The 142,685-nt window shown below is 50.6% G+C and overlaps 2 protein-coding genes across 2 annotated transcripts; one reads left to right on the top strand and one right to left on the bottom strand.

The window, feature by feature from the left end:
• Positions 1–81,475: 81,475 nt before the first annotated feature.
• On the bottom strand, positions 81,476–86,362 carry LOC119533241 (translation initiation factor IF-2-like). Its single transcript, XM_037835323.1, has one exon. The coding sequence runs from the start codon at positions 86,213–86,215 to the stop codon at positions 85,328–85,330; it is 888 nt and encodes a 295-aa protein (XP_037691251.1). The 5' UTR covers positions 86,216–86,362; the 3' UTR covers positions 81,476–85,327.
• Positions 86,363–86,493: 131 nt separating this feature from the next.
• KLF13 (Kruppel like factor 13) lies at positions 86,494–132,434 on the top strand. Its single transcript, XM_037832856.1, has 2 exons — positions 86,494–87,520; positions 126,596–132,434. Exons 1-2 carry the CDS (start codon positions 86,947–86,949, stop codon positions 126,883–126,885), a joined length of 864 nt encoding a protein of 287 aa, XP_037688784.1. The 5' UTR covers positions 86,494–86,946; the 3' UTR covers positions 126,886–132,434.
• Positions 132,435–142,685: the final 10,251 nt, after the last annotated feature.

Genomic DNA, 142,685 nt, shown 5'->3' with positions numbered 1-142,685 from the left:
TTCACTCTGTTTGAATGTTTATCCTAAGGGCGAAGTGTCTTTTCGGTTTTCAAAACGCACAAAAGTCAGGTCTTTGGAGAGGCTGTGACGGCTTGTTGCCCAGCCTCTGCCTGGGGCCGCGCCTGACGCCCTGGAAGGTGAGCCCGTTCCGCTGCCCGGACGCAGCCCACACCCAGCGGCCCTGGAGAGCCAGTGCCCGTCAGGGACAGCCAAGGCAGGGCCCGCCAGACCTGGAGACATTTTGGACAGTGACTTATTTTCTCATCCAGAGCACTTGCCTGGAGCATCCGTGGTAGGTGCACACAGTCCGATGGCCCTGCCGGCAGAGCTGGCCAGGTGGACTCTGTGCTCTGCACTGGAGGGTCCACTAGGAGCCTTCACGCCCGCGCGCAGTGGGGGCAGTGGGTTAGTGCTGTGGGGCGGGGCTAGTTTTGTGGGGGTGGGGCTAGTGGTGTGGGGGTGGGGTTAGTGATACAGGGCTGGATTGGTGCGGTGGGGGCGGGGTTAGTGAGGTGAGGGTGGGTTAGTGAGGTGGGGGTGGGTTAGTGATGTGGGGGTGAGTTAATGAAGTGGGAGTTTAGTGAGGTGAGGGGGGTTAGTGAGGTGGGGGTGGGTTAGTGAGGTGGGGGTTGGTTAATGAAGTGGGGGTTTAGTGAGGTGAGGGGGGTTAGTGAGGTGGGGGTGGGTTGTGAGGTGGGGGTGGGGTTAATAATGTGGGGGTAGGTTAGTGAGGGGGGTTAGTGATGTGGGGGTGGGTTAGTGAGGTGGGGGGGTTAGTGAGGTGGGGGGTTTGTGAGGTGAGGGTGGGGTTAGTGAGGTGGGGGTAGGTTAGTGATGTGGGGGTGGGTTAATGAAGTGGGGGTTTAGTGAGGTGAGAGGGTTAGTGAGGTGGGGGGTTAGTGAGGTGAAGGGAGTTAGTGAGGTGGGGGGTTAGTGAGGTGAAGGGAGTTAGTGAGGTGGGGGTGGGTTAATGAAGTGGGGGTTTAGTGAGATGAGGGGGGTTAATGAGGTGGGGGTGGGTTAGTGAAGTGGGGGTGGGTTAATGAAGTGGGGGTTTAGTGAGGTGAGGGGGGTTAGTGAGGTGGGGGTGGGTTAGTGAGGGGGGATTTAGTGAGGTGGGGGTGGGTTAGTGAGGTGGGGGTTTAGTGAGGTGGGGGGTTAGTGAGGTGAGGGTGGGTTAGTGAGGTGGGGGTGGGGTTAGTGAAGTGGGGGTGGGTTAGTGAAGTGGGGTGGGTTAGTGGTGTAAACGAGGTTAGCGATGCCCTCCTGCAACCCCAGCCACCCTCTTCCCAGATGGGTCACTACAGGGAAAATTCCAGCCACTGCCCTGCCAGGGTTCTCACCTGGGCCAACACTGCGCAGGATTGACCTTTCATCACTTCCTGCCCCTCCAGGAAATCGAAAGTTGCCCAGGATGCCTCTGCAGCCCCCTCCCCCAGGCAGGGTCTCCAGGGCCTCAGACCTCTGTCTCTTGGATTTCCACCCCCACCCACTTCCCCACCCTGCTCCTCCAACCCGTTTCCTTGACTAGGAAACTAAGCATCCTGCCCTTTCATGAGCTCTCCCCTTAGAAGAAGGGAACGGATTGCAACTAACAAATGATTTTCTTCTAACCCAAGTTGCACATTAAGTTTGTATTTTTCTAAATAAATCCCTGATTTTACCAGGATCATCAAATGAAATGTCCCGAAAACATCATGGCTTCCCTGGAATGCAGCTGAAACTTATACCCACTTCCACCGTGTAATTTAGGAAGCACACACCCATGTCGTGGCACTGGCCATGTTTCCCAGCAAGGACTGCATGGCCATTAGGGAAGTCTGCGTTTGGCCAGGTCTCCATGTGTCTGAGCTTTGGGCAAGGATCCTTGCACCCAGGGTCTGGGCAGGGCCAGGGGGTGGGAGGAGTGAGACTGCAGCAGCAGCCCTACCCCCTGGTCTTTTCACGCCAAGGGCATGTGTGCCCATGCTTTGCCTAGGCCCACTTCGGCATTCTCTAGGGTGGTAAGAGCTGCAGCTGGAGGGAGGGCTCTCTCTTTTCAAATCTGCAACAGCAGGGCCTGAGGACAGAGTGAGGGCTGCTCTGCATGACTCACCTTCCCTTGCTCCATGAACCTCTCTTTACCTTCTGGTAATTATTCCTCCCAAAGTCAAACATAATTTCAAAGCTAGGCAAAAGTAATTTGAAAAGTAAGTGGGCAGATGGCACAGAGCCTGTACATCCTTCTTTCAAACTGTCATTCATTGTAAAGGTCTTGTATTATTATTATTTTGCATTTGTGCACATTTCTTTTCGTGGGTATGGAGGGAGGGGGTTGAGAGCAGGAGACAGTGAAACAGGCCAGCCCATCTGTCACCAGGTGCCCTGCTTGGGCTGAGCTTGGGTGTGCAGGAGCTAAGAGCCCTATTCAGAGGCACAGATTTCCCTGGCTCTGCAGCTGCCAAGAAGTAATTGTGAGCCCATTTCATTCTTGCAGCAGCCCTGAGAGGTGGGAACTGCCACTCTCTCCATTTTACCCATGAGCAGATTGAGAGGTGGAAGGTGGTAGAACAGAGAGGAGGAGCTGAGCCCCCAGGGTCCTGAGGAGCGGGTGCTGCTGAGAACTGGGTTCTCTCACTCTGTAGGACCCAGAAGCCTTGGCAACTGGAAGCAGCTGGCTCTCTAGGTAGTGGGGTGACATAGTGGGAGGTGGAGGCAAACACAGAGGGTTGACCCAAACTCTATGAAGCCAATAGGACCCCACATTCCCTCCAGTGCAACACAGAGCCAATCCCCAGAAAATCCTGGAGATCTGTTCCTTGGAGAAATTGAAGAGGGGTCACTGACCCAAGGCCCCAGGAACCAGAGAGGGCACAGGTAGAGTTCTGGTCTGAAAAGGAGTTGGGGTATAGGAGGAAAGACCTCCCACTGAATGAAGACAGCCCCCCCATCCACCACCACCACCACCACCACCACCTAGTTGGCAGTGTGATTTACACGTCTCCAGCAGGGCATGTGTCCATAGAAGAGAGACCAAAAATGCTTACATATGCAAACTACCCTACAAAGAGAGAGGCTTCAGCCACCCAGCAACAAGTCTTCAAAGAACTTTTTAGTGCTTTGCTCTTGCATACCAACAGATTGCAAGGATCTGTGGAGTTGCCAATATGAAACAAAACAAATAAGCAGTAAAAAAGGCCCTCAGAAGAAGTGAAGAGAAAGGAGCAGAAGACAAACTGAAAATGAAGCTCCTATCATTAATATTCACAGGGAAATGAGAGATGAATTACATCCAAGAAGCAAGATTAGCAAGCTGTAAGAAAGGGATCATCAAATCACAAAAAATAGGAAATCTAATAGATGAGCTAGAAGGTAGACTCAAGGGAATCTCCAGAAAATGGAACAAAAAGACAAAGAAATTGGTGATAAAAGAGAAGACTATTAGAAAATCGATCCAGATTATCCAGTGTCCTACTAATTGGAATTACAGAAGAAGCAAACAGGGAAAACAAAGGAGAAGACATTTTGAAAGAAATAATACAAGAAAATTTCCCTCTGAAGGATGGGAGCCTCCAGATGGAATCAGCTTGTCAGGCACCAGGACAACATGTTTAAAAAATTCTACACCAAGATATGTCATCATGAAATCTGAAACCATCAGGGATAAAGAGAAAATCCTACAAGCTGAAAGTTGGGTGTGGGGCACAACACATACAAAGGTTTAAGGATGAGATTGACATTAGACTTCACAACAGCACCACTGGAAGATAGAAGACAATGGAATAATTGTTACAATTTTAATGGGAGACTATTTTCAACCTAAATTTCTATATCTAGCCAAATTATCATGCAAATTTGAAGTAGGATAAAGGTATTTCATGGCATGCAACATCTTTAAAATTTTAACTTCTGTGCATCCTTTCTCAAGAAGATACTGAAGGATGTATTCTACCAAAACAAGGAAGTAAACCAAGAAAGAAGACAACCTGGGTTGCAGGAAGCAGGAAACCAAGCCCAGTAGACAGGCCAAGAGAAGCCCCAAGGGAGCAGTTTTTTCTGTAGTCCCAGAGAGCAGCTGTTTGAATCTGAGGGGGAAGTCAGAGAGAGGCCTCCAGGGAAGGAGAAGGGCCAGATTATCTAATGTGTAAGAGCATTTGAAATGTTGTGTTTGGCAGGAATATGGAAGCACTTGGGAAAAAAGTTAGCCATCAGGACACTGAGAAGTAAGTGGACCATAAAAGGAGGCATTTGCTTCCCAGGGTGTGGGGGAAGGCATAGATTATGAGAAAGGAAACACGATCATAAAGCACTATTCGACTCTGCAGTGAACAATATTTCATATTCATAGTAATGAAAACACTGTTAATTTCACCCAAAATTATGATATTAAGATACATAAGGGCGATGAGTGATGGAGTAAAGTGGGAGTACAGTGGAACGCAAGTGTCAAATCCTCCACTTTTATAGAAAGTCAGCAAATAATGACAAAACATAATACATTTAAAATAGTCTTTTACTGACAAAGTCAAAAAGAAAGAAAATCCAAGTAAATAAAATCAGAAATGAGAGGGGGGTCATTACCACAGACCCTAAAGAAATAGAAAAGGCCATAAGAAGATACTATGAACAATTATACACCAACAAACTAGACAACTTAGATAAAATGGACAGTTTCTTAGAAATACACAAGCAACCTGTACTGACTCAAGAAGAAATAGAAGACTCAACAAACCAATCACAAGTAAAGAGATTCAGTCATCAAAAACGTCCCTACAGAGTGGTTGCTTAGTATGAGCAGAATGTTCAATTAGGATGAACTTAAATGTTTGGAAATGAACAGAGGTGTTGGTAGCAAGATGGGAGATTAACTAACAGCGCCGAATGGTGTGTGAATGAGGTGGAAAGGGGAAGCTCAGAGTCATATATGTCACCAGAAGGAAAGCTGGAGGTCAAAGATGGGAATGTATAAAACTGAATCCTATGGTGGGCAATGTCCATGATCAACTGTACAAATACTAGAAATCACTTCCGTGAACCAGAACAAATGTATGACAATACAATTAGAAGATAATAATAGAGGGGCACATAGGGAAGAACTATATACCTATTACAAACTATATACTACAGTTAGTAGTATTTCAACATTTTTTCATAAACAGTAACAAATGTACTATATCAATACTAGGAGTCAACAATTGAGGGGGGTTGGTTAGGGATAGGGGAGGATTAGAGTTTCCTTTCCTTTTTTTCTTTTTTCATCTTTCACTTTATTTCTTGTCTGGAGTAATGAAAAGTTTCTAAAAATTGAGCAAAAATTAAGTGTGATGGATGCACAGCTGTATGAGTGTACCCAGGGGCAAGTGATTGTACACTTTGGATCTTTGGATAATTGTATGGTATCTGAACAATCTCAATAAAAATGAAAAAAAAACAAAAAAAAAAACAAAAAAAAAAACCTCAATACAGAGAAAAGCCCAGAGTCATATGGCTTCACAGGAGAATTTTACCATTCTAAGAAGAATTAACAACATTCCTGCTCATACTCTTCCAAAAAATTGAAGAAAAGGGAACACTACCTAACTCATTCTATGAAGCTAACATCACCCTAATACCAAAACCTGATAAGGATACTACAAGAAAGGAAAACTACAGGCCAATCTCCCTCATGAATATAGATGCAAAAATTCTCAATACAGTACTTACAAATAGAATCCAATGGCACATTAAAAGAATAATACACTGCGACCAAGTGGGGTTTATTCCAGGCGTACAAGGGTGGTTCAACACAAGAAAATCAATTAATGTAATACACCACATCAATAAATGAAAGCAAAAGAACCACATGATCATCTCGATTGACGCTGAAAAGGCATTCGACAAAATTCAGCATCCTTGCTTGATAAAAACACTTCAAAAGGTAAGAATCAAAGTAAACTTCCTTAATATGATCAAAGGCGTATATGAAAAACCCATAGCCTACATCATACTCAATGGTGAGAGACTGAAAGACTTCCCTGAATGCGCCAAGGATGGCCACTGTCACCATGTTACTCAACATTGTGCTAGAAGTTCCAGCTAGAGTAATTAGACAAGATAAAGAAATAAAAGGCATACAAATTGGAAAGGAAGAAGTAAAACTCATTATTTGCAGATGACATGGTTCTGTATTTGTAAAATCCTGAGAAATCTATGATAAAGCTACTTGAGCAAATAAATTTAGCAAAATAGAGGGATATAGGATCAATGTACAAAAATCAGTAGTGTTTCTATACACTAGTTATGCATTAAATAAGGAGGCAATTAAGAAAAAAAATTCCACTACAAAGCACATGAAAAGATGTTCATCTTCATTAGTTATTAGGGATAAACCACATGAGATATAATTTCACACCTGTAAGAATGGCTGCTATTAAACAAGCAGGAAACTACAAGTGTTGGAGAGGATGTGGAAAAATAGGAATATTTATTCACTGCTAGTGGGAATGTGAAATAGTATAGTCACTATGGAAGGCAGTTTGACAATTTCTCAGAAAACTGAATATTGAGTTGCCTATGACCTGGAAATTCTGCTATTTGGTATATACCCAGAAGATCTGAAAGCAGGGACATGAACAGATAATTGCACACCAATGTTCACAGCAGAGTTATTCACAATTGCCAAAAGATGGAAACAGTCCAAGTGTCCATCAACCGATGAGTGGATAAACAAAGTGTGGCATATGCACACAATGGAATATTATGCAGCAGTAAGAAGGAATGAGGTCCTGAAGCATGAGGCAACATGGATGAACCTTGAGGATATAAGGGTGAGTGGGATAAGCCAGACACAAAAGGAAAAATATTGCATGATTTCACTAATGTGAATGAACTAGAATATGTAAACTCAGGGTCTTAAAACATAGAATATAGGGAGCCTAGATATAGACTGTAGCTAGAGAAGGGGGAGGCATTGCTTGATATGTACAGAGTTTTTAATAAGATTGAATCTAAGTGTTTGGAAATGGATGGAGGTGAGGGTAGCTCATTATTGGGGTTATGAGTAACATTGCTGTATAGTAGGTGAATTTGGTTGAAAGGGATTGTTTAGAGTCATGTATGTCACTGATTAACATTACAAACATAAATAAGTTCTTGCATGAACTAGTACAAATGTATGACACTTGTACAAAGAGTCAATAATAGAGTGGTTTATGGGGGAAAATTACCTGCAGCAGGCTACAGACTATGGTTAATATTAATACCTTAATGTTCTTTCATCAACAGTGGCAGGTATGCCATACAGAAGTTGAGGGTCAATAATAGGGGAGGGATAAGGGATATGGGGTGTTTGGGGTTTTCTTTTTTTATGTCTATCATATATTTTTCTTTTTGGAGCAATGAAAATGGTCTAAAATTGAGTGTGATGATGTTTGCACAATTAGATGATGACACTGTGAGACACTGATTGTATACTTTGGATGGAATATATGGTATGTGAATATATCTCAATAAAATTTACAGATTAAAAAATAGTCATATATCCTTACTGTTTCAGATGCAAATAAAAAATTGAAAGTGGTGGCTATAGGATGAGAAGAATGGGTGGAGAGTGGCTACATTTCACCATGAGTCTAAACTAATTTGGATTTTAAACTACATGCATGGATCACTTTTCCAAAAAATACATATGTAATTGGAAAAGGAGGCTCCTGCCACTTGTCCACTGAAGTAGCCAAGGTGTTGCAGAAGGGGATGTGGGCACAGTGAGGGGAGTGGTCAGCAGCAGGAAGGTCTAGGAGACTCTGGGGAATTGGAGTATTTAACAAATGCAAGTTTCAACCAGTTGGAAAGTTCTTGTCTGATGAGCATCCCAGAGGCAGAAATCCTGGACCAAAGAAGTCAGTGGAGCCCTTCTTTCTCCTGCAAGCACTCTTGTCAAATGACAACAGTTAGATCTGTTGGTGGAAAGTGACTTCCCAAAGAATGTCAGCTTCTAGTGTTGGTGATGGAAGGAAGAGGTCATGGATAGATTAAGAGAGTGATGTTCCTTGGACAGTTTGGAGAAATTCAATTGGGGTTTGTCTCCCTTGTAGTAGGGTTAGAGGATGGAAAGGAGAGGGGTTGGGGTGAGCCCCTCACTCAGGAAATGAGGCTGAGTCAATGTAAGGTCAAGTTTCTATCTCAGGTCAGCGGTCAGAACTGTGAGGTTCCACTGGTTTCTGTGGTTATCAGTCTTGCTCTTTTCTCTGTCTTTGTCTATGTTGGCCCCTGTTGGTGACCCTTGCTGGAGAGTGAGGACAAGAAGGGTGGAAAGAACAAAGAAGGGTAGACTGCAGGAAGCAGCTTTGAGAGAGGTTGAGCTCCTGGCCCTAACTTGGCAGGGCCAGGAGGCAAAGATGCAGATGTTGTGGTGTATTAGTCATCTGTTCCTGCCTAACAAGTTACCCCAAAACTTAATGGCTTCAAACAACAAACATGTATTACCTCACACAGTTTCTGAGGGCCCAAAATCTGAACGTGCCTTAGCAGGTTGTTCTGGCTCAAGGACTTGCATAAGATTACAGTCAAGCTTGGTGTCCAGCTTGAAGACTTGACTGGGGCTGGAGGATCTGCTTTCAAGCTCACTTACAGGGCTGTAGGCAGGAGGCTTCAGTTTTTCACCTCATAGGCATCACCAGCTTGCTCTTCATGAGGTGGCTTCCCCCAAGGCAAGAGATCCCATATTCTGAGAGAGAGAAAGAGATGAGAGCAACTAAGAAGGAAGTCACTGTGTCTTACAACCTCATCTCAGAAGTGACATTTAATTTCTGTGGTGTTCTATTGCTTCTGGTACAAAGGAGAAGGGACCTACACAAGACTGTGAGTTCCAGAAGGTGAGATTCTGGGAGGCCCTCTCAGAGTGACGGGAGGCTCATCTGATTTAGTGAGGCGTACTGAGCGCCAACTCTGTGGGAAACTCTGCTTAGGGCCATGGCTGGCTGGGAGGTCTGGAAGGAGACACCTGCTGTCAAGGAACTTGGGTTCTTGGTGGGATTCCTGCTCTCCTGTCTGTCCCCTCCTCCACCCTAATTTTAATAGTAAAATCATTGTCTCACCTCTGATTTTCAGTCTTCTTATCTCATTGACAGCTTCTTTATTAAAGTCTCATGATATGTCTTTGCTGCAAGCTGGGCATGTTTGATGAATTCTAATTGTCAGATGAGAAAACTGAAGTACACAGAAATAAGCCCAATATTGGCCAAGGCTTGACATGTGGGAACAAGGCCTGTGAGTGGGTGAACTGTGAGGAGAGAGGGGTTGCAGTTCCCCCAGACCTCTATGCCCCTCCAGCAGTGACTCCCATTCATTCTCACAGTTCACAGATGTCCCTTTAGGCACTGGGGACATGGCTGTAAGCAGAGCAACTCTAGTCCCTTCCCTAAAGAGCTTATGGTGCAGGGGAGGGCACCAACGTAAGTTCAAGAATTTCACAAATAAATACACAATAACTTGTGGATGATTGTAGCGTATGTGAATATATCTCAATAAAACTGTATTAAAAAATACATAAGAACAAATGAAAAAACCCTGCTATGAAAGAAAAGAACAGGGAGCAATGAGGGCTGATAACAGGGAGCCGGTCTTGGCTCGGGGCCCCAGAAGAACCTCTAAGGGGGCAGGAAGGTAGCAGACTGGAAGTGTCAGGAAGGATAATTTTGGCTTTTCGCTGGAATCAGGGTACAAAAGACGGCCCAAACCATTCATTTATGTTCAGGCTAATATCAGCTTGATATTATCTGATGTCAAACAAGTGAATAATTTACTTTCTCTCACAAATGTTGTTAGTACATAAAGGGCAAAGAGTAAAAGATTGAGCCCCAGGTTTAAAAATAGACATCCCTCAATGATAGATTTCTGCACAAGACAAGGTGTCTTCTTAGAGGAACAGCAGAATCACCCAGAAACAAGTGTCTAATTATAGTAGTGCCATCTGTGACACTAAAATAAGGATGATTGTCAACACTAGCTTTCAGGTTTTTCACTAAGTCAGAACAATTTGCTAAAAATAATCTGCACTGTATCTGCAACGCCCCCAAACAATGTGTTTTCCAGTCACCGCGGCCTGCCTGCTCCCCCGGGCTGGATGCCAAGGGGACTGCGTGAATCCCTGCTGGCAGCCTGATTCTTTCATTTGTTGCTTTTTACCCTAAGCTTTGTCACCAGAGCAGTGGAAGCTGGATGGAGGGAAAGCTGAGCCTGGGATTTCAGCCAGCTCCAGGCAGCCAACAGATTCGGCAGGAGGCCTTGGTTGAAAAAAGAAAGGTGCGTTTCTCCAGAACCCAGGAGTTTCAGAGCTGCTGGAGCCCCATGAGGCTGAGGAAGGCTGGCTTATACCCCAATACTCCAGGAGGGGCTAAGACATCTAAATCAGATACTACATGGGGAGGTTCCCTTCTAGGCCTAACACTCAGGTCCTCCATCCAGGGCACCCTTTGCAGTGAACTCTGCAGGGTCATGAAGAGAGTGTCATGACATTCATGACATTTCATCCCAGTCACAGGCCATTCTCAGCTTGTGTAGAACCTTTTGTGAATTAGACAAAAGTGTCTCCCTGGGGGGACCTAGCCCATCCCAAGAACCTGGTCAGAAGAGCAGGGTCTGCATTGGACATAACTTACTTGCCTCCTGAGCCAGGAGCCATCGACTAGTGCGCAACCTGTACTACTGTACACGGTGCCTGTGGTTGCCTTGAGCATGGGGATTCATTTACACTCCACAGCCCTGCCTCAGACTTGGAGTCTCCTTCCCCTGAACAAGGCAGGATGGACATAGCCATTGCTGCCTTTTGGATTTCCTTAGGGTCGGGTAGTAGTAAGTTTGTATTGATATGTATGCTTTTAGGTTAGTGCTTTCAAATTGTGGCCTAGGGTTTTCGGGAGTTTCTTAAGGCTGACTGGTGTGGGGGGAGGCTGAGCAAAGAAAGTTCCAAAGCTCCCATCCCTGCTTCAACCAAAAGAGGTCTTTTTTTTTTCTGCCTTACTTATTGGACTACCATGTCCAATAAAGTATTCCAAAGAAAATCTTCCCATAAATAGAAACATCCAAAACAGTCATCATGATAATGTCCTGAGAAAAACAATATGAAATACAAAATAATGTCATCTGGACTTCCGTCTGGTAATGGTGAGCTAGCTTATTTAGACCAGCCTTCCCACTGACAGCAGTGGAAATGTTGGGAAAATATTTAAAGTATTATCTTAAAAACACCACAGAGCTGATCATATAGTGGAGAACTGCTAGGCCAATTTCTGGGGAAATTGCTTACTAAGAGAGGTAAGCAGAATACCAGGGCATTGAAGCCTCTTTGGCTCAGGGGCTGCTCTGGGTTGGGAGTCACAGGACAGGCTTTCCCACACTGAGGCTGACACTTTGACTGAGGCTGAAGCAGAGGCAACCTGCCCTGCTCAGCACTGGCATGGTCGGGTGGCTGCCTTTAGCATCAGTCAGGGGTCAGCACCAGAGATTTCAACCAAACATGACTGAACACATGGAATTGGTTACCCAGGTGTTAGAGGGATGAAGGAGAACAGCCAGTGCAGAATTTTCTATCCAGGGGAAATCTCTCTCAAGAATGAGGGTAAAATAAAGGGCATTTTCAGACAAAGACTGAGAGAGTTCATTCATAGCTAACTCTTATTGAGGGGAGTTCTGAAAGTTATATTTCAGGGAGAAAGAAAGTGTTCGCAGGTGGAGGCCTGAGGGGGAGGAAGGAATGAAGAACAAAGAAAGTGCTTATAAGATGGAATAGAAACAACCACTGATTGTATAAAGTGGTATTAATGATGTCTAGTGGGGTTGAGAAAAACAAAATAGAATTACAGTACTAGACAAAACAAAAAACAAATATATATATCCAGTGCAAGTTAGATGGAGTTCGAGTACTCTAAGGTCCTTGTACTAAATGGATGGAAGGTAAATGTGTTGATTGAGTTCAGATTTTTAGACGATAAGAATGCATGGTATATTTTCTAGGGTAGCTGCTAAAAGATTAGAGTGAAGGTATGGAGAGGGGAAAAATAGCATTCTGAAAGACGGAAGAAAAGATGGGGCAACAAAGAAACAAATAATAGGTAGAACTAATAGCACAATTTAAGATGCTAGATTAAAACTCCAAATATATCAACAATTTATACATTAATATATGTTCCAGTTAAAAGACAAAGATTGTCAAACCAAATATAGAAAACACAGCTGTTTTTTATGAGAGATTCTAAAATACAAGGTTGCAGGATAGTTGCAAGTATAATGTTGGGAAAAAGATTTACAGAGTCAAAAAAAATAGGTGTTATCATATTACTATTAGACAAAAGACTATTTTGGCAAAAAGCACTATTAGAAGCAAAAAGCATCACTTAATAATGATTCCGTAAAACTTTAGGATCAGCTACATCTGGCCCAACTCCTATGATCATACATTGGTATGCTTGATGGTGTCCCACAGGTCCTTCAGGCTGTTTACTTTTCTTCATTTTTGTTTCTTTCTGCTCCTCAGAATAGATAATTTCAATTATTTTATCTTCAAATCTGCTGATCCTTTCTTCTGTCTGCTTACATCTGCTTTTATACCCCTCTATTGAATTTCTTCATTACAGTTATTGTACTTTTCAGCTCCAAAATTTGTTTGATTCCACTTTATAATTTATGTCTCTGTATTAAAATTCTCAGTTTGTTCACATATACTTTTCCTGATTTCCTTTAGTTCTTTGTCTATGTTTTCCTTTATCCCACTGATCTTTTTTAAGAGAGTCTATTGTCTTGGGTTAGTAATTCCAATGACTGGATTTCCTCAGGGATAGTTACTTGAATTCTTTTTTTTTTTTTTTTTTTCTCATGATTAGGCCATTCTTTCCTATCTCCTTGTATGTTTTGTAATTTTCTGTTGAGAAATAGACACTCTGAGTATTATAATATGGCAACTCTGGAAATTTGGTTCTCCCACTCCTCAGGGATTGATGTTTTTTTACTTGAGGACTGGAGCTGCCTACTTGTAACATTTCCTGACTATTTTTGCCGCATGTAAATTCCTCATTGTGTGTGCTCACTGAAATCTCTGTTCTATTATCTGTGCAGTCAGCCAGTGTGCTTAAATTTCACCAATTTTTAAAAAAAGGGTATAGTGTCCCTTTAAATCTAATAATAGCACTGGGGGAAGTTGTTGCAGCCTCAGAGGGCTTGAAACTGGGCAAGATTTAGGGATCCAACAGACCAATCTAGTCAAACATCTTCAACTTGTTGGAGAACAAGGTCTCCTCTTTCCACCATGCAACCAGTCATTCCCAAATTGCCACTATGGGGCTGAGTTGAGGGATGGTTACTGGATCACAAATACCCTCACTTACAAAAGTTCAGCAGTGTCTCCCTTCATCCAGTACTCCTGTGGTTGTTTTAACTGTCCAGTCAGGTTTCAGAGTTGCAAACTAATCAATGTCATTCACTTTTCCCAGTTCACTGATCATTTTGGTAGAAGGAGCTACCCATAGAACTTCCCACTCCACCATTTTACATGATGTCCATGAATCCATCCTTGACTCACTTGATTATGTATATCAAGCAGTACCCTCAATGGCTGCCCATCTATTTTTTCCCCTTGAACACCTATTTCTATTGAGCATCTTCATTCCATGTATCTCTGAAAATTAGAACATCCACCACCCCCGCATCCCCTCATTCAGACCTCATCACCCAGTGTGATAATCACTCTGACCTTGAAGAAGCAAGAAGCAAATCCTGCCACCTGCCCTTGCCGTTCCCAGATTCTGTCATCTCCACTGCTCCCAGCAGCCCGGCCTGTAGAGGACAGCCACTACTGAGTTTCCCAGTGATGCTAGCCTTCCCCTTACCAGCAAATTCCTTATCACTTTGGTAAGTGTCCTCCAGTTCACCCAAGGAAGAGTCAGATGGTGGATCTTCCAGCCCTTTGTAGTAGACTGATTCTTGTGGGGTGCTTCTCTGAACTCTTGACCCTTTCCTCTACGCCTGACCAGTACGGGTTCCAGAATCCAGCAGAGGCCAGCACTCTCTGCCCTGCTCGGGCCCCCACGGGAAGGTTCTGCTGGCCCTCCTTTGGATGCTACGCTCTCTCTGCCTCTGCTTCTCACTAACCCTGCACCTGCAGGAACTCTCGGGCCTGAAGTGTCAGACAGGCCTCCCTCTGTCTGGTGGACCACAATTTGATAAGTTTTCATCACCCCTGAGACAGGGTTTAGAGGACTTTGCTTTCCTGTTTTCCCAGTAACAACTGGCATGCAAGAGCCATCAGACACCTGCCATGCTCTTCTGCCTTCCATGTGAAGATGGAATCTTCTAGTCCACAGGGCCCTCCTGTACCCTGGACTGGGCTTGTTCACCCAGCCTGGGGACAAACGCCTACCTCTGCCTGCCCCTGGGACACGGAGAGGGATGTTCCTGATCTCTTAACGCTTCTCAGGGGCAGAGGTTGGCCCCATGGTGACACACAACCTCCACCCTGGGGCTTCTCTGGAGCTGAGATGCAGGTTTCTTGCCATTGTGTTTTAGAAACGGAAAAGGCAAAAAATCCCAGCTTCCAGGCAGAGAGGACCTCTCAGCTGTTCCGTGTTCTTCTCCCTCCTAACCTCCATGCAGCCCGATCTGGGAAGGGGCACACTGACCTCAGAGGACCTTGTTCAGTGCAACAGACAAAGCAGCCCTTCAATGCCATCTGCCCCCAGGAGAAGGCAAATTCAGGGCCTGGCTGGGGCAAAGAGGGCCTGGGCTGCCTGTCTACCTCCACATGGTAATTCCAAGAGGTGGGGAGTAGTGGAGAAGGGGTGCTCTTTGCTTCTGTCTGGGCTGGTGATTTTAATCCCAAGTGTGTAGCTGTGTTCCTCCTCAAGAGCCAAACTCTTAGCTCATGGCCCCTGATGGTAACCCACCTGGGGAAGGACAAACAGAGGGGGAGATCAGCTTCCCATGAGGTTATAAGAACATGCAGGGGACAGAGGGGGTGAGTCTTCCTCCAGTTTGCTCTTCAGTGGCTGGATTGTGCATGAACTGCCTCCTCCCCACCCCTTGGCTTCACAAGCAAATTGCCCCCATGAAGAGATGCTTCAGGATGGGCTCAGTCTAGGCTCAGCCAAGGCCTGCTTTAGGCATACATGCCTCAGTTAATTTTGCCACAACCCAGGGAAGTAAGTAATGATAGAGATGAAGAAACTGAGGCCTGAGAGATGAAGTGGTAGAACAGGGATTGATTCTAAAGTGTGCTCTTGATGCTAACACAACTGCCTCCCTGTTTGTCCATCAACTGGGCCTGTGACTGAATACATTATCATCATCTCCAAGTTGGATTTGAGTGGACAGAAGACTGGAAAGTAAGTGACCACTCAAGATCACAGGGCTTCTTAGTGAGGGATCAGAACCATCTCCTGAGCTATTACCTGGCCCCATACTGGCTGCTCCACCCTAACTGTGGTGGTTTTAAAATCTGTCCACAAATTTTTTGCTATTCCTCCCATCAAACTGTGGAGCTTAAATCCCCTTTCCCTTGAGTGTGGGTTGTACACAGGGACTCACTTCTGATGAATAGAATGTAGTAGAAGTAATCGTGTGCAACTTCAGAGACTAGAGCATTAAAGATGCTGTGGTTTCCTCCTTCCTGCTCTCTCTTGGGTCACTAACTCTGGGGAAAGCCAGTTGCCACATCCTGAAAACACTCAGACAACACTCTGGAGAGGTCCCTGTGGCAAGGAACTGAGGGCTTCAGCAAACAATCACATGAGTAAGTCTGAGAGCAGATCCTCCAGCCTCGGCCAAACCTTCAGATAATTGCAGCCCCAGTCAACATCTCCACTGCAACCTCAAGAGAGATGCTGAGTCAGCTAAGTCACTTCTAGATTCCTGGCCCTAAAAAATCTGTGTGAGATAATAAAGGTTTGTTGATTTAAGGTGCTAGGCTTGGGGATAATTTGTTACATGGCACTGGATAACTAATACAGTCCTTCCATCCCCCCTTCTTTATTGTCTTCTGTCATATCTTCTTGGTGTCCTTCCCATACCCCACTCTGGAGAAATCCTATTCCATTAAGAAGTGAGAAGTTTGTGAGAGCCTCTTCCACAGTAGCATGGCGCAACACCTCAAGCAGTACTTGGAGGAGTTACCTCCAGACTCACCTTCTTCCAAAGGACAAAGGAACCCCAAGGCTACTCAAGACTCCAGCCTAGAGCTGTTTCTGACATTTTTCAACCCAGAGGAAGGATGCTCTGAGTTTCTAAACTGGCACTGGTGAGAAGGAGATGAGGAGGGGACATTCCCAGGTGGGGGTGCTGCTGGTCTCTCTGAATTTCTGCCTGGGACCCAGAAGTTTGCTTCTGTAGGAGAGCACAGGGCAATACCTCCAGGTCCCAAAAGTGTGGGCAAAGAGGTGCAACCTGTGCCCCAGCAGGGACAGAGCCAGAGAGAGGCTGCCACACCAGCAGGCTTGTCACAAGTGATGAGGAGGGGGCATCAGGAGTGCCACACCCCTCCTGGAACCCTCCTCCTTTGGTGAGTAGCTGCATCTCATCTCCAGAAGGAAAGTCCTGAATCTGCTAGCAGTGGTTGCCTCTGGGATGGTGAGCAGATAGCAGGCTGTAGACAAAGACATCTATTTTCCTGTGACTCTGTGTGCTATTAGATTTTGCACCATGTCCATGTGTTACCTATTCAAAGACAGACAAATCAAATATATTTAAAGTCAGGACATGTGGCAGACAGAGACCTTATCTCTGCACTAAGCAAGGTAGAGTTGTCTGGCATGCTGTGGGGTCCCTTGTAGGATACTAAGCAGGGAGAGACATGGCTAGTGCCAGTTAACCCTGGAAGAGTGCTGCTTGTGTCACAGTGTGATGATGTGCAAGACTCATGGAAGGGAGACACTGGGGACCCAGGGCTCTTGTCCCCTACTTGCTATTGACAAGTGGTATTTGTCATGGTGCTCTGGGTAAAAAAGAACACGGGCTTTAGAATCTTAGGCACCTAGGTTAGAATTTCCACTCTGCCTCCAAACCATCTGTGGACCTGGTCTGAGCTGCAGTTTATTCATTTACAAACTCTTTATAAGACTACTAGGCGTATACCCAAAAGAACTGAAAGCATGGACTCAAACAGATATTTGCATACTGAAGTTCATAGCAGCATTATTTACAATTTCCAAAACATGGAAGCAACCCAAGTGTCCATCAGCCAATGAATGTATAAACAAAATGTGGTATACACATACAACAGCCATAAAAAGGAACGAAGTTTTGATTCATGCAATAGCAGAGATGAACCTTGAACACATCATGTTGAGGGAAATAAGCCAGACACAAAAGGACAAATATTGTATGATCCCACTGATATGAAACAATTAGAATAACCAAACTCATAAAATCAGAATCTAGAATATAGGTTACCAAGGGATGCGGTGAGGGTAGAGAATGAGTAGTTAATGCTTAAATTGTACAGGTTTTCTGTCTAAGTTGATCATCAAGTTTCAATAATGGATGATGGTGATGGTTGCAGAATATTTTGAACGTAATTAACAGCACTGAATTTATATATTTGAATGTGGCTTGTTCTGGTTTGCTAATGCTGCCACTAAGCAAAATATCAGAAATAGATTGGCTTTTATAAAAGGAATTTATTTGGTTACAAACTTATAGTCTGAAGGCCATGAAAATGTCCAAATAAAGGCATCAACACAAGTATACCTTCACTGAAGGAAGGCCAGGGTGTCTGGAAAACCTCTGTTGGCTGGGAAGGCACATGGCTGGCATCTGCTGATCCCAGGTTGTTTTCCAGCTCCTCTCTCAGCTACTGTTCATTCTTCAAAGTGTCTCTCTTGGCTGCAGCACCAAGATCCTCTGTCGGAGCTCTTACAGGGCTCCAGTGATTTAATTAAGACCCACGCTGAATGGGTGGGGCCACATCTCCATGGAAATAATCCAATCAGAATTATCACCTACAGTTAGGTGGGTCACATCTCCATGGAAACACTCAATCAAAGGATTCTGACCTAATCAATACTAATACATCTGCCCCCACAAGACTGCATGAAAGAACACGGCGTTTTGGGGAACATAATACATCCAAACCAGCACAGTGGTTTAAAGGGGGAAATTTTAGGTCATATATGTGTTACTAGAATAAAAATTTTAAAAAAACCATAGGATTGTACAACATGAACAGTGAAGCAGTTGTAAATGATGGACTACAATTATAAAAATGCTCTTTCATGAATTGGAACAAGTATACCACATTAATGCAAGATATTAATAATAGGGCAGTACATGGAAACCCTGTGCTTTATGCATGATTTTTCTGTAAACCCACAACTTCTCAATTTAAATAAAAAGATAATGCAAATGAGGTGTTGGGCTTCCTTACCTGGATTGTTGCTGATGTTCTTGCAAACATTGAGGACTGATGGCTTGATATGCTGAGCCCTCTATGTCGGGACTTGCCCTTATGAAGCTTGTTAGTACAAAGAAGAGGCTAAACCTGCTTTTAATTGTGCCTAAGAATCTCCCCGAGTACCTCTTTGTTGCTCAGATGTGGCCCTCTCTCTCTCTCTCTCTCTAGCTAAGCCGACTTGGCGGGTGATCTCACTGCCCTCCCCCCTACGTGGGACCTGACTCCCAGGGGTATAAATCTCCCTGGCAAGGCAGGATACGACTCCTGGGGATGAATCTGGACCTGACATCACAGGACTGAGAACACCTTCTTGACCAAAAGGGGGATGTGAAATGAAACAAAATAAAGTTTCAGTGGCTGAGAGATTCCAAATGGAGTTGGGAGGTCACTTTGGTGGGCATTCTTATGCACTATATAGATAACCCTTTTTAGGTTTTAATGCTTTGTAATAGCTAGAAGTAAATACCTGAAACTAACAAACTCCAACCCAGTACCCTTGACTCTTGAAGACGATCATATAACTATGTAGCTTACAAGGGATGACAGTGTGATTGTGAAAGTCTTGTGGATTGCACTCCCTTTATCCAGTGTATGGATGGATGAGTAGAAAACTGGGGACAAAAAACTAAATGAAAAATTGGGTGGGGGGAATGATTTGGGTGTTCTTTTTTACTTTTATTTTTTATTCTTACTTTCACTTTTTCTGGTACAAGGAAAATGTTCAAAAAATAGATCAGGGTGATGAAAGCACAATTATATGATGGTACTGTGAACAGCTGATTGTACACTTTGGATGACTGTATGGTATGTGAATATATCTCAATAAAATTGAAGTAAAAACAAAAAAATAATGCAAGTGACCTGGCGCAACAAAAGAGCAGATACCATTTGCTTCATTTCCTTTGCTTCTCTGTGTAAGTCGTTTTGTCTGTCTACCAAGGAGGCATCATCCTACATCCCTGTCCTCTCCTGGGGTGGGTCCTCAGTGTGATCTAACTCAATGGCCACTTATGTGCACCTTGGCCAGACATGATGTGGGGGGTGGTGTGGGAAGACTCTGATGGGCAGTCCCAGTAGGGACCCCTGACCGAGGCACAGGGAGGGGGCAAGTGCCAAGCCCCTCTGTCCGTAGTAGTCTGTGCAGAAAGGAGGGTTCAGGAAAGGGCAGGGTGGAAGGACACTGAGGGGGCCCGGTGGGGGTCACTGTCAGCCCAGGTCATCCCCAGCCTCTCCGTGCATGATCTGACACAGCAATTTCTGGCTCCCGAGCTCCCGCTCCTGCACCCTCTGTCCTCACAGACCCTGGGAAGACTGGAGCACAGGTGGGGACTCAGGAAACCTGCTGTCGGGTAGAAGGAGGTGGCGGCAGCTTGGGGAAGGAGAAAAAATTCTGTGTTGGGGATAGAAATGCCTGTTTAATTTTCAACTGGCTCCAAACGTCTGTTGAGGACTCACCCCAAGGGAGGAAAAGATGGGCACAGAGGACACAGAGCTCCTCCTTACCATCTGCCACCCAGCCGTCCCCAGCGATGCCTCTGGCATACATAGGCTTTCGGGGGATATTGTTTGGGGGGCAGAAAACAGTTCTGCCATAAAGAAAGAGGAAAAGAGAGGGGAAGGCAACCATGGACCCGGTCAACACCTAAACTCTTTTTCAACTCCAGATACTCAGGCTGCAAGAGACACGCCCACTAGTTCCAATGGAAACCCCATACGAACAGGCAGCAGGGACCTCATTTTGCCTCATTGTCCCTGCAGGGCATAACCCATGTGGCAAGCAGGCCCTCGACGACCGTTCCTTGTCCAAGCTGAATGCTGAGAGGGGCTCACACCAATGGCCAGACTTATAGGCATTTGAGAAAAAAACAGGAAACATATCTGGCCCTAAATCTGTCACTGTCCATTCATATCAAACCTGCAAACAGGGCTGGCAAATGAGAGTCCCATGTACCATTTTTTCTACATAAATTGGATTCTGATGATGATACACACCATCAGCATCACACAGCACTTTTCTAGGGCCCACTGCTTGAGAGGCAGGTGGAGATGGGGAGAAGGGCATTTCTACCATATGACTTCCTGCCCTTCCTCTAGCATGTTAGATGGGTCCAGGAGCCAGTCAAAACCCCTGCTCAGGAGTGTGGGATTAGGGCAATCTTAGCTTATTTTGGAGACATAAATTTGAGAAGGCTTGAGGCATTCATTTTCCACGGCGTTGGGCGTTGTCTGCCTGGCTGCAGAGTGTCCCTGTGTCCTGCCAGTGCCCCAGGCCCCAACTCTAGACTCTGATTCCAGAGGCCTCTGCGCTGTGCCCTTGAGCTCGCCGAAGCTTCAGTGTGGCTTCCTTGTCTTAAGTTCCTCTTTTGCTTAAAGCCAGCTTGAATTGGTTACTTGCAAAAGACCTAAATCCTGCATAAAGTTTTTTTTTCCCTAGAATCTCTCTTACTTTAGAAAAAGCTTTTGCTCTAGAAAATCTAGCCTAAGTCTGAAGATCCTGGGAAGTATGAAAATGGTTTATTCCACAACACGTTTAATCTGTCCGGGATGGGTCATTTTACTTCAGGCAACTGGAAATCTGGCTTAGTGCTTCCACCTGAAAAGGTGACTGTCCATTCCAGGTTTTAACTATATCCTATGCTTCGTAAACAGACTCATTGCATTGAATCTACAATTCAAGAAGGCCCTGACATACATGCAACAACACAGCTGAAACTGGAAGACATCATGTTGAATGAAATAATCCAGGCACAAAAAGGCAAGTATCATAGGATCTCGCATATATGAAATAACTAGATTTGCCAATTCACAGAGACAAGACGATTACAGGGCACCAGGGGTGGGAGTGGGACTAGGGAATGGGGAGTCAATGCTTAAAGGAGTTTCTGTTTTGGGGTGATGGAAAAGTTTTGGTCGTGGATGGTGGTGATGGTAGCTCAACACTGTGAGTGTAATTAAGAACACTGAGTTGTGTACTGGAAATTTGTTAAAATGGGAAATGTCATGTTGTACATATGCTACCACAATAAAAAAATTTTAAAAATTAAAAAAAGAAGGTGGCCCTGTCTTCATTACCCCATAAGACCATGGCAGTCCCACTTTGCAACCAACCCATGCCACCACCACCAGCGCCATCTCCCTGAAACTCTGGTCGTAGCTTGTCACTGCTCTTTTCCAGGACCTGAAAGGGTTCCAATGAATGCAATGGATAAAGATCAAACTTCTGCGGGCTCTGGCCTCAAATGTCTCCCCAGGCCCCTCTTTTCCCGGTACTCCATGCCCCAGCCCAAGGGTGAGTCACAGCACAGCCTGCTAAGCTGTTGCCTCCACAGGGACAACCTTTTCCCCTCACCCTATTGCAAATTTTGTCCCTGGTTTGATCCCCTTGCCTCTGCCCCCTCTTCCTCCCACTGCCACCACATGCACCTGCTGATGGTTCTCTCTCTGGTGATGGGTTTGCTTGGAGTGTGAGTAGGGGAGGGTAAGCCTGCCCCCTACACTCCTTCTGGCACCTTCCCCCATGCTCTGCCTGGCCCACAGCTGGGCTTGGCCAATGCTGGTTGAACTGAAACCAGCTGCGGTCTGTGTGGTTCTTAGCTGGTGTTTCCTCTCGTACCCATCCCAGTCCCCAGCTCTCAGTGCCAAGCCAGGCAGTTGGCAACGTCCCAGGCTCCCTCACCTGTGGCCTAGGCAGGTCTTCCAAGCAGGTTTTCCAGGAGGGCCCTGCCACTTGGGTCCCTCCTGTGTCCTTCCCACTGGGGCTTCACCAAGCCATGTGTGCTAGAGGTCAAAGCCATGCTGAGAACTGGGCCCTGAGCTCTGCTTAGCAGTTGGGAGGGACTTCCTGTTCCTGCTTCTAAAATGAACAGCAATTGGGGATCAGGGGTGGGGGGGTGGGGGGGTCTTCTACCTTGAGAACCTGTCCCCTAGCTTATCTCTGCTCTCTTGCAGACTGGAGTGAGAAAGGATGAGAGAAGGGGTCTCCATAAGAGCTTCTGGAGACAGCACCCTTCAGCCACCATGGGGAGCCAGGAGCTGGTGGGCAGACACTGGGGAGGGGAGTTTCACTCCGGAGGCCACTGGGTGCCAGGGCAGGGAGGAGCCAGCGGGAGCCACCACCCCACCTCTGCACTCCAAGGCCTCCCAGGGCCTCCAGGGTGGCTGTTAGGAATGCATCTGGCCACAAGGAACAGCCAGGCAGGGTGGGTCCGGTTGGGGAGCAGGAAGACCCCTGCCACAGAGCCTGAAGGCATCAGCTTTTTTTTTTTCACATGATATGGTCAGCAGGCAGCTGATGATGGGGCTTAGGCTGGACCATTTTACAGCCTGCAGCTCTGCATTCTCAACACCATCCTCTGGGTGTGGTGGCTCCAGACACCAAGCCCACCTTCAAAGAGTAAGAAAGGAGAAGGGGCTTGCCCACTGCATCTGTCTCCCTGTACCAGGGAAGCACAAGATTTTCTGGAACGTACCAGCAGGATGGGGCTGTCCTAACTGATATAGACCACACCATGTCAACAAAAGGTGGCGGAGATGGTTGTAGACTGTGGCCACCCCAACCCAATGGTGGGGGATGTTATAGATCCTGGCCACCCCAATACAATGGAGGAAGAAGGTTGTACATCATGGCTGCCCTAACACAATGTGGGTGAGAGGTTGTAGATCATGGCTACCTCAACATGATATGGGGGGGGGGAGGTTATGGGCCATATCACCCCAACACAATGGGGGGGGTGGATCAGGTTGGGGACAAGCATGTGGTCGGGCACCCGTGGGCCACAGCCAGGCAGGGTGGGTCTGGTCAGGGAGCAGGAGGATATGGGCTCTGGAGATATTTGTGGTGGCAGCTAGGGAAGGAATGGAGGCCTGACAGGGAGGGAGCTTCAGGGAGCCCATGTGAAAGCCCCAGATCCCGGGGTCAGGGGCCCTTTTCCGGGCCGAGAGGGGCACCCACTCCTGGGAGTGGGAGCCCACAAAGGCCAACTCAGGGACACAGGGACATAGGGAAGCCCTTTCCTGGGAGGTCTCACAGTGCGAGGAAAGAACTATGCCATGAAGTCAGCTAGACCTGTGTTCCAGCCCCACTCTGCTGGCACCATGCGGCCTCCCTGTGTCTTGGAGTGAGTCCCTGGCTTAGGGCCCTGGCACCCAACAGGGGCTCCCTGTGCAGCCCTCGGAGGGGCAATAGGGCGAAGGGTGGAAGGGGTTGGTGAGAGAGTGAGCCGAGGAAGGCAGCAGACTGACTTCCAGGAAGCCTGGACATGGTCAGCCCCCACCCCAGCCCTGACAGAGGAGAGAGTGTCACCCAGAAGGGGGCCTCCTCTCACTGGAGAGGCCAGGAGATAGCTCTGCAGCACCAGCAGTGCCCCAGCCCCTGTGGGCAGTCAGCCATCAGTGGGTTCTCCGTTGGCCCCTGCCCAGGTACCCCAGGAGCGGTGCCCATTGTAGTATCCATGCACTGCATCCTAATGTTTCTAGAACACACTCCTCAGCCAGCCTCTCCCTCCACCCAGCTGCCCCCCAGAAAATTCTGAGGCTTCCAGTTTCTACTTAATTAAATAGGCTCAAAAGGAGCCTAGGGAGCCCAAAGGCCGCAGCACAGCGGGGCCGCCCCCAGCCTCCCCCAATGCCACCCCCCAAAGCACCCAATCCTCCCCATCTCCTCCTAGCGGCCCCAGAGGCTCAACCACCCCCAATGCCCCCCAGCCTCTCCAGAACTCCACGGCCCTTCCAGCACCTCCCAAGGACCCCTCGTGCTCCCCGGCTTCACCCATACCGCCTAGCACTCCTCAGGGGCTCCTCCATTCCCAAAAACCTCCCACAGCGCCGCCCAGCACCCCCTCACCTCTCCCACCCCCACCCTCCAACCCACCCCCCTCCCACACACACACACACACACACACCTCATTTGCCTTGTTGACACCGCAGAAAGAGGCCTACCGGGTCGGTTATGCCGAGAAATGAGACACTGCCTAACCCCGGGGAGAAACCACAAGAGGAAAACACACCAAGGTGCTGCAGCCGGGCGGGGGGCTCAGCCTTAATCTCGCTGCAGGCAAGGTGGGTGGGGCTGCAGTTTTCTGTTTCTGTTCAACGCAAGTAAAAGAAGGTCTGCTGGAGTGGGACCGTTTTCAAATCCCCAAAGCATCCCCGTCTGTCAGAGGAGGAGCGCCCTTTGTGGACGGACAAACCGGCCCCGGGCTTTGTGCGCCCTCGGGCGGCTCCCGGGCTGGGCCTTGGCTTTCGGGGCCTGGCCGCACACCTGTGCCTGAGGACTGCCCTCCCCTGTACCCCACCCCCTAACCAACCCCCACTCCCGTGGCTTAGTCCCAGGGCTCTGGGGAACACGGGAGTCGCCCCGCTGGCTGCTTCTGCGCAGCCCCCGCCCCAGGGCTCTAAATTGGAGACCTGCCTCTGCCGAGCGCGCAGCTAGAAATCCCGGAAGGAGCGCTTCCTTTCAGCAGCGGAGGCGGGCTGCGTTTTGCAGCTGGGGGTGGGGGCTATCGTCTTTCAGTCCTTCGGGACTCCAGAAGTCCTGAAGCTTCTGACCCAAGGTCCCGCTCTGCTTCGCCTCCCTCTAGAAGGCCTTCTGGCCGGTCCCCTGCCCGCTCCCACCCTGATCGTCTTAGAAGGCAAAGCGTCTGTAGTCTGGGGTCACCCGGGGGGCTGGTGCTGTAGGTTTGCTCAGTGCCCCGCCTCTGTAGCGGGACCTGGAGGTCAACCCCAGCTTTTCCCACAGAGGACCCGGCCCTATGGGGAGGTCCCGACCCAAGGGCTCCTTCTGTCCCCCAGCTGGCCTCACAGGTGCTGCCTGCGCTAGCTGTCCCCACACCGACCAGGCCGCCCTTCTACCTGCACGCGGTGTTTCATGGCCCCAACCAAGAAAATCCCTGGGATTCCACCATGCAGATCACACACACACACACACACACACACACACACACACTCCAGTCCCTGGAGCTCTGTCTGTGCCCTCCCGTGAGCATGACGTCACCCTGCCTGGTGCTGGTTTGCACATATGAGTGTCACTCCTGTGTAAGCCTCACCGCCATAGTCTCTTTAACCCTGTCGACCCTTTTCTCAGTTGGATGGGCGGCATCTGGGTTGTATCCAGAGGGGTGTGGACCCTTGATCCCTGCCCCTCTGACCAGTTAGCACCTTAAGGCTGAAGGCCCTGCGGGCAGACAACAGGAGGCCTGTCCCCCCAAAGGTCACACCCAGGTTTGCCTTCAAGTCTAACTGCTGGACTCGCGAAGGCAGCCCTAATTTAAACGCATGCCGCTAGTTGGCGATCAGGGAAAATAACACCTATTCAGAAGGAAAACCTGATCACATATCTGGTTCCTGGCAGATTAGGTACTGGAGAGGGCTGGGTCCAGTCCGGAGTCCAAAGATGTCAAATGGAAAATGGCTTTTGGATCACAGAAGCATTTTGTAAAACATTGAGTTTCCTGCAGTCCCTGTGGCTCAGTGGGACCATGCATGAAGGAGACGCCAGAGCAGGGGTGCACCACAGAGCCTTCTATGGCTGGTTCTATTTAATTATTCAAGTTATTTAATTGATAAACAGGTCAAACCCAGATTGCAGGTCACCGATGACAAAGGACAAGATTATCTTCCGAGTTATTCATCCTTGGAGAGGCTACTTAAAGATGGAAGGGATGCTATGGATGCCAGAAGGATCTAAGCACAGGGTGAGATGCCCAGGGCCTCCCCAGATGCATGCAGGCAACTAGGAAGCCAGACTGGGCCTCTGGCTTCCCTGCTACTGCCTCTCTGTCCACCTCCCTGTTCCTGCCAGCCGTTGTCACCATTCAAAGGAGCCCGGTGATGCCAGAGCCCCTTGGGGATCAGGGGAGAGCTCAGCAAGCACTGTCCCAGTCACACTTGTCAGCTCAGGCCAGATGGATCACCAGTTGAGAAAATAGCACTTGCACATGTGACCTGCAGTCCTGCCTGCTCACTCGGCTCCCCAGGGCACTTAGACATACCCTTCCACTTAAGATAGACTCCCTGAGACCACCCTGCTTTGGGGGAGCCCAAGTTAGCCACAGAGAAAGGCGACGTGGCAGACCATCGTGGAACTAGATATGTAAGACAGCCTTCTCGGTCCTTCATCAGCCTGGCTGCCAGCCAAACACAATCAAAAAGGCGACCCCAGACAACCCCATGTGACTACTGCAACTCACAGAATCATGAGAAATCATACATCGTTGTTTGGGACAATGGACTAGGCAGTAATATACAGCAGAAGCATTTGGAATCTCTCTTGGGATCTTGCTGCCTGAGCCCCAAGGAGCATGGGAGAGGGGACCTGTCACCATGCAATGATTTGTCTTCCAAGGAATCTGATCACGGATGAAGATGGTATGATAGCTCTCAGGGTCACTCTGTGATCTTGTTTCTTGGATCCTTTAAACAGAAATAAGCTGTGAGGGAAAAGGGTGAGCTGGGGAGAGAAAGAGCATGAGCAAGGGAACAGAGAAGCCGAGTTCCCTAGAAACGGGGGTCTGTGCTTCTCAGAAGAGACTGGAATATTCGCCACACACTCTGTGTAGAAGTCAGAATTCTGGGATTCCCTGGAAGCTGAAGCAGTGTCCACACTGGAGTCTGAGGCCCACAATGACTTGGGGAAGACCCTCCTAGAATGTTCCTGAGCATTGTGTGCTCCTCCCAACAGAGGACGGGTCACCAGTGGAGGAACTAGCACATTGACACTTTACCTGCAGAGTCCTGCCGGCTCTCCAGGGCACACAGACACATCCTTCCACTCCATGGAATATGTCAGACTACCCTGAGACCACCATGTGGAAGTGGTTTAGAGGGGCTGGAGTGAGTCTGTGCTTAGAGAGGAGCTAAAGGAAACAATCCCACTAGGTGGAGGGGAAAGTTTGGTGTCCAGGTCCACTAGTGGACAGGAAAGAGGAAAGGCGCCGGGCATGGTGAAAGCTAGGAGAGCCAGGGGAGAGCTGGTTTAATGCCAGACCTGGCACAACTGATTAGCAAACAGCTCTACTACCTTGGTTTCCAGCCAGGGAAACAGAAGTTCTCCAGTTATTTTAAGCAGCAGGGATTTAGTGCTGGGAACTGGTGATAACAGTGTTGGAAAGGCTAGAGGAACAAAGAGGGTGGAGAGGCAATGCCCAGAGATCCGGAAGCTGCTACTGCTCTGCACCTGTGTTTGAACCCTCCGGAGCCACCGTCTCCCCAACCCCTGTCCCCACTGCCTCTGTTGTTAATGCTGCTGGAGCCACCGTCATTGTCACTGCAGGAGGCATCACCCCCACACCCCCTCTGCCACCAGTAGAGCTGCTGCAGCTGCATCCGGCAGCAGAATGACTCTTCCCCCTTCTGCCACCTGGTGACCTTCCAGCGCTTCCCCAGGGCAGACCTAAACCAGAAACCAGCGGAACAGGAGTCTGGGAAATGTAGTTCTCAGGCTTCCAGCCCCTTGAAAGCTGACACACCCCTCTCGCACAGAACCCTCTAACTTAATTCAGTGGTCCTGGTTTGACCCTGAGATTCTCTCGTTCAGAGGTGGGGATGATTTTGTAACTTCTCATCCCTGGGCACAGTAGACTTCAGATGGTCAGAGTGGAGCAAGAGCACTCAAAAGCATGAGTGTGAAAGCAAGTACCGGAGCTTTGGCAGGGAGCACCCCCTCCATTTGGGTTCCCACCCAAGGGTGTGGTGAAGCTCCCTGGATGGGTGTTCACAGACGTCTGCTGGGGCAGGAGTCTCAGAGTGGGTGTGACCATGGTGGGGAGAGGGGTCTGGTTTATCCCTTCCCAGAGACTTGGAAACCAGGTAGGTCTTGGGAGTAGATGTTCAGAAATATGGCCAAACTCAAAGACCCAAGGGTTCTTAATTGCTGGGTCAGCAGGCTGTGGAAAAAAATGACGTACCACGTGGCTGAGGCCGAGGCACGATTCAGCTGACTCCAGGAAGTGGGCAACGGACAGGGCAGGGAGGGATCCCCTGGGCAGAGCCGGTGCTGACACTGAGGCTGAGGGGATGTCTAGAGAAGAGTGGAGACCAGGCTAGCCTTTCCCCTCAACTCTGGCCACATTGATGATCAATTTTGTGGATACTAAAGTACCTACTGTGTGCCCGGCTCTAGCATCTGCAGAGACGTGAAGGAGCCTTCACAGCGGTGTCGTCCTCCACAGCCTTCACCATTTTGCAGCCTGCACTTCCTGACCGAGAGCTGAGGGTGGGGAAGGGGCGTGCCACCCACCCATCTCAGCTTCCCCAGCTTCAACCCAGTGTCTGTGGCAGGGAGGAGGGAAGCACGCCCACAAGAAGAGAGAATGAGCACAGGCCCCCTGACCCTGCAGATTGCAAAGCTGGAGCAAGAGGCCCAGGAGCAAATCCAGACCAGCTGAGTCCAAGGAGCCTGGTGGACTCAAAATGGGCTCCAGGCTACCGGGAAGGCTCAGCGGACAGATGACCCCAGCTAGCTTCTTGGCTTTGGCTAAGCTATTTACTCTGACTGAGCTTCGGCAATCTCAACCTCAAAGCGGAGATAACCATAAGACCATCTCCAGTCTGGAGGATTAAGCAGCATAACTCAGAGGTGGACAGCATGCTTTGAAAGCGGGGGGCTGGATCAGAGCTCCTCCTTCTGTTTTCAGGGGCCCACAGTTAACAGAAGTTCTGAAAGCCAGGGCCAGGAGGTGCAGGAGAGGGCTGGCTTTCCCACGGCTCACACTTGGGAATGTTTTTCCCAGCTCAGACACCAGCCAGCATGGTGGGGTGGGGTGAGTTGTTCATTGCAGGGGGCAGTAGATAACTGCTTTGTTGAAGTCTGGGTAGAGTCCAGAAGGCAGAGGACCTGGCTTCCAAGGTTGAGCAATTTGGACCTGGAGTTTTAAAGGGAGGCCTTCTGGAAGGCTCTGCAGAGGACTGGCCTGTTATGGGCAGAAGAAAAAAAAATAATAATAATGAACCGCAATGCTAAGGAAGGGGTGGCCTTTGGTAGAGGTGGGTGGGGCCACCTGCAGGGCGTGGCAAGGCTTCAAGATGGACAGATGAAGTCCTGTCATCCTGTCCCCACGGCCTCCTGCCTCTTTAGCCCTGGATGCCCAGCTCACTCTGATCATTCCCAAAGAATCCCCACCCCGGCCTCTGTAAGCCCTGCCCCGCCTGCCGAGGGCTGGGTACTGAGTGTGGCCAGTGCTTTCCTTGGTGAAGCAGTCACCAGGAGGGGCTAGCCATGCTGCTCCCTGCTCCCGCCCCACAGAGAGCAGAGTATTTTTGGTTCTGAACTCGGCTGGTGGATTCAGTTTCCAGAGGAGCTTCTGCTGTGTCCCCAGGAGCTCCATCTGCTCCTGGAAGATCACACAGGCCCTGACCTGCCTCCTTCCAGTCCAGTGCTCTGCTGCTGCGGGGGGGGGGGGGGGCCCTACCTGTGCCAAAACCACTTCTGACCCCGTCCTCAGGGGTCTTCAGGCATGGTGGGCCTGCCCCTGGGGGAGCGGAACAAAGTTCCAGTCAGACCAGCTCCTGCCTCTTGTGCAAGGGGCAGGTACTCAGTCCTCACGAAACCCTGGGGGGGCAGGTGTGATTGTAATCCCATTTTACGAACCAGGAAGTTTCGGTTTGCAGAAATTACATAACTTGTCCCAGGTCCTGGAGCCGGCCAGCAGTGGAACAGGGATTTGAGGCCGGCCGTGCTAACCTGCCGCAGGCCAGGAACAGCTGCCCGTGCCTGATGCGATGAAAATCCCTGAGCTGAGGAGTAGCCCAGGCGGCCCCTGCACCCTCAGCTTCCAGCTCCGAGCTGGAAGGGGACTGAAGACCCTCTGCCCACTTCCTGATGGAGGTTCCCAGGCTGTCTGGGACCTTCTCCCTCACTCAGCCATGGGTCTCAGTTGTCCTTTGTTCAGACTGGGGCCCTGAAACTCACTCCCAAACATACTAATTCCACCCCCAGGCTCAAAGGCTCAGGGGAGCCTCTCCCACCCCCACATCAGCCCCACCTCACCCTCTAGCACTGCCCAGGCCATGTGGGGCAGCAGTTCTGGCCACCTGGGGCTCGGGACACAGTCCACTCGGAGCTCTCAGCTGCTGAGAACATGGCACTGTCCGAGCCTCCCGGAACTTTGGGACAAATAACCCTTCCCTCCAGTGTGCAAAAGGGTAAAAGCCAATGCTAAGGAAACATGCTTTTTTTTTCCTGCTCTTAACCTTTATTAGGAGGTTCAAAAAATGATCTCTTTTTAACAGCAGTAACAGAAAGACGTGCTGAATGCACAGCACAGTGCTCTGAAGTCAGTCAGACCTGGGTTCTCCCCTCGCAGGGCAGCTGCTGAGGGTTTGCGGGGACCCAGGGGAAACTGCATCCACCCGGTTCTGGAGGGCAGATCCACCTCAGCCCTGAGACAGGAGATCAGCCCCTTTCCGAGCACCCCAACATGCCACACACCAGGCCTAATCCCCACCATGCACCATGCACCTGCATGGTGGGAGCACTAACCAGGGCCCTAGCAGGAAGCAGGGAGCACGCTCAGGAGGGGTGTCGAAGAGTGCCCCCAGGCTGGGAGCAGGGGGATGCCGCTCCTGGGGTGGGCTGCACCCTCTGCACAGCAGGCCCTTTCATGGACTACACCACTCCCACCTTCTAGTTGGTTCCAAAAGGAACAAGGTGGAAGCATTCTCTTTATCCTCATATCTGGCTCTGGAATTCCCCTTTAGAAGGAGAAGTGGCTGGATGACCCCTGAGTGGAAAGAGGGGCCGTGGAGGTCTGGGGGGGCCTGGCGTGGAGGCCTCAGAGGAGAGAAGGCAAAGGGCAAGGAGGGCAGCTGGGGCTGAGGGCGGGAGACTGGATGTCATGCGGGAGTAGCACCAGGAGACAGGGAGGCCCTAGAGGGGGCTGGGGACAGGGGTGCTCTCAGTGGCTGTTCCAGGCTGTATGATGCCCAGGCATGGGCGCCCACCCCAGAGCCACATGAGGGTTTGGGGAGGGGCCCAGCACAGGGCTGCATTTTGCATCTGGACATCCATAGGGCTGAAGGGACAGACCAGGACAGCAGAGGGGCCTGTGAGCCTCAGGCCTGGCAAACATCTCAGGGTCCATCACAGGCTCCTGGTTATCCAGCTCTCATCAGGCCAGGCTTGACCACCTGGGCCCCAGCCACCTGGGACCTGGGACCACGCCCTGCCCTGCTCGCCTGCCAGGGAGGATCCCCACTCCACTCCCATCCCAGCCATGAGAGCTCTGTCTTCAGACATGGAGGCATCAGCCACACCCTCTCCCATACCCCCTACCTTTGCCAGGTATCTCCTGATCACCAGGTGGTCACCTGTAGCCCCTCTCGGTGAGCAGAGCCTGCCTGGACCCCTTTGCCCTCCCCTGCAATCCTGGCTCTCACTATCACCTTGCTAAACTCCCTGAAGGAGTTGTATTCCACCTTTTGGACCAGCTAACACGTGCTGCTACAGTTTGTGGTAGGTCTGGAAGACAGACCATTTGCAGGCAGAATGCAATGCACAGCCATTCACCAAATGTCCCAGCGGCCCAGGTCCCTTTGGATAAATGTGTCCTGTGGTTCACCTGACGAATCCAAGCTGCTTCTGCTCCCCATTCTTGACAGGGATGGAAAAGACCACACTCATCAGATCAATGGCCATGTACCATGTACCTGAGGCCACCTTTACCTGCTCCATCAAAGATAACACCTCGGGCACAGCAGCTGCAATTGGGAACACTCCTTGGTTTTTGTCTGTTGCCATCTGCCATTAAATATCTATTTTTTGTAGGGTCTGGTCTTGGGGATTAAATGGGGATATAACAGGGAGCCCCACCTCTGAATTACTGAATGTCTTCAAGGTGCCACTAATCTCTGCCAGCCCCCTGGGATGGGATCTGGGTTTTGATTTACTCTCCTGGCTGGAGGAGTGGACAGTTTCAGAGGCTTCTTCTTGGCATCAGCCACTCCCTCTGGCACCCACAAGTTAAGGAACCTATGTGGGGGCTCCAACAGCACATTGGGGAAGTGGAGAACTGATTTTCATGGCCCCACAATGAGCCACACCTGAGACCTGGCTCCCATGTGCTCTTCTCTCATAGGGGGCCACAGAAGCCCTGTAACCTCCATTCATCAATATCAATTCAGACTCCATGTTGGACAGTCCTAGAAAGTTCTGGATGCTCCCCTTTCCCTAAAGCACAATACCCAAGTAAATGCCTGGGAATCTCTTTGGGGAAGGCACAATTGCCACGGGAATGCAGGGAACCGGCTCTCATGGGTTCTGGGTCTCAGGACTGGCTCAGAGACAGAAAGTGGATGAGGGGTTGTGATGGGGGAGGCAGGGGGAGGGCACTGTCCTCAGCTCCCTGACCATCCACCCTTGATATTTTTAATTGCATGAATTAAGCAATGCCTTTGTTGGCTGTCCCTCCAGCTCGCCCTGGTGGACTCTGAGTTCTGCTGATCAATGGCTCTGTCTGCCTCTGGCCCCCCAGTTGCTACTGTGACCTTGCCACTCTTTGGGATGACCGACCTCACCTGGCTTCTGACAGTCTCTGCTATCTGTTCTCTACCACACATAGATCCTTTCAGCATCAGTGCTACCAGGGATCCCCAGATATCATCTCCCAACACCAGCCTTGACCCACGAAGGACAGCTAGCACTGAGTTATAACAATGTATGGCCCCTTGTCTGAGCCAGCAAGGGGAGGGTCTGTCAATCCCCACTGGTGGGTTTTCTGGACTTGCCTGTAGTCTCCAGTCTGAGCTTTTTGGTCCCCTCCATGGCACTTCTGGCCAGTGTGCCCACCTCCCTCCCTTAGCTTTCAAGGGCCATCCTAGCAGTGAGTTAGCATCGCTTCCTCAGGTTCTCATCAGGGTACGTTCCACATCAGAGGGGCATTTGCCCATGTGGTTGGGCTCTCCCTGATCCTGGGTCCCCCGTTTTTCCCTCACACCCTCAGGCTCCAGTCCTAGGCCTGCTCTATCTGCCTGCCAGCCAAGCCTGAACCTGCACATCCTTTGACATGCCCACCTCCAGCAGGTCCAGAAGCTGCTCCATCAGGCTGTGCTGGAACTTGACCTTTGCTGTCTGTGTGGTTGCCTGCAGGGACACGGAGGTAAGTCTTGAGGGGCCAAGCGACCTTATTAGACACTTGCCACATTGAAGGGCCCTCTGCAACCCTCAAGCAGGATCAGGGGCACTGCCATCTGACAAGGGTAGCAGATCACTTCTGCAGCCCCAGAAGCATCACAGGAATGTGCAGTTCAAGGTTCTCATCTGTACTTCCCCAGGTCTCCCCATCCCAGGTCTTGGAGTCTCACTCCTTCCCCATCACATCCCTGACCTTGGCAGAGGACACCCACTGTGACAGCTGATTTTATGTGTCAATTTGTGTCCACTTGTTTGGTCCAGCACTGGCCTAGATGTGCCCATGTAGGTATTTCACAGATGAGCTTGGCATCTGCAATCAGTTGACTTTATTGGTGATTGCCCTCCATGTGGGTGAGCCTCATCCAACCAGTTGAAGACCTGGAGAGCAAGAACTATGGTTTCCAGAAGAAGAAGAAATTCTGCCTCAAGCTACACCATCACTCTTCCCAGGGTTTCCAGCACACCAGCCTCCCCTCCAGATATTGTGCAGAAAACTGCAGCATCAGTTCTTACCAGAATATCCATCCTGCCAGCGTGCCCCATGGAATTCAGACTTGCCAGCCACATAAATGTGTTAGCCAATTCCTCACAATAAATCTTTTTATATTTTTATTTAAATTAATATTCATATATATCTGTATTTATAGGCATTAAACATATTTGTGTATTTGTAGTTAACAAATATATAACATAATTATGTTATACAATATACATTTAATGTCTATTGTATAAAATGTAAATATAAATAAATATAAATATATATCCTGTTGGTTCTGTTTCTCTGAAGGGTCCTGCCTGATACACCCTGCAAAACAGAGGGCTCCACGCCCTGCCCTAGTAACTTGTAGGCCCGTCCTCTGCTCCATCTGCCCTCACCCACCCCCTATTGCCAAAGATTAGGGTTTCCTTAGACGCTGCCAAGGGAGCCCTCTGGCTTTCACCTTTTGATTTGAATTGGTGATGCATCGCACTGAGTTGTCCTCATCTCTATTCAAGAACCAGCGGCAGGTGCTCGGAAAGGCCCTGGTCCTGCCAGTCCCCACGTCCCTGCCAGCTCTCCACACCAGTGGGTTTTACTAGCAGGGCTATCCCCGTCCCCAGATTCCTCGTTAGCTAGCCTCCGGGAAAAGGCCAACGACTGCACTGCTACAGCCTGCCAGGGACCATCTGCTCCACCTACCGCCTGCAACAGGACCTCTGGTGCCAGCTTCTTGGCAAGTGACCCCCACCCCCAATCCCACCTAGAGGCTGCTACCTGGGAGGTGCACCTGTAAGGAAGCGAGGGGGAGAAACTGGGCCAACAGGGAGGAGGACCCAGAATGTGACAGCACCAGTCTGCCCTGCAGAAGCCCTAGAGCCAAACAGCCCTTCAGAGCTGCCTTAAATGGAGGAGGGGGTCTGGGCTGCCTGCCAAGGACAGCAGCCAGTCATCGGCCACCCGCAACCCCCTGGGAAGGGGCAAAATCTTGGGCTGGGACACTCCCTGAGGCCGTGGACAGTTCCCAGCGAGGGACCTGGCTGTGAACCACCAGCAGTGACTGTTCCCAGCAGTTGGGGGTGGGTGAGTGGGCTCTGAAGAAGGGGTTGGCCCTGGTACTGTGGCATCCACTCCTGTCACCCCTTCTGCTTCCAAATCTGAGTCTCCCTGCTGGTGGTGCTGCCTTGGACTACCAGGGTGAAGGCCTAGAGTCCTGGGGCTTCTGTGGCAAAGTGCCCCTAATAGGGTAGCTTAAAATAACAGACACTTAATGTATCGCAGCTCTGGAGGCTCGAAGTCTGAAGTCAAGGTGTGGGCAGGGCCACGCACCCTCTGAAGGCTCTAGGGGAGAATCCTAGAATCTTCTGGCTTCTGGTGATGCCCAGCAATCCTGGGTGTTCCTTGGCTTGCAGCTGCAGTACTTCAAACTCTGCCTCCATTGGGACATGGCTTCTGTCTGGCTTTGTCTCTTCTCCCCTTTGCATAAGGACACCAGCCATACTGGATCAAGGGACCACCCTACTCTAGTATGATCTCATCTTAGCTGATTATAGCTGCAATGACCCTATTTAATGTGAGCCAAGTCAAGTCACACGAGAAGAGACTGGAGGTTTGGACCTCAACATACCTTTATGTATCACCATTTTGAAATTCTTAATAATTTTCCGTTTGCACTTGTGTTTCGTAAGTGAAGTCTGATGGGACAATGGCACATGTGCTGGAGATCCCCTCTCCTCCCCGCCTCCCCTGGGAGGGCTCTTGGCCTCCCTCTCCCAGCCCAGTGACCACAGCCACCTGGTGGGGAGGGTTTTCAGGTCCGAATCTGCAAGGTATCCCATGCCCAAGGAAGCAGGATATTCAGCAGAAAATCACAACCACGGTGACAGGTTGACAAAGAGACCATGGAAGAAAGGAAAAGCTTTCTTCCTGCTTTGTGAACGGGGGCCCCACAAATTATGCTCAGATCTGCCAGGTGCGCCTGCCACGTCCTCCCCGCCCTTCTCCCCGCACTGCCTTTCTCTGCTCCCTTTCTTACCACCGCAAACCCAAGAAGTGTCTGCAAAGCTGCAGATGCTTGGCTCGTGAGTCGCACCGCACGCGTTTCCTCTGTGTTGCATTGCTCATAAGGAAAAGGTTGGAGGATTTCAGTCATAGCACCTTCCTCCTTGCCCCAAATCTGCAAATAATAATAAAAATAATAACAATAATAATAATAATAATAACAATAACAACTTCAGTCCAGTTCTGTGAACTTGGGGTCATTAAATTGAGCTGAGGTTTCTGGTAAAACTTGAGCTAGACAGAGGTTTCTGTGACTTTTTAGATGAATACTCAGGGTGTGTTTGGGAAAAGTGGTAAGGCTTGCAGTCGCCCCCTGCCCAGCAAGCTCTGTTTCTGGGGCTCCCACGGGACCGAGTAGTCATGACACCCTGTGCCCTGCCGGGAGCCAGACGTGCAGTAACGGCCTCCAGGGCTGGCCCAGAAGAGGCCTGATTGTCACCTGCTCAGGGGACTGTGTGTGTTTGGAGTTCACTGACTGTGGGCTTTTTTCCCCCAAATGAATCCTAGCACCCCCACCCCCACGCCTCCGACCACGGGGGCTCAGGGAGCGCCTCGGATGTCCCACCCCCACCCCTCCCCCAGCACCCAGGGCCGGCAGGCCTCTGGGGACTCATCTGTGCTATCTGTTTGGGTGAGAGCTCTGTCTTCAGAGAGGCCTTGGGGGCAGCCCTGGCGGAGAGAAGGCGGTGCCAACTGGGTTTCAGGCACAGGCTGCAGATGACACACGCCACGGGGGCGCCGGGGGCGGGCGGAGGGGTGGGGGGTGGAACGTCCCCTCCCCCGCCACCCTGGGAGAGCTGGCGGTGGGATAATCATCCTGCAAGTCCCCGGGGAGAGGGTGGGAGAACACAGGACGATTGTCACAGATCATGTGCTGGGGAGAGAGGCACACAGACCTGAGGCGGGGCAGGGGGGAAGGGGCGATGAAAACAGCCTTTTGTCTGCGGCCTCATCTGCTAACACACTGGGCTTGTGTTTCCTGCCTTATGACAATTGGGTGAAACACTGGACCCGGCCATCAATTATTCAGATTTCACTGGGAGGTCAGAACGCAGCAGCCCCGTTCTGCCCCCCCCCCAACCACCGGAGCCACTGGGGAGGAGAGCTGGTGGGCGTCAGCTCCACCAGGCGGTGGAAACTGAGACCCCCCCGCCCCCAGGGTCTGACCCCTTCTCCAACACCCTCCTTGGCCTATCTAGAAAGTTGGGTCTTTCCCAGGCAATTTGGAGGCAGTGAATTATTGAAAGTATCTCTCCATTTGCAGGTAGTAAGGACAGTCCCGGAGCACAGCAGAGATCTCGACAAGGCACCGACTTGTTTTTCTGGCCCCGTCTATTTCTCACCTCCCTTGCAGGATTCCAGGCAGCTTTCCTCTACACGTCTCATCGTAAAACAGAAACGAGCCCCGGACTTTGCACCTGCGTTCCTTGCGCTGCGAGGGTGTCCGCTCCTGTGCCGTCACCATCTCCCCCAAAGCAATCAATACACCATGATGGTCCTTGCAGCTACTTGCCTTTCTTACTTTCTACCATAGACATTTAAAGCCACCAATTCCCCCAAAGCACTTTTAGCTGTATCCTAACATTTTTGACAGGCTGTGCTTTCCCCATCACTCCATTCAACATATTTTCTAATTCTCCTGGACATTTCTTCATTGATCCAGGGAATTTTCAGAAAGACCTTGTTGCATTTCCCAATATTTGGGGGAATATCCATATGTCTTTTTGCTAATTGGTTTTGGGTTTAATTCCACTGCAGTCAGAGAACAGACTTGGTCTGATTTTAGGCCTTTGAAATTTATTTAGACTTGTTTTATGATCCAGCATCTGGTCTACCTTGGTGAGTGTCCTACGTGCACTTGAAAATAATCATGCATCTTCTGCAGTTGTAGGGTGAAACGTTCTGCAAATTAGGTCTACAAATTAGGCCAAGCTGGTTGCTAGTGTTGTGGAAGTCATCTGTGTGCTTACTGATCTTCTGTTAGTTGAGAGAAGAGTGTTGAGATCTGTCTAGTGGAAGAGACTATTTCTCCTTTCAGTTTTATACATTTTTGCCTCCTATATTTTTGAACCTCTGCTGTTACATACACACATATTTAAGATGATTATATCTTTTTGGTGAAGACACTTTTATTAGTGTGAAATGTCCCTCTTTTTTTCTAGTAATATTCCCTCATCTGAGGATTTGTGTGTGTGTGTGTGTGTGTGTGTGTGTGTGTGTGTTTTAATTCAGTACAATTGCCTTGTAGTTTTGTTCATTTATATTTTTTAAACTATTGATGTGGCTGGCTTTACATTTACCATCTTGCTCCTGCCTTCTTTTGGTCTATTTGTTCCTTTTTTTTCTCTTTTCTTGCCTGTGCTTGAATTACTTGTTTTTTAATATTTCATTTTTATCTCCTTTATTTGCTTATTAGCAGTACCTCTTAGCTTTAGTCTTTCACTGGTTGCTTTAGTTTGCAATGTCCATTTTTAATTTGTCAAATAATAGCACTCAGAAGACATGAAGGCTTACAACCAAATACTTCCATTTCCCCCTTCCACCCTCTAAGCTATTGTTATCAGACACATTATATCTATCTGGTAATAAACTCCACAATGCATTGAAATTATTTTTGCATTAAGCAATCCATTATCTTCCAAAGAAATTTTTTTAAGCAAGAAAACAACTTTTTTATTTAAACCTGTATCTTTGGGTTGATCCGGATTTCCCATTTGAAATTATTTTCCTTCAGCCTGAAGAATATCCTTTAACATTTCTTGTAATACAGTTCTGTCAATGCTGAATTCCCTCTGCTTTTACTTCTCTGAAAAGGTCTTTATTTTCATTTATTTTTGAAGGATTTTTTTTGCTAAGAACGGAAAAATCTAGTTTGACAGTCCCTCCCTCACCATCTACCCCAGCACATTAAAGACTCCGGTTTGATTGTCCAATGACCACCATTATATTTGTTCCTTATATCTAATGTGTCTTTTACCTCTGGCTGATTTTAAGATTTCCTCTTTATCACAGGTTTTCAGCAATTTAAATAGAATGAGTTTGGGTGTGGTTTTCTCTGTTTAACCTTCCTGGGTTTCTTTGAGCTCTTTGGATTTGTAGATTTATATTTTTCATCAACTTTGGAAATTTTCCAGGCACTACTCCCTCATATATTTTATCTGCCTGCATGCCCTCTTTGAGGACTCCAATCAGATGTAAATTGCACCTCTTGGTATTGTCCCATGGGTCAGGGAGAATGTGTGCATATTTTCCAACCATTTTCCTCTCTGTGTATTAATTTGTATAGCTCTAGCTCCTTGTCTTCATGTTCAGGGGGTTTCCTCTGCAGTGTCTCATTTTCTAGTAAGCCTGTCCAATAATTTTTTTCATATTTATATTATTTTCTTTTTTTTTAAATTAACCTACAATCAAATGGACCCTTCCCTTTTTGATATACAATTCCATGAGTTTCAGTACATGTAGAGATTCGAGTAACCACCGCCTCAGTCGGATACAAATCACCCTTCCTGGAAAACTCCCTTGGGCTCTTCCTGGAAGTCAGAGACCATGCCCACCCCCACACCCTGCCCCACCCCCACCCAGTCCCTTAATCCCTGGAAATCCTCCATTTGTTCTCTTTCTCGGTAGTGTTGTCTTTTCCAGAATGCCACAAAAATGGAATCACATAGTGTGCAACTTTTTGACACTGGTTTCTTTCAACATAATGACTTTGAGGTTCATTAAGGCAATTTCGCGTATGAATAGGTTGATCATTTCATTGCTGAGAAGTATTCCAATGTGTAGAAGCTTATCTACTTCACCCTTGGAGGACATTTGTTTGTTTCCACTTTGGGGTGATTATGAAAAGAGCTGCTATAAATATTTGTGTTAGTTTATTTGCATAAACATGCATTTTTACTTCTCTAGGAAAAATACTGAGGAGTGGGATTGCTGGGTCCTCTGGTCAATGTATACTTAAATTCATATGAAGCTGCTGGACCATTTCACAGAGCGGCTGTACCACTTTGCTTTCCCCCAGCAGTGAATGAGAGTTCCCGTGGCTCTGCATCCTTGCCAACAGTTGGTATTGCCCATTTTTAAAAATTGGGTTGTTTGGCTTTTAACATTGAGTTTTAAGAGTGCTAGATATATATTCTGTTCAGGTATGTTATTTGCAAATATTTTCAGCAAGTCTGTACCTGTCTTTCCTTACATTCTCTTAATAGTGCTTTTTGTAGGATAAAAGCTTTAAATTTTGGTGAAATTCAATTTATCTTTATATCCTTATATGGATCACCCTTTTATATTATATCTAAGAACTCTTTAACTAAACCCAAGTATTGAAGAACTTCTATGTTTCCTAATAAAAAGTTTATAGTTTTACATTTTATATTTATATCTATGATCAATTTTTAATAAATTTTATGACATGTAAGGTTTAGGTCAAGGTTTATTTTTGTGCATATGAATGCTCAGTTGTTATATCACCATTTGCTGAAAAAACTATCCTTTCTTCACTGAATTGCCTTTGCATATTTGTCAAAAATCAATTGGGACTTACAGTTTCTGGTCAGACATAGAGAACTTTGAAGTCGTCATTCCCATCCTCACAACAAGGAAAGTGCTGAACAAACTGAAAATCAACGACTCTTCTTAGATCTATCAGAGAATTGAGGTCACGGGGTCAACTGCTGTCCCTAAAACTGGAGACAGGTGAAGATAGAGAATCACCGCCTACTGGGAGCAGAAGCTGCAGCTGGAGCCAGCAGCTGGTAGAAACGCTTAAAGCGAAATTCACTAATTGCTGGAAACCAAGCCATGCACTTTACAGGGAAATAAAATCTCCTGGGGGCCCTTCCTCAGCAACACCCCTTCCCCTCCCCACACACACTTTCTTGAGTTTTATCTACAAGAGCCCACCAGGTTCTCAAGGCAAAGACTGGGGGAAAATCCCCTCATGCTCCAGCAGAAGGAAGGGAAATGTAACCATTTTGAAATAGGTCCAGAGTGTTCTGTTCTCTTCTTGAAAAAATCCTGCCTTCCAGAGAAACTATTTTCCCAGAGCCTAATAGACTTGGGTTTTATCAGAACCTATCCGACCTGGGGGAAGGGAAATACCCAGCTCCAGACTCTTCTAGCCTTCAACATGGGGGAAGGGAAATTCCCAAACGCAGCTGTAAGCGTATATTACAAACTCCAGGGAAACCATTTGAATTTTTTAAAAATAAGTAATTATAATTGATACTCTAAGAGTGGAGAGAAAATGGAATCATATAAAATGCTCAGTTGAAACCAGAGATTGCAGAAAGGGAGTAGAAGATGAAAAAAAAGAAAAGAAAAAGAAAAGAAAAGAAAAGAAAGAAAAGAAAGGAAAAGAAAAAAGGAAAGAAAATAAAAGAAATAAAAGAAAAGAAACGAAGAACAAGGGCAATAAATAGAAAACAATTACAAATATAGTAGATATTAACCTGACTATATAAAAAATCACTTTAAATGTGAATAGTCTAAATACACAAATTAAAGACAGAGACTGTCAGAATAGATTAAACAAAGAAACAAACCAAGACTCAACTGTATGTTGTCTATAAGAAATTCACTGTAAATATAAAGAAACAGGTAGATTAAAAGTAAATGTATCAAGAAAAATATACATGCTGGTACTAACAAAAAGAAACCAGCAGTAGCTGTAATAACTTCAGCCAAAGCAAAATCCAGAGCAAGGAATATTATCAGGGATAAAGAAGGACATTGCATAGTGACAGAGAGGTCAATTCTCCAAGAAAATATAATAATTCTTAACATGAATGCATTTAACAACAGAGCATCAGTATACATGAGGCAAAGAAACTTATAGAACTGCAAGGAGAAATAGACAAACTATCATACTTGGAGACTGCAACACCTCCTCATCAGTAATTGACAGATGCGACAGGCAGAAAATCAGTAAACATGCAGTTGAACCAAACAGCACCATCAATTAAATGGATCTAATTGAAATTTATGGGATAGTTCATCCAACAGCAGAATAGATATTCTTCTCAAGCTCATATGGAACATTCTCCAAGATAGACCACATGGTCTGTGCCATAAAACACACCTTATTAAACTGAAAAAAATAGAAATCATACTGAGAGTGCTGTCACAGCAAAGTGGAATTAAACTAGAAATAGATAACAGAAAGATAGCTGAAAATCCCAGTATATTTGGAGATTAAACAACACACTTCTAAATAATATGTCGGTCAAGAAAAAGAAGTCTTGAGATAAAATTAAAAATATTTTGAACTAAATGAAAATGAAAACATTGCTTACGAAAATTTGGGGGAATGCAGGAAAAGCAGTGTTTAGAGAGAAATTTATAGCACTGAATACATATATTAGAAAAGCAATAATCTAAGTTTCCACTTTAGGAAACTCAAAAAAGAAGAGCAAATTAAATCTAAAGTAAGCAGATGAAAAGAGATAACAGGAATTAGCACAGAAATCAATGAAATTGAAAATAAGAAATCAATAGAGAAAATCAACAAAACCGAAATCTGGTGCTTTGAAACGATCAATAAAATTGGTAAATCTCTGGCTAGGCTAACCAAGAAAAAAAATAGAGGACTCAAATTAATAACATTGGAAATGAAAGAGCAGCCATCATGACTGATTCCTTGGACACTGAATGGAAGACAAAGGAATATTATGAACAACCCAGTGCCCACAAATATGATAACCTAAATGAAATAGACCAATTCCTTGAAATACACAATCTACCAAAACTAACACAAGGAGAAACAGATAGTTTGAATAGACCTATATCTATTAAAGAAATTGAATAAACAAATTACCTTGCAAAATAAAAAGCCCCAGGTCTAGGTGGTTTCACTGGTGAATTCTACCAAATGTTTAAGGATAAAGACATCAAGTCCCTGCAAATTCTTCCAGAAATTATAAGCAAAGGGAATACTTACTCATTCTATAAGGCAAGCATTACCTTAATACAAAATCAGAACAAAGACATTATAGGAAATGAAAACTACAGATTAATATCTCTCAGGAAAAGAGGTACAAAAACCCTCAACAAAATATTAGCAAACCAAATCCAAAAATGTAAAAAAGAATTATATACCATGGCCAAGAGGGATTTTTTCCTTATGTGCAAGTCTGGTCATCAATTGAAAATCAGTTAATGTAATCTATTACATCAATAAACTAAAAGAAAAAGAAAAATCACATAATCACAAAAATAGATGCAGAAAAATAATATTGACAAAATGCAACACCCATTCACGATAAAAATTCTCAGCAAACTAGAAATAGAAGGGAACTTTGTCAACTTCATAAAGAACATCTACAAAAAACCCATAACTAACTTAATGGTGAGAAACTAGATGCCCCGCTCATCTCATATTCCACCTTGTATTGTGAATCCTAACTAATTCAATAAGACAAGAAAAGAAAATGAAAGGTATATGGATTGGAAAATAAAACTGCTGTGTTTGCAGATGATACGATTACCCTGTAGGAAATCCTAACAAAAAAAACTCCTGTAACTAACAAGTGATTTTACTATATAAAAGTCAATTGCTTTCCTATATATCAGCAATGAATACTGGAATTTGAAATTAAAAACACATTAGTAACAAAAATAGAAAATAATTAGGTATAAATCTAATAAAATATATTCAAGATCTATGTGAGGGAAAACTACAAAAGCTCTGATGAAGAAAATCAAAGATCTAAATAACTCGAGATATATTCCATGTTCATAGACAGGAAGATTCAATATTGTTAAGGTGTCAGTTCTTCCCACTTAATATCTAAATTAGATGCAATCCCAATCAAAATCCCAGTAAGTTCTTTTGTGAATATCAAACTGAGTCTAAAGTTTATATGGAAAGGCGAAAAAATTCAGAGTAGCCAACGCAGTATTAAAGAAGAAAATCAGAGCTGGAGGAGTGACACTATGCGACTTCAAGACTAACTATAAAACTACAATAATCAAGACAGTGAGATATTGGTGAAGACAGACAAATAGATCAATGGAACAACTAGAGAGCCCAGACATGGACCAACACAATATAGTCAACTGATCTTTGACCAAGGAGAGCAGTCAATTTCATGGAGAAAAGATAGACTTTTCAACAAATTATACTGGAACAACAAAAATAAATAAATAAATAAAATAATCTACACAAAGATCTTATGCCTTTCACAAAAATTAACTCAAAATGGATTATAGACCTAAATGTAAAATGCAAAACTAAAAAAATCTTATGTTAAGAAGATAACGTGAGAGAAAATCTAGGTGATCTTGGAGTTGACAGTGACTATATATCTTCATATTTTTTAGTGGTTGCATTCTGTATTACTTAACTTCTCAAAATGTTGTAGAATTAATATTTTACCACTTCAAGTGGAATTTAAAAATCATATCACTACGTAGTTCTCTCTACCTTCCTCCTTTTAGGCTATAGTTGTCATGTATTTCATCTACATACATTGAAAATCCCATCAGACATGTTATACTTTGTACTTTTAATGGCATACATATTTTAAAGAATTCAAGAAGATAAATGTAGTTTATTATCTTTAGCCAGGTATTTGCCATTCTGTTACTCATCTTTTATTCCTGATGTTCTAAGTTTCCCACTGATCATTCCTTTTCCATCCACAGGGCCCCCTTTAGCATTTTTTTAAAAGAGCAGGTCTGTTGGCAACAAACTTTCTTAGATTTCCTTCATCTTAAAATGACTTTATTTCATTGTCATTCCTAAAAGATATTTTTATAGGATACAGAATTCTGGGCATATAGGGGTATTTTTCATTCAGTCTTTAAAAATGTTGTGCCACTTCCTCGTATCCTTCATGGTTTCTGATGAGAAATCCACCATCATTCTAATATCTATGCCTCTATTTAATGTGTCATTTTTTCTCTGATGCTTTGTCTTTATTTTTAGAAGTTTGATTGTGATGTGTCTGGTCACTGATTTCTTTGTTTACCCTGTTTGGGGTTCGCCAAACTTCTTGAATCTTTAAGTTTATGTCTTTCACCAAATTTGTGATGTTTTCAGCCAGTATTTCTTCAAATATTATTTCAGCATCACACTCTTTCTCTTCTCCTTCTGGTATTCCAATGATGCAAATGTTAGATATTTTGTCCACAGGTTTATGGTGCATTGCTCATTTTTTTGAAAATTTTCTCTCTGTTGTTCAGATTAGATCATTTCTATTTTCTCTATTTTAAAGTTACTGACTCTTTCCTCTGTTCTCCATTCAGCTACTGATATCATCCAATGAATTTGTTTGTTTTTTCTTTCTTTTTTTTCCAGTGAATTTTTAAAGTTCACTTCTTGTAACTTTCAGTTCTAAAATTTTCATTTGGTTGTCATTTACCTTTTTTATTTTTTTGTGATATTTTCAATCTTTCTTTGCATTTCAGGAGAGTTCCCCTTTACTTATTGAAGCACAGTTACAATAGCTGCTATCAAGTCTTTGATAACCTCAACATCTGTGCCAATCAGAGTTGGTGTCTTTTGATTGTTTTTCCCTTGCAAGTTGAAATTTCCTCATTTTTCAAATATAAGACATTTTGATAGTATCCTGGATGTTTTGAATATTGTGTTACAAGACTCTTTGTCTTGTTTAAATCCTGAAAAGAATATTGATATTTTTGTTTTAGCAGAAAATTGACCTGGTTAGGTTCAGGCTCCAAGTTTTTACCCACGTACTGTGGGCTGTTGTTCCAATGTCAGCTCAGTTTTCAAAGGCTTTGAAATATTATTTGGATCTGTTCTGCATATGCAGATTGCTCTCTTTAGCTCCTTCCTCTCCATGATCTCTCCAAACCTCTTCAGCTCCTGGGGACCTCCCTTTATGATCTTGTGGCCAGAAAGCTTAGGCTTGGTTTTCCCACTCTCTTGCACACTACCCAGGCCTGCAGCTGCATCCAGTGCCAACTTGTGGGAGGACAAAAGCAAGGACACTTGTTCCACACTCTTGATATCATAGCTACTCTTGTCAGAGAGAAGGATTCCTTTCCTTTGAAGTTGTAGGAACCCTTCCGACTACAACTGCCCATCCCTGTCATAACTGCTACCACCAGAATGGGATTGCCTAGGGCTGGAGAGGCAGTGAACAGGAAAAAAAATAGCGTTATTTTTCTCACTCTCTAACCCTTGGAAGCCCCTTTTCTGATCCTCAGATCAGAAAGAGAAGGTTTCTCTTAGAACTCTTTCTGTCCACACCCATCTTGTCCTTCCAGTTTTCAGGGTGCCTATGAGCCCAGGCATGACAATGCCAGAGAAAAGTAAATGAGAGACATCACCGATTCGGTGCACTTCTAATTCTTATCCTGTTCCCCAATCTGCCTTCCATTTATCTCTCAGAGTCCTCAGATAGCCACTCCACGAATTCTGTCCAGGAATTATGGTTGCATTCTGTAGGAGAGGCTGGGTGAAATGTGCTTACTCCATTTTGCATTGATCAGGAACCCCCAGTGAATTTTTCATTTCAGAGATCATATTTTTCCAGGTCTAGAGTTTCCACTTGTTTCTTCTTTTTTATAGTTTCAATGTCTCCCCTCATTAGGTTTTTTCCTTTAAATCCTGGAATATATTTAAAATAATTGCTTTAAAGTCCTTGATTGCTAATTCTACTATTATTGACTTATTTTTTTGTGGTCATGGGTCACATTTGCATTCATTTTGCACATCTAATACTTTTTATTGAATGCTGAAATTGTAGATATTATATTGTTGAATGTCTGGATTTTGTTGTCTTCCTTTAAAGCTTGTTGAGTTTTGTTTTGACAGGCAGTTAATTTCTGTGTGCATCAGCTTCAGCCTTTCAAGGCTTATCTTTAAATTGTTGAACCAAATCCAGAGTAGCCTTTGACTAGGGCCATTTTAGCCCTTCTTTTCAGGTGTGGCCTTTCTGGGATCTCCACTGAATTAACTCAGTGTTCAGCAAGCTCTTCTCACTCTGGTTGGTCAGAACTTGAATGCCTCCCAACCATGTGAGTATTGCTTACTGTTTGCAAGTAGTTGGTCTTTCCCCTCTGTGCCAATTTGGATGTATTATGTCCCCTGAAATGCCTTACTCTTTGATACAATCTTGTGGGGGCAGTTGTATTAGTGTTGATTAGATTTGAATTCTTTGACTGAGTGTTTCCATGGAGATGTGACTCAATCAACTCTTAATGAAATGTTTGATTGAATAATTCCTATGGAGGTGTTACACTACCCATTCAGGGTGGGTCTTAATTAAATCACTGGAGCCATATAAAAGAGCTGACAAACAGAAGGAACTGAGAGAAACTGAGAGTGACATTTTGGAAGAGCAGCTGCAGCTAAGAGAGAACAAAATGCCCCAAGAGCAACATTTTGGAGAATGCCATTTTGAAATGACACCTGGGAGCAAGTGGACGCCAGCCATGTGCCTTCGGAGCTAACAGAGGTTTTCCAGATGCCAATGGCCATCCTCCAGTGAAGGTACCCAATTGTTGATGCCTTAACTTGGACATTTTATGGCCTTCAGACTATAACTTTGTAACCAAATAACCCCCTTTATAAAAGCCAATCCATTGCTGGTGTTTTGCATAATGGCAGCATTAGCAAACCAGAACACCCTCTTTGCTCAGCCTTGTGAAGTCTCACCCTATGGAAATGCCAATTCCTGTTTGTCCAAAGACTCAAGGGGACCCCTGTGCAGATTTCTGGGTCCCTTTTCTGCCTTCCCCCTCTTCTTCACTTCTCTACCCCACACATTCCAGCTTCCCCAGCCTCCCCCAGTTCCAGTCTCAGGCTCCTCAGCTCAGTGAGACTGCTGTTCTCTGCTAGGCTTCCCCTCCCTGCCCCAGAGCCCAATAAATGCCTGCAGGCAGGAAGCCTGGTTGACTAGGGCTCATGGTACTGGTTTAGCTTCTCTGAGGGATCACATTCCTACACTGTCTGTTGCCCAGTGTCTACAAATAGTCATTTCACATATTTTGTCCCATTTTCTGCTTGTTTCCAGCAGGAGGGCTAGTCTGAAGCCAGCAGTTCCATCACGACTAGAAGCAAAATTGCACTTATTTTTATTTTAATTTTCAAATTATCTGACTGCTTTGATGTCATATAGACAAAGCTCTAGATAGCTTTTTTAAATGAAACAGCCTCAGAAACTTGACTGGAGTGATTTTTGTGCAGTTCTATTGCATTTTAAGATAAAATTTTGACACATCTACATGAAAGTGTTTTATGAAGATCCAGTGAAGGTGTTGATCAGGAAAGGACTGCCATGATCTAAGAAACTGCTCTAGAAGAATATTTAGGAAAGAGATTAGAAGAAACTTGCATTCCTTATTATTATTGCAAAAGGGATACTGATTCATCATTGAAGATTTAGAATATAATGGTAAACCAATAAATAAACAATAAGACTCACCCAGAATTCCATCTTTTAGAGATTTGCACAATGTTTATTCTAGGGAATAAACATATGTACCCCATTATCTGTATTTTCACACACACATTTTTATAAGAAAATTGACTCAATGTATGGAGTTGGGCAAACGTTACTTTTCTCATATTTTTATTGTGGAATAAACACACACACACATATAAATGTGATAAGTTTGAAAAGTGCAATTTAACAAGTAGGTAGAGAGCAAATTTCAAACAATTTTATTGCTATAGTTCCACAGTTTCAGTTAATTCCTTATCGTGAAATATAATATATATACACAAAGGTGATAACTTTCAATGCACAATTTAACAAGTAGCTATAGTGCAATTTTCAAAGAATGTTATGGGTTACAATACCATAGTTTCAGTTATTTCCTTATTATGAAATATAACATATATACACAAAGGTGATAAATTTCCAAGTACAATTTAACAAGTAGCTATAGAGCAAATTTCAGAGAAGTTTATGGGTTACAGTTTCACAATTTCAGTTCTTTCCTTCTAGCTATTCTAATACCCTAGCAACTAAGAAAAAAAATATTTAAAGATTCAGTATTTATAATCCTTTGTTAAATTCTATCCTATCTGTTGCTACCCCTTCCTCTAGTTAATCATTTTCTGGATCTTCAGGGATGTCTGGGGCAGTGACCACCATAACTTATTCATATTGAAAAGTGGTGGTGATGTTTTGGGGAAAGTGGATGCATCTGGTTGATGTTCTTCAAGAGGCTGTTGTCCCTGGGTTTTGGGACTTGGCGGGCATAGGAAGACTCTGGAGGATTTAAGTTTCTGAAAAATAAACTTAGTGAACCTTTTATAGAGTCTCAGATAGGGACCAAGGTATTCTTTAGGGCAAACATTACTTTTGAGGTTCCCTAGCAGGATGGGTCTGATGGAACAATTTGGACGATGTTTACCAACAACACAATTCTACTGCCAAGTTATCTGCTGCACTGATGCCTAAAATGAGCTTATCACTGCATCTAGCTGGTGGCGAGTTGTATGTCAAGAGAAATGAGTTAACTGAGAAGCTACTGAGAGCTGAGGTCATGGGGATGACAGGGGAGGGTCTCTTGTTCCCCCTGGGTGGGTGGAGAGGAACAGATAAAATCATGTCAGCCCCCACCCCCACCCCCACGAGGCAGTGAGGCAGACAGGACACTTAGAAACCATCTGTCTCTATAGTCCACAGAATCCTCGGGATTCACTTCTTTGTGATACGTTTATTCTCATTTCACTTTAATAATAATAATTGTTAAAAATAAAAGACGAATTCAAGAAACCCACATTGCACCAAAAATTTTTTAAAGACCACTTATTTAAAAATGGGATAATTGTAAAACCCACACACACACACACACAAACAGACAAAGGTTAGTGGCTGTGAATAAACTGAATAAGCTTACATATTTATGTTTGACCTTCTTGGCAGCCAGACCAATAAAGGAAAATAAAACGTACTACACACCTCTTCATATCTAACACAGTTCTACAGTTCCTTATCAAAAACCCTTGGGATGGGATGTTTTTCCAAATTCAGAGCATTTGGATTTTAAACTGGTAATAATCTGCATGTATTGTGGATCAAGTAACACCCTGACAGGGTCCATTGCCAAGTACATTCAAATTTCTGCAGTGAAATATATAAATATTCACACAAAGTGGAATAAACAAAGAATTTAATTACCCTCCTATCTGACCAGGTCAGTTTTTGCCACCAAATGGGTTTGCCATTAATTATTGGGAAAACTCTTGGTTTTCAGAAATATTTAGATTTCTGAAAAGAAAATTGGACATAAGAGATTGTGGGCCAGTAACAGAAGCTGTTAATTAACCCCTCGGGAGAGAGAACTGTTTTCCTAGTTCTGAAACCGAATACCCTGTGGACCTTTAGGATATTGCACAACAAAGCAGGCAGTTTCACCAATAGATGTTTTCACAAAAAAATGCATTGTTTTTACAAACTCCTTTGAATGTTGTAGGATTAGCCTCTAGCCTGCAATCAGCACAATGGGGGAGGGTGGGAGAGGGCAGGACACAGAGATAAATAAGAGATGACCTCTGCCCTACAGGAACACACTCTGGGGGATGGCAGAGGAGCGGTGAGTGCTGTCATGGGGACCAAAGAGGAGGGGCCGAGGTCCAGGAAGATTGTCTGGGTTTTCCAGGGCTGCTATGACAAATACCACACGCCGGTTGGCCTGAACAACAGGAAGTTATCCACTCATGGTTTGGAAGCCAGAAGCCCAACCTCAAGGCATTGCAAGTGTTCAGTTTGCTAATGCTGCCCTTATGCAAAATACCAGAAATGGATTGGCTTTTATAAAGGGGATTTATTTGGTTACAAAGATACCTTCTGAAGGCCATAAAGTGTCGGAGGTAAAGCATCAACAGTTGGGTACCTTCACTGGAGGATGGCTATTGGCATCTGGAAAAGCTCTGTTAGCTGGGAAGGCACACGGCTAGCATCTGCTTGCTCCCAGGTTGCTTTTCAGTGCCTCTCTCAGCTCCTGTGTGTTCTTCAAAATGTTGCTCCTGGGGACTTTTGTCCTCTCATAGCTGCAGCTCTTCCAAAATGTCACTCTCAGTTGCTCTGAGGTCCCTCTGTTTGTCAACTTCTTTACATGGCTCCAGTGATTTAAGACCTACCCTGAATGGGTGAGGTAACACCTTCATGAAAATTATCCAGTCAAAGGTCTTGTCCAGTTGATTGAGTCCAGTCTCCATGGAAACACTCAAAGATTCCAACCTAATCAACACGAATACATCTGCCCCCACAAAATTGCATCAAAGATAATGGCATTTTGGGGGACATAATACATCCAAACTGGCACAGCAAGGCTGTGCTTTTTCCTTGAAGTTTCTAGCATCCTGGCACTGGCTGGCCGCCGTCTTGGGGTCTCTTGGCTTGCGTTTCTGCCTCTGTCGCATGGTGACCTCTTTCTCCTTGTGTCTACTCTTCTGATGTCTGTTGACTTTTTCTTCCTGAGGCTTTCTCTGACTACATTGGAATTTCCTCTATTTCTAAGGCCTCCGTCACATGGATTAAAACCCAGCCTGATTAAATTTGGCCACAATTTAACTGATAATATCATCTCCCAAATGTCCTATTACAATTGGGTTCATGCCCACAGGAATGTGGATTAAGAGCTGAATGTGTCTTTTGTAGGGGACAGGGTTCAATCCCCAACAGAGTCAGAGGAGGTCTCACAGGGAGGGGCTGAGGTGCGGGGTGTGTTTGGCTGCAAGCAAAGGAAAGTCCAGGCTCAACTGGATGAAGCCTGAGGGGATGGACAATCTCCTAACAGTGCAGAGGGAGGACAGCCCCAGGTGACATCTGCCAGCTGCCCAGTCCCTTTCCCTGGACTCCTCTTTGGCTTGACCTTCCTCAGGGTGTGGGTTTCACCCTTGGCCATGAAAGATGTGACATCCCAACCCAGCACAGTCCAGTGGAACATGCAGGACCATGTCTTCCCCTGAGTCTAATTCACTGGAGAGGGAACCTTTCCCAGGAACCCCCAGCAGCCTTTTGCCCATGTCTCACTGGCCAGGCAGGGTCACCAGCCCACCGGCAAGGGGGATGGAAGTTACATGGCTGGCTGGGACCACTTGGCACTGATGCTTGGTGCTTCAAGTGGAGACACAGGGGCAAAGGAAGCCCAAATCAAACTGAGTCTGAAACAGCAAGGAAAACAGAGGCATGGCTGGTGGGCAAGCCACCGAGAAGGCTTGCCAGAGGCAGAGGGGATTGTGTGGTGGAGACAGAGGGTGCCACTCCAGCCTTCCCCCAGCCAGCCCCAGTGTCTAGGCTAGACCCTGCCCACGGGACTTGCTCTAGCCCTTGGGCACAGGGGCCAGCAAGCCTGGGATAGAGCAGGCACCCTTAGCAAGGGGGTGGGGCTGACGCTTCCAGCAAGGGGTAGGCTCCTCTTAGTGCACTCTCCCACAGAGATTGAATTAGCTTTGTCCTGCACTGGTGCTCAGCTCCGCTGCACAGGGGTGGGCACAGTTGCTAGACCCCATCACCAATTGCAGGTGGAGGGGGGTCTGTTCCACCCCCACCAGCAGGTGGGTCACTCTGCACCTCGAGCCTCCTATTTCTTCATCCAGGCAATGGGCTGATGATCTGACCCTGCCAGCCCCAGGAAGACACTAAGTGACGAGGTCCTGCCTTCTCAGTCATGCTCAAACAGTGAAGACTCTCTGTCCCCTTAGAGGTCCTGCCCTGTCCCCTCCATCCCCACGTCCTGTAGAGACCACCCTGCCTGGGATCACGGACAGTGAAAAACCACAGAAGCAATTTCCCCTTGTTCCCGGGGTCACATCTCTCCTGGAATCTGCTGGTGGCAAGGGCTGGCCTCTCCCCACACCCCCTCATGTGCTGCCACCACCCACCCACTGGAGAAGGGGATGACAGCAGTGATGAGAAGCCAGCCCAGGCTTATAGCCCATCCAAGACAGGCGATTCCCAAGGAGCCACCAAGGGCCCACGTGAGCTGAGTGGTGTTGTCAGTAGTTCTGGGCAAACATGGAGACATCAAGGACCCTGGGCTGGTTTCCTTCACCCATGCTTATTCAGGGACAAGAACCATCATTTATTCTCACCCCCTCCCACCCCACCCCCAGCATTTTTGGTGTTAAAATGTCCTTCTGTTTATCAGTTGATGGTGGTTGGTGATGGCAGGTTGATACATGACACATTTGAAGCCCGAGAGTCCCCAAAGTCCGCAAACCCTCTCTCCCCATGGGTGGTCTCCCAGTGTGGACTCTGGTGTGAGAATCATTGCAAAGGGGACCCTGGGATCCCAGACAGACAGACAGGGGCAGAGCCGGGCTGGGATCCCGGCTTTTGCCTTCTGAGTCAGCACCCAGGTGCTTCTTACACACTCAAAACCCAAAGTGCCTGTTAGCATCTGGCTCAGTCCCCTGGGGCAGCCGTAGCAAAGCACCACAAACCAGTGACTTTAAACAAGAGACGTTTATTGTTTCACAGCTCTGGAGGCCAGAAGTCCGAAATGAATGTGTGGGCAACGCCGTGCTCCCCCTGAAGCCTGTAGGGGAGCCTCCTCCCTGGTCTCTCCCAGCTCCTGGGGGTGCCGGCCACCCTTGATGTCCCTTGGCTGATGGCTGCGTCACTCCGATCCCTGTTCCGAGGCCACACAGCCTCCTCCCCTCTGCATGTGACTGTGTCGCTCCTCTCCTCCTTAAAAGTGCCCTAGTCACATTGGATTACAGGACAGCCCTACTTTGGCCTGATCTCATCTTAATTTAACTAACTCCATCTGCAATGACCCTATTTCCAAGTGAGGTCACATCCTAAGGTAGCAGGGTGAGGCCTTCAATCTATCTTTTGGGGGGACAGAATTCAATGCTTAACAGTGTCCCCCACCACCAGGGTGGTTGGAAGTCAGGTTGGGGAGAGAATAGCTGCTTGCTGCTGCTGGAGCTGGCCACTCCCTTGAGGTCAAATGTCGGGGTGGCTGGAAGCCCCGACTTCTGGGACCCCCTCTTCCTCCTGGTGGCGAAGGCCTGGAGGCCCGAAATCAGACCTACCTGTGAACCAGGGGGCCATGGCTCTTTAACCACCAAGGATGCTGGGTGCAAAGTGCCTCTCATGGAGGAGTATAAGCCAGGGAGAGACAAAAGCTGCAAGGCTCCTCCAAGCTGGGCAGACCCCAGTGGGAGCCCGGCTCAAGCCACCCCTGGACTAGAGACATTACAACTTGGTTTTGCCTTCTGCTGGCCCAGCTGCTGCTGAGTTGGGTCAGATGCAAGCACGCGGAGGTCCCGAGCAAGGGGGTGGTGGTGGGCACCCCCGTCCACCCAGCCTAGCTTCTGCCATCACGTGCACCGCCTGCCGTAAGGAGGGAGCCCACAATGTGGCTTTGTGCAGCAGCTGGCACTGAGCGCCCACATCTCGTAGGTGGCCCTAGCCAGCCAGTGGTGCCAAGTCTGGAGGCCAGAGAAGATGCTTTCATCCCCTGTTGGGTGGGCTCTAAGAACCACGTGCTGTTTCCCCCCCAACCCGCCCCCCAGGGATGGCAGCCAGAGACAAAGGGAGGGAGGCAGACCAGGCCCTACCCACCCCACCAGAACCCCCAGCCAGGAACTCTCCAGAAATATCTGGGGCTGCCTGGCTGCTTCAGGTGACACCTGGTAACCCCAGGGCTTCCTTCAGCCTGGTCAAAAGCCCCCAAACTCCCCAAGCCTGCAGGCGCTGGGACCACCAGCCTCTCAGCAAAACCAACTGAGCCTGATTGCAGGGCTCCCAACATTGCCCCCTGGGCTTGGGTAAAATGAGCAAAACAAGGACACCTGGTCAATTTTTATAATGCCTAAGGTATATCTATTTTTTTTAAATATAAGTTTTTTAAATGCTAAAGCATCCTCTTTGAAAGAAATGATTATGGTAGGCAGAGATTTTTTTTGTGGCCACTCCTTAACTCAGCAAAATAAAAAGTTGACAACCCTATTTTCCTCCCCCTTTTGTTTGCTGTTAATTTGGTTGGTGAAATCCCCTGGTGTTGACGCCACAGCTCTGGCTGGGACTAGATAGGAGGTGCCTTTTAGAGGAGCCCAGAGCCAGCAACTGGAGTGGATGGAGGCGGGGCCTGAGGCCCCAGGGCGTGGGGAACCCCAGGGTTTGTAGGCGCCTAGGGAAACTGGCATGGGAGGGGTGGTGGTTCTCTTAATCGGGGCCTTTTCCTCTCCCCTCTGGACCAAGGAGAAAATTGACAGTTGGGCATAACATCCAACCCCCCTTCCCCATCCCCCCACATTTCCCACAGCCCCCCCAATCCCTACCCCCTCAATTTTTCCAATCACCATAACCCCATCTCTACCCTCTACAACCCCTGGCCCCCACATCTCCTGGCCCTCCACTCTCCCAACCCTCACCATCTCCACCCCCACAGCCCCACAATCTTCCCAACCCCAATAACCCCACCACTCCCCTACACAACACACTCCACAACCCACCCCAACCTGCACAGCCCCATCCCCACACCCTCAACAACTTCCCAACCCCCATAACCCCCACCTCCTACAACCCGGCCCCCACACCCTGTACCCTAACCCCAAAACCCCACCCCCAGCACCCCCTCCTATTGCCCCCAGAACCCACACATCTGCACAGCCTTGTCCGGTCCCCCGAGGCTGTGCAAGCATGACTGCGGTTCTGAGAGCTGCCTCCCAAGTAGCCTTCGCAGGAAGGGAAGGGCAATTCCCCAAGTAACTCGGCCAGCGGGCCATCCCCTGCCCGGTGGGAACAGGAGGGGACAGCCCGTCCTCTGCAGTGGGGCCGCGGGGATTTCACTGGGGCCTGCAGCCCCAGGGCCTTAATTAACCTCGGGCCTGGTATGGCCAAGGCCGCCAGGAAATCTTATCAGGCCTGGAGCCGGCCCGTCATCTGGGGGGAAGGTCCAGAGCACAGGTTTCTCCCTGCAGAATGTCCCTAACAGGAAAATCGCTTCTCACTCACTGAAATGTTTAAAAAACGAATCCAGGGAACTGTCTGTTTCGGTTGTTCTTTTCGTACACTGTAGTTTAATCTGTTCAACTTAATTTAAGAAGTGGTAAACCCTCAGATATCTTTATTTCCTTTTTGTCTTGGATTTATATCAAGGTTTTTTGGTGCTTTTTTTTCAATGCAAAAAGACTTTTCTTCCTGGGCCTGATTCTCAGAAGTTTTGTGACCCCTTTGGCTTGCTGTGGATAATTAGGTGCGATTGGCTGTGGCTTTCCCAGACCTGTGGGGACTGGTCCCAGCCCTCCCTGGGACATCCTGCCTCTTAGGGACAGTAGAGACACCCCTAATCAGGGAGAGATAAGTGAAGAGAAGCTCCGGGCTTGGAAAATCCTCAACTGCCTCCCCTCCCCCCACCAGACCTTTCTGTGTGCAGGGGTGGCAGGGACTGTGGGGCAGAGAGAAGACAGCAACCCTCACCAGATGCTGAGGAGCCCTGTGCAGGGAACCCCAAACCCTGCTGGGACCCCTCCCTGGGATCCCCACAACTTGCTGAGAGCCCCTCTGGGACCCTACAACCTGCCGGGACTCCCGCACCCATTTAGGACCCCCAAATCCTGCTGAGATCACCCCCCCAGGGCCCCCACAACTTTCCAGGACTTCCACACCCTGTTAGGGCCCCCAAACACTGCTAGTGCCCCCATACCCTGCCGGGACCCCATGCTCTGCTAAGATCCCCACATCCCACTGGGACCTCCACACCCTGTTGGGACCCCTTACCTCCCATGCCCTGCTGGGACCCCTGGCCCAGCCCACCCCCCCAAGAAATTCAGTGTCTAGTAGGTAGCCCATTGGGCAAATGGACAGAAACAGCGGAAATAGCCACATAGTGCCCCAGGAGCTGGGAGAGCGGGTAGGCAGAGAGGGTGCCCCTGAGGGTGCCAGTCGCAGCGCACGGTCCTGTCAGGGGGTCACTGAGCACTCCCCAGCCCAGAGAGGGGAAGTCGAGGGCCCCAGATGTGGCCTGGGCAGTATCTGGAGGCAAGAAGAACAGGTGGGGGCTGGCAGGTCAGAAGTAGCCAGAGGAGGCTCATCTCCCCTGTCTGAGCCAGTTTTCTCACCTGTGATTTGGAGATCAGTGGTGGGGATATTACGGAATCAAGTACAAAGCATGTAACATGCAAAACTCCCTGGGGAAATAGAGTCACTGATGTTTCGTCTGGAGTGTGAGGCAGCCAGGCCAGCTGATGAGGGTGGAGGCCAGGCGTCCAGCCCTGAGTGAGCAAAGCGGTGGCAAGAGGTGTCTCCGGACTGGCCTCTGGCAGGGCTGGGCCATGTGCCTAGGAGACCCCGTTCCTCCTGAAGCCTTTTTGGGGATGCTAGTGCTTGTTCCCCAGCCCAGAGCGGGAGCCCAGCTATTTCTGGACCTTGTTGCTGTGGGGTTCCTGGGCTTTCCCTTTCAGAAACAAGTAGGGGAGCCCTCTGGTTCCTCCCCCACACTCAACAACCACTGTGAAGACACAGTCAGGAGGCCCTGGCTGTGCTGCTGTAAGGCTGGTAGGGGCTGGAGGACTGGGGAGGAGTGTGATCAAAGAGACCGAAGAGAAATGAGTGGCCTTCTCCTCGGCTGGCTGTAAGAGGGGGCAAACAGAAGAGGGGTCTGAGCCAAACCCTGGGGCCCCAGACAGGATCACCCCATTGTCCAAAAGCCACGAAGTGCCTTCAGGGCCCTGCACACTGGCATTGCAGGGTTTAAGCTGAAAAAAAAAGAAACAAACCTTCAAACAGATTCAACCTAAAATAGATTCGGCTATCTAAATGCAGATGCTTAGTTTCTCACAATATTTCTGCCATCACGCTGGGGCAGATATTCTTGGTTTGTTCAAGAACATGAGAACATGGGGGATATATATATATATATATATTTTTTTTTGGAGTCATTATAAGGCATAAATGAAACCACACCCCAAACAAGAGTTTGGTGGGCAGCATCCAAAGCCCCTGAACCAAGGGGACAAGGAGTCGGGTGGCCCCGGCTGGCCCTTCTCTTGGCAATGACCCTGCTCCTGGCCACAGGTGCGGTTCCCTCAGCAGCCTGGGGCCTCCCCCAGTCCCCCTGGCTGGAAGAGGGACATCCAGGTCAGCCTCCACCAGGCAAAAGGGAGGAAATGTCCATAAGAGAGGATAGGAACCCCAATTCAAGTCATGGTGGTCTCAGGCTTTTCTCCAAACTCCCCCCAAATGACTGAGTCAGTGGGTCCCAGAGGGGTCCAGCGTCCATGTCCTGTTCTACCTTAAAAAATCACATGGATTTGTATGCTATCTTAACGCCCCCTGAGAATGCAGCTTGAGAAGACTGGAACTAAGCTACTGACGTGGGACCCTTCCCCAGTCCTGGAGCTCAGCCCCTTCCTAATTTACACCTGCACCAGAGGCCCAGTGGGCTGGGGCCACAGCTCCACAGTGGCTGTTGGAGAGTGGCAGCCTGGTGGGGAGCCCCCCACCCAAGGATGGGGGCTGTTGGGTGGGTGGTTGGGTGGCAGTGAGAGCTGTGGGGAAGGCGGCTGCCTGTGGCCAGCCTGGGCCAGGTCCCCCACACCAGGCACAGGGTGGAGCAGGTGGCCGGGTACTACCAAAAGGAAAACACACAGAAGGAAGGCCACAGTGTGGCCCTTTTCCAGAAACGACAGCATTCTGGAAACAGTGACATCCCAGACAGCGGCCCTGCCAGCTCCTTTTCCCTGTGAGGCCCCAAACATCCTCGCCTTCTGCTGTCCCCTGTATTTATCTACAAGGCCAGTCTCCACAGGGGAAACGGAAGGCCGTGCATTCCAGGCCCATTTGGGCAGAGGCGGGGCTGCCAGCTGGGCTGGGCCGGGTCATTTGCAAGCACCCCATCATCGACCCACGGGAACGGCTAGTGACGTCTGGTCTGACGTGGGACATGAGGCCTGGGATTGGGGTGGTGTCTTCCTGGGGACCCGAGATAGTGAAATGACTAGGCAAACAGTTCCTAAACTGGAAGGGCTGCAAGAGGGACCTGGGGGGATTGGAGGGCAGGTGGACAACACTGGGCGGGGTTCACAGCTGGGTTCCTGATGCCAGGGGCTTGCAGGACACCTCCTGCCCAAAGGAAATGCAAACTGCCCACATCCTCTTCTCTAGTCTTTATCTGTTTTCATATGGTACTGGAAGATGCTTTGATGGCAGAAATTCAGGGTAAAGAGAGGCTGCACACAGCCGTCCCTAAGGAGGGCAATCAGGAGCAGAAAGGGGGCCAGGGGGTGCCTCCCGGCATGCACGTGGGAGGCTAACAGCTTCTGGGTTTGCAGAACCCAGTGCCTGCTTCCAGGCACCCTCCAGCCTTTCTCCGAATCCCTACTTCCGGCATAGGTGGTGCAGAGGGGAGTCAGATCCTCATTTGACAGATGGGGAGACTGAGGTCCGGAGCTGCTGCTTGTTACGTGCACGCCCCCAGGTCACAGAGGCGCCCACCCTAAGGCAGCCTTGCCGGTTTCCTGCAGCCTCTTCCTGTGCTCCAGGAACTGCCCACTCTGCAAGTCACACCCAGCCGGCGTTGCCACGTGACCGTCTGGTGTTGTTGCATCACTGCAGAGCTGTGTGTTCCACCACCCTCCAGGATGTATCTGCAGGGGACTGTGTGCCTTTAATCTTCCCAGCACCCAAGGACTGCCAAGGTGAAGCCCCTGTGGGTGTTAGATTGGCCAGCCAACTGCTAGACCTGGTGGGAACCCGTCCAAACTACTTAAAAGTATCTTGTCACTTCCCCTACACTTTGAGGCCTATACAACCATTTCTCAAACATTTAATTTCCACGGTAAAGCAGTTTGGGGCAGGGGATGTTTTTCCAGATTTCTGCCACATTTGCAGACATGAACACTGATACAAAGGAACAGAGAAAGTTCTCAGGCAGTTTCTCAATATCTCAGTCCTGCTGCTTGTAAAATCAGGAAGGGCAGCTTCACACACACCCCCCATCCTGCTCTGCAGAACCACCCTTCCTGCTACACCCTCCCTTTCCCCGGGCCCAGGGGACCCCCAGCTCCAGCCCAGCTAGTTGTCCCCGGTCCCTGAGACAATGCAGCTCATTCCTTTCAGGGAGCACCTGCTTCGGGGCACATGCTGTGTGGGGCTCTGTGACCATGTCTCCCAGCCCATGTGAGGTCAGCGCCGTAGGATCACACATTCTGGAGGCACAGGGTGGCCCAGCCAGGAGGGGGCCACAGGTCATTCCCTCCCAGGCAAAGTCTTCATCGTTTCTAGAGTTTATTTATTAACTTTGAATTGGAAATTCAGATTTAAGAGACAGAGTCAGGGCGTCAGTGAGAAGTCCCCCTCCAGATCCAGTCCATCTGCCCTCAGTCTGGCCAGGAGAAAGTAGTGACGTAGGATTGTCATATCCCGTTTCCATTTGTCAGGCTTACGCACAAGCCAGCTACTCCTCCTGCTCTTACCCAAGGGCAGCAAAAGGTACCCTACCCTGTATCTTGCTTTATTATATAATTCTTGGATAGTATTTTGTATCAGAACATAAAGAACATCCTGGTTCTTGTTTCAGGTGCATAGTTCTCCATCATATGGGTGGATGGGCTCGGATCTCTTTAACCAACGTCTGTGTGTGGTCATTTGGGCAGCTACAAACAAATCTGCAAAGAACAACCCTGAACACATGTCACTTTGTGAAAATGATAGAATCTGTAGAATAATTCCAAGAAGAAGCCTTATTGGAAAATGAGTGCATGCATCTGTAATTTGGGTAAGTATTGCCAAACTGCTGTCCATAGTTATCATTTGTTGCATGCTACTGTGTGCCATGCTCTAAACTCAACATTCTACCTGGATTATCCATTTTGTCTCACAACGAAACTAGGAAAGAGGTTATTCCTGTCCTAAATCCACAGATGGGGAAACAGAGATTCGAGGAAATTGAGACGCTTGCAAAACCACCTTTAGGGCTTCTGCGTGGTGGAGCAGGGAAAGGAGTCCATGTCTCTTGGCTGCAGTACTCATGCTCCACAGAAAGGATGCAGCCACAGGCCATCCCCTGGTCCCTGAAGTGTCCCCAGCCCCCTTCAAGTTCTGCCTGCCCCAAGGAGATGGTAGACGAGCCTTCCTCACAGAACCAGGCATCTGCCACCCCACCCCAGGGCAACTCTGCACGGCTGGCCCTCTCCACCACGACCCGTATGGGAGTCGCCTGAGAAGTGACCAGGGAGGTGTGGCCGGGAGCCACAAGACGCGGTCCCTCACTCTGTGAGCTCGGCCTGAGCCATGAAGCCTCCCCCGGGAGTCCCTCTCCAGGATCCAGTTCTCATTCTCCAAGGACATCTGCACAATTCGAAGTGAGTTTTGTTATTTTCTTGGATCCTGATGGCCTCCTGGCCAGCCAGGAGTTGGGCCTGGGTCCTGAACCAGCAGGATCCTGGGGCAAAGGAGTAAACAAGGTAGCTGGAGGGAAAGCTCAGGAACTTAGAGAAGCAGGCTGCTCTGACTCCATCTGAATCACAAAACCGTTCCCAGGCAGGGAGGGTGCTCCGCTCCTAACCTCCCCTGCATTTGCATAACAAAGCGATTGCCCCACGCCTCCAGCAACGGCTTTCTGGGGCTTTTTTGAGAGCCTCGGCCTCGCTCTGGCTGAGGCTGGGGGACTGATTGTTCTGGAGCAGGTCATTCCTGGGCTCCTCGACCACCCTGGCCCAACAAAACCCACATAGTGGGCCCGGGGGCAGCTGCCAGCACCTGCCATCCAGCCAGCCACCCGCAGGCAGCAAGCGTGCCCCGAGGTCACGTCCACAGTCACACCCCAGCGGACATGGGGTGGGGAGCTGGTCCCGCCAGGTGCTCCCAGGGCCTGGGGAGATGGCCAGAGGCTGGGCAGAGCTCCAGCCAGTCTCCTGGCATTCCCCACCCAGCACAAGTCTCCAGAGCTCCCAGTGACCAACGGTGAGAAAAGACTTGAAGGAGAGATGAGAACCACCCCTGTGGGTGTCATGGACTCATGGTGGGTGTTGTGCCTGCTCTGCAAAGTTACCTTTTCAGATACTTTGCACACCACAGGTGTTTGCCACATTTTTCAGATGGGGAGACAGGCTCAGAGAGGGTCACCAGCTTGCCCAGCGTCACACAGCACAGCTGAGGTTTTTTTTTTTTTTTTTTTTTCCTTGTCTTTTTTTTTTTTTTAATCATCATTTTATTGAGATATATTCACATACCACGCAGTCATACAAAACAAATTGTACTTTCGATTGTTTACAGTACCATTACATAGTTGTACATTCATCACCTAAATCAATCCCTGACACCTTCATTAGCACACACACAAAAATAACAAGAATAATAATTAGAGTGAAAAAGAGCAATTGAAGTAAAAAAGAACACTGGGTACCTTTGTCTGTTTGTTTGCTTCCCCTACTTTTCTACACATCCATCCATAAACTAGACAAAGTGGAGTTTGGTCCTTATGGCTTTCCCAAATCCCATTGTCACCCCTCATAAGCTACATTTTTATACAATTGTCTTCGAGATTCATGGGTTCTGGGTTGTAGTTTGATAGTTCCAGGTATCCACCACCAGCTACCTCAATTCTTTAGAACCTAAAAAGGGTTGTCTAAAGTGTGCGTAAGAGTGCCCACCAGAGTGATCTCCCGGCTCGTTTTGGAATCTCTCTGCCACTGAAGCTTATTTCATTTCCTTTCACATCCCCCTTTTGGTCAAGAAGATGTTCTCCGTCCCACGATGCCGGGTCTACATTCCTCCCCGGGAGTCATATTCCACGTTGCCAGGGAGATTCACTCCCCTGGGTGTCTGATCCCACGTAGGGGGGAGGGCAGTGATTTCACCTTTCAAGTTGGCTTAGCCAGAGAGAGAGGGCCACATCTGAGCAACAAAGAGGCATTCAGGAGGAGACTCTTAGGCACAAATATAGGGAGGCCTAGCCTCTCCTTTGCAACAGCTGAGGTTTGACCGGCCCAGCATTCAGGAGTGGTCCCAGAAGCTGCCCTCCACTCTTTCTGTTCTTTTTCTGAGCAACTCAGCCTTCCCTCTCCCTCTCTCTCCCCGCCTCACTGTGGCACCCAGTTTCACTGCTCAGGGACTCCCCACTGCCCATGACCTGCAGCCAGCCCAAGCTCCTGGCATTGGGGGTGTGTGGGGGAGCATCACCGGCCTCACGGTGCACCTCCCCAGCCCCGAGCCCACTGTGCACAGCCACCCCTGCTGCCTTCCCCTGCCCATCTCCATCCGCCCTCTCCAGAGCCCAGGACTCCCTCAGTCCTCCATTGACAACAAACTCTTATTCAAGCCTGAAGCCCCTGTGCAGAGGGCCCTTCCCTGCAAGAGGCCCCTCCCGACTGCGGCTGAGCTCTGTCCACCTCTCCCTGTGCCTGGTCCCCATCCTGACTGCTTCCCCCTCACTGGGCTTTGAGACCTCCTGTTGCCCCAGAGGCCACCCCCTAACCTAATGCCTTCAGTCAGGCTGCATGTGTGCAAGTAGCTGGACTTTGGGGCTGTGTTCCAAATGGGAGTGTGGTGGCTCCTTTGATTTATGGGAGAAATGTTTAACTGTGCCTTTGGCTAACGTGAACTGGCCAGGGTGATTCCCGCCCAAGAGGCCTAGTCTTGCTCAAGTTAGAATCAGGTCAGATGGGTTTAATAAAGGACTACTTACCTAAGAAGACAGGAGCTGAATGGGTGTAGGGAAGCCAGAGGAGGGGGCCCGATAACCACCTGCTATACTATAGGGCAAGGATGGTGAGGTTCTGAACCTCCCAAACAGAGCTATGTGGAAGCCTCTGGGGAGGAGTTTTTGGCATCTCTCTCCCATGGTCTCTTGCTGGAGAAGGCAGGCTTGAGAAATGGTGCCCCCCTTGGAGTCTACCTGAGAGGATCAGGGGGCAAGGGGGAGGGGTGCAGGGAGGTTCTAAGGAGAGGCTGAGGGTGGGCTGGGCCTAGAGGGGAGGGTGCTGCAGCCTGGTCAGCCACTGTCGGGTGTGTGTGAGCTCCAGTGCCAGCGCAGGGGCCAGCCGGGCACAGGAGAGAGGGGCAGCATACAAGCAGCCTGGTTCCGGGGACTGAGCCCTTGCCAGCAACCTCTGGCTTTTTGGTGGCCTGGAGTAGAACCATTCATCTCTGTCAGAGAAGACAGAGCAATGCAGCATGAATGGAGGAAAAAGGACGGGCATGTGTGTTTGTGTCCACAGGTCACCTCCACCCTACTGGTTAGTGGGCAGCAGAGCCACTGGGTGACCAAGCTCCAAGTGAGCTGAAAACCATGCACACACAACCTCTTGTAACCAGGCTGGCAATCCTCACCAGGAAAACTCTGGGAAGTCTCAAAGAGGCTGGCAGGAAGGAGTGAATTAGGGACACTGAATTTTCTCTCCCTCCTCACTAGGAAAATAAAAACCCAGACATCAGAACATTCCTATTTATAGGTATCTGTGCCAGTTTGGATGTATTATGTCCCCCAAAACACTATGTTCTTTGATGCAATCTTGTGGAGGCAGAGGTATTAGTGTTGATTAGGCTGGAATCTTTGGATGAGGTTGTTTCCATGGAGAGGTGACCCACCCAACTGTGGGTGATAACTGTGATTAGATTATTTCCATGGAGATGTGGCCCTGCCCATTCAGGATGGGTCTGAATTAAATCACTGCAATACTTTAAAAAGAGCCAAGCAGGCCCAGATGCTTGCTGCAGCCAAAATAGACATTTTGAAGACTGCTGCTGAAAGCTGACATTTTGGAGAATGCCATTTTGAAATGCAGCCTGGGAGCAAGCAGACGCCAGCCACGTGCCTTCCCAGCTAACAGAGGTTTCCCAGATGCCAGTGGCCTTTCTCCAGTGAAGGTACCCAATTGTTGATGCCTTACCTTGGACACTTACGGCCTTAAGACTGTAACTTTGTAACCAAATAAACCCCCTTTATAAAAGCCGATCCATTTCTGGTGTTTTGCCAAACAGCAGCATTAGCAAACTGGAATAGTATCTAACTGTATTCTAAAAGGCTCTGTGAATTTGAATGTGTTCCCTTGAATTGTCCCAAATTTTCACACATCCTAAATCAGAAAGCAAGTTCTGTAAAAAGATGCCAGGTGTGCAGATGTGGGATCAGCTGACCAGGTGGGCCCTTCTCCCTTGTTGCCTCCTGCCACTAAGCCTGGGACATCAGAGGTTTGCCTCCCCGGCTAGCGTGGTCCCATCTGACCAATATAGCAAAATAGAAGTCTTCTGGGGAAGAAGCGTATTTCTCATGAAGGATTCAGGTCACTTGCTTCTACCACCCTCTCCCTTGCTTCTAACCTTAAATGCATACCTGGAGGCATCTTTAAGGATGGAAGAGAGGGAGGAGAAGGAACTGACCCTTGACTGTCCTTGATGGTGTTCTTGAGCCATCTTCCTTGCCCTGGGAAGTTCCCCTTCCTGACGTCTATTTGTTTAGGTGACTGTTGACTGGGTCCTGACTCGCAGCCTGGAGCATTTCTAACAGATGAGCTGGGTTTGGAGGTTGGCGGATTACCCAGTGTTTCAGGAAAGGCCCTGCTCCAGCCTTGGTGAGGCCAGTCACATGCTTCTCTGTGGGATGGGACAACAACTTCTGCCACATGGGGCCACGGTGGGGTCAGATAAGATGTGAGAAGCTTGAGATTGCCCATCGGTAAACAAACGTTGACCATTTGCTAACAGTCATTGAGCTCTTTCAGAAGTAATCTCCCTGCCTTCCGGAGAGCAGTTTGAGGGCAAGAGGGGGCTGTTCTTTTCCATCTTATCTATAAGAAGTGATGAGGTGGCGACAGAGTGGGGACATGGGCTACTGACTCTTAGGGACCCAAGGACGGCACCCTGGCTATGGATAACTGAGGGAGCTGACCAATGAGGCTCCAAGCGCCATGGTCCTGGGACCAAACCTCTGGAAGACAAGTAGGGACCACCCACGGCACCATTTTGGGGGCCAGAATCTATCCCTTTAGAGCCAGACAAGGGGTCGCAATGGGATGATGGGGTAAACTGGTGCCCTGCAACTTGCGGCTAGGGGTCCTCCTTTCCAACCCCCACCCAGGGGCTAAGATGGGCAGGCTCCATGCACTTACCTAAGCTGGGGTATGTTTGGGGCAGGGAGCAGGAGCTGGGGGGAGAGGATGGCTTCTGGGGACAAAAATTTTGGTTTAGTTGATTAAAAAAGAGATGTTTGGCTAGAAAAGAGATTTGGGGGCCATAGGAAAAAATTTAATATGGTCTGTATAGTATATAAATATTTGGGAATGAATGTTAAAGTTCTTGAGTACAATAATGGCTCTGTGGCTATGGAGGAATAGGTCCTTATTTGGGGAAGTATGTAGCGTTATGGATTAAACTGTGCCCTCTCGCCTCCAAAAGGACATGTTCAAGATCTGACCCCCGGTTCCCACAAAAGTGTTTTGATTTGTACATAGGATCTGTGAAGATGTTGTTAGCTCAGATGAGGTCAAATTGCACTGGGACTTGGGGCCCTAGTCCAATATGACTGGCATCCTCCTAAGGAAAGGAAATTTGGACACAAGAGAGAGATGGCCATGTGACAAAAGCAGGGACTGGGTTTTGCTGCCACAAGCCAAGGAGTGCCAACTGCTCCCCAGAAGCCAGGGGAGAGGCCTGCAACAGATTCTCCCCTTGGAGAGGGAGCACGGCCTGCTGATCCCTTGATTTCAGGCTTCTACCCTCCAGATTTGTGGGACCATAGGTTTCTGTTCTTTATACTGACCAGTGTACAGTACTTTCTTACAACAAGACATTGGGGATGAAGAGTCATGCTATCCACAACTTACTTTCTAATGGTTCCAAATAATATTCAGATGTAGACAGATAAATGGAAAGAGAAATGAAATAAAAGTAGCAAGATGTGGCAAAAAGGCTGCAATTTGTGAATCTGCATGAAGCAGGTTGGGGTGTTTGTTGTTTTACTCTTTCAGCTTTTCTGTAGAACTCATATTTTACCAAATAAAATGGTGGGGAGAAAAGCAAGAGCTGCTGGCCCCCTCTTGTGTCCCCAGGTGTGAAGGTGTCCTGGGCAATCCGTGACGTTCTGAGTGCTGCCCTGCCCACACCACGTTCTGAGACCTCTGGTATGTTTCCCACAGACCTGGCGTTGGACTGAGCCTGTCAAACACCGAGATGTTTAATCCCACGACAACCGTGTTAGAGAGAAAGGGCACTGTTTCCTATTTTAGGAGGACACCAGGTGTTTGAGGTTCTCGAGCTGGGATTTCAGCCAGGTCCACCTCCTCCACCTCCACATGGTCCATCTTGGCAGCCCCTTGGGGCCCTGGAGACTCCGTAGCTCGAGCTGCATGCTTCTCACCATGGCCCTGCTCCAGCAATCATTCACCTGGGGCAGCCTGCTTGGCCAACCAGGAGCTCCACGGTGGCTCACGGTGAGAACCTCCTCAGGGCCCTCTGTCCTTGAGATCTCCTCCTGGGGAGGTCTGTCCTTGAAACTCAGAGGGTGCTGAAGCTGAGATGCACAGACTGCAGTAAGAGGAGGCCCTGGCGGGAGGTGAGAGCTGAAAGGCGCAGAGCACGTGGAGAGGAGTAGCTGCAGTGTCAGCAAGAGAAGGAAGCATAGCTGCCAAGGAGCACATTCTGCCGGAACATCCCAGAAGATGGCTAAGAGGCCTTCCCCTCCGAGCACCCATTTGTCGTCCTGCCTCAGCAGCTCCCAAGGCCCCCCAGGGGGCTCTGCTTACTGCATCTTTGCAAAACCCCTACCCTGATGGGTACTGGGCCCAGAGGGACCACACAGGAGAGAGGCTGTGTGAGTGACAAGCCTGGCCATGAAGCTGGAGACCCACACAGTCCTAGCCTCAATAGGAGGGAGGCTTTTTTCTCTCTCCCATGCAAGCAGCCCAGAGGAGGGTGCAGGGAGGACATAACAGCTCCTCGGTTGTCGGGCAGCTCCTTCTGACTTATCCAAGCAGGCTTCTGGAGCCCCTGCAAAGACCCTGTGTTCTGGGCAATGGGATGGAGGGAGAGTGGGAGGCAGAAAGGGTCCACCCACCCCTTAAGGCAGTTTCCTGGCAATTATTTCCCAGTGATCCCACTTAGATCTCATGGGTCCTAAGGTAGTCACAGAGCCACACCCAGCTCCTGGAAAGGAAATTTTCCTTGTCTCTGCTACAGACACCCTTGGGAAAACATATGCAGGGTGAAACAAGGCTCTAGGAGGGCTCACCCTCAGTGTGCCCCTCACGGAGGTGGCCTTGGGAGCAGCCTTTGGGCACTGACTCTTGAACCTTGGAAATCATCCTTGCCTGCCGGGGCACAGATTCCATGGCATACGTGGTTCTAAAGAGGAGACCCCTGACCTATTACCTCTCTCTTTGGCACTTGTGAAATTATAACGTATCTTTGAAAATATCTCATTTGCCAAAAAGCAGTTTGGTTTCCTGGAAGGCGGAGAGGGAGATTTTGCCAAGACAGTTCTGGATTCCCCAATGTCCGTATGAACTGAGGGTAGAATTGTAGAGTCATCAAACATCAGCATGGAGCGACTTCAGCCATGCTAGCCCCTGTCGCAGGTTGGATGTTCCGAGAATGCCAAAATATCTCCCATTCCACATGCTCTTCTAGAAGCTTGCCACTCCCTCCTTGAAAGATGGAGCTGAGTTCCCTTCCCTTAAAACCTCGGTGGGCTTTGTGACTGCCTCAAACCATGCAGGTATGGCGGTCGTGTTGCTGTGTGGTCCCCAAATGCCATGCACTTCTACTTGGACATCTTGGGACACTTGCTTTTGGAACCCAGCCTACCATGCTGTGAGGAAGCCCAGGCAACCCACAGAGAGGACACTTAGAGAGGAGCCGAGACCCCATTCCCAGAGTCCCCTCTGAGCCCCCAGCTGACAACCAGGGCCCACTTGCCAGCCATACGGGTAAGTCACCCTGGCAGTGGGTCATCCTGCCCCACTGAGCCAGCCCAGCTGACCATGGGTGGAGCAGAGGTGGGCCATCCTCTCTAAGCCTTGCCCAGATTGCAGATTGGTAAGCAAAATAAGTGGGGGGGGGGGTTGGAGTGGTTTTTATACAGCATGTTACAAACAAGCAAACTGAGATCAGAAAGCAGGGGTGACGTGTGAGCTTCCACAGTGGGGTGGTGACTCCAGATGAGACCACAGGATGCTAGTACTCCAGGCTTGCAGGAGAACACGTGTTGTGGCTGGCAGTGGAGGGTACTGAAATGCCACCTGATCATTCTAGACATGAGCCCACAGAGATCAGAGGAGCTGAGTGTCAACAAAGGTGATCTGCTCTGCTAGTGATCTGAGGGTGTCTTGTTCAACTCCTCTCTCCCACATGGGAGTGCATCCCCTGTCCGCCTTGCCCCAGCCCTGCATTCAGGGAAGACCCTAGAGTGTTTGTATTGTACAAGTTAAATGTTCCCAAAGGCCACTCCCAAAGGAGTGGGTGCCAGACTGACCCCAAAGTTGGGCCATTGTTAGATGGCTTGTGGAGGCTGTATCTGCATGGATTATTTTGATTATCTGGGTCAATCTTCTTCCTTCGGCACCTTAACTTTCAGATACCAGGAAAACTAGTCCATTTGCAGTAGGACATTTTGTAGGAAGAGGGCCCAGAAAGACCATGCTAGGTCTTGTGCAAGCCAGTTTTAAAGGAAGAACTATGATGGGTTTATCGATTAGAATCTTGTTTTCATCTGGTAGTAACCCTGTCTTTCATATCAAGAACAGCTAGTTCTGGCTTAAATATCAAGGACAGCTAGGTCTCCCCTCTGTAAAAGGGGTTCAATGTTAGGAAGTATAAGAAGATTCTGAAGATTCCAAGATGTCATCAGGGACTCAGGCTCCATGTGTTTTTCTCTTCAACATGTAGCATATGCTTTCCATTCTCTTGTTTGTCTCATGTTCACAAAGTGCCTGCTGGAGCACCAACCACCACATCTGCATTCCAAGCAGCCAGTAAGAGGAGAGGCAAAGGGCAGATGTCAGCTATATCTCTTCACTCTTAAAAAGCTTTTGTCAAGCCTCACATAACTTCTAGAGAGGCTGGTGTGTCGGTTTGGATATATTATGTCCCCAGAAAAAGCCATGTTCTTTAATGCAATCTTGTAGGGCAGATGTATTAGTGTTGATTAGGTCGGAACCTATTGATTGAGTGTTTTCATGGAGCTATAACTCAATCAACTGTGGGCAAGACCTTTGATTGGATAATTTCCATGGAGGTGTTACCCCACCCATTCAGAGTGTGCTTTAATTAAATCACTGGAGCCATATAAAACCGCTAACAAACAGAAGGAACTCAGAGCAACTGAGAGTGACATTTTGGAGGGGCTGCAACTTACACAGACATTTTGAAGATGGTCATTGAAAGCAGAGTTTTTCTGATGCTTTGGAGGTACTAGCCCAGAGTTTGCCTCAAGAAGCTGACACAGAGACATTTTGGAGAATGCCATTTTGAAACACAACCTGGGAGCAAGCAGACACCAGCCACGTGCCTTCCCAGCTAACAGAGGTTTTCTGGATGCCATTGGCCATCCTTCAGTGAAGGTATACTTGTGTTGATGCCTTAATCTGGACGTTTTTATGGCTGTAGGACTGAAACTTTGTAACCAAATAAACCCCCTTTATAAAAGCCAATCCATTTCTGGTATTTTGCATAATAGTAGCATTAGCAAACCAGAACAGACCCCAAGCCAGAAACCCCAGCTGATCCACTCCCAAATTCCTGCCCCTTTGAAACTGGGAGCGCTAGTTAATGTTTACTGTTACTTTGAGTCACTAGATGTTGCGGTAATTTGTTATGCCACAATTGAAAACTAACACAGTAAACAAGTAGTGATGGTTGTCACACAGTAAGAAGACAAAGCTGGTCTGTAGACAGACCAGATGGCAGAAAGGAGCAAAGAAACTATTCTTTTCCCAGGGAGAATGGAGAGTATGAATGATTTTTTGCTTTTTAAGCTTTCTAGTATTTTAAAAACTAAACAATGCTATGATAAAGGAAGTGGTTGAACCTGACATTTTGGATTGTGTGTCAGAGGGTCCTGGGACAGCCATAGTTCCTGCACCTCCCTGAGGAGGAGGCCTTGGGCTGCAGGGACGCTAAAGGGGACACTTACTGGGTAGCAGGGTGGCTTGGAGATGGGTGTCCTAGACAATGACCTTTACTCAGCCCGGGGCCCCTGAGGGTGCCCACCAGGCAGCCATGAGCACAGACAGGCTCAAGTCCATCCCTAAGTCAAACATGGGATAGGTCAAATCCCCTTGAAAGTCCCTTAGCTCAAACCTATTGAGTATTGATCTCCTAACTAAGACCAAAATCATGGGACTCCCCACCCCTCCATGATTGAGGGAGATCATTTTTCTTTGACTGAGTACTAGGCCAGTAGTTTCTTGCTTCACAGACATCATGTTTTTTCCAGATACTTTTGCTGTGTAACAAAACATTCCAAAGATAATGGCATAAAGCAACAACAATTGCTTCTGCGGATCAAGAATTTGGACAGGGTCTCGGTGGGCTGGTGGGGGGTGGTATTTTCTGCTGATGTTTGGGGACTTGGCTGGGAAGTAAGGAAGGTTGTGATGACCCAAACAGCTAAGGGTTGGAACATCTGGGGCCTGAGGCTCTGAGGATCGGCTACAAGATGCTTCATTCATACATCTGGCACTGGACAGCTGGAAAGCCAAGCTCAGTGGAACTGTCACCAATTCACCTACCCACAGCCTCTCTTGCATGGTGGCCTCAGGGTGGCCTGAATTCTTACACAGAAACTCAATGCTCCAGGAGGGAGCTTCTGAGAGCATGCTTTCAAAGCCAGCCAGGCAAAGCTGCCCCACTGTTGGGGACTGAATCATGTTCCCCATGAAGACGTGTTCAAGCCATAATCCATGTTCCTTTCTTTCATAAGTAGGACTTTTGAAGATGCTGTTATTAGTTAAGAGGTGTACTCATTTGTGAATGGGATCTTTGAAAATCCTATTAGATGAGGCCAAACTGAATCAGGGTGATCCTTCATCCATGCGATTGGAGGCCTTCTAAGTGAAGGAAACTGGACACAAAGGTTGAAGCCAGAACACAGAAGAAGCCAGAGAAGAGCAAGAGATCGCCTTGTGATGAGGAACTGCCAGCACCGGAATGCTAACCACCCTGGGGGAATGCATGGCTCTGCCGACATCTTGACTTTGGACTTCCTGCCTCCAAACAGCAAGACAATAGATTCCTGTTGTTTAAACCAACCCAGTATATGGTATTTGTCCTAGCAGCCTTGGCAGACTAAGATGCCCACCTTCTGTGACCTAGCATTGGAGTTCATTACATACCCTCCCACTGCACTTTGCAGGTTGAAGCCATCACAAGCTTGCCTGAGTGAGAGGAATGTCAAAGAACATGAGGTCATTTTTTTAAAACTGCAACAATATTGTATGAACAATCCCTGCTTTCAAGTGTGGGATCCCCTCAGCTTGATGCCCCTCCCTGCTTGCCCTGCAAGTCTGCCCAGGAGAAGGGATGCTCTTGCACCAGTTGAACCTTTCTGACCCGGGCAAAGGGTCGAGCTGTTGGAGGTGGACATTTGAGTAGACACAGCCGTGCCTCCCAGACAGTTCTGTAAATGGGATGCTCCTGTGCCTTCCACTCCCTGCCTAGAAATCTGGAGCCCTGTCCTTGGGTAGAGACTCCCAGTCCAGGAATTTCTGCTTTGTAACAACATCTGGGCAATTAAAGGCCTGTAACAGGAGATTTCAACATGACCACAAAATATGGGTGGAGAATTCACCCGTGCTTGTGGTTTTGGTTTGCTAAAGCTGCCGAAACGCAATATACCAGAAATGGGCTGGCTTTTACAATGGGGATTTATTATCTTACAAGTTTAGTTCCAAGGCTGCAAAAATGTCCAACTCAAGGCATCCACAGGATGATACCTGGACTCTGAAGACAGGCAGCTGCATCCTCAGCTCCTCTGTCACACGGGAAGGCACGTGGAGACGTCTGCTGGTCTCTCCCTTCTCTCCCAGATTTTGTTGCTTCCAGCTTCTGGCTTCAGTGGCTTCCTCTCTGAGCTTCTGTGTGTTTCTCTCTTTTAGCTTGTCTCTCTTAGCTTCTGTGTGCCCTTCTCTCTATGTTTCTCTGAATTTTTTTCCTGTGTGCTTCTGTGTCTCCATATTCAGCTCCTTTACAAAGGACTCCAGTAAGAGAATTAAGACCCACCTGGGGCATACATCAACTGAGATAACCTAATCACAAGGTCCCACCCACAATAGGTCTACACCCACAGGAATGGATTTAGCAGTTATCTTAGGTTAGTTGTCTTTTTCTTACTCTCTTATTATGGTCTCTTTGAAATGTTCTTTTATTGTATTTTTTAAAAATTTTTTTTCATACAGTTGATTAAAAAAAAACAAACAAACAAGGAAAAAAATATGTAGAGCCCCCTTGAGGAGCCTGTGGAGAATGCAGGGGTATTGGCCTACCCCACCTCGATGGTTGCTAACATGACCACAGACATAGGGGACTGGTGTTTGATGGGTTGAGCTCTCTACCATAGGTTTTACCCTTGGGAATACGGTTGCTGCAAAAGAGAGGCTAGGCCTCCCTATAATTGTGCCTAAGAGCCTCCTCCCGAATGCCTCTTTGTTGCTCAGATGTGGCCCTCTCTCTCTAGCTAAGTCAACTTGAAAGGTGAAATCACTGCCCTCCCCACTACGTGGGATCAGACACCCAGGGGAGTGAATCTCCCTGGCAACGTGGAATATGACTCCTGGGGAGGAATGTGGACCTGGCATCGTGGGACGGAGAACATCTTCTTGACCAAAAGGGGGATGTGAAAGGAAATGAAATAAGCTTCAGTAGCAGAGAGATTCCAAAAGGAGCCAAGAGGTCGCTCTGGTGGGCACTCTTATGCACAATTTAGACAACCCTTTTTAGGTTCTAAAGAATTGGGGTAGCTGGTGGTGGATACCTGAAACTATCAAACTACAACCCAGAACCCATGAATCTCGAAGACAGTTGTATAAAAATGTAGCTTATGAGGGTGACAGTGGGATTGGGAAAGCCATAAGGACCACACTCCACTTTGTCTAGTTTATGGATGGATGAGTAGACAAATAGGGGAAGGAAACAAACAAACAGACAAAGGTACCCAGTGTTCTTTTTTACTTCAATTGCTCTTTTTCACTTTAATTATTATTCTTGTTATTTTTGTGTGTGTGCTAATGAAGGTGTCAGGGATTGATTTAGGTAATGAATGTACAACTATGTAATGGTACTGTGAACAATCGAATGTACGATTTGTTTTGTATGACTGTGTGGTATGTGAATGTATCTCAATAAAATGAAGATAAAAAAACAAAAAATAAAAAAATAAAAAAAAAGATCATATCAAAAAAAAAAAAAAAGAATATATTTTCTGGGATAATATATCACACTTACTGAGTGCCCCTGCCCCACCCCCAGGCACTGGGTGCAGAGCGGGGAGGGTGTGGGGCACTCCAGTGACTGGCCCAGGGCTGGCCTCCAGCCAGGGGCACCCTTACCCTTCCATCACAAGGCTTGCCTGCTGTTTCCCCACCGGACACCCAAGGCAGACCCCTCAAAGGGCCTTGGGTTGGAGGTTTCCGGTGGGAACTATATCTGGACTTTCAGGAAATGACTTCAGGTCAGAGGTGGAAGCCTCATGGCTGCTCTCATGTTACCTATAATGAGATTATATCTGATTCATTTTCAACTTCTCCTCCTTTCCCTTTCTTTGGGGGAAAACATTTCTGTTTTGCTGAAATATCAATACCCTCGATCTAATGGCTCAATGCTTCACAGATGAAAGACGCTTCATACCCGATACAGAACAATAACACTCCAGCTGAAAGAGGCACAAATAGAAAGAACCAACGCATACTACATTTTCAGAATAGTTTAAGTCAACTTGGCTTCACCTCACTTAACCATAAAATCACATCTAGTGGTGACTGACTCTTTCGATATACAGTCCTACATCAAGGAGGTCCAAATCCCTAAAACTAACTGAATATATAGAAGGTGTGAAAGAGTAACAGGTGCTCCCTCTGAGGTTATCAGACCATGGGGGCCCATACTGAAGAGCCCGACCTGACCTCAGTCAGTGTTTCTGCTCCACCTCCTGTGTTTTTGTGATGCCTAAACATTGTCTGGTACTCACTTCAGCACCAACTAAACCCAACACTGTTTCAACTTATATCCTATCAGCTTACCCTCAACATCCATCAGTTCCTCACTAAATCCTGGATGCAAATAGCCAGGAATTAGAAGGAATGTCATTTGACACTTTCCATGGCAAATCATCCCACTGCATCAATAGGAATACTTATTAGGCAGGTGTGCCAGTTTGAATGTATTATGTCCCCTCAAACACCATGTTCTTTGATGCAGTCTTGTGGGGGCAGATGTATTAGTGTTGGAACCTTTGGATTAGGTTGTTTCCGTGGAGATGTGACTCACCCAACTGTGGGTAATACTTTTGATTAGACTATTTCCATGGAGGTATGGGTCTTGATTAGTTTACTGGAGCCCTATAAAAGCTCACAAATAGAAGGACCATGGAGCGGGTGCAGCTGAAACAGACGTTTTGAAGACAGCTGTTGAAAGCTGATGCTGACATTTTGGAGAATGCCATTTTGAAATGCAACCTGGGAGCAAGCAGATGCCAGCCACTTGCCTTCCCAGCTAACAGAGGTTTTCTGGATGCCAACGGCCTTTCTCCAGTGAAGGTATCCGATTGTTGATGCCTTACCTTGGATTCTTTATGGCTTTCAGACTATAACTTTGTAACCAAATAAACCCCTTTATAAAAGCCAATCCATTTCTGGTGTTTTGCAAAACGGCAGCATTAGCAAACCGGAACAGCAGGATTCCCGAGTGACTGCAGATTGGCCCAAACTTCCTCTTATTTAATCAGTTTGATACATTGTCTGCATTAATTAGCTGGCTTCTGATTGGCTGGGAGCAGATTGGGGCACTATTTGGAAGTGAACAAATGCCAAGCTAAGAGTCTGGGCTGCATCTTGCTATATCGGAACATCTCTGAGCCTGGCCGAGGCTCAGCTTTCTCACCTGTAGAATGGAAAGCAGTGGTACCTCCCCATGGTTCCTGTGTGTGTCAGTGTGTCAGGAAAGCTCTGGAGTATCTCCTAAGCTATGGGCTCTGGGGGCTCAGCAGGAATCTCAGAGCGATGAAATGCAGCATCTGACTTTGAACACCCAGCCAGAGGAAGGATTATAGGATACGAATGGCAGACAACCAAGGAGTGAGGCTGGCAGGGGATGCCCAGAAGAAGAAGCAATTGTCATTGAGACCTCAGACACTCCCAGCTCTTCACCGCTGGTGCAGGTGGCAATACTCATCTGTTATCACATTTAGGAGTGGCAGTCATCTGCTGCAGCAAGCCTGGAAGGGACTGTCCATCACTTTAACATGTTTTCTTCTTACGTTTGTTGCAGGCACTATAAATATCTCTTCAGCCTTTTGATGGCTCCCTTTCAAAAGCATTTCTGGTGGTAACCTTCCCCTCTGTGCACCAGATGTGAAGTAGGCTTTCATCATTTAGGACTCGATTAATTATTTTGCCCTTGAGGACCAGTGGGAGTTGGGACACGAAAACCGACTTTTAGCCCGTCTCCATGTGGTACAGCAGGGAGTGGCTTGTTCTCCTTTTCACACTTTGACTCATCAGGCAGGGCTTCCATCATCAACCCCTTCTGCAACAAACCAGCTCTGAAATGGTCAGACTCGTGTGCTGCAGAAGCTTTGGGGTAAGCTCTTCTTTGTATCCCATGATTCTTTAGTGATATTATGAATTAGCCAAGAGACAGGCAGAGGCAGGGAGGAGAGTATGAGAGGGCCTTGGAGTTGGCTAAGGGGACACTACTTACCCTCTGTGAGTGAGAGTCATCATGACATGGTCCTGGATAAACACAGCCATCCTCAGCGTGGCTCCAGGCCATGGCTTGTGAGCAGATGCAGGGCTGATTGCAGCGGGCACCCTGGGAAGGAGGGATGGCTGTGCCCAGAGCTGGCATCCTGCATCTAGCTGCCATCAGGAACCCGACCTTCTAACCCACAGGACCAAGTACAGTCCTCACACTGATGGGCACACATGCCCTTGCTTCATACACTTTATGTTATGGTTTGTCTCCTCCCCTCACCCCTTCCACCTTTATGTTAGTTAAGGTGTGGGCTAAGGTCCAATGACAAGTTATATTACGGATCAACAGTGACAGTCAAGGAACAGGGTTTCTGGCCAGAAGATTTTTGGGTCCCAGCCTCCTTCTATTTTTGTGGCTCCATCAACCCTAAGGCTATGTGAGCTGAAGCATCTAGCTGGCAGAAGGGAAAAGAGAGGATGCATTACGAAGACCTGCTTTCTTTCTTTTTCTAGATACCAAGCTATATTTTTTTCTAAAAGCTTTTAGAGATTGTGGTTCTTAACTACATGTCCTTAGGGACATTTAGAAATATATGAGGTGTTTTTTGGTTATCACAAGGACTGCTTCTACTCCTAATTGTGAATAAACCATATCATGAATGAGTACTGGATTTTATCAAATGTTCTTTTTTTTTTTTGGCATCCATTCAGATGATTATATTTCTCCTATAGTATTTCAGTGTGGTAAATGGCATTAATAGATTTTCTAATCTTAAATTGTCCTTTCATTCCTGCCTTAATTAGGGCATGCCTTGTGTAGGCTGGGGTTTGCTAATTGGGACTTGGAGACCCGAATTCATAAGTGAGATTGGCCTGGAATATTCCTTCTCTGGTGACCCCAGCTGGATTTGGAAGCAGGATAATCCTTGCCTCATAAAAGGATTTGGAAAACTTTCTTTCTTTTCTTATTCTCTGGTATAGCTGGTATAAGATCAAGATTATCTGTTATTCAATGGTTTAGTAGAATTCCTCAGTAAAACTGCCTGGGTGAGACTTAAGATTTTTTTTTTGTAATGTAGAGTGCATGTTTTAAACTACTGATCTAATTTCTTTAATCGTTATAGAACCTTATTATGTTTTCTCTCCTTGAGTCACTTTTAGGAATCTGTATTTACTCTAGAAAAATTGTCCATCTAAATTTCAAATTCATTGGCATAAATTTATTTAGTTATTGTTTCTGACATTTTAAAAAAACTCTACAGTCTCTATAGTTAGGCCCTCTTTCTACTCCTAATAAAGTTTGTGCCTTTTTAGTCATACCTGCCAGCAATTCTATTCAATTAATATTTCTTAAAAACCAGCATGTGGTTTTCTTCTTTCCATCATGACTTCATTTTCCATTACCTTTATTTCAGTCTATTTTAAAATCGATGTTTATTTACAAGCCCTCTATACCCACCAAGCAAACGCCCTCCCTGCCCCCCTTCACTAGTGACCTCTGATCTACTTTCTGTAGATTAGAAATTTGCAATTTCTAGACATCTTTTACAACCAGCATCATACAGTACTTGTCGTTATGTGCCTTATTTCACTCTGCACAATGTGTTCAAGTTTCTTCGACGTCGAAGCCTGTCTCATAACTTCATTCTTATGGCTGAGCAATATTCCACTCTCTTAAAACCCCCAGTGCACAAGCAGTGTCGGGCACTCCTGCTCTCATGCCACACTGGGAACTTGCTCTTTTGGTCACACCTAACTGCAAAGGAGCCTGGGAAGTGTAGTCAGTCATTACTCTGGAAAGAGGGAATGGATTTTACTGGGTAGCTAGTGGTCTCTGACACTAGCTTATTATCATTATTATTGTTATTATTATTCAGTTTCATTGAGATATATTCAGATATCATCCAATCTTCCAAAGTGTACAATCAATTGTTCACAACACCATCATATAGTTGTGCATTCATCACCACAATCAATTTCTAAACATCTTCCTTCCTCCAAAAAAAGATAAAAATAAGAATAAAAATAAAAGTATAAAAGAACACCAAAAACATTTCATCCCCCATCCCACCCTATTTTTCATTTAATTTTTGTTCCCATTTTTCTACTCATCTGTCCACACACTGAATAAAGGGAGTGTGAGCTGCAAGTTTTTCACAATCACACAGTCACACCCTGTAAGCTACATTGTTATACAATCGTCTTCAAGAGTCAAGGCTACTGGGTTGCAGTTTGACAGTTTCAGGTATTTCCTTCCAGCTATTCCAATACACTAAAGACTAAAAAGGGATATCCACATGGTGCATAAGAATACCCTCCAGAGTGATCTCTCAACTCCATTTGAGATCTCTCAGCCACTGAAACTTCATATTATAGTTTCATTTCACTTCCCCTTTTGGTCAAGAAGACTTACTCAACCCCATAATGCCGGGTCCAGGCTCATCCCGGGGAGTCATGTCCCACATTGCCAGGGAGATTTACACCCCTAGGAGTCATGTTCCACGTAGCAGGGAGAGCAGTGAGTTTACCTGTCAAGTTGGCTTAGAGAGAGAGGCCACATTTGAGCAGTAAAAGAGGTTCTTCGGAGGTGATTCTCAGGCACAATTAAAAGTAGGCTTAGCCTCTCCCTTGAAGCAACAAGCTTCATAAGGGCAAGCCCCAAGATCGAGGGCTCAGTCCACTAAATTGGCAGTTCCCAATGTTTGTGAGAATATCAGTCATAACCCAGGTGAAGTCCAACATTTCTGCATTTTTCCCCAGTTCTTCAGGGGGTCCCTGCAAATACGTTTTTATTCTCTGCCCAAATTACTTTGGGATGTTTCAGGATTTCACACTAACCTGTACAAATCCACCAGATCTCACTTCCTGTTCTAAGTTCCACGTATTATGGTGTTTGAATAAACTGACCGTACAAGTTAAATTCTTTAGTGTGCTGCAGAAAATATAGATCCTGCACTAAATAAACATCTCTTCCCTTGGTCTTACATAGAGGTTGAAGTTTTATAACACGGTCTGACACTAGCTTTTAATTTGCTTTTTCTTTTCCTCTGTCCCTTCCTTCTGTCCCCCTCCCCAGAGACAATCCCTTTTGCCTCTATAAACTGATTATTCCCTTGACTCAGACAGCACATGTTTTAGTTCTGTATTGCTGCATAGCAAGTTACCACAAATTTAGCGGCTTAAAACAGCACCCCTTTATCATCTCCTGGGTCTGTAGGTTAGAGGTCTGGGCATGGCGTGATTTGGTTCTCTGCTTGGGATCTCACAAGGCTGAATTCAAGGCACCACCCAGGCTGCATTGTCATCTAGATCTCGGGGTCCTCTTCCAAGCTCCTGTGGTTGTTTTGGAGTTCTGTTCTTTGTGGTTGTAGGGCTGAGGTCCCGTTTCCTTGTTGACTGTCAACCTGGGGCCACTCTCAGCTATTAGAGACAGCCAACATTCCTTGCTTTATGGGCTCTTCCATCTTGAAAGACAGAACAGAGACCCTCCCTTGCTTATCCCTTGCATGCTTTGAATCTCTCTGACTTCCCAGTCTTCTCTTTAAAGGGCTCATGAGATTAGGCCAGGCCACCCAAATAATCTATCAAAAAGTCAACTGATTTGGGAATTTATTCTGCAAAATCCTACCCCAGCAACACCTCAATTGGCATCTGATTGAATAACTGGGAGAAGGTGTGAGTACACCAGAGCCAGAGTTGCTGAGGCCATCTGAGAATTCTGCTTCCTACAGCATGTTTGCACTGTGCTATCTTGGCTTTTCAGTTTGGGGTGTTGTCCGATGCCCTCTGCATTATATGGACCTAGGTCATTTTCCTCCCTCTCCTTCTGCCTGTGTACACACCTCAGACTGCCCTGTTCCTCCATTAGATTTATGTAGGAAATGTGATTCAGTCAAGGTTCAGTGTTTATTATTATTGCTATGAAAACACTATCTGCAACTGAGCCATATAGTCAATTAATTCATTAAATTTCCTTTTGTTTTCATTGGAGCTCTTAATTACCTTCCTTTCTGTTCATTTAGTTTTCTATCTAATTCTCATTCATTCAACCCTGAATTCTTTGCTAGTTTTCCCAGTCACCTCCGAAGCCCCATCAGTTATTGTGGGAAACCACAAATGCTTCACTGACCAATTCAGCTCTTTGCTTTCTGGGGGCATCATGAGTACTTCCTGACTCCCTGTCCTCATAGGACGGTCCAAGCTCTGGCCAATGAGTTCTGAGCAGAAGTGATGTGTGTGTTCCTCGTGGGCCAACCCTTAAGTTGCCAGTGCAAGGCCTCCCAAGAGGTCCCTTTATTCTCTGCCATGGTGACTGTCATTGTTCCAAAGAGTGGTTGTTCTGTCAATCTGGGAGTTGGGGTGAGAGTGATGATGACACAGAGCACAGTCTCCAGTCAACCTTGGTTGCTGAGAATTAAACTTTTGGTGTTTTCAGAGATTGAGCTTTGGGGATTATTTGTTACTGCAGCATAATTTAGCTGATCCTGACCAATACAGAGAATGGTAACCAGGAGTGTGTGTGTGTGTGGGGTGGGGTGGGGGGCTATTGCTGCAACAGGAAACAAGATATGTGACATTGGCTTGAAAGCTGATCAAACAGGCAATGAGAAAACTGATTTGGCTGCTGGACGGATGGCCATCCATGCTATAGGGTGGTATAAAATGTGGTAAGTTGTTTCACCTGGGGTAACTTAGAAGGCTCAGAGAAAACAGACTAAGGGGTGTTGCTCTACCACTGAAGACTGAGAGGTTCAAGGAACCTGCAATTAAGTTGAGAGGAAAGGATGTCTTAAGAACCATGAGTGGAGCTACTGGCAATGATGCTAACCAGAATCAAACAGATTAGGTAAGAAGTGAACAATATTTTTGAGAAATTCATAATGCCAAAGAAACCAGGAACCAGGACTAATACAGTCTGGGGCTGAAACTTTTAAATAACCCTTGGTTTTAAATAACCCTTGGTCTCCAACCTTCTACAGGCAGGAAGGTGGCTGAGGAAACTGCTCAGCTCCCAAAGAGAGCCTACTCCCCACTGCCCACTTCATAGGCAGCCAAGGAGGACAATGGCAAAGGAAGGACCTCTCCTGGAGAACAGTGGACTGGCCAGGCTTCCCAGGTAGCAGGATCCAAGGAACATTTTCCCTCAAGAAGGGGACAATATCTGCCCAGCAGGATTTCAGGATTGCTATAGACATTGTTTGCTGGGTGTCTCCCATGCTTCCCCTTTCTGGACTGCGGTGTTGGCTTTGTTATTCTGCCCTGTTCCACCCGTGTGCATTGGGGTGGGGGAAGCATAGACAACTTGTCTTTAGGTCACAGGTCTTCTGACCAAGAGGAATCACAACCAGATCTGATGAAGAAACCACTGGGCTTCCTACGGAGGTCCTAGACCTCAAGCTGGGCACCACAACTGGCAGGATTTTGGGGGCTCTCTCCCCTGCGGGGACTGGGGAAGATGTATGATGTGCGTGGAAAAGAGTGAATAACTGGTAAGCAGGAGGGTGAACTGTGGTTGTCATTGGGCTGTTTGCAAATATTTGATTCCTTCTCTCCACCAGGGCCCACGGTAGAGTTACACTTCCTTGCCCCGAGAACTGGAAGGAATGAGGGACACTTTCACTTAATGCTCTCTCTTCCCCTCAGTCATGGCAACCAGCAATGCTGTAGACAAAGACTGCTCCTTCGACCTGGGTGCTTCACTCTCAATTTGTAGCATGGCCACAAATAGACCTTTGGGATTTGGGGGTTGTTTGTACTGCGGCCTGACCCAACCCCTCCTGGCCGTCACATGGATTCTATCCATCTCACCTTCTTGAAGAAGTGTCCCTGGAACTTTCTGACCAGCTCCAACCTGCACTGGTTGCCCTCTTTGCCTGGCACAGCCCCTCTCACCCTAGGGTTTTGCCTCATCTCTGTCCTGTGTTGGGGTCCTGGTTTCCCGGATCTCATGCTTCCCTCCTTCTTGGTTTACCCTTTATTTTGGTGGAGCATCATCCTGGGAGCTCCCTGAGAAGGATGCATGGGAAGGAAATGTTTTTGAGACCTCAGGCATCTAAAAACACTTGGTTTATAGTCTGGCTGGGTGGAGATTGGAAAATAAATTTCCTTTAGAATTCCCAGATCTTTGTTACATTGCCTTCTAATGTCCACTTGCTGCTGTTGAGAAGTCCACAGTAATTCTGATTACTGACCACCTGTATGAGACCTGCTTCGAAACTCAGGACACTTTTGGACCCCATTATTCATATCAGCTACCTTTTAAAACATTTCTGAGAACTTTTTGTTTTCTGAATGTTTCTTTATATTTGTTCTCCTTCCAGGAGATGCAGTATCTTTTATTGCTCTGATGACATTATTGAAGTTTTGTTGACATTTTCTTCTTTCTGATTCCTCTGAGTAGTCTTTTAGAAATCTACTGAGGCTTTCTATTCCATAACAATGGCTTTCCCAAGATGTAGGGTCAGCTTGACCACTTGCTCTTACTTGACCGTGAGGGTCTGAGACTGTCTGGAAGCTCTGTATGCACAAGTGGCTCTAGTTAACTGTGCCCTTTCCTACAGGGTGACCCGGCTGTTGAGTTAGGTGACTGCAGATGTCAGAAAGTTTAGACAGTTCATCTTGGCTGGGTCTGATCCCCCAGGAAAGACCCTCCCTCCTGGAGTGAGAAGACCTAGCTGCCTGCTTCCTAAAATCCTGGGGAGCAAGGAGTGGGTCTCGGCATCCAACATCCATGTGTTCGTTCCATCCCGTTCCTATGACGGTCCCCCCGGCCGAGACACTCCTCTTTTACCCCCTTTGGATAATAAACCAAACCATTTATAGTCTTTTGTCAAGATGGGGAAGAAGCAGTAGGAAGGCTGCGCAAGAATTGAGAGGGGATCTGGGGCTTCTTAAACAGACTTTCAGCCAATTATTCATATGTTAATTCCCCCCCCCACACACACACATGCACACACACTTTCAGAGGCACCTAGTGCCACCAATTCTTGAACCCTTGAGAATTCCACAGGGTTTGTTCTTGGCTTTCCTTCCCAGCTCCCATCTCGGGATTTCATTTGCTCAGGTCTGCTAAGTAGTTTAGCTTCAAAAATTGTGTTGCTTTTACTTCCTCTCTTGTTCTGCCTGTCTAGAACTTTGTTTGTGTTTTTAGGAGGTTCTAGGAGAAAGTTAAAGTTACCATATTATCAATCCACTACCTCTACCCTTTAGCCTCTTTATTCCCCAGCTCCATTTCCATCTGCATTTGCTTTTCCTCACCTGATCTCCGCTTCCCTGCTTGTGTTGTCCCTTCCGTCTGAAATGCATTCCCCACCCCAGCCTCATACACTCGAGCCACCTCTGTCAAGATCCTCCTTAGCTGGGAAACAGGTTTGCATAGCGATGGTGAGGTTTTCTCTGTGGACAAGAGCTGCATCTGTCTGAAAAAGCCTTTTCTATGGGAGTGTGAGTTGAAGGCTGCCTGGGCTGAGGCTTCCGTCAGAGACTGCCTTAAACATCATCAGGTGCATGAACAAGCCATGGGGCGCAGCCAAAATCCAGGGGGCCACCATCAGCGGAGGGCTGTGGATGGGGGTGTGTGCTGCAGGGGGCCCTTGACTCTGGCAGGATGGCTTCCTTGGAGACCCCAGTCCTATGCCCAGGACAGGGCACACTCACAGAAGGCAGGGCGGCATGTGGACAGGTGGGGAGTGAGCCAGCAGGGGTCACGGAGAAGGTGGGGAGGGGTGGCACTTGGAAGGCTGGGTAGAGTGGGGCTGGCTGGATGGGGCAGGGAGAACCTGCAGGTCAAGGGGATGTCAGAGACCCGCCAGCTCCATCCCCTAATGAAGGAACTCACATGTGGTGAGAACATAAGAACATTCTGAATCATTACTTGGTCAGGACAGAACCTTTCAAATGTCATTAACACAATCTATCTTGAAGAATGATTGCCTCCTGCCAAGTCGAGAGACCCTTCATGAGGGACTAACCTCAGTGGGTCCCTATCCAATCCATCCCTACTCAGCTGGCTTGGCAGCCCCACTGGAGGGCACCAAATTGATTCACCAAGAAGGAATTTTAGCGTATAGAGCACCTCTACTTGCGTTTTCAGTTCACAATGACAGGCAACCCAGAATACCCGCCTCGGTTCCCCCTTGGCTATCAGGAAAACAAGTCTTTTTGGCCTGAGCCCCAAATTAATTCGGTGAGAAAGTCCACCAGGCCACACTCTTAATTCTGCCGCTCCCAACCCCCATTTCGGGGGTCCACAGGGGTCCAGAGCCCCGGCTGCCCGCACCCTGTCGGCTCCCCTCGTGGACGGCTGACCTCGCGGGCGGCCTCGCAAGGCCACTGATCCCAGAGCTGCAGACCCCTGACCTCGGTCTCCCCGAGTCAGGGGCTGCCAGCGAGGGCCCAGGGAAATGGAGGGCCCAGGGGAAAAGGGTGTGTTGCGCTCGGTTCCGAGGCGTTAGAAGTTGGGCATCCGCCTCTGCGGAGGTGGCCTGGGCCTGGTGAGAGTCAAGGGCAAGTTGGCCCGGTCGGGGCAGGGAGGCCTTGGGCGGGGCGCGGCCGAGCATTTCCTTCGCGAGGCCCCGACAGCGGGTGGGTGGAGAGCGCGGTTGGCAGGGTCCTCGCAGCTGGTGGCCTTTGAAGCCTCCAGGACCGCGGTGGGAGAGGGGCAGCCTCGAGAAGTTGGCAGCGGGCCTGGGGGCGGGCGGGGGAGGAAGGGGCCCTGTGTTCCCTGCACAGCGGCGCCGGCCGCCCGGCACGTAGCTCAGTCCTGCAAGCACAGGCCGCGGTGGGCGCGTCCCCCAAGGCTGCCACGTTAGCACCGGCCGGGGGACCAACCCGGTTCCGAATGACCCCGGGATCAGGGGCAGCGCGGGCGCGCCCCGGGTCTCGGGCCGCCGGGGACGAGTAGGGGAGCTCCCGGTTCCTCCCGCGGGAGCCGCCCCCCTCCCCATCCCCGGGCTGCACCGATGGCCAGGACTTCCGATGGGAAAGAGCGTGCAAGGGGGCTGCGAGCAATTTGGGCGTCCGGCGCGGCGAGCCGGGGAAGCGTCCCCAGGCAGGCCAGCAGCCCGCGCGGGACCCGGGGCAGACACGCCTCCTCGCCCGCGCGAATCTTGCTTGGGAGGGGAAAAGAGAAAGGCGCGGCCAAGGGGCGCGGAACGCATACAGGCCGGGAGCCCGCGAGGCGCACCCACCCCGGAGACCCCGGGCGGGGCCGGAGGGACAAAAGGGGCGCCCTCCCGAGCGTCCCGGCTCCGCGCCGGGGTTCAAAGCTGTCATTGTACCAAAGCTCGGGCAGGAAAATGCCCGGCAGGCACCCTCACCACCACCCGCCGGGAAGAGGGCGGGGAGCGGCCGGCGGCTACACCCGGCCTGGTCGCCTTCGGACGTCATGCGTCAGCGTGCCCGGCGCCCAGCTCAAATGTCTGCCCCGCCTCCACCCGGGCCAGGGGGCGCGTCCATTGGTGCAGCCGGGGACCCCGCGGCCGTGCGGGCCCCTCCGGCCGTTCGGATTGGACCGCCTGCGTACCTAGAGACCAATGGCGCCCGCCCCTGCCCTCGACCACGCCCCCTCCCCGGGCGCGGGCTCGCGACCGCTCCGTACCGCCGGTGCGCGCCCCGGCCTCCCCGCCCACCCCCTCTGTGCGCGCCGCTCCCCGCGCCCGCGGCCGCCTGTAACCTGCGCCGTCAGGATGTGGCTGGGAGCTGACGTCGGGTCCAGATGTGGCTCCGTCCCCGCCCACCCTCGGGGCCGGGCCTCTCACACCGGGGCGCGGCGTGAACGGCGGCCACCCAGCGCCGTGGTGCCTAACGTCGCCGCTCGGCATCCCTAGGACGGGCCGGCTTGACGCTGCGCGCGGGGAGCCCTAAGGTCCGCGCGCCCCTCGTCTCCCCACCCCCCCCATGCGCTCGCTCCCTGGGGCCCGGGCGGGCGGGCGCCTCGCGGACGCGGAGCCGCGCGGGTGACGGCAGAGGCGGTGGCGCGCCCGGCCCAGCCCGCGGAGGGCGCGCCGCGCCCCCCGCCCCCACCCCGCCCGCGTTCAGAGGAGGCTGTGGGTGCGGGCACGTCGCTGAGTCGGGGCGAGGAGCAGCGCCCCGCAGCCGCCGGCCGGAGCCCCGCGAGCATGGCAGCCGCCGCCTACGTGGACCACTTCGCCGCCGAGTGCCTCGTGTCCATGTCCAGCCGCGCGGTCGTCCACGGGCCGCGGGAGGGGCCGGAGCCCCGGCCCGAGGGCGCGGTCGCCGCTGCTGCCGCCGCTGCCACTCTGCCCCGCGGCGAGGAGCGCCGCGACGGCAAGGACAGCGCCTCGCTCTTCGTGGTGGCGCGGATCCTGGCGGACCTCAACCAGCAGGCACCGGCGCCCGCCCCGGCCGAGCGCCGAGAGGGCGCCGCGGCCCGGAAAGCGAGGACCCCGTGCCGCCTGCCGCTCGCGCCACCGCCCGTCTCCCCCAGCGGCGACGGAGCCGCGGCCGCGCCCCCCAGCCCCGCGTGGAGCGAGCCGGAGCCCGAGCCCGAGGCGGGGCTGGAGCCGGAGCCAGCGGGCGGCTGCGAGCCCGGCCTCAGACAAAGGGGTCGGCGGGGCCGAAGTCGCGGCGACCTCGAGTCCCCGCCGAGGAAGCACAAGTGCCACTACGCGGGCTGTGAGAAAGTTTACGGGAAATCCTCGCACCTCAAGGCGCACCTGAGAACTCACACAGGTCAGTGGCGCGGCCCGGGGAGCCCGGGCGCGCGCGGAGAGGGAGACCCACGGCCACGCCCCCGGAGCCGCCGAGGCCTTGCGGGGGCCTGGCCGGCCCAGAGGGGACACCCAGGGGTACGGGGACCCGCCCCGCGCCACCGTTCCCCACCCACCCACCACCCCCACGCCCCAGCGCTGGGACCTGCCGGTGCGGCCCGCGCGAAGCGAGTGTAGAGGTTCCAGGCCCTGAGAGCCGGCGCCTGGCGACCGCGCCCCCGCTGGGCACGCCCCCTCCCCGGGCGCTCGGGCGGGGCTGCGGGCGTCATCCGGGGCCGGGGACCCCGCCCATGCCGGGTGGTGGGAGTTGGGGGAGCGGGCGCCGGCAGGTGCGGGCGGCCTGGCTGCATAGGGGGTGGGGGACCAGGGTCTGGGGGCGGGCCGGGAGCCGGCACGGGGGTGGGACACCCGGGTCCCTGTTTCTCCAGTCCGATCCGGCCAGGCGCGCGCCTGGGAGGGGCCGGGCTGGTCCGGGCGCGCGGCGGGCGAAGTTCACGCGGGGACAGCGGCTCCTTCCCCGCCACCCGGCACATTCTTCTCTCTCCTCTTCCTGTAATTTTTCCAGTGCTCTAAGGTTTAATTTGCCGTAACCAGAGCCGGCGGCGGCGCAGACCGACGTGGGGGGCGGGCCCGGTCCCTCACCGCCGCGGCTCTTTGTGGGCGGTCCCCGCCCCTCTGCCCCCTATCCTGCCCCGGGTCCTGGGGTACGCGGCTGGGCGCGAGGCACCTGCAGGTACGCATGCGGGCAGACGGCTGATGTGAGGCCAGGTGGCCGGGGACTCGCCGCCTCCCCCGACCCCAGCCTCGGTACTTCGTTGTGGACCCATTTGTGGCTGCTGTTTTTTTGTTTGTGCGTTGAACACAAATACCAAGAAGGTTTTTTAATGAATGGCAACTGCACTCCTCTCCTTTCTCTCCTAGTTTGGTTTAAAGAATCGTCGATTGCCTTCGAACTCACGTTGAACTCTCCCGTGATACCCAACTCTTTGGCATTTGGGGCTGGTTTCGAAACCTGCGGGCTTTCACTATTAACTTATTATCAAGGGCTGGGCTTTCTCGTTTGCGGAAGAGCCAGATGCAGATTAAAAAGTATTAAAAGGAAATGCAGCTCGCAAGACCGTGGAGTTGCAGATCCTTTTTCCCGTACCTCTGGGACGGAGGGGGCCCAGGTCTGCAGGTGGAGAGGCCCGCGGATCGCTGAGGTGCCCTCCCTTTCCCTGGAGGCCGCCCCCAAACCACGCGGCAGGAGGACGGGGTCTAGGGGGAGAATGCGGCCATCTCTAGGCATTCTGGGTCAGAGTCAAGGGTGACAGGGCCTGATGGGGGGTGGGGTCAGTGTCAGGGGTCGTGGTTCGGCTCAGCGGTGGGTGTGGTCACGGGGGAGGGGCAAGCTAGGGTCCAAACAAGAGGTGGTGGTCCGAGTTGGGGGTGGGAGGCAGCCTTTGGAGCGTGGCTGGGGTTGAGGCCGGCTTTGCGGAGGCGAGGCTTATGCTGGGCGGAGAACTTGATTGGGAAATCCTACTCCAGCCTCGTGTCCGCGAAGGCCCGGGGCAGACCCTCAGGGCCCCGGGGTAGGCGGGCTCGCCGTCGTGGGTGGGGTCGGCTGGGTCTGCGCCTGGGAGGTGCTGTGGGAGTCGGGGCTAGTCTCCACCTGGCAAGGGTTGTCTGGAGTCCTGGAAACCCAAGAGGGGCAGAAGAGGGGTGGAGCCACGGGTCTGAGTGTCTGTGGCGTGCTCCAGCGTCCATTCTAAGAGGACGTTTAGTGTGGAGCCGGCCCCGCTCTCCGGGAGAGAATCAGAGATCCGCGGGCCTCCCAGTCAGGAGTGCGTAGGGTTTTCTCCGGACTCTTGGGAAGAATGCAGATTTCCAAGCCCCGGGTGCGGATCTGCGTCGTTGAGCTCCTGGCAGGTGGGCGGGAGCCTTCGCTTTAACAGGCACCCCAGGCAAACCTGGTTTTTAGAACTGTGCATTCCAGGTGCCAGAGCAGCCTGGCCTAGTCCCCCCGCCAGGGCACCTCGGGGAGCCCAGGCCCAGCTCCTGCCCCAGGTGTGCCGAGCACAAGTTACCAAAGTTCATAATTCCCAGAAGTGCTTTCTTTTCTTTAAGGCTCTCATCCAAAAATAAGAGTATTGTTTTTGAGGTTATTTTCCTAATATGTGTCAAAATCCAAAATTTTGTTAAGCAAAGCTAAGACGTTCCTCCAGCCCTGGGGAGTTCTGTAGTCTGAGTGGCCCACGGCGTCCTGTGGCTTGGGGTCCGGCAGGGTTTGTGTCCCGTGGAGCTCTCAGGCTACCCAGCCCATACAAGCAGGTCCTCACACACTGTTTCTCCTGTGAAGGGTTGTAGATGGCAAGATCCAGGGCCCCTGCCCACCCAGGGAGGACTGGGCCCAGCGTGATCAGTTCTTTGCAAAGGAGGGGTGCAGGGCCCAAGAGGGAGACAGTGGTGGGTGCAGATGAACTTGGGGCTTGGTGGGTGGGGCTTGGTGGGTGGGGCGGCTGAGGAGGGCTGTTAGTCCAGTGCAGTGCATGCATGGGGGTCTTGGGGAGGAGTGGAGCTGGCTGGTGGGCCCAGAAAGGAGCAGCTTGCCGAGGGGAGAAGCCAGAGCCTGGCTTTGGGGTGGCTGTGGTTTGGTTGTAGGCTCCCATCAGCATCCGAGGGTGGTGGTGGGGTGGTCTGCAGACAGTAGCTAGTGTCATGGCAGGCCCTCTAGTTTCCTAGGCAGCCGCCCCCTCCCCCAGGGACCTATAGCGAGTTCCTGGCAGGGGGTGAGCAGCAAAACCATGCCGGCCAAGGAGAGAGCAGGCAGCCCTGCTCCGTATAACTCTGTGACAAGGGACAGGTCCCTAGACCTCCCTCCTGCTTCATAGTCTCTGCTATCCACCGGGCATGTTGACACTCACCCTGACCACCTGGAGCGGGATGTGGACGTGGAAGCCCTTTGGGTAGTCAAGGGTCAGCCTGGATTCTGGGGAACACAGTGTCCCCTGGCTGGGGCGTTGCTTGCCCCCCCCCCCCTTCCCCACCGTCTGAACAGTGCTTGCAGAGAGCTGCCAGTGCTGGTCAGCTATGTGGCAACACCGTCCGCACTCCCGCCTCCCACAGTCACGTGGGCCAGTGACCCCCCCCCCCACCCCCCCCGCCACCTTTTGGTAATTGTTGGAGTGATAAACAAGATAAAGAGACCAAGATCACTGCAACTGTTTGTTTAGCCCACACTTGGAAAGTTTGCTCACATTCTCTTTGGGGAATAAGTAGCAAGACCTGGAGCAGTTTTTCTTGAAGGCTGGGTGGCTTTGATGTGAAAATTAAAGGATTTGCATAGGAAAGGCCTGGGGCCCTCCCAGGGCAGCCTCACCCTGCCCTGTCCCCTTCCACTGCCCAGGGCCTGTCTCTGGAGACTCCGCTTGTGCCCAGTGCTGTGGACATGCTGTCTTCCTTGGCAGAGAAGCTCTGAATACCTTCCTATCTATAGATTCCCACAAAAGCATTTTTTTTTTCAGAACATCTCTGTTTTGTTTTCCCTCCAGCGCCAGAACATCTCCTAGCGGGCTGCCTTGAGTGGGCCCCTCTCAGTGGGTTCGGGGGGCCTGGCTGGGAAGGTGGGTGCCGGGCTGGGCACAGCCCCTCCCGCCTGCAGGCCCTGTTTAGGGTGGGGAAGGGAAGTCCAGAAAGGTTTCATTGTCTTAGTCCTTTCCAGTGATAATTTGGGTGGGGTTCGCTGAAATGTTTCTTTCCCTATTGAAGAAGGGATTTGATCCTGCGAGTGAGATTAAAGGGACAGGGAGTTTGGCCCCCCTTCCCCAAGGTACCCTCTGGAGTTAGAGCCTTTTTTCCAAGTATGGGGCTTCCTGGACAGCTCAGCATGCAGGTGCTACTGAGGCAGGCCCTGCTCCAGAAAGGGCACCAAGCAGGGTGAGCTGTGTCCAGGGGTGCTCCCAGGCCAGCCGTTCCCCCCAGGCTGCCAGTGGGCCGACTTGTGGAGCTCTTCACCCACTGCAGGGTATGTAGACAGAATGTGCAAGTCTCCCCTCTGACCCAGCTAACCGCTGCTACCCCTTGTAAGTGCCTCTCTTTCCAGACCCTTTTAATGGGTTTGCATGTATGTATATCCACAGAGGCATTTTAAAGCGACACAAATAGAATCCTACCAAACATCAGGCTTTTGTTTGTCGTGGTCCTTTTTCTCGGCTACATAGTATTCCAAGTGTGGGTGTGCGAATACTCTGTGACTCATCTGATCCTGACCCATTGAAAGGACGCTATGTGGCCTGTCCTTTTTTGGCTGTTATTGGCTGAGCATCAGTGGACTCTGGGTCCGTGTGTTTCAGTGCAGAGGGGCTGGCATTTTTGTAGGGTGGAGACCCAGCAGTGTTATTGACAGTTTTGACAAGTGTTGGTGCTTCCAGATAGCATTTGCATGCAAGGTGGGGCTCCTGTGTTGACTTAAAAGACCATTGTGTTTTTAAAGGCAGTAGGACCTAAGTTCTTAGCTTCCCCGGTGCCCCTTACCGAGGGCCCATTGCTGAGGCCCCTGTGGCACCCTGTTCTTTTGTCCTGCCCCCACCTTCCCCCCTCCCCCCACCGCTTCTTCCAGTTCTCCTTTTGCAAGTGTTAAAGTCATTAGGCTCCGGTAGCATCAAGATCATCTAGAATAGCATCAGCAAAGCCACCCTTACTCTTGTCCCTCGTGGCCAAGGCCCTGCTCTGCTCTGGTTTCTCGGATTCTGTGAAGTGCTGGCTCTCCCCTGAGTACTCAGCTCTGCAGCAGCTCTGGGCAGCTGGCACTGGGCTGGGCAGGGGCTGTTGCGGCTCCACTTTGCCCCTTTTGTGGCTGGAGACTCTCCTGTGGGTCCTTTAGGAAGGCGAGTGGATAGGGCTGCAGCTCGCTTCACCGGAGACCTGCATCTGGGCCCCCGGAGCCCTTCACAGCAGATGCCATGGGGTCCGTGCCTTAAAATGGGCCCGGACAGCCCCTCACATCCTTAGGTCCACATAACACAATCCAGTTGGTTATTTGGTTCCTAAATACAGTGAATTAAAAGAGAGAGGGTGGGGTACGTCGATAGCAGCTAAAAGCAAGGGAAGGAAAAGAAAGAGCAAAGGAGCAGGCAAGTTACTGAGCTACATGTATGTGTGTGCACATATTTAAATTTATAACTGTAGAAACTCCACAAAACAAGGCGGCGCTGGAGCAAGTGTGGGGCTGTTTGGGAAGGGCTCTGTAGTTCTCCCAGTCATCCCTGAGGCTTGCATTCCAGCACCCATGTAATAACTCATTCCCAAAGGCCATCCCAGGATATCAGGGCACCGTGAACGTGTGTCTGGGGTGTGCTATGAGAAGGTGGTTAAAATGACTTTTGAAATAAAAAGTTACAGGAAGATGCATTCTGCTCTCTCACTGTATCTAGCACACCTTTGCAGTCTGTCCTGTGTGCTTTCACTGATGTCACTTTATTTAACGTTCATGAGGACACCGTGAAAAGGCACTATGATTGTTACTAGTTTTCAAGGCAGGAAACTGAGGCTCAGAGGGGTTAAGAAATAATCCTGAAGTCACACAGCCAGGGTGGGTGGAGCTGGGGTTTCCTCCTGGGCCTCTGTGCTCTGGCTCCGTACAGCACCCCCTGTCTGCACCTGCTGGGGAGCAGGGCCTGCGAGACCCCAGCATACCGGCTCCCCCACTGCCCCCCACTAATTTGTATATATTCCAAATTAAGGGAACAACACTGTGAATGTCTCTATACCCTGCTCCTAGACTGACTACTTGCCAATGTTTTCCCACATTTTTTCCTCCTTCTCTCTCTCTCTCAATACCTTTTTCTTGCTTTCTCTGCCTCTTCTCTGTTTTTAAATGTTGTATATCGCCTAACATACAGTCCATTTTCACTTTCCCTAATGATCCCCGAAACCTCCGTGAGAGGCTCCAGCAACCACTTAATCACACACTGCATTTCGTTGTCGCATCTCTTTAGTTCCTTTTAACCTTAAACAGTCCCCCTTCTTTTTGTCTTTGCTTATGTTGGCATTTTAAGAATCCAGTGGTCCTGTAGGACATCCTACAACTTGGATTTGTGTGTTTCCTCCTAATGGTTTAGATTCCGCTTAAATAATTTGCAGTCAGAGATTTGACCCAGGTGCCTGGTGCTGAGCACACAATGCCCCATGACTGGGGTGTGGGACATCAGCTGCCCCCTGCCAAGTCACCGGGTTTCTCCGCTGAAAGTAACCCATGGGCAGACACTGCGAGATTGCGGCTTTGTGGAGGGCAGCAGGTGCCTTCCTGAGCAGGTGTGGCGTCTGTTCACACACACCCCTCCATCCACCTGGCGGGTTTCTGCTTCGTCTTCCCATTCCCTTACCTCAGACAAGGCTGGGTTTTCCTAGTTCTCCTCTGAAAGTCTCTCTGAAATCAGAGGACAACTCAAGGGAGGTGCAGGGGCTCCCTTCCCGCAGTGAATGAGAGTCACCCTAGTTGTACTTGCATGGCTTTCGAAGGGAGCTGAAAACGTAGCTGGGGGCAGTTCTTGTGCAGCCTGCACCCTGGGCTGTGGGGACACCCCTTTAGTCCTGGCGGCTCTCTCTGCGCTTTCAAAAAAAAAAAGAACAAGAACAATATTGATCCAAGACCACACACCTGGGCCTGTTTTGCTTTCCTTTCACAGCCCCAAGTGGGATTGTTTCCTTGAGAAATCAACTTCCATCAAGATGGGGAGGAACTTCCCAGGCTGGTGGGGTTGGGCGGCTGGGGTGGGCGGCGGGGACATCCCTGAGGTGGGAGGTCCTGTCCTCGGGGCTTTGGCCACTGTTCTGGGTTGCTAAAACGGAGACTCGGGCGCTAAGTGTTTGCTATTGTTGGCAGCGATAGGACACCAGGCACTTACTACAAAACAGGCACAGTTCTCGCCCAAGTCAGAAAGCCCGGCCGTTTGGCTTTCTACATTTAAAAGAAGAAAGAGTTTGCGTCACATTTTGAACGCTGTTTGTTCCTTGTTGTGGCCGAACCCGAGCATCTGGAATGTGCCTGTGGGGAATCTGTAATTGCTAGTTCGGTTTCAGATCTTGGGGTTCACCCTCACCCCTCCAGCAACTGTGGGTCAGTCGCTGGCAGAGCAGGCACCGAGTTTTCTCTCTGTTGGAACTCGGGGCCTAAGGGCCTGGCTGCAGAGGCTGTTGATCGGCCTTCGCCACTCCACCATCCTAGTTTCCCAAGCTGCCTTAACAAATCTCCACAAACCACAGGGCTTCAAACAGTGTATTCTCTCTCAGCTCCAGAGTCCAGGGGTCTGAAATCAAGGTGTTGGCAGGGCCGTGCTCTGAAGCCTGTAGGGGAGCCTCCTCCCTGTCCGCTTCTGGCTCCTGGGGGTGCCAGCCGCCCTTGGGGTCCCTTGGCTGGGGGCTGCGTCCCTGTAGGCTCTGTGTCCGTGTTCACGTGACCTCCTCCCCTCTCTGTGCCCACTTCCCCCTTCTTCTGAGAACACCACAACATTGGACCAGAGTCCACCTTACTCCAGTCTGGCCTTATCTTAACCAATCACCTCCTCTGTGACCCTATTTCCAAATAAAGTCCTATCCATGGGAATCAAGGGTTAGGACTTGACACATCTTTTTGGGGGACCCAGTAACACTTCCTGGCTCTCATGTCTTCCTGCCCACCTTCTGTTCCCCTCCGGACCCAGGGCGGGGACCCAAGAGGTAATGGCTGTTTGCTGTTGGCACTTTGGGAGTCCCACGTGGAGCACGGACTGGAAACACACAGACCTGGAATAGCCTGCGGTTTTTACCGTCATCTGCGTAAACAGAACACGGGGCCCACTTCCACAGGTCATGCTTTTTTGGGGGTGGGGGTGTTCTCACTTGCTGACCAGGAACTTGGCCACACTCTGGGGCCATCAGCCAAGCTGTCCCAAGGTGACCCCTTCAGGAAAGTGCTGAGGCTTGGCTGCCCAGGTTAAATGTCCCCAGCTGCTCCTGCAGGAGCCGCAGCTTTGTCTGCATGCATGGGTGACCCCCAGACCCAAGCAAGGGGGCACATCTTGCCTCCCCCCAAGTCAGAGTCCAGGATGACACCATGTAAGAGCTCTGCAAGAAACCCTGGCTCATATTAAAAATCACTCGCCAGGAGAACATGTGGCTCTGGGCTCCCATTTCAAAAGTAACTTCTGAAAGGTAGAGTTTGGGTTCGTGGCTATGTCCCATATCCCGGAAGGCTGGAAGGAAGGCTTGGGAACGGGAGTGCATGGAATTGGACTCGGTGGCTTCCCTGCCCCCCACCCAGGCACATGTGAGCCCCAGACCCCAGCTTCTGTCCTTTAGGGGGAGCAGAGGGACCAGGACTCAGTGTGTTCTCGCAGAGTCCCAAGGAAGGGTTTAGGCTGTCGACGCTGAGCCGTTGGCCAGGTGAAATGTCCAAAGCCACGTCTGGGAGCTGGGGGCTGACACCGTGAGCACATCCCTTCAACAAACGCCAACAAACTTACCCTGAGCAAGAGATGGTAAATGGGAATTAATTACAGAGTTGCCATTGATACTAATGTAAGATGCATGGAAGGCGACCGACACTCTGGTTATTTAGCAGCTCCCTGGTGTCTTATTTCTCACATTTTGGCCCTTCTGGCAATGAGAGTCCATTTTCTTGACTTACTTCCATGGCCCTCAATCTTGCTGACCAGATGTTGCTGGCTTCCCTGGGTCAGTCCTTGACCCTCTCCCAACCCAGCATTCCGATGCCACATGCAGGTCCCTCCCTCGCACCTGCTTTGCCCACTTCCTCATGTTATGGAGGGGTCCCTGCATTTGTCCGCCGGTTGGCATTTCTGTGTCCCAGTGTGGGCTGTGCGGGTGGGAGCAGGCAGCTCTCCGGCAACACTGAGCTCCCACCAAGGGAGGTTCTCCAAGATTTCACCATCTTTTCCAGAGTGCCCTTTTTTGTTTGCACAGCAAAACCTTTTTTAGATGATCTCCTGGGTTGTTGGCATAATGCAGCAGAGGATTCTGGGGGTGAGTCTAGGGGCTTCTTTCAGCACAATGGAAGTGTAACTTAGCATTTTGCATATGGTGGGATCTGGCTGGCAAGTGAGGCACACACGGGCACCCCAAGTTGTGTGGGCCAGGAGTGGGTGGCAGCCCCAAGGTGCCATCGGGCCTTCAGCTCTTACAGGAAATTCACCCATGGCTCTTTAGAGAGGTTCTGGTTTGAAGCTGCCCCAGGAATGGGCTGGGTGGTGCGTGTTAGCATTTTGCCCTGGACACCTGGCATCATTCCGAAGTTCACTCACTTTAGCCTTAACTTTGCAGTACTTCAACCCTTATCTCCGTTTTCCCAACCCCTCCTCAACATCCTGATTTATGAGCCTGAGTATTAAATGTCTTCCCATAGCCCCTGGTCCCCCGGCACCTTCAGCAAGGCCCGTGGCCTCGGAACACAGCTCTGCATCCGCTAAAGCTCAGGGAAGTCCGTCCCTGTTGGGGGCGTTTGGCCCGGGGGGTGCAGGCAGCACAGGAGTGTGGGCCCCTCCTGGAAGCACAGAGCACGGCAGGTGTTGGGAGCCGAGTCATGTCCCCTGCAAAGAGACGTTTTCGTCTTGTGAAAGAACTCGCTTGTAAAGAGGCTCTTTGAAGACGTTATTGGTTTAGGTGAGGCCACACTGAGTCCAGTAAGACTGGTGTCCTTACAAGCAGAGGAAATTTGGACACAGGAGGAGGGGACAGACAGGAGAGGGATGGCCATGGGGTGGGGCAGAGCTTGAGGTAGGGACAGCTGACAAGCCGCCACAGAACGCAGAGACGGTCAATGCCTGCTGTTTACACCAGCCTGCATGTGGTATTTGTCATAGCAGCCCCAGCAGCCCGAGACAGCCAGGCCGACTCACTCGAGGCTGGTCCCTGCGAGACCACAGGAAGGAGGGAGCACGTGTTCCCCAGCTGGGCCGAGACCCCAGGGTGGGCCTGCAGGGTGGGGCCGGCCGCCTGCTATGCCTGGGTCAGGCGAGTCACCTTCCACCACAGTCCAGGGGGCTGCACCCCGCTGGGAGCTGGCGTGGCCAGGTGAGTGGACGGAGCATGCTCTGGGATCTGAGCTGTTTGCAGCCGGCCTCCAGGGGCTTCCAGCCCTCAGCAGGCAGAGGGAGGGTGGTAATGGGGAGCAGGGCTCTGTGCCGTTGGGGAGGGAGGGCAGAGGCCGATTGGCCTTTGTCGGGCCTGGGAGACCCTGCGTGGAGGCTGTGGCTTCCTCCTTCCGCCCTCTGGGGACAGGGTGGCGTCTTGTGGGGTGTAGGGCGGAGGCGGCTGGGTCAGCTGCTCCCTGGACACAGCGTCTCCCCCACGGGTGCTCTGGGTAAACACTGCGTCGCCTGGGCAACCGGGCTGCCCGCGCCAGGGCTGGGAAGTGCTTGTGGCAAGAGACGTTCCCATTGTCTCAAGTTTCTAGGATGGGTTTCTTCTTTTCTTTTTCTAATTAGCTAGAATGACTAAGATGCCCAAATGCCTCACCTGGTTCCCATAATTTTTTAATAAACATTTATATTCCCTTTACGGGAAGAACGTTTCTTTCGGTGATTCATTGAGTCTTTTTCTTGAACTGTGGCACGGCCCTGGGGAGCTGGGCGGCATGCAGGGTGGAGGCTGGGGTGGGGGCGGCAGGCAGCACACGGCCCCCCTCCCACCGTCAGCAGCTGGCACAGCCGTGAGCAGGGGGGCTGGCACCCATCCAGGGATGGGGTGTGCTTACGTAAACATACCACCGTTTTATTGGCTTTTAGGTTAAGTTGCATGGAAAATGTGGGGGAGCTGCCTCTTTTGTCTTGATGTGTTTGGGTCCCCCAAACTGGAGCTTACAGAGGTCTCTGCCCATGTTCTGCCAGATTCATCCTGGGAGAAGCCCGGCCCCCCTGCCCCACCCTGCAACCCAAGCTCTTTGTCTGTCTCATTGTGGATCTTGAGTTTCACTGGAGTGTCTCAAGGTGTAGGCTTGCCTTACATTGCATGGCATTCTGGTGTTTGCTGTCAAACCATAATTGCTCTTGAGGTAGGTCAGGCCGGATGCGCCCCATCAGGGGTCCTCACCCTGCTCCCCTGCCCTGCCTGTCATCCCCTGGGAAAGGCCTCTTTATAGGACTCAGCAGCAGGTCCTTCTGCAGGCCAGCACCCACCCCCTAGGGATTCACCAGGTCTTCCCTGCTGGCTCGCTGCCCTCCCTTCTCCCGTGGGGCTTCCTGCAGACTGCTGGAGCTGTAAATCATCTTCTAAAGAGTCCCCTGCCCTCCAGCCTTTTGGGCCAGGGAACACACTAGAAAGTTGACTTCATTTATTTGCACATCAGCAGAGCTCAAATGAATGTACCTGGTAGGCAGTGTTTACGCCTCCTTGCAAAGTCACACCAAAGCCCATTCTCAGTGTCCTAGGCTCGCTGTGGACATCCGTAGCCATTTAGACCCCTTCCCGTGATGTAGAGGAGCCATGTGTCCTTGTGGACCTCCCTGGTTCTGCCCTCCTTGCCAGCTGCAGGCTGTGGACCATAGCACAAGTGTCTCACAACCGAGGGAAATGCTGGTTCGTTACACTGGTTTTAGGGTGCTCACGCCCCCGTGCCTCCCAGCTTTTCTGGGTCCCGGGGGAGTCTGGGCATTTATCCCCTGCACTGACTTGGTCCCACCCCCTCAGCGTCCGCCTCTCCTAGGGCTCCATGCAGCCTTCTGTACCTCCTCACCCCTTTGCGAGGCAAAAACCCTGCTCTTCACCTGATATCTCTCAAGGATGGTGCAGGATTTGAGTTTTGTGTGTGTGAAGAATTTAACTTTGGTAGTGTTTGTGAAAACACTTAAAATAAAGGTATTGAAAGAGTGTTGAAAGGTATCAAAACGGTTCAGGGTACTGATGCATTTAGGAGTGTAGTAATCCAGCACCTCCTTGCCCTATTTAAGTCATAATGGTTTAGGCTGTGAACTTTGAACTACTGCGTTGTCACCATTTCCTTCTTGCCGGCACAGAGACATCTTACTCCCTATATGCTGTATTTCAGTAGCGTTCTTTAAGAGCCTCTCAATGTTTTATTTACTTGCACCAGAAAAAGGCCTTTTTGTTTCATTGTGCTTTGTCACTTGAACAGAGATGCAGTGCCGGGTATTGCCGAGGGCCCCAACTTCGGTGTCACGGGGAGGAGGCTGAGCCCAGGCCCATGTTCTCAGCTGTGAAACAAGGGCAAGCGCGCCCAGCCCCTCCCAGGGCTGCCCCAGGGACCGGACGAGCATGACGTATCCAAGCACCCGTTAGGTTTGTGCGTGGCTGTGTGCGTGCATGCATATTTTAAACCTGCAAGTGCAGAATTTCACCTACTGCCCAGGAGCCTTCCTCTGAGCTGTCCCGGGGCGGCACAGGGCCCCAGCCACTGCCCTGTCTGTAAGAAGCCCAGCCCAGGGTTGTGGCGATGGGAACCAGGACCAGATGCAGAGGCAGTGCAAACTGTGGTTCTAGGAGCAGCCGCACCGTTGCTGTGGAGACCCCAGTGCCCCAGCCCAGGTGAGTCTCCTGGGTTATCAGGTAACCAGGCTTCTCACGAGGCAAGTTGTACCTGGTGAGTCTCCCTAAGGAGCAGGGTCTGCTATATCAAAACCCTGAGGTGACAGACTCAAGCCCCCGGAGCAGCTCTGAGAGCACCTGGCGCCCAGCAGGTGCGGGTGGGCGCAGGGGCAGCCCCCGCCTCCCAGACAGTGGGCAGTGCTGGACGGCCATGCAGTGACCGCTGCCCTGTGGGGTACCTCATCCAAAGGGCAGACTCTTCCCAGCACAGGTGCACGGGGTGGGCAACGTCCTGCGGGGCGTGCTTTACGGGGATCATGCTGCATCCATACCGCCTCCCCTCTGGAAACCCGGGCGCCGCCACAGCCCTCACAGCGGGCAGCCCTTCCTCCTTCTGTCCATCCATCCGAGAAGGGCTGTAGGACGTGCCACTCCAGGAGCAGGGCCTGCCCTGAGCTTTCAGTCAGCTGCAGGGACCCCTTTTTCTCTTCTGGGGCAGCAGTTCTGTGTTTACCGATTTGACAGTTGTCTCCTAGAGGGAAGCGGGAAAGCATGCTCAGAGGCTGGTTTGTCCGTGGTTGGACCACAGTTTTGTCCCTTCTCCTGCTTTTCATTCGTCTTCATGTAAGTGCGTTTGGCATCACAACACTTCATGAGTGTTCTTGAGGTGAATGTTGTCAGTGAATGGAAGTAAAACCAGAGGGCATCTCTTCCGACATAAAACCTTGGGAGATGGTGTGGCTTCCTTTCCTTCCTCTGGCCTTCGGTTGCCCCAGAGGAGATGGCAGATGTCCTGCTAGCAGAGCTGACCTGCTGGGCGGGGGGTGTTCCCAGGACTTGCACCCGTTCTGACCCGGTTTGTTATGAAATGTGTGTGCACCAGCTGGCCCAGCCTCCTGCTCTAAGGAGTGGGAGGCTGAGGTGTGTGATTCTCCATCCAGTCTTGCAGCAGCTGTCTTCCCTTTCCTGGGGCTGGTTCCTTTTCCACGTGGGCTGTGGTGAACCCCTGAGCTGGGGGCTGCCTGCATCCACATGATCCTGTGTCCTGTGTCCCTGCCTGCCCCCCCCCCCCAGCCCAGGGTGGCTGCTCTGGCTGGGCCATCTGGTGCCAGAACCACCCTGACAGTGGGAGTCGCTGGCAAGGCCCCCAGCACCTACACGGGACATCCTTCCAGGCTGCAGAGGCAGAGGGCCACTGGGACCCCAGGCTCACCTCCTGTCCCTCCTGCAGGTGTAAGGAAGCCAAGGCGGAGCCTGAGTGTGGAGAGACAGGCAGGCCAGGCATGGCCACCAAATAAAAACCTCCTGTGGACCCTGCCTGTCGGTGTTGACCCCGAGCAAAGGCAGGTACCCCGCCTTGGGGGTGCTCGCCTGCTCCTGAGGGGCACCTCCTGCCTTCAGTGGGGGCTCAGGGAGGGAAGGCGCTGGCCTGGGGCCCCCAACAGGAGCCTCTACCTCCTCAGCCAGCTGGTGACCTGGATGCTGAGGCCCTGGGAGGGGCCATGTTCCTGCCTGGCCCCGCACCCCGGGCCACGGTGTCAGGAACGGGATTTAAAGTATTAGGAGAAGATTTCCAACCATAGGACCTGTGGAAGCCGCCTGCTTCAGCGGCCTGCTGCTCTCGTGAGCTGGTCAGCGCTAGTTTCCCTGGAAACCCACCGCCCAGAGGATTGCCTGGATTCCAGGCACGCTCTCTGGGTGGGAGTGATCTGACCATGGGATGCCATGATCCAGTGGAGGCATCGTAGGTTGGAGAGGGTGGGAGTGAGCGGCCTGTGGGCACCAGGGCTGGTGTGTGGAGGCGGGGGTCCTGGGACAGCCTGGGAAGCAGCCTGAGGTGCTGATTTCTTGGTCATCCCATTGAGGGGGCCCTGCCCAGCCCCGCTCTGAGCCGCTTTAACCCATGTGGTTGTCCAGCCTCCAGGCCCTTGGGGGAGTCTGTTGGTCCCCTTTGTGAGGTTGTGGGTTGGAATCTTTTCCCTCTGGGCTGTGTGTGTGTTGCCAGGGCAGAGACAGGCCATGCTGGGGTCCAGGAGATGCTCAGTGCGGCCACAGGCTGACAGCCTGGCTGGTTCCGGGTGATGCACCCCAACCCGACCCACTGACATGCCCCCAGCTGCTTGCAGTCGGCACCCAATGCCCTTACAGTCCTGAGCTTTCACCCCAACCCCCAAGCTTGTACACCCCTCCTGGTGCAGATGGGGGTGCCCCAGATCCTTCCCTGCCATTGCACAGGCTTTCTGACACCTCTTGACTAGGGTAATGCAGCCGACCCAACGACTCTGCTGAGGGACCTCTCGCCACCTCCCACGCTGCTCAGCTGTGCCCAAGCGTCCACTGGCCCAGGGTGCTGGGAAGGTGGAGGGAGCAAGGCTCACACACTTGGCTCCCCAGGCCTGCTGGTCACCCACCCTCTTGGGGCGGGCACCCTTGGCCCACGGCAGGAGGGTCACCCCTGCTCAGAAGCTGAGGCCAGGTGAGGAAGCGTCTTGCATGGAGCTCTGAAAGGGAAGCCCTCCGAGGGCAGTGTCACCCCGCTGAGCCGTCATCCCCGCCTCTCCCAGGGTTACCAACTAATGTGGCAGACACAGAGGTTGTTGTAAGAATATGGGGAAATGAGCCCTGACCCTTAGTCTTGCAGACACTTTTCTAAAAGCAGTGGTTTTTTTTCTAAACTTTTCTGCTAACAAAATCCCACACAGATTCCAGTGCAGAAAACAGTTGGTGGGGGGTGGGGGGGTGGTTTGGAAGGGACAACAGTGAGGGGAGCAGCCATGCTCTGCGTTTTCACTGCCCACTCTCGGCTCTCCGTGGGTTAGGGCTGCAGGGACTGCTTGGGCACCAGTGGACCCTGGGCTGGCATGCTTGTCACCAAGGGACAGCTCACTCTGTTCCTCCCACTGCAGGAGCCAGGCTTTCCTCACCTTCCCCAGCAGCTCCTGCAGGCGGAGCTCAGCTCCCCAACTTGTAGAGTCCTGGGGTGCCGGTCTGGGGATGCACCTATGCCCGAGGCCCGGGCCTGGCCAGTGCCTTCTGGGGCCTGACATCCCGTGGCCTCCGGTGCTCCCACCATGATCTCCAGCACCCCCAGACCAGCTCGGCAACAACCTTACCCTGTAAGTTTTCTGGGAAGACTGCTGCGCAGAAAGCACCTTCTCCTTTCCCTGAAACCTGCAGCCTCCACTCCCCTCCCTGGGGTCTGATGGTTCCTCGCTCCCTCTGGCCTCCTCCGGAGCAGGCAGGGCCCTCTCTCATCACCTGCATTTGGTCCCTTCTGTTTGCTCAGGGCACGCTGGGGAGAAGTGAGAGGAAGAGGGTGGCCCCTCCTGGCCTCGCCACGGCTCCTTGACCTCCTCTGCAGGCTCCCCCAGTCCTGCCACCACCCCCATCCCTGCCTGGACTCTCAGCCTCCCAGGGCCCTGGGGGCTGCCAGGCCCCAATGCCTTGGAGGGGGTCCTCCCTCCTGTCACGGTGATGCCCGGAGAAGCCCCTCTCTGGCTGCCCCCCCACCCCGCATCCACTTTCTTTATTATGCAGCAGCTGCTCATGCCTGCGCTTTCTTCTCCCTTTCGACTCCCTGCAAGTGGAAGAAGAAATGAAAACACCACCTGTGCCTCGAAACCTTTCAGTTTCCGAGGCACTCCACCGAAACCTTTCAGTTTCCCAGGCACTCCACCGTCAGGCCAGGCTGGGAGGTCGGGACGGGGCCGTGGAGGTGCAGACTTGAAGGGTGGGTCTGTGGGCATGGAAGGGCAAGGGCAGCCTGGGGGCCCGGTGGAGAGGTGGGGGTGCTCCATGTCGGGTGGTGGGCTGTGCTCTGGGCTGACCTGAGTGGGGTCTCTGCTCCGCTGAGCAAGCTGTGGTGGGGGGGCCGCGTCTGCAGCCTCTAGAAGTCATGCAGGGACCTGGGGTTTGGATGACACCCAGGAGCCCCCCCCAGGCTCCGCTGGCAGCCTCGGGCATCCTGGGAAAGGGCTACTGTGGCCACAGTGGGGCCTCCTGGTGCAAATCAGGGCGAACAGCATCTTACTGAGACCACAGGGGATGGGCATGCACTGGGAAACGCTGTTCTCGGTTCCTGTGGTGGGGGGGTAGGGGGTGTGGCAAAGTCAGAACAAAGTCATCCAGGAGGGGAGCACCTGGAGGTGCGTGCGGGAGGGAGAAGAGCCATTGGGGGGAATGTGACAAGCCAGGTGGCAAACACCTCCAGAGTAGGGTTTGGAGATCTAAGGGGCTTGTGCTCTTTTGGATCTGCTGCTTCCAAGATGCTGATGGGAAGAGGAGAAGACTATGGTGAGGGTTCCTTCACCAGAGAAGGCAAGGGGAGCCCACTGTGGGGGCTGCATGGGGGAGGATGCCAAAGTGGGGGAGCAGGGGGCAAGGCAGCCTGAGGGATACCAAGAGGAGAAGTTAGTGTGCGCCTGCAGCCTGGGTGTAAGGGCAAGGTCCCTGGGCCTCGCTGTGGCCTCTTAGTTCTGGGGGCTATGCCTGTGTGCTGCTGCTGCAGGGGGCCCTCCTCCAGGGCTGCAGGTGGGGACCCCTCCTCTGTGACTGCAGGGAGGCCACCTTCTTCTGTGGCTGTATTCTAGTCTTAGCAGTGTCACGCTTTGTGGGCTGCCTCCTCAGGTCAGTGCCCACCCACCTCCCCATGCGGACAGCCCCAAATGCAAGGAAGAAAGATGTGTTTCTACAAGATGAGTCTGCTATCTTATATTTGAGTATTTCTGGCCTGGCCTTCCTGGCCACTCCGCAGGGATCTGCCTCAGCCTTGGAGGCATCTTCTGGTTCTTTCTTGAGGTTGTCTTGAGCGTTCCTGAATGGTGAAGGCAAGACTCAATCCATCTTTCCTTGCCGGTGGAGGAAGGTGGAAAATACACAGGGTTTCTTAAGGAGGGAGGTTGCCCTTTGCTTTCCCACTAGTTAGGTGTCTGTCAGGCCAACCACTGGGATGTACAAGGGCTAGAGCAGCGAAGTTAAGTGGCAGAGGCACTCCAGGCTGCAGGTGGCACCTCCTGTCCTCTTTAAGTTTGTTTTGCAATAAAGTGACTGTGGAACCTAGAGGGTCTGACTGTGTTGGCCCAGCCTCCAGGGCCTTCCGTGGAGGAAAAATGCCACGTATGGCACCTGCTTGCAATACATGCAGCACGTGCACACACATACTCACAAGCATGCACATATGCATGCATCCACACGCACATGTTCACACATGCGTGCAGACACACATTTTTATTGAAAGTGAGGTATTTACTACAGAGAATCTGAGAACTATGGAAAAGCCCAAAGAAGAAATTCTGTGACACCCACACGCTTACCTCCCAGAGAGGACTGTTGGGTGGCACTGCTCTGATGCACAGCCGGCCCCAGGAAGCCCCTCCGTGCAGCCCAGGCAGCTGCACTTTACTGACCATCCCCCAGGCCTCGGTGTCTGGGGCGCTCCGTGGCCTCAGTCCCCGATGCTGGTTTCAGCAGTGTCCGGGGCCATTTGTGGAAACCCGGCTGTGTCTCCGGAACCAGAGCACAGGTGGTGGAGTGGGTACTGTCTCCTCTGCAGGCCTGCTACTCCACCCTCAGGCTCCTTTATTGTTCCTGAACTTCTGACGGTCCCAGTCTCCAGGATGGTAATTCTACCCCAGGAACCACAGAGCCAAGGAAATGCTGCCATGGTCCATTCCAGGAGGGGAGGCCAGTGTGGCTTTCCCAGTGACCCGCCTGCCTGGCTCGTGCTTTTTACTCTGTTTCCCCAGTGGTGGGATGGACGATGGGACCTGGATGGGCGACAGGAGCTGCCCCCTTTTGGCCTGACCATGTAGAATGCGGGCTCCCTGCACATGCCCTCATCCGGGCTGAATGGCAGCTGTGCTGTGGGGACCGGGCAGCCCTGGAGAGCCTACCTGCTCGGGCTGTGCCTGCTGCCAGGCAGTTCTCGGTTCTCCAGGACTCCGTGGGTGTCGCAGCTGTCAGCTGCTGTGCGGTCAAGTGACCTTGATACGTCCACGGGTTTCTTGCCACATGGGCGTGTGGACAGCACCCTCTTCTTAGCACCCAGCAGGCTGCAGAGAGGAAATGGGCCGATGGGTGCAGCATAGCCAGCGAAGAAGGGGGCCTTGGACTCCTGCTCAAACCAAGAGGATGGCATCAGGAGCAGGTCCTCAGAGCTGCTCCAGGCCTGTTTCTCAGGTGTCCTTTCTTCCAGTTCCACTCCTAGAAGTGTGGGGGAGTTGGGTGTGAATTAACGAGAAGAAAACCTGATGAATTAAAAGTCCTGAAGTTTCACGTACATTTAAGTGATAGGATGTCATCAGCTGTGGGTCCTTGACTGAACCAAAATGCTCACAGTTGCTGGAACTGCCAAGTCCTGGTAGAAACCTTTGCTGCATTTGGGAACATTTCATTGGATGACTAGGCCCTACACCAAGAGAAGCCCAAACAAGAATCCCCCTGACTTCCCTCCATTCTGGAGCTCGCATCTCTGTACTTACCCCAGTGTGCAGGTTACCATCCAGGAAGGGGACCGATCTGCCCACGTCACATGGGCAGGTGGGCACATGGGACCTGCTCAGAGTGATGAGCCTTTGGAATTGGGGAGGGGAGGGCAGAACCCAGCCCCCAGGACGCAGGGCTGCTGGATGCCCACCTGCCACCCCCGTGGCCTGCTGTTCCAAACCACACGCTCCCTTGTCTGCAGGCAGGTAGATTTCACTAGAGGTCTCAAAGGAAAGTACATGTGGCTCAGGGCTGGGATGTTCCACTTAGGTTCTGCCTTCTTTGGATGCTTAAAATCTGGGGTATGGAGAATTACATCCCCGTGGGGTTTGGGGTAAAGGAGGTGAGGCCCAGTGCTGGGTCCTTGGCACTGAGCATTTAGAGAAAGCAGCTTGGCATGCTCAGCGGCCTCTGGCCCGTCTCCTTGGCTTTTGCAGTGGAGTCTAGGGCTTGTCCGGGGATTGGCTCTGTGCAGCATTCAGATCTCACAGAGTTAGTGGGGCAGAATGTCAGGTGTGGCAGCTTTCACTTGGGCTCAGCCCTCGAGAAGGGCTGGAGAGGTCACCTAGGCCAGTGGAGAAGCAAGCCCAGAGGCTTACCGTGGGCAAGGAGCCTGGCACTTGGTGGGCCCTTGCATAAAACCGTAACCGTGATGGCCAGAGTGGGATGCTTTCTAAGGGTTGGTGCATGTCCAAGCAGAGAATCCCACGGCGCCTCCAGGAATAACTTGCTTCTCGACACAGCCAAATCGGCTGTCCCTGGACCAGGTGGCAGCTTCGGGGTTGGGTCATGGCCCAAGAAACCCAAGTCGACAGCCAGGAAATGTTTGCTCAACCCAAACCGTGGCCCAGCTTTCGGTGGTCTGGGACGGTTAGATGTCAGCGTGTTCCTGTTTCCCACAAGAAGCGGCCTCACTGAAATACTGGGATTCGCACGCACCGCATCTGTTTTTATTTCTAATGGTGAAGTTGTGCACGTCAATTAAAGGGGAGTTGGGAAACAGAAAAGTATTGAGAGAAAAAGTAGGAAGCGGAGAAATCCATCACATCAATCCCACCACTCAGAGATAACTACCATTCACATTTTGTTATATGTGTGTCTTAATGTAAAACAGGGCTCAACGTGTACGAGCCATTTTACATCCCACAGTTTTCCTGCTGTAACTTTCTGTCCTGAACACACCCCCTAGTCCCTAATGGGGTGTTAGAACGTGGCTTTTGATGGCTGCCCCATGTACCGTCATCTGTTCATCTCCCTTGAGCCCTTAGCTAAGCTGCAGTGGCTGGGTCCCCGTTACCCCGGTGAGCAGCGCTTCTGGAGTAGCCCCGGGGTCGCCGTCTGCAGTGTGGACATCCTGGGAGCCAGCAGATGGCACGTGTGTCTTAGGGCCACCGTGCCTTCTGGAAAGGGACACGGAGTCTGGCGCCCACCCCAGCGCGGGAGGGTGGAAGTTGTCGTTAGATGCCTGCCTTAGTTTGCCAGGGCTGCTAGGATAGAGGCCACAGGCTGGTTGACTTCTCAGGAGTTCACTGTCTCGCGGTTTTGGAGGCTAGAAGTCCGGCCTCAGCTGTTAGCAGGGCTTGCTTCTGCAGTTCCAGCAGTCCTCCGACGTGACAGCCTCTCCTTGTGTCTGCTCCCCTGGTTTCCTCGGACTCTGGCTTCTATTCACTGGCTGTGTCCAAGTTTCCTTTGCTCTTAAGGCTCCAGTCATAGGATTAAGGCCACCCTGATTTGATTTGTCCTCATCTGAATAGGATCTTTAAAGACCCCATTTGCAGGCAAGTCCACCCCTTCCCTGGTAACACTGTCAGAGGTTCTGTTTACTAATGGGCTCACGTTCACAGCACCAGTCATTAGGATGTTGAACGTGTCTTTACGGGTGATGTGATTCAATCCCCAACTGTGCTGCGTGGATTTTGCCGTAAACAGAGGTGGCTTTTGGACAGAGTTTACCATAATGGATGCTCAGACCTGTTCCTTATCACAGGCACTGGGGAGGGTTTCAGCGGGCCGGCCCGCTGACCACCTTGCCTCCTGGACCCTCAGGGTTGGGGACTTAGGGTCCAGCCTCGGGCATCAGGGGCCCTGGCAGCTCTTGGTCTGGGGGAAGGGAAGCTGGCCTGGAAGTGTAGCCCGGGCCTGCCTTGGCACTGACCCTTGAGCAAAGTGTGACAAAGGGAGGCAAACTCGATGGGCTGGAGGCTGTGGAACTTCTGGCCTTCTGCCCAGGCTCAGCCCACACCCAGGGGTTTTCACCCCCATCCTCGCCTGCATCCCTGGGGTTGTTCAAAGAGGGGAACAAGCCTCGGCGCAGGCACTCTGTGCTGCCAGAGATGATGAGGATGGGGGGGCAGCCTTGGACTTGGTGCTCCCTCGGATCCCCAGTGTCTTCTGTCCCTCTCTGAGCCCGCTGGCTGCAGTGGCGGCCAGGTGGCTTCTAGTTAGACCTTGTTAGGGTGTAGCTATGACCGATTCAGCTTGGCAGGAGAATATATTCTGAGCCAACCAGTGCAAATAGCTCAGCCAGGCCCAGGCTGTGGGTACCGCCTGGCACAGGGCTGGACTGGACACAGGTCCTGCTCACCGTCCCTATGGCTGCTGGGAGGTCCCACGAGTGCTGCAAGGACTACACATGTGCAGGGCCACGTGGTGTGGCTCCCGGGGCAGGGCTGCTCTGTGGAAGGCCCCCTGTGGCCATGGTGTTTGCAGACTGCTACACACGTCCAGACACTTACTCACAATTCCTGGGCTGATTTATTTCTTTGGAAGTTTGCGAACCATTAAATGCCAGAGATCTGTAAATAGAAACATAGTGAAAGGCTGCATTAAGTCGCATGCATCACAGAACCAAGTGAAGTGCCCCTTACGAATGGAGGGGGTCACTGTTTCCAGTTCCCGAGCTCTGGGCACCACCAGATGAAAGCCCTGGACCCCTGGGCTGCAGGACCTCTGGGGTGGCCGCCTGGTGTTCATGGGGGAGGGCAGCTGCCTATGGAGCAGTGACAAGTCCAGAGCATTCTCTCCAGCCTTTGTCTGGGCCACTGGGCAGAGCTGGCCACCCCTGGGTGGTCCTGGGGGCAGATGTCAACGAATCCCAACTCTCACCTCCCTGGGAGCCTGGGGCCGCGAGTCTGCCCACCCCAGCCACGGCCACGTGCTCAGGTTCCTTCCTTCCTGGGGTGTCCTCCAGGGGGCCCTGCATAGGGACTTGGGGGCTTGGGGGTGTTTCATATGAGCGTCGTGGTAGGTAGGTAGACCGGCTTGAGGCCTAGCTGTGCAGCCTTACCCCAGGCATGGATCCTCCTGGGCCTCGGTTTCCCCGTCTGTCACTTAGGGAGTTTACTGGGTCAGGGGAGGCTTAAATAAAGCTCCCCGAAGGCAAGCCTGGGGCTGGATCCAGACCAGGGGTTTGTGGCCCTTGTAACACATGACAGTTACTGGGGAGCTTTCCAGCTGCCCCTGCCTGGCCCGGCCCAGACAGACAAGGGCCTTGGAGAAACTCCCAGCTGTCTGTAACCCACAGCTATGGGTGCTCCTGTGGGCTGCCTCCCAGCTGGAGATCAAGACAAAGGACAAACGGTGGGAGGCCCATGGGAGAAGGTGGGGGGCTGTGGGCAAGGCAGGGGACACAGGTGTGGGAGGGTGCGGGTCATGGGTGAGGGTCCTGGCCTGGGCAGAGCCCCCGCCGTCCATCTGTGCCCGGCGTGGCCAAGAGTGTCTGTCCTGGCCCAGCAGGGATTGGGCTGCATCCAATTTTGTTTTCATTTTCAATTCCCTTTGTTGCTGAAACCACCTCCGGGCTGCAGAGAACCAACTGTTATCCTCAGTTGACCTTGGATTCCTGGCCTCGATTGTTTGTCGTTTGCTAATTTTAGCTTCTGATCATTTCCTCTCTTATCCTCCCCCAAAAGGGAGACACAGCCCAAGAATAGCTCCTGGGGTGGGGGGTGGGGATGGGGGCTGTGGTTCTTGTGGCTGGAGTTTCCCACAGTGAGCTGGCAGGGGGTGGGCCTGGGGAGGGGGCCGCAGCACACTCAGCCCCTCTCCCTCCCAGGCCCTGCATCCGCGGGGCACTGCCTTGGAGTCTCTGTTTCTCCTTTAAAAGGGAAACCAGGCTGCTTCTGGAAGAAAGGCTCCACATGGCCACGGCTGCCACCACCCCGCCATCCCCTGGCCTGCCTAGCTCACAGACCCCCGGGAGTCACCAACTCCCCGGAGCCCTCAGAGGCCCGGGCTCCTCGGCCCTACAGCCTGGGCTCAGACGTGGCGCTCGGCCACAGCAAGACCCGGGAGAGTGTCTGGTGGGAGGGCCCGGCATCTCGTCTGGCCCACGGGGCTTTCAAGGCTCCTGCACCCCCAGCTGTAGGAGGAGCGTGGGGCCTGAGTCAGCCGACAGCCATCCCCTTCCAGGATGCTGGACCCAGGCGGACAGGAAGGACCCTGACCACGGAGGGGTGTGTGCACGGGGCCCACATTTGAGAAGGCGAGCTGGCCTCGGGAGAGCAGGAGAGACTGAATGCAGCGAGGGAAAGAGGCCTCCACGCCGAGGACCAGGGCTGCACCCACACTGTCCATGCCCACTCGCCGCCCCTGCCCCTCTCCCGGCTTGTTTTGAAGGAAATCCCAGACACCATATCATTTTACCCATAAGTATTTAAGTGCCGCATATTTTTAAAAACTTATCTTTTTCTTTTACTATTATTGTTATCATTAGTGGCATACACTTTTCAGTAATGCCAGGATAACACTAAGTCAGTGCAGAATAAAAAAACTCAGAGGTTGAAGGCGTTCCCAAATGAATGGGAATGGGGTCCGCAGCCCCAAATCCTGCCCCCACCCTGAGGCTTGGGCCCCTCTGCACAGATGCCGTGGCTGAGCTCCTCGTCACAGGTCAGGTGGGAAGTAGACAACCAGGAAGCAGCTGTTCTCTCAGGGTCTAGCTCCTCCAGACACAGGTATTTCTGAACCCCAAAACAGCAGAAAAACCCCCAAAGCACCAATAAGGTAACAGGAAGGTGAGGAAGTGGCTTAGCGCCCTGCGAGCATTTGCTCCTGGACGGCCACTCGCCTCCGTGAACGAAGGGACAGGACAGAAGGAGCAGGACACAGTGTCATCCCCACTCTGAGTGGGGTGACGGCCAGCAGGCCCCCCCACAGCTGCTGAAACGGGTGTCACTGAGATAAAAGCGTCATTCGCCTAAGGGGGGTTGTCTGCCGGGAGTGTCATAGCTGCTGTTTTAAAATTCTTTTAGAAATGTGGTTAGAGCAGTATGCGCTGGAGGACATGTAGCTGAAGGATCAGATAGCCGTGCACGATCCCTCATGATTCACAGGTCCCCTGCCGTGCCGCTCGCCCTCCAGTTCCTTCTCCCAGAGCCGGTCGCTGCCAGCGCGTGTTAGCTCCCGCTCAGGGCATTTCCCTTCCTATCTCTCAGGAACACATTCATAGTGACTCCTCTCGATATTTTGGTTTTAGGCATTATCTGTTGACTTCCCACGGCAGCAGAGGAGAAGGTAGCTCTCTATCATCCACCCACCACCGGCCCCTTCCCACCCCGCAATATGACAACGGGGTGTCTCAGTTGGATCGTGGTTTAGATGAGTCCGACTGGCTGAACGCCACCTGCAGAGATGGAGCTCCTTTTCCCGAGAAGTGGCAGTGGTCTCTGTTCACTGTCATCACTGACTCGCCCTGCTTCCGTCCCAGCCGTGTGACCCACCCCTTGCTGTGGTCCCCACAGTGCTGTCCTCAGGGGGCTTCTTTCCTGGAGCTCTGAGCCGCCCCTCAGCCTGCTGTCTGCTCTCCCTGCCCTGGGCTGTCCTCTTCCCCACTGTCTTGGGTTCAGGTCCCGTTGCCTTGAGCCTTTTGCTTTTGGGTAGGGGACCTCTAGGAAGGTCTTCATTCATAGTTTGGTGGGTGTTGCATCCTCAGTTGGAACTGGTTTTCTCTGAGACCTTGAAGGCTTTGCCCCTCGTCTCCTGACCTCCATCCAGCATGGCTTCTGCAGTGCCTTTTCATGGTCCTCCTTGGGCAGTGGAGTGGGCACACACTGGTTCCCTTCAGTGGGTGGTCCCAAGGCCCTGACTTTTGGGAAATGTTCTTGCACGCTGTGTTTGATGATTGCCTTACCTTCTGTCTTCTCAGGACTCTCTGCAGGTCTTATTTTTTATTTGGAGTGGGAACTATTGGACTGATCTTAAATTTTCCTGTCCTCCCCCTCCCATTATCCATTTATTTGTCTCTCTAATAATTTCTGTGAGATTTTCTCAATGTTACCTCCTATCCCTTTTATTGAGCTTTTCGTTTCCACCCACATTGTTTTTCCTGCTACACCTTGTTAACAAACTCCGGTTTCCAGGCCTGCCTTTTTAAAAGAGCACTCTGTGCTTGCTTCACAGATGCAGGAGCTTATCTCCAAGGATGTCAGTGGCAGCTCTCGGGATGTCATCTTCCTGCACGGCCTCTGCTTCCTCCGGGCTGCTTTCTTCTGTTGTTTTGGAGTTCTCGCCCACTTCAGAGGCTTTACATAGATGCTGGTGTCTGGGGTGCTGGGGTTCTGGGCGTGGGGCAGGGCTTCTTGATTGTGGGCTTCTGAGGGGGAGCTCCCGGGCCATAACCATTAGCTATCTCCTCTTGGGCTACCCCCAGGCAAGCATCCTGCAGCCCCTGCCTTGGGGGTAAAGTCCTGGCTGCATCATGCAGAGAACCAGGTGGGGAGAGAGAACTGGGAATAAGCAAACTCTTACTCAAGGCCCTGTTGTCAGGAGGCTCCCCTGCCCCGAGCCATGCTTGTCTGGGGTCCCCAGTCCAGACGTTCCCCGCCGACCCTCCTAGATGGCAAGCCGCTGGTCCCAGGCAGGTGTGGGAAGAGGGTTCCACTTTTTGTGGGGAGGGACACAAGGCCTTGGCGAGCTGCTTCTTGAACACACTCTCAAGTCTCCTCAGACTCACCGTACCCCTCCTTCTAGAGGCCCCAGAGTCTTTGGGGTGTGGTACAGGGTAATGTAGGAGGTGCATTTACTTTCTCTGCTCTCTTTCTGATTTCCGTCTTCCAAATGATGCTGCTATCTCCTTTCCCTTTCTCTGTCTCTGTTAAAATCCCTTTTCTTTTGTTTTAGAGAGATCTGGGGAAGGGGGAGGTGGGGGCTGGCGAACGCCTGGGATTGATTTGCCGTCTTCAACCAGAGCCCCTCCCTGTGGGGCGTTTTGTCCCTCACTAGCCTTTGCCCCTGGAGCACTCTGGTGTGGGGGTGCTTACAGAGAGGAGAAAGGGCCGGGCACAGAGCGGCAGCATTCCCTCATCTGCATGGGAATCCTGTTCCCCTCAGCCAGCCAGACCCCTTTCGTCCTCATCCAGGATTGTTATCCAGGAATCACAGCCAGGACTATCCAGCACCATATTCTCAAAGCAGCGGATGGCAGCTCACCAGAAGACAGTCATGTGGAAAACATAGAGGACGTGCTGGCATAGCCCCTGCCAAGCCTGAGGTTTGCGGGTGCAGGACAGGTGAAGCGGCTCCGTGATGCCCCCGAGGACTGAGGCTCATTCTCTTTCTCATCAGCCATTGTGGACCTGTGGATTTTGTCCATGGTTGTCCCTCCAGGTTGCACACTAGCTGTTTCTCCTTCAGCACTGAGGCAGATTCTAGGCCACAAAGAAGAGAAAGGACAAAGAGAATATGGTCCTTTTTACCAGGAAAATGGCGGCACTGGAAACCTCCACTCTGTAGCTTCTGCAGAACTCCTTGGCCAGAATGGGTTCCCAGAGCCAGCCCTAGCTGCAAGGGAGTCAGGAAGGACACATTTTTACTCGGTGCATTGCCGCTTCAAACTAAAGTTGCGTTCTTTCAGAAACAAGACTTAGAGGAAGCTGGCTGGGCCAGTAGATGCTGAGTTGCTGTGGCCACGGTTGCTGGGCACATCCCTGTTTGTTTCTCCAAGAGGTAGGGGTCCTTGATCGGAGTCCAGTCCAGGTGGTAGAGGTGACCCTTCGATGTAGGGATCGTTGATTGGGGACCGGTCCAGGTGGTGGATGTGACCCCTGAAGGAGCCGAAGCTTCCAGCGCATTCAAAGAAGCTTGGAAGTCACTTCCTTTCGCCAGCAGTTCACTGTTTCCCAGCAGTTGGGGCTGTATTATCCATTTGCACTATCCAACAAGAATAGACTTACCACTCAGAAACAAATTCCAGGGCCACAGATGTAGCCATCAAAGTGTGAGTGGAGCAGGTTTCCTATAGTTGGTCATCTGAACTGCAGTCTCCTCCTTGCTGGGGCAGTTTCTCACTCTTTCCTTGTTGCTTGGGACCTTGAGTATTTTAGAGTACTGCTCTGGTATTTGGCAGAATGGCCCTCAGTTTGGGTTTCTCTGATATTGTCTCATGATTAGCCTGGGATTTTGAATTTTGGGGGAAAATATCCCAGAGGTGAAGCGCCCTTTTCATCACAGAGGTCCATGTGAATAAGATCCCTGTTATTATTCTGATCTTCAGATTGCTCTAATCTTGGTCATTGGGACCTTTGTCTGGCTAGCTCCTGTGTCCCCTTCACATGTACCCATCCTTTTATTATTTTTTTTAGCACGTCCTTGTTTTCTGGCACAAAATGCTTCAGGCCCTTCTTTTATATTCCTTCCCTCAGCCCCAGAATTAGCCGATTCCTTGAAGAATGGTACTTAGAAACCAAGGCCTCGGTGCTGGGTGAGTTCATTGCTACCAGGATGCCCTTACTTCTATGTTTTCTCAGTAGACAGCGTTAGGAGACGTGTGTGTGAAACCCATGTAGACACACATACATTTATAATTACTTCTGTATCTATTCCTGTGTGTGTGTGTGTGTTAAACTAAGCATGAATTCACACTGAGTCTCCGACTCGAGCCCGGTACCCCACTGCTCGCGTCAGCCGTCCCTGTGCGTGTCTGCAGCTTCCTGCTCTGATAGTGAGAACCCGTCCCCTCCCACCACACGTTTCCGTAGCTGTTCAGCCCCAGCGCACATGTAAAGCAGTCTCAGAACTGCTGACCCACACTCCCGTGAGAAACTAGAGTACAGTGTTTGTGTACAGCTCCTTTTGTCTTTAGTCTTAGTTTCGAGTCAGAACACTGGTCCCCAAGTTCCAGAGGCCAGTCCTTCCCCCCATGCCTATGTCTGTAATGCAGTTAGATTCATCGGTCTCTGTCTGTATTTCATCCTGGGATTCCCCAACCTCCTGGTTCACTTTAGTTGTTGTTTAGGAAAACTCTTTGGATGCACAGTTCCAGGGGTTTGGACAGATGCAGTGAGTCTTGGTTCCATACGGGAAAAGTTCCATCCCTTTGTGGTCATCACTTCCTGATCCCCCAACCCCTGACAGCCATCAGCCTGCCTTCTGTCCCTATAGATTTCCCTTTTACAGAATGTCATATAAGTGGAGTCAAGTTATACGAAGCCTTTCAGGTCTGGCTTCTTTGACTTAGCAAAGTGTACTTGAGAGCTGTCCGTTTTGTTGTGTGAATCAGTAGCGCCTTCCTTTTTTATCACTGAGTGGTATTCCATTGTTTGGATGTGCCATAGTTTACCCATTCAACCGGAGGACATCTTGGTTGTTCCGAGTTTTGGGTGTCTGTGAATAAAGCTGCTATAAAGGTTTGTGGGCAGGTTTTAGTGTGAACATGCATTTTCAGTTCACATGAGTAATGTCTGGGCTGTAAAGTGAGTCCCTGTTTACCTAGAAGAAACTGCCCAATTCTTCCAGAGCCACTGTGCCATGCTGCTTTCCCACCAGCAGTGAATGAGAGTTCTTCTTGCATCACATCCTCACCAGCATTTGGTGTTGTCAGTATTTGGCTTTTAGTCATTCTAGTAAGTGTATAGTGGTACCTCATTGTGGTTTTAATGTGCATTCCCATAATGACAGATGGTGTTGAGCATCTTCTCACCCACTCAATTGCCATCTGTGTATCTTTCGCTCACTTTTAAAATTGGGTGTTTGTTTTCTTATTTGATCTTTAAGTGCTCTTTACATGTTACAGATACAAGTTAACTTTTACTTCTGATCAGCCTCAGATGAACAGCATTTTTACCAAGTAAATAAACCTGTATCTTCAGTTGTGAATTCCAAACTCATGTTCTTGCCTGTCCTTGTTGTTACAGCAAGTCTCTGAAAACGCCAATTGCGATGTCACGTCTGGGCTGTCACCCGCTGTGTGGCCTCTACATGCAGCAGTCACATCACAGATGCTGAGAACAAGCAGGGAGCCCTCATTTCCAGATTGCAGGGGAAAGGGTGGGGGCAGGTGCTTGACAGGAACTGCCTCCTGGCCACCATTCTGGGTGGTTAGGGATTTGGCCGTCCCACAAGAGTGAGAAGGAATGCAAAGTCTGTACTTTGAATTCAGCTCACTTGAGTCCTCTTGGAGCACTGGCTCACCTTGGAGGACCTTTGTCCGTACCAGCCCAGATCTGGAAGCTTTGGTGAGGGGAGGTACGCTGTCTCTTTATATCCATTTAGGAAGTAACGAGGGGCAGGACTGTGTGTGTGCTTGTGTGCATGTGAGAGAAACTCAAGAGCCCTTGACTGGGGTGGCTTCTGGCCTGCTGGCAAAAACCCACCAGTATTTTATTATTGCTCTTTTCAAAAGGACCTCAGGAGCAGAAATTTTCAAATGTGTTCTGTAACCCTTCATGAAATGGGGGAGAAACACCTTTATGAAATTCCTGGCAGGCGTGCAGTGTGACGAGGATTGCTATTCCCTCGTCACAGGTCCGAGATGCTGGCTTCTGTGGAAGGCAGTTCTATTCCATGAGCTGGGGCTTTGGGTGAGAATCACTGTTTTGTTAGATAATGTTGCTACATTCTGTCTGAAGGCATAAGGCAGTTCCATTGAAAAACGCGGAAATGCAGCATGAATCCCGTCTTGAGACGCTGTGCTGGCTGTCCTTCCTGTTTCCTTCCTACGACTTTAACTTTGTCGTGTGTGCATTTGAACAGTGGGCTCACACCGTCTGTTCAGTAAGCTCTTTCCTGGGTTGGACTGCATGGATGGTGTGTTTATGAGTGGGCCTCTTCTGCGGCTTGTGGGAACATTAGCAGAGAGATAGCTGGTGGTGGGCTTCGGGACAGGTCAAAGCATGTGCACACTGCCCCACCCAACCCCGGAAGTGTGGTTCCAGCGACCTGGGGAGCGACGCCCAGGAGCATGGAGCCCCCCCACGCTCTACCCCCTGGGGTCCTGGGGGAAGGAGGCAGCAAACCCAGGTGGCCCTGGGCCGTTGGGAGTCAGCTGCAAAGGCCGGGAGGAAGGCCTCGGGTACCTGGGGTGCTTCAGTCCCTGGGGAGACAGGGGCACAGTAGAGAATGTGGCATCTGCTTTGCCTCCTGGCTGGTGCCCGTGGGACCTGTTCTAGAAGAGGGCAGGAAGGACAGAAGGAGCAGGGGGCGGGCCAGATGGGTTATGAGGAGGTCAGGGGCCCGGCCTTGATTCCTCTGGAGCACAGGTGGTCCCGAGGGTCCTGGGCAAGGTGGGGCAGCAAGGGGAGGGTCATGGGCTGTCGGGCAGGCAGCACCTTTGGCCTTTGACCTTTAGACCTGCCTCCTTTGTGGCACATATGGGACTGTGGCTCACCTGAGCAGAATTTGGAGGGTTCCTGGAGGGCCCCTGCATTATTCTCTGCAAAATGGCTCTCCCAGAAGATCCTGGGTGCCACTTGCTCCCAGTGGGCAAGGCTAGGCAGAAGCACCCAGTGGGTTCCTTTACCTGACTGCTGGAGGAGACCCCAAGGGGCTTTCCAGGGTCCTTCCTGGGGGTCTCGGGCAGACATGCCTCAGCACTGCTCTAATGGAATTCACCTAAGGGCAGTTCTAGAAGAGATGGGTCGGTTTCTGGCTTTTTGGTGTTGGCATCAATGACAAGATGAGATGCTCATTTTTATTCTGACTTGCTTTGTGATGCCCACTCTGAAGCATTGCTTGTTTGGTTATGCTCTGGTTGAAACCTCATGACTTTTTCATGCACCTGGAACAGGCCAGATGGTAGGTGCGGGGCTTGGAGGAAGGGTCCTGCTCCATCCTGGCACCAGCTCTCTGCTGGTTTTGAGTGCATGCATCTTGGCCCCCGTTCAGTCTTCTCCTACCAGCAGGGCTTCTCGGAAAAGAGCTCCCTAGCATCTCCAGCATGTTAGGGGTGGTGGCATGCTGCAGGTATAGTAGGGTGCAGTCTGACGGGGTGGCTGCCGGCCCGCCCCTGGGGAGCTGCAGGCCCCACGGTGTGCACTGGGGTGGGGTGTGTTCCCAGTCTGAAAGGCAGGGCGTTGGCTTCGGGTCTTTCTCTCTGCTGTCACCCCCTGGGACACAAATGGCCCCTGGGGGCTCCTGCAGCCTGGAGCCACCTGAGTTCCCGCTGCACAGTGTGGGAGGGGTGGGGAGAACTTCTGTCCCATGAAGTCTAGATGCTGAGGCCTAGCCATTCTGAGCACGTGACCTCGGCAAGGTCTTCTGCTTTTCGCACACTTCAGCTCTCAACCAAGATTGTTTCACAATGACCCCTCCCTGTCTCTCCAGGTTGGTGGGGTCGGATGAGCTTCCCGCATAGACATCGTGTGTGTTCAGATGACTGTGCAGCTCGTGGCTCTTCTGAGCTCGTGTGGCAGAGCCTGGGCGCTGCTGGCCGAGCCCCCCACCCGAGGACAGCAGAGGGAGGAAATGAAGGCTGGGGGGAAGGGACACAGGAAGAGGAAGTGGGGGCAGAGTTGCTGCCAAAGGCCCTGCGGGAAAGGGGGCCTCTCAGCAGCCCAGAGAGCCTGGGGTGCAGGCACAGGGCCTTGGGGTCCAGAGAAGGGTAGCTGGCTGGCTGGCTGGCAGTGAAGGATTTTCTGGGGTGGGGTCAGATCGGGCCCCCTGTGGCTGACCATGCTGGTGCCGCTTCAGATGTCACAGCCACCAGTGCCTGCTCCCCCCACCCCATGCCCTGCCCTCTCCCCTCCCTGTGTTTCCAAGAGAGCTGCCTTGCCTGGAAGGCTCCACAGATCCCTCAGTTTCCAGTTTCTTGTCAGTACTGGCAGAGGGATGGATTCGCCCTTCTAGAACTTCTTGTTTGCATCCTAGTAGCCGGATAACATGGGCCCTGTTACAGACAGGAGGGGGAGAGTTGCCAGCTGTCTGCCCACCTACCCACCCAGGTTCATTGTGAACAGTCATGTCGGGATGAACAGAGCTGACTTTTATGTCGGGAGCACAGCATTCAGGTGCTACAGCCCTGGCTGCCCTTGGGCCTGGGGAACCTCTTCCAGAAAAGGGGAACCCATTTCATTGACATTTGTGAGCTTCTTTTTCTCCAAGAAGCTGCCCCCACCCCACCACGTTGGGAGGAGAATCTGCCTAATAAAACAGTGCCTATTATTTTAAGGGGAACTCCTGGGTTGTGTACTGAAATGTGCTGGGGGAGCTGCAAAGGAACCTGAGTGGGAACCTGGCGTGCAACGGGCAAAGCGTGTTTCTTGTTTAATGGCTCTTGTAAAATTAGCATTATGCGTGGTTAGCCCACTTCAGTTTGCTATGGATTTTTGTTTTTAATTTAGTTTTTTTTTTTGAATAGGTAATATACCTGTGTTTCTCAATCCTCCAGAGATTTAAGTAGTTTTCCAGGAAAATTCTCTCACTTTCCCTGTCTTCCGTCTTCCCAGTTCTCCTCCCCCAGGTAAATCTCTGAGGTATCCTTAGCCCAACTCTCTCTCTGCACAAGCTTGCAAATGCAAATGTCCACACTTAACTCCCTCTCCCCCCCACTTTACGCATTCTGTTCTGAGCCTTGCTTTCTTCACTCAGCAGGATGGCTTGGAGAGCCTTCCGTGTCAGTTCGTGGAGGACTGATTCTAGTGCTTTTTCTTGGTATTCCGTTATCTGGGTATCGCATAATTACTCATTGGGTCCCAGTGGAAAAACATGAGGTGCATATGCCATTTTGTGGTTGTGCAGGTGTGTTTATAGGGCAGATTCCCACAAGTTCCCGTGCGGGTCAAAGGGTATGTGCGTTTGCAGTTTTGACAGGCATTGCCGAATGCCCGCCATAGGGATTGCAGCAGCTTGTACTCCCATTTGCGAAGTGTGAGAGTGCTGTTTGCCTACAGCCTCACGAATCTGATACTGTTTCAGCAGAATTTTAATTTACCTGTCTTCTGATGAGTGAGGGTGGGCATCTTTTCAGATGTTTGAGAGCCATTTCAATTCCTTTTGTGAACTATCAATTATAGCCTTTGCCTATTTTTATATTGGGGATTTTTTTTTTCTTTTTAATGTCAGTGAGCTCTTTCTTTGTGGGAGATTAGCCCTTGGTGACGTGAGCCTCAAATGTCATTCTCAGTTTGTCATTTATCTTCTGCCTTTGTTTTATTGGCTTTTGCCATGCAGAAGAATTTTAAGTTTTATGTAGTCAAGTGTATCATCAACCTTTCCTTTGATGGCTTCTGGAGTTTGATTCCTGAAAAGGACCATTATCCCAAGATTTTAGAGAAAAATTTTCTCTTAGAAGGTCTGAGGTTGCATCTTTTACATTTAAATCTTCAATCCATTTAGAACTAATCCTGATGTAGGCTGTGAGGTATGGATATAACATTCTTTCCAGATGCTACTGAGTCTTCCTAACTGCATTTACTGAATTCTGACCCCACCCCCATCTCCAACCCCACCTTCCTGCTAGGGGACTAAGATATTACTTTCATCCCATACACATTTCCCATGGCCTTTGGGTCTGGTTCTGGAATTTCCATCCTGTTCCATTGGTCAGTCTATGTTTGCTTATTTTTCTGTATGAATTTTAGGATCAAGTCACCTTGTTTCAAAACAAAAAAGTCAAAACAATAGGAACACCTATATCTGAAGTTCCATTCTAGAAATGTGGACACACACATGTGCAGAAGGCAGGTTGGCTTGTTTGCTTCACAGTCTTGGAGGCTGCACCTCTCTTTTGGCTTCGAGGCCAGGCTCCACCTCCTCTCAGCATCCCGCCAGCTCTTGTACGTGTGAGCCTGCATGGGAGCATGTGATAAAGCAAAAGTCCTGCACCTAAAACAACAGCCCTGGATCAGGGCTCTGGGGCAGGGGTGGGGGCAATTAGGAAACACGAACCCTGCCTGGTGTTGGCTTTGAACTTTGGGGCCCAGTGGTTCACTCGTTGCAGGGGTTTGCCATGGGCTCATTTACATGTGCACACGTATAGTGACCCTGGCCCCACTGGTGATAATGGGGTACACACAAGCACTTATAGTGCAGCAGGCATGCAGCTCAGTGTATTGGCGTAACTGTGAGCAGCACCAGGTGAAAGGGTAAAACACACACACACACACACCACCCAATCCGTAGCCAGGAGGCTTGGAGTAAGTGGTGGAGCCGGAGATACTTAGATGCACGACTGCCCCACTGCTTCCCAGACAAAAATGACACCCTCCAGCCCAGGGTAGTTCCTAGGGGCAAAGGGGTCTGACCCCGCCCCCAGCCACTTGATTGGCAGGTCTCTTCTCAAGGCCTCCCTTCTGTCACCTGCCTAGTAGGATTCCAGCCTGGACTGCCAGGGAGCCGCTGGGTCTGTGTGCCTGCTCTGTGTGGGTTTATAAACACTGGGCATTCTGAGCAGCCAGATGGCATGTGAGGAATTAGGAAACTTCACTTCCTGCCGCAGAGGAGGGCCTTCCTGCGCACCCCCCCATCCACCTGCCTGGTGTCCTTGGGGGCTGGCAGCCCACGCCCCCTGTGGTTGATCCTCCTCTGAGCTGCCTCAGAGATGGGGAGTGCAGGAGGGCAGCAGGCCTCCCTGGAGGGAGGAACCTGGAGGCCTTGAGGTCCAGAGCTGGAAATGGCCCCAAACCTGCAGTCACAGAGCAGAGCTGTGCACTGAGAATGACAGCCCACTGGTGGTGGAGAGCCCACTTGGGTGGCCCCTGGGAGTCCCCGGGGGAGGCTATTTCCCCCTGGAGATCTCTGCCCATCCCCCATGGCCTTCTCCCCGGCCCAGTGGATTCACCTGCCTGCAGAAGTCTGTTCTTGTGCCCCAGGTCATCCTGTTAGGGGAAGCCATCTGCCTTCCATCTAGGCCCCCCAGATGCTCTCATTGCCCCTCCACAGAGGGGAGCTCAGGCAGGCTTCCCTGGTCTGCAGGGCTGAGAAGACCACATAGGAGGGCCGGTAGGGCCGCAGCCAGTGTGGACCCTCAGCAGAGCAGCTTCAGACGTGCCTCCGGCTCTGCTCAGGGCTGGGCAGTGGGGGACAGGGGAAAATGACCCCGCAGGTGAGCAGACTCGGAGCGGCAGGGAAAGAAGGAAGGTTGTGGCTTATTCCGGGGGGCGCCAGGGGCACCTGCTCTCCTGTGGACCTGCGATTTGGCCAAGAATGGATCCTGGGAGAGAACCGGGAGTGCCCTTTGCACAGGGGGGCAGAGCCTTCCAGCAGAGAGAAAGGGATTTCTCCGGGGTTGAGTGGGAGCATGGCACTCTCCTGAGCCCACCTCCTGTGCAGGGGCTGCTGCGGGGAAGGGGTAGGCTGGGCTGGGAGGGAGGAGAGCCCTTGCCCGGCTTGCCGCCTCTCCCTCTCGGGAGGAACACGCTGTCCCCGCCCGGGCCTGCGGCTTGGGCAAGAGCGCATGTGGGACGCCTTGTTCCCTGATAAGATGAGGCAATCGCTCGCAGCCCGCCTGGCAGCCTCGCTGCGGCGCCAGGGAACATTTATGTAACCCCTGCCCGCCGCCCCGCGCACGGCTCCCCCTGTCCGCGGTCCCCACCGCCCCGGACACACCCTGCTCCCCCTCCCCGCGGCACCTCAGCCCCTCGCGGACGTGGCCCCCAGCTCCCCCTTCCGTGGTCCCCACGGCCCCGCGCGCGCCCTGCGCCCTCTGCGCCCCCTCCCCGCGGCACCTCGGTCCAGCGGCGCGCGCTCGTGGCCCCCTCAGCTCCCCGTCTCGCGGCCCCCAAATCCCTACACATGCTTGGCACCCCCAACTACCTCTGCTCCCTCCCCCTTCTCATGCACAGCACAGCACCCCAGCTCCCCCAGCCTCGTTCACGCCCAGCACCTGTGTCCCCAGCACCGCTCCTGACCTGGCACCCGATGCCCCCCTGCAATGACACAGGCCCTTTTCCTTCCCTTCTCGCATCCCAGCTCACCCCTGTGTGCCCAGCACCCCACAGGCCTAGTCCTGGCTCCATTCCTCTCTCCAGCCTCCCCCTCACCAGGCCCTCTCCTGGTCCTGCCTCTAGGTCCCTGACATCCCTCCCCCCACATGTACACACTGTCACAGTCCTGGCCTGGGGCCCTCTGCTTCAGAAAACAGCCAGGCTGGGGATGATGGTGGATGGGGAGGGAGCAACTGGGACAGGGAGGGGCCTGTCCCCTGGTGCATGCAGCAGGATGTGGCTGGAGGGCACAGCTCCCCGCAGGGATCTGGAACCTGGGATTTCTGATCTATACTGAACCCTCCTTGCAAGTCTACACCGCGTACTGTTACCACCTCTTGTCACATTCCCAGGAGAACAGCACAGGATTCCAGCCAGAGAGAAGGGAACTCAGGGTTTATTTAGTCCAGTGGTATCCCCATTGCCTCAGAACAGGTAGCGGGCACACTCCCCACTTCTCACTGGGTTCAGCCACACCACCCTGGGTGTTCCCCTCCTACAGCAGTTTGCAAAGTGAGGCTGGGGCTGCCTGCAGCTCCCAGAGACCCTTTTAGGGGGCCATGAGGTCAGAGCTGTTTCCCTAACAATGCATTATTTGCCTTTCATTCTCTCAAAAGAATACAGTGGAATATTCCAGAGACTACATGTAATGACATCATCCCTCTGACAGCTATTGGAATGTGTGCTGCTAAAATCTTTTTCAGTTTTAATTTCAAATGTGAGAAATATTGATGAATATATAACCCACATAACAAAGTTCTTTGGGGTTCTCACTAAAAGTTGAGAATGCTGTCGTGCAGTACAAGTTCTCTATTCCCCCAGGGCATGATGGGGGCGCCCCCCCACCTCCCCCCACCCCCATCTCTCTCTCCCGCCACTCATTCTAGTAGCTGTACTCATCATCACTCGGGCCACCTCAGCCAGTCTTGGTGCTGTTCCTTGCCAGCATGAATCATAGCTGTTTTATCCGTCTGTCTGTGGCTCCCCTCTTGGAATCAGCTGATAGGGAAATAGAGAATGGAGCAGGGGAGCTGCTTCTGTCTGGATGGAATGGCTGACACTTCTCCCCACCTTCCTACCACCCCCGGCTGCCTGGCACCACCACCCCATCCCCTGCAATGCTGTGGTCCTCATTGGCCCTGATGTCCAGAGGCCCGTGTGCATGTATACCCACCTCACTTGCCTCCCAGGGTTGCAAGCAAGGAGACCTGGAAAAGGATAAGGACCCAGAGCACCTCCCAAAGCTGAGTCTGAACTGGGTTACCCACCACCCCCAGATCCAAACCTGCGGAAGACACCTCCTGTTGGTTAGATGTCAAACTCCCTGGGTTGGTGCCTTGAGGCTCCAAACTGGTTGCTCTGGTGCATCTGGAACCTTCAAATAGGTTTGGGAATGGGAAACAGTAATGCCTATCTGGTTTCAAATCTCCCCCACCTCCACCCTCAAAACACAGAATCAATAAGGAGAGTGAGTACAACCACGCAGCCCAGAGCTTCAGCATGACTGGGAGAGCGAGTACACCATGACATTCAAATATTTTCTAAAACTGTTTTTTTTTTGTTGCTGTTCTGTTTTTCTGAGAAACTTTCTTGAGTGTATGTCCACCTTTTCTAAGGGCTTTTTGTTTGCACAACTATATCTTCAGTTCTTGAGTACTATTTTTTGTTCTCTGAACTTCCTTTTTATGGTATCCTGTTTGCTTCGTGCATAAAGTTTTGTCTGCAGTTCCTCTGAGAATGTGAATTAGAAATTTTTTGTTCGCTTTCTCCTCTGTTTCCTGGCCTGACTCTCCCCACTGGAGTCCGTCGTTTTGCTCTTGGGCGGCCTGGCCCTCCGCGGATGGCTGCCTCTCTTTGAGGTCCTTGGACAGCAGTGCTTTGGGTGGTTGCTGTGGGTTTCTTCTGCTGGGGATAAGTGGTCCACTTTCAAGGACTGGCGGGTGCCTTAGGCCTGGAGGTGGGGTGGGGTGGGGAAGAGCCGAGCAGGAAAGGCAGCTGTGAGGCAGGTACCCCCATCCCAGAAGACAGAAGAGCTGTACTCTGAGGTGCCAGTCCCCTCCCCTCTCCCCCACTGGTTCTCCCTGAGCGACAGATGGAGGTTTTGAGGTTCGGAGTTTGCTGAGGAGATGCTGGCCTGTGTGTTGCTCTGTATGGGGCATGGGAGCAGGGACGTCAGCATCCTGACCGTAGCCCACCTTCATCCACGTCTCCCCACCCACCCCTCCCAGGGTGCCTGGGGCAGCCACTTACCTGTCCCCATGCTCAGGTCTGCCCACGTCTGCTCCGCATGCTGGGGGCCCTTCTGCCCTGTTGTCCTGCTGCATTGGACCTTCTGTAAGAGAAGGCACCTGGGTGAGCTGGACATCTCGGTCACGGGGTCTGAGGCCCTGGAAATGGCCTAGTCAAACCCCCTCATTGCAGACGAGGAGGCCAGGGAATGTGGGAAATGGCCCTGGGCAAGGGCACGGGGTGGTTGGGTTTGGAAATTCCACTGGGGCCCTGCTCTCTCCCTGTGCGTTGGTCTGGGCTCTGCTGGGTACACGGCTTGGGAGTGTGCCCCGTGTGGGGTGCAGACTCCTGCCGATGTGCAGTGTACTGGGGCTGCACCTTATTTCTTAGGGCCGGAGGACGGCCTGTGTCCTCCGGGGCACAGGTGTGTCAGGCACAAACCTAGGGGGTCCACTGTGCTGACCCATCTCTCCCAACCCCCATTCCCCTGTGAGCTGTGGCTCCTTCCCTCCCTGTGTAAACTGCGGGGGGTCTCCCTGGGCAAGGCTGGGAGGGCAGGGGGAAGGGACTTGCCGAGGGCTGGAGAAGGGGAGGTCCCGGGGCTAGGCGGCGGACGAGCCCCGCCGGGAAGGGTCCAGGCGAGGGAAGACTGACGGCCCCCCGTGTCCCCGCAGGTGAGCGGCCCTTCGCCTGCAGCTGGCAGGACTGCAACAAGAAGTTCGCGCGCTCCGACGAGCTGGCCCGGCACTACCGCACGCACACGGGCGAAAAGAAGTTCCGCTGCCCCATCTGCGAGAAGCGCTTCATGCGCAGCGACCACCTGACCAAGCACGCGCGCCGCCACGCCAACTTCCACCCGGGCATGCTGCAGCGGCGCGGCGGCGGCTCGCGTACCGGCTCGGTCAGCGACTACAGCCGCTCGGACGCCAGCAGCCCCACCATCAGCCCGGCCAGCTCGCCCTGAGCCCGCCCGGGGCCAGGGGTGGGGGTGCGGGCTCCCCACGGCTCCCGCCCTCCTTGCTGCGCCACCTCGGCAGCCATGAGCAGAGGCTCACTCCCCATCGTGGGTCCCTGGCTTTCCCTTTTCTCATAACCTAGAGGAGAGGAAAGAACTTTCTGAAAAGCCAACAAGAAAACAATTTTTCTTCACCTCAGGTGTTAAATTTGTAAAAAAAAAAAAAAAAACAGAAAAACACACAAAAAACTAAACAAAAAATTTCGAAAAACACCATACCCAAATTGCACAATAGAAATACCCACAAAATTGAAATTCAGCGTGTTGGTTCCCCCCTTTTCCCCCCATTCTCAGGGATGGACATGTTTCACAAAGGTCAGTGAAGACACCCCTTCCCTCCGCCTTACTCTGTACATAGATTTGCACTCGGGAGCTTTCTCTTAGGCTCGGGGACAGGACACGCCAGGGACAAAGCAGGCCAGGGTCGGCATCAGCAGGGTGCTGCAGACAGGTCCCCTCAGGTGGTCTGGAGAGGACATGGCTGCCAACACTCAGGCCTCTGCAGCAGACTCGTGAGCAGCTGGGCACCACTTCTTCCCCTTCCTGCCCACCGGGTGCCAGGCCTCCAGCCCCCGCCCCAGCAGACCCAGCACACAGACATCGCACAGGGACAGGCCACTTCAAACGGATGCCTTAAGCTGCAGTGGGCAGAGGAGCACAACACAGGGGGAGACAACCAGCCCTGTGCCCATCCCCACCCCCTCCAGCCACCCTTCATTCTCTGGGGCCCTCTCTTTGCGGCCTCTCGGAGACCTGGCAGCAGAGATGCAACCCTGGCTTGCGAGTGCTGTGGCACTGGCAACACGCTGGGATGGCAGGGCCCTGGCCGCACCCTGCTGTACTGTGCATGGAGATGCCCACTGCTCCCGTGTCCAGGACTTGCCAGGCACAGGACAGCCGTCCCTGCAGAAGGCAAGGGAACCCTGACTGGAAGGTGAAACCCAGGCGCTCCCTTCTGTACAGGTGTCCGGAAGTGCTGTCAGCGCACCTGTTCCTGAGCTCGCAGTGGCCCTGCTCAGGAGCAGCTTTGTCTGGAACAGTGGGTGAGTTTGTTGGACCACATGAACAGAAGGCTGCGTGCACGGCAGCGTGCCTGTCCGCAGGCGTGCACACACACTCGGTACTCTGCGGATTCTACTCTATAGCAAGAGACCAGAGCATTGTGATTTGGAACTTTCCTGTAGTGCTGAAGTGGATGTTTTGGAAAATGCTCTCCGAGAAAGTGCATTCTGTTTTCCTCCACGGGGAATACCAGATGGAAAATGGTGGGAAACACTTTTCTCAGACCCACACTCTCCCCCAGGGCAGACTTAGCCAACTTCCCATTTCTACTTGAGCTTGGCACCCCCAGGACAGCTCCTCCCTTTCCCGCCTGCTTCTCCCCATCCTGCTGAGAGGGCCCCAGGCTCACCAGCTTGTGATGCAGGATCTGCCTTTCCCCGGGCTCTCATGGTGAAAGAGGAAGGACAGAGAGGTGGCGTGGCTTCTCCTGAGCCGAGCCCAGGCTGGGTTGCGGTTCAAGGCCCTGGGCCAGGTCTGCTCACGTCGTGCCCAGCACGCTCCCCCTCTGGGGAAAGCTGGAGCGGAGCCAGCTCAGCATTGCTGCCCAGGGTGGGGGCCTTCAAATATAAGCCCCCGACAGCGTGCGTGTGTGTGTGTGTGTGTGTGTGTGTGTGTGTGTTGGGGGTTCTCGGTTCGGGGCAGACTGGGGTATTTTGCAGACCTCTTCTCATTTTGATGAGGTGGAAGGCCCTGTGGCCCCTCAGAGGGACTTCCCAGGCCCAGAGTGCCTTGGTTTGGCAGTCCTGCTTCTCCTGCCACCCCCTCCTGGGAACCAGGCTGGGGGCAGAGCACTGAGGCGCCCAAGACCAAGGCCCCGTGGGGCCCACACAGTCCCTTGGCCGCTGCTTGGGGCCGCTCTGGAGCGGATGGGTGCCTCTGCCCTGCGGTCGTGTGGTCGGCAGGCTGCTGCTGCTGACCAGGTTCCTGGTGCCCGTTCCTCTCTCTGCACTGCATGTCAGCCGGGAGCAGCTGGTGGCCTGCTGGTGGCTTCTGAGCAGCACGACAGGTACTGAGTGAGTTCCACAGCAGTGCTGTCCCTGCTGCTTGGGTGGGAGCGGGTGGGGGAGGCAGGGGCTGAGCCGGCAGCCCTGCCCCTGTGCCAAGTCTGTTTGGTCTGGGTGACAGCCTGGGTTGTGTTTGTTCCAGGAGAGGCTCAGACATGCGGTAGAGGACCATGGGTGCTTGGGGGTGCAGAGATCCTCGTGCCCAGCTCCCAAGGGAGGCACGGAAGGGCCCGTGGTGGGCCTTCCCAGCTCTTCCGTGTGAGGCAGAGAAGCCACACCCTGAATGCATTTCATGTCTCAGGAATTCACATTCCAGGTTCAGAAATTTTATTCCAAAGTCCTTTGGTGCGATCGCCCATCCACGAGACCCCAAAGGCAGGGAGAGGGAGCAGGCAGGGAAAAGCCAACAAAGCCCTCTCCACAGGGGAGCCAGGGGTCTCCGTGTGACCTGCCCCACAGCGTCACAGAAGGAGATTGAGTAACCGCACGTCTCTCTGTGCATAGGAAGGGAGGAAAAGGACTTAAACCCAGTTATCTTAAAATAAGAAGAGCTGGTTTGTTTTAGGTGGGGGTGGGGGGTGGGGGGGGGAAGCGGGCGTTGGCTGTTTCCAAAGAGAGCACTTAATTTCCTTTTTCTTCTAGCTGTCCCAGGTCTGTTCCGTCTGATGGATGGAAGGGTAACATTGCCTTAAAGCAGAAGTATGCAGGTGTTGGCTGTGTTGGGCGGATGAGCACCTCTTCATTCCAGAAGGGGTTCTCGGTTAATGGAAGGGGGCAGCCCCTTCTGCGGGCACCAAAAGGGAATCACCGCCGGAACCCCCAGGGCCACGGGCCTAGACCTCCAGCCTCCAGCCTTCTGGAGTCATTTGGGGCTTACACACATTTCACTTGAAGGGCAGACTGAGTCTGTGAATCTCAGGCTAAGTTCGGGCATGCTCTCCTAAGTAGGTTAGCTGTATTTACTGAGGCCCCCACCCCCACCCCACCCCCAAAAAAAGCAGTTAGGCCAGAGAGAACCCTCCTGGGACAGTCTGTGCTCCCTTCTCCTGTGTAGGATGCCTTTCCCAGCCTGGGTCTGTGTCAGGGTCTCTCACTTTTATGGATTCTGGCCATGCCTGCTGGTTTCAGGGGGATTGAGGAACCCGGAGGCCCCCTAGAAATAGTAGTGAAAACTCACATTTATTTTGGTGCGGACTTCTCTGCGAGGGGGCAGAGATCTCAAACTGAAGGTTGCTCAAGTGAAGCGAGAGTTCCCCTCTACACAGGACTAGGAGTGCCCAGACACGGCTGTCCGTTGGGGTGGTGATCAGCTCAGGTTCTGAGCGAGGAAGCTTCTCTTTGCATCAGCCATATTAGGGGGGAACGGTTGTGTGTTCCCCCGATGCCTACGAATCCTACAGCCATATGGGAAAACAGGCACAACCCTTTCCACCAAGGGCCCTGCAGTCCTCTCCTGTGGGTGCTACAGAGAAGTGGGCAGGGATGGCCTTTGGTGGGAGCTGTCCATCTGGGGCAGGGGCTCCCACAGCAGGCACACTCAGGCCTCCAAGGGCAAAACCACAGGGGATGCTGGCACCCCCAGACCTCACCGTGCCGTGGGTCAGCGCACAGGCCACAGGAACGCACACAGGGAGGGCCGGCGACTTGCCACGGTCCCAAGCAATCTGTGGCAGAACCAGGTTCTCCAGAAGGCCCAACCTCCTTTCTTGCCGGAAGCAGGTGCTAGGGTGAGCTTCACAGGGGCGTCTGCTTTCACCGTGGACATCACACGGGATCCCGGCTTCAGGCAAAACGTGTCCTGAGTGGTCGTGACCCCTCTTCTCTCTGCTCCTGGTTTGGGCTGTGTTTTCAAGGCTACCTAGTTATTTTGGCTTCTGACAGGTGTCACTGATATATATATATATAAATATATTTTTTATTTTTTTTTAACCCATTTAGAAAAAGTCATGTAGTCACAGAAGCTGTGCCAGAAAGTTTAAAAGGGTTTGATATGACGGTCACATCGCAACTGGTGAGAAATAGGACAGAAGCAAGGCTTTGCGGGTCATCCCACCTTTTTTGCTATCCAAAGATTCCATAGGGGATTCTGGTGACCATGTTTTCCATACTCGAGTTAAGGGTGCAGGCTGACAGTTGTTGAATTCAGGCTCGCCCCAGGGAAGATCCAGGCCATAGGCTTCTCCTGAGGCTAAGACTAGGCTCCAGAGGTTTGCCCTAGACACATTCTGGAGAGTTCTCTGCCAGCGCTTGGAGGCACCATCCAACTTACTACTGACAGATGCCTGCACGTGCTTTAGTATGGGGCCCTGCCTCCACTGGGCCTGGCCCAGCCCAGTCCCCACCCGCTGCCCCTCGTCCGTCCCGAGGGTTGGGTTGGGCAGGAGGTGGCATCCGCCTGAGGAGAGTGGCCACAACCTCACTCCGAGACACTGGACTGGCAGTGTGTCCCCCCACCTGTGACCCCACCCAGCGTCCCCCCTTCTCGTACAGCTTTAAAGCATTACTATTTTTATTTAAAAATGAACAGGATTGGAGGAATGGAGCATTCCTTGCCCTTCCCATCACGCCTTCCCTGCGGGGAGGGCAGTGCCAGCTGCTTTCCCCCAGGGCTCCTGGAACCTTTAGTTCTCGCTGGTGTGTTCTCCTAGAGGACACATCTACAGGCCGCTACGTGCACTCATCAGGAAACCCGGCTTGTGGGCTGGATGCCTGCAGAGCAAGCCCCGGGCCTGACCGAAGGCTGTCCCCGCCACCCAGCCCTGGGGCCTCTCCACAGGGGGCCAGGGCCCCTTCCCAAGGTCGTGGGCACCTGTCTGGGTGTGAGCGGGGGGCTGTGCCTTTCTAGCCCCGGCCCTGAGACTCCCCCAGTGTCCCAAGTGCCCGTGACCACAAGGACCCTAGGTGCCGGTGTCTGTTGAGCAACTATGCATTGTCCAGGGACGGGGTTTTGTTCTGGCTTGTGCAGGACCTGAGATCCCGTGTGTGGGTGTGGATGCCTGGCGGCTCTCTGCCGTTCCCCAGCTGCATGGACAGCCCCTTCCCCATCCAAAGCCATCGATGCAAGCTTCTCTGGAATCGTTTGCCAAAATCCAAAGGCAAAACCCAAGGGTCTAAGACCATTTCCATTGAGCACACGTTTTCCTTTTCTGTAGGAACATTTTGTTGTTTTTAACCAGCATCACCCCATGCTTCCAAAGGCCATGTTTCATCTTTCCCGGATCACTACACTGAAGTATTACAGTTGTACAGCACCCAGTCTGCCTTGGCTTGCTCAGATGAAACTTTGTATGTATTTTGTATGGCATAGATTCTATATTGTAATGATGTCCTATGCAAAAAGAAAAAGATTAACGGAATTGTAAATTTTATTGTTTTAACGTGTATGCATGTTTAGTGATGTTTACATTTTGAAATAAAATTTATGATTCATTATTTTACTTGCCACAGCTGGTTCCTTTTGAAGGGCGTGCCTTGGATTGGTTCTGGGAGGGGACAGGGATGGAAATGGACAAACTTTGAGCACTTGTGACTGGCCAAGTGGTAGAAAACACCCAGAAACCTCGTACTGGAAAGAGGAGCTCCATGCTAAAGAGGGTGCCCCTCCTGGCACACACTGCAGGGCCCACCTGCGGTCATTTCAGTATTTCCGGTCAATTCCGCAACCCATCCGCTTCTCCCCACCCACCACCCCCAAGGCCTAACCTCCCAAATCCACCTTGAGCACCGAGGAAAAAAGACTCTGTGACACGGTGCTTTCCTCTAGAATTCCCCATAAACACCAGGGAACTGTCTCTTCCCTGTTGGGGCTGCACCTCTGCCACCCCCAGTGCACCCATCCCGGTGAGCCTCCAACCCCCTCTAGCCTAGATGTTTCCAGGAGGTAATTAGAGCAAACACCTACCCTTGCCACTCTGCCCAGAGTCCAGGACATGCCCTGTTTCCTGCTACTGAGATGCCCATGGTTGACCAAGCTAGTTGTGGCATTCCATTGTTAGGTCAAACACCAGCCTAGTGTCTTTGTGGAGGTTTTTCCTAGATGGGATTAGCATCAGCAAACAGTTGGCTTTAAAAGCAAAGGAGATGACGCTCAGCAATGTGGGTGGGCTGGTCCAATCGGTTGGAGGTCTCAAAAGTGAGAAACTGAGAGTTTCAAGATCCAGAAGGAATTCTGCCTGGAAGCTACAGCCTCAGATTGAAGACATCAACATCAGTCCTCCCAGGATTTCCAGCCTCTGACCTGCCCTATGGAGTTCGGACTTGCCAGCTCCCACGGTCATGCAAGCCAGTTCTTTCTTTTAATTCACTTTTATTGAAATATATTCACATACCATACAATGATCCAAAGTGTACAATCAGTTGTTCACAGTACCATCACATATGTAGTTGTGCATTCATCACCACAATCAATTTTTAAACATTTTCAGTACCCCAAAAAATATAAAAATAAGAATTAAAAGTAAAAACACCCCAAAACATCTCATATCCCCCACCCCCATTATTCATTTAATTTTTGTCCCCATTTTTCTACTCATCTGTCCATACACTGAATTAAGGGAGTGTGAACCACAAGGTTTTCACAATTACAAAGTTGCACCCTAAGAGCTACATAGTTACACAATTGTCTTCAAGAATCAAGTCTACTGGATTACAGTTAACAATTTCAGGTATTTCCTTCTAGCTATTCCAGTACACTAAAACTAAAAAGGGATTTCTATATAATGCATAAGAAAAGCCTCCAGAATGACCTCTTGACTCTGAGATCCCTTAGGAACTGAAACGCTATTAAACTGTTTCATTTCTCTTCCCCATTTTGGTCAAGAAGACTTTCTCAAGCCCACAATGCCAGGTCCAGGCTCATCCTCTAAAGTCATGTCCCACGTTGCCAGGGAGATTTACACCCCTGGGAGTCATGTCCAACTTAGTGGGAAGGGCAGTGTGTTCACCTGCAGAGTTGGCTTAGAGAGAGAGGCCACATCTGAGCAACGAAAGAGGCTCTCTGGGGGTTACTCTCAGGCACAATTATAAGTAGTGAACCAGTTCTTTATACTAATCTCTTCCTATACATGTGTCCTGTTGGTTCTGTGTCTCTAAAGAACCCTGACTTATACCCACCCATAGGAACTGCCCGAGTCATGTATCCCAGTTTCTGGGGCCAGTCCAGCCACTGCAGGACAGGGCTGGGGGGCCCCTGGGGACTGGGGAGAACTGCACTGATACACTGGAGGCTACATAAGTCTCTTTCGCTCACCAGCCTCCCCTGACTGCCCTCCCGGTGACCGTGACCTTCCGGCTGGAGGATGTCTACAGCAGAGGAAACAGAAAACCCACCTCAAGCAGGAGGAGGTGGTTATGAGGCCTCTGGCCTGCCCCCGAGGGCATGAAATTGCAAGGGCACCATTGTCCCCACCCGTCCCCACCACCCTCCCTCCCCCAGGCACAACCACAGGAGAGCATCCAGAAGAAATGAAGCTTGCCTCTGCTAGGCAGAGGAGTGGGTGGGTTTAGTTGACAACATCCCTTTATTATCACCTGTTGTGTGTAGGGCAAATGAAAATGAGGGAGAAATTTTAAAGTAAGAATGAAGGACAAAGGTGTTGCAGTGGATCTGAGATACATTTTGCTTTGTTTTTTTTTTTTTTCCTGAAAGCCGCATCTACCCTGGCAGTCATTTCCTGGTCTAATGTTGTTTTCTGTTTTGTATATTCGGGGGAAGGCTGAGACGTGGGTGCACCCAGACACACTGGGAGCCTTCACAAACACAAGTACACATTTCCAAACAAAAGCAGTTTGGGTGCGGAGGCATTTGGAGCCCAGACTGGGCTGGAGAATTTTCCCAGGACCGCGGCTGTTCGCCTTCTCAGAGGCGTCTCTATCTCACTCAGAACTTCCCCAGGCAGCAGCGACTGTGGACGGATCTGCCTCCATAAATAGTCGTAGGTTGAGAGGAGTCCAAATGCTTTGGAAGTATTGTCAAGGGAGAAAACTAAAACAAACCACCACCACCAATCTATCAGTTACGACATCACTGCCGAGGTTAAGAGAGATTATGAGTTCCTGCTGGGTTTCCTTTCTAGAAGATTCTGGAGGTGGAGGGGCATCATCTCAGGAACTGGGGCTCTCCTGAGACCTTGAGACACCGTCCCCCTCACCGAACTAGTGTAGGAGGAAGAAAACATTCACGCCAGCAGTATGTTTCCCTGATGCCTTAGAATTGTATTAGCATGTGTGACATAAACATAACCCATTTTCTCACTCTGTCTAAGCCCACTTGGCAGGTGAACTCACTGCCCTCCCCCTATGTGGGACCTGACTCCCAGGGGTGTGAATCTCCCTGGCAACACAAGATATGACTGCCGGGGATGAGCCTGGACCCAGCATCCTGGGATTGAGAAAATCTTGACCAAAAGGGGGAAGCAAAATGAAACAAAATAGAGTTTCAGTGGCTGAGAGATTCCAAATGGAGTTGTGAGGTCATTCTGGAGATTGTTCTTATGCACTATATAGATATCCTATTTTAGTTTTTAGTGTATTGAAATGGCTAGAAAGAAATATCTGAAACTGTTGAACTGCAACCCATTAGCCATGATTCTTGAAGACGATTGTATAACAACGTAGCTTACAAGGAGTGACAGTGTGATTGTGAAAACCTTGTGGCTGACGCTCCCTTTATCCAGTGCATGAACAGATGAGTAGAAAAACGGGGACAAAAAGTAATTGGATAATAAGGGAGGGGTATGAGATGTTTTGGGTGTACTTTTTTACTTTTATTTTTATTCTTATTTTTATTTTTATTTTTTTGGAGTAATAAAAATTGTCTAAAATTGATTGGGGTGATGAATGCACAACTATATGATGGTACTGTGAACAACTGATTGTACACTTTGAGTGATTGTATGCTATGTGAACATATCTCAATAAAATTGCATTTTAGAAAAAAAACAACCCATTTTCTTATCATTGTCTCTCCTTGTGCACAAGGTGAAGAAAGGAGGGCAGAATAATAAATGCAGCAGCTGGGGGAGAGGCGCCTGTGGCTGGCAGGACCCCTCTGTTGGAGCAGTGACCGTGTCCTGGGAGGCAGGCAGAGCAGTGAGCCTCACTCGGGACACTCTCCAGGCCTGACCCCCGCTGCATATTTATCATAACTTGGGTTAAGAAGTCAGATTTGTGGCCCTCGAAGTGCTGCGACATGCAGTGAAAGGCTTGGAGCCAGGTGGGGGTGGTACATGGAATGAAGCACCCCCTGTTCTAGTTTGCTAATGCTGCCGGAATGCAAAACACCAGAGATGGATTGGCTTTTATAAAAGGGGGTTTATTTGGTTACACAGTTACAGTCTTAAGGCCATAAAGTGTCCAAGGTAGCACATCAGCAATTGGGTACCTTCACTGGAGGATGGCCAGTGGTGTCCAGAAAACCTCTGTTAGCTGGGAAGGCACGTGGCTGGCGTCTGCTCCAAAGTTCTGGTTTCAAAATGGCTTTCTCCCAGGACGTTCCTCTCTAGGCTGCAGTTCCTCAAAAATGTCACTTTTAGTTGCATTGGGATATTTGTCCTCTCTCAGCTTCTCTGGAGCAAGAGTCTTCTTTCAACAGCTGTCTTCAAACTGTCTCCCATCTGCAGCTCCTGTGCTTTCTTCCAAGTGTCCCTCTTGGCTATAGCAAGATTGCTCCTTCTATCTGAGCTTATATAGTGCTCCAGTAATCAAGGCCCACCCTGAATGGGTGGGGCTACACCTCCATGGAAATTATCTCATCAGAGTCATCACCCACAGTTGGGTGGGGAACATCTCCAATAGAAACACTCAAGGACTTACAATCTAATTAACACTGATACGTCTGCCCACACAAGATTACATCAGAGATAATGGCATTTGGGGGGACATAATACATTCAAACCAGCACACCCCCCAAAAACATTTTCATAGTCATAATGAACCCATTTGTAAATAGGACCTGTTGAAGTAGTAACTTTTAGTTAAGCTCTGGCCAACTGAATCAGGATCAGTCTTAATCTGTGTGACTGGAGGCCTGTAAGGAGAAGAAACTGGAAGGCAGAAGTCAGGAGAAGGCCACGGGAGCCGGAAGCTGGAAAACAGCAGTAGCACAAGGAGAGAGAATCACCGTGTGCTGGGAGGTGGAGAAGCAAGCTCTGGATTCCAGCCAGCCAGGCCAGCACTCTTCAGACTCTGGGGGAAAGCATGGTTTGGCCAACACCACCTTAATTTTGGACATCTAGCCCTGAAATGGTGAGACAATAAATTCCTGTCGATAAGTCAACCAGTGTGTGATATTTGTCCTAGCAGCCTGGCAACCTTAGGACAGTGCAAAGACAATAGTTAATTTACTGGATGTCAGAGTGAGGGTTTCAAACAGTGTCAGCAGGCCAGCAGGGATGACAGAAAGTCCCTGACCCCAGCTGACCCAGGTGGTTCATTGCCATCTCACAGCATCTAACATGGAGGAGATACCAGGCTGTGGCAGGTTTCCAGGGAACACGGGGTGTGGGAGGAGCTGGAGAGCTGTCTCAGAGCAGGTGAGGGGTCAGCAGCTTGGGGAGGGCATGGGTGTCCTCACAGCATCCCAGAGAACAAAGTCCAGCCAAGGCTCACAAACTGTGTCTGTCTCCCTAAGGAAGAACTTAGATCACTTGTCACTGGCCTTCCGGTAGTGAGCACCCAGTTGCTGGGGGGCATTCAAGCAGATATCAAAACATTCCCTGCCGAGAATAGCACAGAAAGGATTTGTATTCTAGAAAGGAGCCCAGTTAGTATGCAAAGACAGGGCCTCCATATTTTCTGGTGGTCTCAGTGGGACATAATCACCAAACCCTCCAAAACCTTCTCCTTTTATATCATGTTCTAATCCTCAGCAGGCTGAGCCCACCTGCAGAGGGCCTTGAATGATGGGTTAGGCAGTGTTCCGGTTTGCTAATGCTGCCGTAATGAAAGATACCAGATATGGACTGGCTTTTATAGAGGGGGTTTATTTGGTTACAAAGGTATAGCTCTAAGGCCATAAAGTGTCCAAGGTAAGGCATCAATAATAGGGTACCTTCACTGAAGGATGGCCAATGGTGTCTGGAAAACCTCTGTTAGCTGGGAAGGCATGTGGCTGACATCTGCTGATCCCAGGTTTGTTCCAGCTCCTCTCTCGGCTCCTGTGCACTCTTCAAAATGTTGCTCTTGGGGTATTTTGTCCTCTCTTAGCTTCTCCAGAACAAATTCTGGGCTGGCTTCAGGAAAAATCTGCTTTCAAAGGCAGTCTCCAAAATGTCTTTCTCAGTTGCTCTCCAAAATGTCACTCACAGCTGCTCTGCATCTGAGCCTTTGTGGCTCTTTTTAAAGTTCTTGCCCACAGTTGATTGAGTCACATCTCCATGGAAACACTCAACCAGTAGGTTCCAACCTAATCAACACTAATATGTCTGCCTCCACAAGATTACATCAAAGATAATGGCATTTGGGGGGACATAATACATCCAAACTGGCACAGACAGTATATAATTTATTCTGGGGACATAGGTGGCTTCATCACCCAAATCAGCATCATCCGTACCATGATAAAATTCCTGCCATCAGCACCGCTCCTAAGGTCTTCTAAGTGGAAAGCAACTTAACCCAGTGAAGGCCCCCAGCTGTTCCCGGCAGGGACATACCCCTGTGCTAACTTGACTCCACCAACAAGGATCAGAGGCCAGAACTCTGTAGCAGAGGCACACAGGACAGACAGGTTTTGATGGAAGGTAGTGTGCCAGTTTGGATGTACTATGTCCTCCACAATGACATGTTCTTTGATGCAGTCTTGTGGGGGTTGATGCATTAGTGTTGATTAGGTTGGAATCCGTTGATTGAGTGTTTTCATGGAGACGTGACTCAATAATCTGTGGGCAAGACATTTGATTGGATAATTTCCATGGAGGTGTTACCCCACCCATTCAGGGTGGGTCTTAATTGAATCACTGGAGCCCTATAAAAGTGTTCACACACAGAAGGAGGTGCTGCAGCCAAGAGGGACACTTTGAAAAATGCACAGGAGCTGAGAGTGGAGCTGGAACACAACCTGTGATCAGCAGACGCTAGCTATGTGCCTTCTAAGTTAACAGAGATTTTATGGACACCATTGGCCTTCTTTCGCTGAAGATATACTTGTGTTGATGCCTAAATTTGGACGTTTTCATGACCTTCAGACTATAAATTTTAACTAAATAAACCCCCTTTATAAAAGCCAGTCCATTTCTGGTATTTTACATAATGGCAGCATTAGGAAACCGGAACAGATAGTGTTGGAAGCGTAGGGTCTATATTAGTGTCCTCTGGCTGCTGTAACAATTACCACAAGCATAGTGGCTTAAGACAACACACATTTGTTCTCCTACAGCTCTGGAAGATGAGAGTCTGAAATGAGATTTACAGGACTGAAATCAAGGCTCCAGAAGAGAATCATTTTCTTTACTTCTGTAGCTTCTAGAGGCCATCTACACTCCTTGGCTCCTTCCTCTATCTTTAAAGGCAACAGGATACATCTTCTCTCCTCTCTGACCTCCTACCTTCCTCTTATATGAACCCTAGTGATTACAATAGGCCCACCCAGATAATTCGAGATAATCCCATCTCAAGCTCCTTAATTTAATCACAACTGTAAAGAACCTTTTTGCTTCTAAGGTAATATATTCATAGGTTCCAAGGCTTAGGACTCATTTTCCAGGTAAGGTAACATATCATAGGTTCCAAGGCTTAGAATGTGGACATCTTTGGGGAGTCATTTTTCAGCCTACCACAGTCTGCCATTTAGCCCCCAAAGATTCACATCATTCCTGCATGCAAAATATATTTCCCTCATCCCACTATCCCCCAGAGTTCAACCTCTTGTAGCACCAAATCACATCCAGAATTTCACCATGTCATCAGCTCAAAAGGCCAAATCTCAAAATGTGAATCATCTCCATCAAGTTGGGCTGAGACTCTGGGTATGCTCCACCCTGAGGCAAAACTCTTCTCCAACTGTGGTCCCAGCACACCAGAAAACAAATGGTCAGTTCCCCAAAAACAAAGGTGGACAGGCCTAGGATCACATTTATAATCATTCCCATTCATAAAGGGAGCAGAATGGAAGGAAAATGCTGAACCCAATCATTTTCAAAACTCAGTCAGGACAATGTGATTGGGAAAGCCATATGGACCACACTCCCCTTTGTCCAATGTATGGATAAATGAGTTGAAAAATGGGGGCAAAAAAAAAAAAAGGCACCCAGTGTTCCTTTTTACTTGAATTGTACTTTTACACTTTAATTTTTATTCTGATTATTTTTGTGTATGTTGTAATGAAAATGTCAAAAATTTTGGTGATGTATACACAACTATATAATGGTACTGTAAGCAACTGAATGTACGCTTTGTTTTGTGTGACTGCATGGTATGTGAATATAACTCAATAAAATTGAATTAAAAAAAAGTAGACAAGTCACCTCATAGACAACACAAACAAGCAATTTGGGAGGTACAGGAAACAAATGAAGCATTGATCAATGCAAATTACAAGATATATGTCCATGCATATAAGGTACAATAGACAGAAGCATTAGCAAGATAATTCAGAAGTTTCATAATGGTAATTGTAGTTAAGAGACATTAATAAGGCAAAGTTGAAACTGCTGTATTAGGTGGCTTTCATATATACCTGGAGATCTGATTACCTATAGATAATAGGCTCTATCAATACTGGATGCAGCAGAGGCAGAGAAATCTCTATAAATCTTACCACAATGTGAAAAAAAGAAAGAATTGCCAAGGACAAAAGGAATTATAGCCAATTCTGTCAAAAAACCTTTGGTTGTAGATGGAGGAAATCATTCTTGGCTTGAAGAACAGTATTTCCTTAGACAGATGATAAAAAAAGATCTAAGAGTAGAGATTATATAAAAGCTGTTAGTAAATAAGCTAGTAAATTGAAATTCATGATAAATGACAATGGATTGGGTCTGTATCCCGGGATACTTTAAAATGTACTATACCTGGAAGTTTAAAGGATAGAATTATTTTATATACAGTATAGCTTCTGCCATTACTTTTTTATGGGTATGAGATTTGGAGGATTCAGAAAATAGAAGAAAAGAAAATACAAGTTTATTAAAAAAAAAAAAAAAAGCCTCAGTTGGGAAACCTCATTAGGTTATAGGGCCTCAGGAAAAAATCCTCAGAGGTGCTTGGCTCTGCCCTCTGGCCCCAGAGTTGTTCTCCCTTTTTCATGAAGGGCAGCACGTGCCTGCAGCCAAGTAATTTTATCAACCTGTTTCTGCTTGTAGAATTTTGGGAGTTAGACAGCCTTCTCTCACTTCATGCTCTCTCCATTTCAGTCCAAACTGGCAGTGTTTCCGCAGATGTAATATTCTCTGAAACCTTGTGGATCTCCCACATATAAAACAGGAATTCCCTCATTAGACAAGATGCTCTGCCCCAGGTCTTTCCTGGATGATTCCATCTCTATTTTTGGCTTCTATGGAGAGGCCTCAGAAGATCCATGAGCCACACACCTGTCTCCACAAAGAGCCCTCTATGTGAGTGAGAACTTTTTCGTCCTTCTGAGGCACTGGCTAAAAGGTTATCCAACCACATCCTTGGCTTTCTCTTCAGGGAGCACTTTCCTAACACTGAATCTCCTAATTTTATTGTCTCTGTGATTTGGATGGACTGAGAATTTCCCAAATCATCAAGTCCTGGTTCCTTGTTGCTTACCAGTTCTTTCCTCAGTCTATTTCCTCTGACATGTAGCTATGAACAACAAGAAGAAACCAGGCTGCACCTTCAGTGCTTCACTTGGAAATCTCCTCAGCTAAATATCCAAGTGCATCACTTACAAATTCTGCTTTCCACGTAACTGTATCACCCAATTCAGCTAAGCTTTCTGCCTCTATAGAGTTAGTATTTCCTTTCCTCCAGGTTCCTGTGCCGTAGTCTTCATTTCCTCCTGAGCCTTCACCAGCCATGCCTCTAATGTCTATATCTCTACCATCAGTCTGTTTAAGGCAGTCTAGGCTTTTTCTATCATGTTCCTCAAAATTCTTCCAGTTTCTATCTATTGTCCAATTCCAAAACCAACGCCACAATTTTAAGTATTTGTTATAGCAGCACCCCACTTCCAGCTAGCAAAATCTGTAGAGTTTCCTGGAGCTGCTGTAACAAATTACCACCCACATGGTGACTTACAAAACCACTTCCAGTTCTGGAGGTCACAAGGTCCAAAATCCGTTTCACTCAGCTCAGGTGGGGGCAGATCTGTGCTCCTTCTGGGGCCCCTAGGAGAGAATCCACTCCTTACTTTTTCCAGCTTCTAAAGACCGCCTGCATTCTTGGGCTGGTGGCCCCTTCCTTCATCTTCAAAGCCAGCAGCATAGCATCTTCTCTCCTCTCTGGCCTCCTGCCTCCCTTGTATAGGACCCTCATGACTGTACCAGGCCCACCCAGATAATCCAGGATAATCTACATCACTTCTACAAGTCCCCTTCCCCATAAGGTGACATATTTCCAGATTGTGGGAATTAGGACATTGACGTCTTTGGTTCCATTACCCAGCCTACCGCAGGCCCTCTTAGGAGCAACCAGGCTCCCAAGACAAAGGGCTCCTGTTTGTACTGATTGCCTGGGACAAAAGGACACTGAAGGAGGTGGAAAAGGGGACAGGGTGACAAA

This window comes from Choloepus didactylus, chromosome 4 (genome assembly GCF_015220235.1).
Source record: "Choloepus didactylus isolate mChoDid1 chromosome 4, mChoDid1.pri, whole genome shotgun sequence".
Taxonomy (NCBI): Eukaryota; Metazoa; Chordata; class Mammalia; order Pilosa; family Megalonychidae; genus Choloepus; species Choloepus didactylus.
Note: the sequence above shows the minus strand (reverse complement) of the source record. Positions and strands in the feature narration are given on the sequence as shown.

Bases quoted from the DNA above. Each gene is read 5' to 3' on its own strand.
- LOC119533241 (XM_037835323.1), bottom strand. From the start codon at position 86,215: ATGACGTCCGAAGGCGACCAGGCCGGGTGTAGCCGCCGGCCGCTCCCC.
- KLF13 (XM_037832856.1), top strand. From the start codon at position 86,947: ATGGCAGCCGCCGCCTACGTGGACCACTTCGCCGCCGAGTGCCTCGTG. The intron at 87,521-126,595 runs GTCAGTGGCGCG...GTGTCCCCGCAG, and splicing joins GCACCTGAGAACTCACACAG to GTGAGCGGCCCTTCGCCTGC.